This window comes from Mustela lutreola, chromosome 12, assembly GCF_030435805.1.
Source record: "Mustela lutreola isolate mMusLut2 chromosome 12, mMusLut2.pri, whole genome shotgun sequence".
Classification (NCBI taxonomy): Eukaryota; Metazoa; Chordata; class Mammalia; order Carnivora; family Mustelidae; genus Mustela; species Mustela lutreola.
Window position 1 is genome coordinate 78,296,287 of NC_081301.1, and position 144,179 is coordinate 78,440,465.

Below are 144,179 nucleotides of genomic sequence, written 5' to 3' on the forward strand. Positions count from 1 at the left end.
AGACTAGTATGTTTGGAGTGGAGCAAACAAGTGCAGCCATGACATAAGGCAGTCCAGTTTACTTAGGGTTGGAGTGTACGCATACAAGCAGGCACCTATGTTTGTATGCACACACACACATGCATACACATCTGAGGCAAGGGTAGAAGTAGCAAATCCTAAGGAGCAGCATTTTTTATTTAAATTTAGTTATACATAAGACCATAATTTATATAAACTAAGCAGATACTATACTGAAATATTTAAGATTGTAGATACTGAAATTAAACTGAGTGCAAATCCTGATTTTTTTACTTAATATTTTTGTGAACTTTGTAAACATAACATAACCTCCCTCCACCTCAGTTTCTTTTTCTATAAAATAAAGATGAACTGTAAATCTTATCACTGCTGTGAGATAATAAAGTTAATGCCTGAGAGCATACAGTACACTGTCTGTCTATGGTGATTTTAATGGACAGCAAGGGTTAAGAATCACTATTTACAACTATGTTTGGTTCATTCTTGCTGGTCAAGCTGAACTGTACTGTCACCTCCTCAGAAAAGCTTTTTCTGATAATCATTAGGAATGTTCATAAATATTCCAGTGATCCTTCTGGGCACTTGGTATAATTGAATTTTCTTACCTCCTTTGAAGTTAGGCATGGCAACATGACTTGCTGTGCCAATGAAATTTAAGCAGAAGTTGCATGTAGAATGTTTACACAGAAGTGACACAGGTCAATTCCAGACAGAAGCTTTTAAGATCCAGTGTTTGATTCACCACATCTCCTCTACCCTGCTATGATGATCATGAAGATAGATAGATAGATAGATAGATAGATAGATAGATAGATAGATGTATATATACATACACATATATACACATATGTGTATATGTACATATACACATATATATAAATGGAGCCTCTGACATCCTGTGTTGCTCCAGACCTTGATGATCAGAGCACAGCTTTCCTGCCACCTGACTATCTGCTCTAGAGAATCTTGACTGGTATTGTTTGACCACATTATATAAAGTAGTTTCCTCATCCCCCCGTCACCCTTTAGCACATCTTCAGATTTAATTTTCATTATAGTACTCTACGATTTTTTGAAATCACCTCATTCATGAATTGTATAAAAGAAAGGAGTTTTTTTATGTCATTTTCAACTGTATCCTCAGCACACAATAATGGCAACTAAGGGTTATTCAGAACTCAATAGATATTTGTTGAATTATTAAAATGCACAGCATATAAATCCTTTCATTTGGAGCTTTAAGGTGGACTAACTTTATGCTAAATTCTACTTTATATGGAGTAATTGCAGGATATTTATATCAAAATTTAAAAATACATGATAAACTTCAGTCCTAGAATGTAGGAACAACTTTATTGTTTCACAGTCAAACTCTTTTCATGAATAAAGTTAAAATGTATTATCAGTGGTCTAAACACACCAATTGAAAAACAGAAATTGTCTGAGCAGACCAAAAACCACAACCCAACTATACTTTGTCTATAAGAAACCACTTTATTTTTTTTTTAAGATTTTATTTATTTATTTGACAGAGATCACAAGTAGGCAAGCGGGGGGGAGGCAGGCTCTTTGTTAAGCAGAGAGCCCGATGTGGGGCTCGATCCCAGGACCCTGACTGAGATCATGACCTGAGCCGAAGGCAGAGGGTTTAACCCACTGAGCCACCCAGGCACCCCAAGAAACCACTTTAAACATTAACACAAATATAAATTAAAAGTAAATGGATAGAGAAAATATACCATAGTAATATGAACCAAAAGAAAGCAGGAATAGCTGTATTAATTTCAGAGAAAGAAAACTTCAAATAAAGTTATCCATGAAAAGGAAGGCATTACGTAAGGATGAAGTAGTCACGTCTCAAAAAAGATGTAATAATGCTTAACATGTATGCCCCTTACACAGAGGCAAACTACGTAAGGCATAAACTGATAGAAATGCAAGGAAAAATAGATGAATCCACTATCATAAATGGAGACATCATCTCTTTCAGATCAAGCAGACAAAAAATCAGTAAGAACATAATGCCATCAATCAATTGGATACAATGGGTATCTGTAGACTATTTCATCCAACAAAATCAGAATTCACATTTTTCTCAAGTTTCCATGGTACATTTGCTAAGATAGACCACATTCTGTGACATAAAATACCCCTTAACAAATTTTTTTAAAAATATCACACAATGTCTGCCCATAGACCACAGTGGAATTAAACTAGAAATCAGTGACAGAAATATAGCTAAAAATCCCAAACTGCACAGAGATTAGACAACACACTAACAAATAACACAAGGGTCAAATAAGAAAGCTCCAGAGGAAGTTTTCAACATTTTGAACTATGGGGTGCCTAGGTGACTATCCCTTTCAACTTGGGTCATGGGATTGAGCCCTGAATTGGGCTCCACACTCAGCAGGGAGTCTGCTTGAGGATTCTCTCCCTATGCTCCTCATCCCACTCTTTCTCTCTCTAAAATGAATAAATAAATCTTAAAAAAATAAAATATTTTGAACTAAATGAAAATTAAAAATACAACTCATCAAAAATTTGTGGGATACAGCAAAAGCAGTAGAGAGGGAAATTTATAACAGTGATTGCATATATTAGAAAAGAAGAAATATCTATAATAAGCAATTTAAGTTTCTACCTTTGGAAACCAGACAAAGAAGAGCAAATTAAATCCAAACAAAAAGGAAGAAACTACTAAGAATTAGAGCAGAAATCAATGCAATTGAGAATAGGAAATCAATAGAGAAAAGCAAGCAGACCAAAGCTGGTTCTTTGAGATCAAAAAAATTGGTAAGCCTCTAGCCAGGCAAACTAAGAAAATAAAAGAGAGGACATGCTACCAATATCAAAAATGAAAGAGAGAAATCACTATAGATTCCATGGAAATTTAAAAAATAATAATAATAAAATACTATGAGTAAGTCCATGCCCACAATTTTGATAACCTAGATGAAATGAACCAATTCCTAGAAAGACGCAATCTGCCAAAATTCAAACAAAAATAAACAGATGATATAAATAGGCCTATATGGGGACGCCTGGGTGGCTCAGTTGGTTAAGCAGCTGCCTTCGGCTCAGGTCATGATCCCAGCGTCCTGGGATCGAGTCCCACATCAGGCTCCTTGCTCCGCAAGGAGCCTGCTTCTCCCTCTGACTCTGCCTGCCACTCTGCCTGTGCTCGCTCTTGCTCTCTCTCTGACAAATAAATAAATAATAAAATCTTTAAAATAAATAAATAAATAAATAAATAGGCCTATATGTATTAAAGAAATTGAATCAATAATTGATAATCTTACAAAACAGAAAGAACAAAGCAGATAGGCTAGGTTCACAGTGAATTCTCTCAACTATTTATGGAAAGAATTATACCAGTTCTCTATAAACTGTTTCAGAAGACAGAGCAGAGGGAATACTTCCTAACTCATTCAATGAAGTTGTCATTATCCCAACACTAAAACCAGATTAAAAAAAAAAAACACAAAAAGAAAAGAAAATTATAGACCAATATCTTAAGAACATGGATGCAAAAATTCTCAAAAATATATTAGCAAACTGAACTCCCAAAAAGAATAAAAAGAATTATATATCATGACCAAGGAGAGGTTATCCCTTATATACAAGGTTGGTTCAACATTTGAAAATCAAGTAATGTAATCTATTACATCATCAGACCAAAAAATAAAAATCACATGATCATATCATTTGAAAAAGCTGAAAAAGCATTTGACATAACCCAACACTTATTCACAATAAAAACTTAGTAAACTAGGAATATAGGGGAACATCCTCATAGATAAAGACTATCTACAAAAAACCTACAGCTAACATCATACTTATTCATGAGAAACTCTAACCTTTTCCACTAAGATCAGGTAAAAGGCGGAGATGTCCATCTCACCACTCTTTTTCAACACCATGTATGAAATCCTTGTTAATGAAATCAGGCAAGTAAAAGAATAAAAATGTATTCTGATTGGGAAGAACACAAAACTGACTTTAGCAGATGACATGATAGGTTGTACAGAAAATAAAAATGACAAAAATACTCCTGGAACTGTAAGCAATTATAGCAAGGTTGCAGGATATAAAATTAATATACAAAAGTCAATGGTCTTCCTATAGATGAACAATGAACAAGTGGAATTCGAAATTAAAACACAATACCATTTATAATAGCACCCCCAAAACACAATATTTAGGTATAAATATATCAAAATATGTATAAGATCTTTCTGAGGAAAACCACAAATCTCTGGTTATAGATATTCCATGGTCATAGATATTCCATGGTCATAGATAAAAGGACTTAACATTGTCAAGATGTTGGATCTTCCTAAATTAATCTATAGATTCAATGCAATCCCAAAAGAAAACTCCAGCATGTTATTTTATGGATGTTGACAAACTGATACTGAAGTTTCTATGGAGAGAAAAAGACCCATAAAAGTCAACACAATATTGAAAAAATATTGGAGGGCTGACACTACCCAACTTTAGGATCTACTACAATGCTACAATAGTAGTATTCAAGTAATCAAGACAGTGTAGCAGAACACGCTGAGAAAGAACAGACAAGTAGACCTTGTAGAACACAATACAGAGCCCAGAAATACACTCCTATAAATATATTCTACTTATTTTTGACAAAGGAACAAAGGCAATTAAATGGAGCAAAGATAGTCTCTTCAACAAATGGTGCTGGAACACGTAGATACCCATATACAAAAGTAAATAATAAATAAATTTACACACAGACTATACACCCTCACAAAAATTAACTGAAAATGAATAACAGACCTAAAGGTGAAATGCAAAGCTATAAACCTCCTAGAAGATAACAGGAGAAAACCCAGATGACCTTGGATATGGTGATGCCCTTTAAGATAAATACGATCCATAAAAGAAATAATTGATAAGCTGGAATTCATTAAAATTAAAAATTCCTGCTCTGTGAAAGACAATGTCAAGAGAATTAGAAGACAAGCCTTAGAATAGGAGAGAATATTTGCAAAAGACAAACCTGATACAGAACTGTTATCCAAAATATACAAAGAAGTCTTAAAGCTCTACAGTAAGAAAACACCCTGATTTTTAAGAATGGGCCAAAGACCTTAACAGACACCTTATCAAAAAAGATAACATATGGCAAATAAGCATACGAAAAGATGCTCCACATCTTATGTTGTCAGAAAAATGCATATTAACACAATGTCATACCACTACACGTCCATTAGAATATCCAAAATCCAGAACACAAGCAATACCAAATGCTGGTGAGATGTGGAGCAAAAGTAATTCTTCATTGCTGGTGGAAATACAAAATGGTACAACTACAATGGAAGACAGTTTGGCAGTTTCTTACAAAACAAAACATATTGTTACCATATAATTCAGCAATTTTGCTCCTTGATATATACCCAAAGGAGTTAAAAACTTACATCTATACAAAAACTTACATATAGATGTTTAGATGTTTATAACAACTTTCTTCACTATTGCCAACACTTGGAAGCAACCAAGAAGTCTTTCAGTATGTGAATGGAGAAATACATTGTGGTGCAGCAAGACAATGGAATATTAATCAATGTTGAAAAGAAATAGAAGTTATAAAAAGGAATGCAGGAAACTTAACTGCATATTTCTAAGTGAAAGAAGCCAATCTGAAAAGGCAACAAACTGTATGATTCCAACTAAATGATATTTTGGAAGAAGCAAAACTATGGACACAATAAAAATATTACTAAGGGCAGAGAGAAGGGGGAAGAGAAGAATATCCAGTACACAGAGGATAATTAAGGCAGTGAAAATATTCTGTATGATATTATAATAACGGATATATATCATCATACTTTTTTCTAAACCTACAAAATTCACAATAGTGAATAAGAGCGAACCCTAAGGTAAACTTTGGAGTGTGGATGATTTTGAGATCAATTAAATGTAGGTTCTTTCTTGATTAAAAAAAAAAAGGTACCAATCTGGTGACTGATGTTGATAATGTGGGAAGTAATGCATGTATAGGGTCAAGAGGTGTATAAGAAATCTCTATATCTTCCTTTCAATTTTGTTATAAATCTAAAACTGCTCCAAAAAATAAAATTTTAAGTAAGAGAAAGTTAAAATTGCTTAAAGCACATGTTCAAAGAAAGAAGACATCTATAGTAATAATCATATATCTCCTGTTCACAACAATAAAAGAGGCTTCTGGGGTTTTAAAGATGATATTGTTCACACTCTTCGATCCCATCTAAATTTTAAACCAATTGAGAAACTGAGAAATAAAAAATCAGACTGGTGGAAAGAAAGACTTGATCTTTATTACTTAGACATGGGACCAAACTCTGGCCTCCTAATTTTCTTCCCTCATTCTCATCCCTATCCTGAAGTCTGGACCTTCAGAGATCCATTTAAAGAATAACATAGGTCTAATTAGGGTAAACCTACTTAATCAGAATTGTAGTCCCACATCCTGGAACCATGAGAGGAGAGACAGAGATAGGTGTGGGCTCTGATTCACACAATGAGACCCTAGACATGGAGGCAGGAGCACGTATAGAGTCCGAGCTCCCAGAACCAAGCAGCTCTAAACCAGAGAAACAAAATGTGTCTCCATATTATCACCCATCAGGGAAACTGCTCCTTCCAAAAGAAATACACAGGGTGTGTAGGAACAGAGGCCAGAAAACTGCCTTCCATTCTCATCACTTCGGGACAGTGAAAATTTCAAACTTCATTGGAAATGTTAAAGGGTGTAGGAGAAGAGTAGAGAAGAGACAAGTGCACCTCAATCTACAGCCAAGGCAAATCTTAAGGGCCAAGAATTTCTTCTTTCTAAATGCCAAAGACAAATTGACCACTTTCTTTTAATGGTAGTGGAGCACTACTGGCTCTCTTCTCAAACACCATTTCATATAAAGATACCTAGTAAATAACAACATTGCTCTGTCTCCCCTTTTTCTTTCATAGCTCTCATTAGAATTCATTTCTGGACATTCAACCAGTAGCTTACAATTATGATTAGAGGGACTTACCAATGAAATCTCTTCTCATAACAATAGTACTTCACTACCAATTCCACAAAAAAAAAAAAAGAAAAAAAAGAATGAAAATCCTTTTTAAAAATGCAACTTATAATATTGGCTAAAATAAACCTTTAATGAAAGGTTATAATATCTTCTTACACCTTTCCTATAAATGCATATAAATGGAAAAGTTTTTCAACGCTAATTCAGGCAGTGAAAAAGCTATTTCTTGTAGCTGATTCAGGCTGAGAATTTAGCTATATAGATCCCAAACTGCTCTATAGAGAGGCATCCTTAAGGCTGACTTCTGATGTCTGTATCTGACACACTAAAGAGAAAAATCAGTTATTCGTAATACAAAAAAAATGTGGCTTAACAACAGAAACATCTGCCTGACAAGAGCACTGATCATTCTTAGATGAAAGTAATAGGAAATATAAGTGCTTACCTAAAAAGATTCCATTGAACTCCTGAAGTTGGGGCACACAGAATTTGAGGTCTGAGTGACTTTAGAGATAATCTAGTGATTCTCAACCTGGCAGGGATAGGGAGCACTTCCATTAAGAAGAGAACATAGTTGGGGTTTGCTTTCAGGAGCTTTTGTTCCCTGGGCGCTTTCCGTGGAGTTCCGGAGGATGGGAGTGCAGATGGTGGCCTCCTGGTCTCCCGCCCGGGGGAGCCAAGAGCCCAGGGCCCCACTCCTCGGTGCGCCCTCAGAGAGCAGCGCCCAGTTACTCCCGTCTGCCTGACCTCCGGCCGCGCTCCGAGCTCACTGAGCCTGCGACAGGTTCAAGAGAGAGAGTGCGAGAGCAAGCACAAACAGAGGGAGCAGCAGAGGGAGAGGGAGAAGCAAGACCTTGGGCCGGTCGCAGGCTCGGTGGGCTCGGGGCGCGACCGGAGGTCGGGCGTGTGGGAGTGGCTTGGCGCTGTTCTCTAGGGGCGCGCTGGGGAGTGCGGGCCGGATAGCAGGAGTCCGCCCTTTGTGTTCCAGTCCTCCAGAACTCTGCGGAGGGCGCTCAAGGAGCTGAAGCTCCTGAAAGCAAACCCGAGCGGATTACTCACCCCGCCCCGGGTAAGGGCGGTGTAATGCCGCCTGGGGCAAAGACACTTGAGAATCACTACAACAGGCACCTCCCCGAGAAGATCAACAAGAAATCCAACCGAGACCAAGTTCACCTACCAAGGAGAGCGGTTTCAATACCAAGGAGAGCAGCAGAATTCCAGAGGAGGAGAAAGCCAAGCACGGAACTCATGGCTTTTACCCTGTGATTTTTTTTAGTCTTGCAGTTAATTTAATTTTTTTCTTTTTCAATTTTTGTTGTTTTTTTTTCTCGCCTTCAGGTAAAATTTTTTTTTAACTGTTACCTTTTCTTTTTTAACAATTTTTTACTAGTTTATCTAATATACATATTTTTTCTTTTTTACATTTTTCTTAGGTTTTTTTTTAATTCTTTTCTTTTTTTTTTCTTTTTTCTTTTTTTATCATTGTTCCTTTTTGAACCTCTTTTTATCCCCTTTCTCCCCCCTCACGATCTTGGATCTCTTCTAATTTGGTTAAAGCATATTTTCCTGGGGTTGTTGCCACCCTTTTAGTATTTTACTTGCCCCTTCATATACTCTTATCTGGACAAAATGACAAGGCGGAAAAATTCAACACACAAAAAAGAACAAGAGGCAGTACCGAAGGCTAGGGACCTAATCAATACAGACATTGGTAATATGTCAGATCTAGAGATCAGAATGACAATTCTCAAGGTTCTAGCCGGGCTCGAAAAAGGCATGGAAGATATTAGAGAAACCCTCTCGAGAGATATAAAAGCCCTTTCTGGAGAAATAAAATAACTAAAATCTAACCAAGTTGAAATCAAAAAAGACATTAATGAGGTGCAATAAAAAATGGAGGCTCTCACTGCTAGGATGAATGAGGCAGAAGAAAGAATTAGTGATATAGAAGACCAAATGACAGAGAATAAAGAAGCTGAGCAAAAGAGGGACAAACAGCTACTGGACCACGAGGGGAGAATTCAAGAGATAAGTGACACCATAAGACAAAACAACATTAGAACAATCGGGATTCCAGAAGAAGAAGAAAGAGAGAGGGGAGCAGAAGGTATACTGGAGAGAATTATTGGGGAGAATTTCCCCAATATGGCAAAGGGAACGAGCATCAAAATTCAGGAGGTTCAGAGAATGCCCCTCAAAATCAATAAGAATAGGCCCATACCCCGTCACCTAATAGTAAAATTTACAAGTCTCAGTGACAAAGAGAAAATCCTGAAAGCAGCCCGGGAAAAGAAGTCTGTAACATACAATGGTAAAAATATTAGTTGGCAGCTGACTTATCCACAGAGACCTGGCAGGCCAGAAATTGCTGGCATGATATTTTCAGAGCACTAAATGAGAAAAACATGCAGCCAAGAATACTATATCCAGCTAGGCTGTCATTGAAAATAGAAGGAGAGATTAAAAGCTTCCAGGACAAATAAAAACTGAAAGAATTTGCAAACACCAAACGAGCTCTACAGGAAATCTTGAAAGGGGTCCTCTAAGGAAAGAGAGAGCCTACAAGTGGTAGATCAGAAAGGAACAGAGACCATATACAGTAACAGTCACCTTACAGGCAATACAATGGCACTAAATTCATATCTCTCAATAGTTACCGTGTCAAAAGACATAGGGTATCAGAATGGATATAAAAACAAAACCCATCTATATGTTGTCTCCAAGAAACTCATTTTAAGCCCGAAGACACCTCCAGATTTAAAGTGAGGGGGTGGAAAAGAATTTACCATGCTAATGGACATCAGAAGAAAGCAGGAGTGGCAATCCTTTTATCAGATCAATTAGATTTTAAGCCAAAGACTATAATAAGAGATGAGGAAGGACACTATATCATACTCAAAAGGTCTGTCCAACAAGAAGATTTAACAATTTTAAATATCTATGCCCCCAACGTGGGAGCAGCCAACTATATAAACCAATTAATAACAAAATCAAACACATCAACAATAATACAATAATAGTAGGGGACTTTAACACTCCCCTCACTGAAATGGACAGATCATCCAAACAAAAGATCAGCAAGGAAATAAAGGCCTTAAACGACACACTGGACATCACAGATATATTCAGAACATTTCATCCCAAAGCAACAGAATACACATTCTTCTCTAGTGCACATGGAACATTCTCCAGAATAGATCACATCCTCGGTCCTAAATCAGGACTCAACCGGTATCAAAAGATTCGGATTATTCCCTGCATATTTTCAGACCACAATGCTCTAAAGCTAGAACTCAACCACAAAAGGAAGTTTGGAAAGAACCCAAATACATGGAGACTAAACAGCATCCTTCTAAAGAATGAATGGGTCAACCGGGAAATTACAGAAGAATTCAAAAAAATCATGGAAACAAATGATAATGAAAATACAACGGTTCAAAATCTGTGGGACACAACAAAGGCAGCCCTGAGAGGAAAATATATAGCAGTACAAGCCTTTCTCAAGAAACAAGATAGGTCTCAGGTACACAACCTAACCCTACACCTAAAGGAGCTGGAGAAAGAACAAGAAAGAAACCTTAAGCCCAGCAGGAGAAGAGAAATCATAAAGATCAGAGCAGAAATCAATGAAATAGAAACGAAAAAAACAATAGAACAAATCAACGAAACTAGGAGCTGGTTCTTTGAAAGAATTAATAAAATTGATAAACCCCTGGCCAGACTTATCAAAAAGAAAAGAGAATGGACCCAAATAAATAAAATCATGAATGAAAGAGGAGAGATCAAAACTAACACCAAAGAAATACAAACTATTATAAGAACATACTATGAGCAACTCTACACCAACAAATTTGACAATCTGGAAGAAATGGATGCATTCCTAGAAACATATAAAACTACCACAACTGAACCAGGAAGAAGTAGAAAGCCTGAACAGACCCATAACCAGTAAGGAGATTGAAACAGTCATTAAAAATCTCCAAACAAACAAAAGCCCAGGGCCAGACGGCTTCCCGGGGGATTTCTACCAAACATTTAAAGAAGAACTAATTCCTATTCTCCTGAAACTGTTCCAAAAAATAGAAATGGAAAGAAAACTTCCAAACTCATTTTTTTGATCCCAAAACCAGACAAGGATCCCATCAAAAAAGAGAGCTATAGACCAATATCCTTGATGAACACAGATGCAAAAATTCTCACCAAAATACTAGCCAAGAGGATTCAACAGTACATTAAAAGGATTATTCACCATGACCAAGTGGGATTTTTTCCAGGGCTGCAAGGTGGGTTCAACATCCGCAAATCAGTCAATGTGATACAACACATCAATAAAAGAAAGAACAAGAACCATATGATACTCTCAATAGATGCTGAAAAAGCATTTGACAAAGTACAGCATCCCTTCCTGATCAAAACTCTTCAAAGTGTAGGGATAGAGTGCACATACCTCAATATCATCAAAGCCATCTATGAAAAACCCACCGCAAATATCATTCTCAATGGAGAAAAACTGAAAGCTTTTCCGCTAAGGTCAGGAACACGGCAGGGATGTCCATTATCACCACTGCTATTCAACATCGTACTAGAGGTCCTAGCCTCAGCAATCAGACAACAAAAGGAAATTAAAGGCATCCAAATCGGCAAAGAAGAAGTCAAATTATCACTCTTCGCAGATGATATGATACTATATGTGGAAAACCCAAAAGACTCCACTCCAAAACTGCTAGAACTTATACAGGAATTCAGTAAAGTGTCAGGATATAAAATCAATGCACAGAAATCAGTTGCATTTCTCTACACCAACAGCAAGACAGAAGAAAGAGAAATTAAGGAGTCCATCCCATTTACAATTGCACCCAAAACCATAAGATACCTAGGAATAAAACTAACCAAAGAGGCACAGAATCTATACTCAGAAAACTATAAAGTACTCATGAAAGAAATTGAGGAAGACACAAAGAAATGGAAAAATGTTCCATGCTCCTGGATTGGAATTATAAATATTGTGAAAATGTCTATGCTACCTAAAGCAATCTACACATTTAATGCAATTCCTATCAAAGTACCATCCATCTTTTTCAAAGAAATGGAACAAATAATTCTAAAATTTATATAGAACCAGAAAAGACCTCGAATAGCCAAAGGGATATTGAAAAAGAAAGCCAACGTTGGTGGCATCACAATTCCGGACTTCAAGCTCTATTACAAAGCTGTCATCATCAAGACAGCATGGTACTGGCAGAAAAACAGACACATAGATCAATGGAACAGAGCCCAGAAATAGACCCTCAACTCTATGGTCAACTAATCTTCGACAAAGAAGGAAAGAATGTCCAATGGAAAAAAGACAGCCTCTTCCATAAATGGTGTTGGGAATATTGGACAGCCACATGCAGAAAAATGAAATTGGACCATTTCCTTACACCACACATGAAAATAGACTCAAAATGGATGAAGGACCTCAATGTGAGAAAGGAATCCATCAAAATCCTTGAGGAGAACACAGGCAGCAACCTCTTCGACCTCTGCCGCAGCAACATCTTCCTAGGAACAACACAAAAGGCAAGGGAAGCAAGGGAAAAAATGAACTATTGGGATTTCATCAAGATCAAAAGCTTTTGCACAGCAAAGGAAACAGTTAACAAAATCAAAAGACAACTGACAGAATGGGAGAAGATATTTGCAAACGACATATCAGATAAAGGACTAGTGTCCAGAATCTACAAAGAACTTAGCAAACTCAACACCCAGAGAACAAATAATCCAATCAAGAAATGGGCAGAGGACATGAACAGATATTTCTGCAAAGAAGACATCCAGATGGCCAACAGACACATGAAAAAGTGCTCCATATCACTCGGCATCAGGGAAATACAAATCAAAACCACAATGAGATATCACCTCATACCAGTCAGAATGGCTAAAATCAACAAGTCAGGAAATGACAGATGCTGGCGAGGATGCGGAGAAAGGGGAACCCTCCTACACTATTGGTGGGAATGCAAGCTGGTGCAAGCACTCTGGAAAGCAGCATGGAGGTTCCTCAAAATGTTGAAAATAGAACTGCCCTATGACCCAGCAATTGCACTACTGGGTATTTACCCTAAAGATACAAACGTAGTGATCCAAAGGGGCACGTGCACCCGAATGTTTATAGCAGCAATGTCCACAATAGCCAAACTATGGAAAGAACCTAGATGTCCAACAACAGATGAATGGATCAAGAAGATGTGGTAATATATACACAATGGAATACTATGCAGCCATCAAAAAAAATGAAATCTTGCCATTTGCGACAACATGGATGGAACTAGAGCGTATCATGCTTAGTGAAATAAGTCAAGCAGAGAAAGACAACTATCATATGATCTCCCTGATATGAGGAAGTGGTGATGCAACATGGGGGCTTAAGTGGGTAGGAGAACAATAAATGAAACAAGATGGGATTGGGAGGGAGACAAACCATAAGTGACTCTTAATCTCACAAAAGAAACTGAGGGTTGCTGGGGGGAGGGGGTTTGGGAGAAGGGGGTGGGATTATGGACATTGGGGAGGGTATGTGTTTGGGTGAGTGCTGTGAAGTGTGTAAATCTGGTGATTCACAGACCTGTACCCCTGGGGATAAAAATTTATGTTTATAAAAAATAAAAAATTAATAAAAAAAAATTTCATCAGCCAAAAAAAAAAAAAATCTAAAATAAAGATATTTGTGAATAGAAAAAAAAAAAAAGAAGAGAACATAGTTGAGGAATGAAAACATGAGAAATTCATTGTATTTCAAGTAAAAGTCTGCCATATTCAAGTTAATCATGGTAATGATTAAGAATCACTATATGGAATAAGAGATAATACTGAATGAAGACTGTTAGAAACAAGAAGGGCATCATCAGTGAAGAAAGAAAAACAATAAAATAATTCAATTCCCCATTTTTGAGAATAAAAGCCAAAGCATAGAGAAGTTAAGTTGCTACTTCAAGACACATGGCAAGCTAACTAAAGTCAAAACTAGCCTTATTTTCCATTAGGCCAATGATCTTTTCTCATGAGTCATTTGTATTAAACACCAGCCATCCTATTATTGCCTGTTTTGGTAATATCTTTGCTTTGTCAATCTAGCTATGCATGTCCAAAAGCTATGCATTTATCATGAGAATGACTAAGAGTAAATCTTTTTAGAAGTATAATTCATATACAATATTATATCAGTTTCTGGTATACAACATAGTACTTCAACATTTACATACATTATGAAGTGATTACCATGATAATCTAGCTACCATCTGTCACCATACAAAATTGTTACAATATTACTAACGATGTTCTCTATGCTGTACATTATATCCCTTTGATTTATTTATGTTTTAACTGAAACTTTGTACCTTTTAATCCCCTTCCCCTATTTTGTCCATTCTTCCAACCCCCATCTGATTTTTCTCTGTATTTATGAGCCTCTTGCTGTTTTGTTTTTTTATTCATTTGTTAGAATGAATTTTGACTAAAGAATTATGCCAAAGCCCCTTGCAATGCCCAGAGAGAGTCTTGGACTTGAAGAGAGAAAATTCCTCCAGATTTGTGCTCATTCCAATGTGATGGCAATATCTGTGTCTATTAATTCTAATTAAATTATTCCCATGGCATTTCTAGCACCTTGTCCTTTGAGAAACAGAGTTTTAATTTTATCTGAATTTCCCATCAGTGCACTTCTGTGATGAAGACAGCAGATTCAATAGCAAGGCTATGATTTACAGCAAGGCCCTTGCATCAGGTAGTTTGTAGGGGAATCAAACATTTTAGTTTCTTGAATTCTTTTTTTTAACTTTTATCTGTAGATCAGATGTTTATGGAAAAAATAGGGCATCCAAGAAAACACCAAAACTTTTACACTTACAGGAGAAGTATAGTGTTTATAATTCATTATTAAAAATAAAGATTACAGTTACCTTCTAGCCAAATCAAGAAGACACATTAGGCCAAGTTCAGCTGAAGATTGCAGTTATCTTTTGAAAGAGCACTTTCTTGTTTATATAAATTACAATTAAATAAACTAAATATAAGAGGCACCAAAATGTCTTTCAATGAGGGAAACATCAGAGATTGTTTTTCTATGCTTTTCTTCCTTCCTCATTCTTCCTAAAATCAATAATTGAATAAGAGACCCATTATTAACTTGAATATGGCAGACTTTTACTTGAAATACAATGAATTTCTCATTCTATGGGAGTCTCCTTTTCTAGTGTCTTTTCTTTACCTCTCTTCAGCTTAAAGAATGATATAGAAATACCTATTTAAGGATTAAAATAAATAAATCACTCCAAAATTCATAGTACCAAACTGGTATTACAGTTGTTGGTATACTTTTTTTCTTTTTAAGACTTTATTCATTTATTTGACAGAGAGAAAGATCACAAGTAGGCAGAGAGGCAGGCAGAGAGAGAGAGAGGAGAAAGCAGTCTCCCCACTGAGCAGAGAGCCCGATGCGGAGCTCCATCCCAAGACCCTGAGATCATGACCTGAGCCGAAGGCAGAGGCTTTAACCCACTGAGCCACCCAGGTGCCCCGTGTTAGTATACTTTCTTTTGTTATTTATGTAGCAGTTAATCATTTATGAAATGCTTCCGTATATATTAACTCACCATGCAACACCTTCAAGAGCATTCGTGTATAGGAACAACAGGTATTATAGACAATAGAGAAGGAAACTAAGACGTTGAAAGATCATAATGACTTGTCCAGAATCATCAAAGTGGTAACCAGTAATTCCTTGCTTCCCATTCTTAAACATAAGGTTTTATGTACAACTTCCACAAATGACCCTAGAATGTTAGCATTTTGCCAAATAAATCTTAGTAAAGACAGGAGAAGTTTTTCAGAGATTAGGCAATGCCTTTACATTTCTCTTTTGTGACCTATTTTAGAGAAATGAAATCAAGTCATAAAAGAATATTAGAAGTAATCAGTCACTCTGGAACTCTCAGGAGGAGTAATCACTTCGGAGCTCTTCCTTGGACAATGCCAAACAAACACTCATGCTTGAACCTTCACAATGGTCTCTTTTGTTACATTTATGATTAGACTAATATTTGAAGCTTCAGAGCTATCACACAGTCTGATGCAACTAATTTTAATCAACCCAAAATGGAAAGCTGAGCAGTGTTTACACATAAAATTTACATCTGAAGGGCTAGCAGCTGATAAGTTCCACACTTGGAGAAGAGGCATAGTATCATCCAGGAGAAAACCATGAACATAACAGTTAAAACCTCATACACGCACAAATCTCACTTAAAATGCCAGGGAAATGGCATCTAGTTTTTTAGTAACACACTAAAGAATATTTTTAAGACCAAACTAACATATTATAAACTGAGATTTGAATATTAAGTTCTTGTTTTTTTTTTTCACCACTTGATGGAGGCCCTGACACTATGGAAGGAAGGAGCCTGCAGTTCAAGCAAGGGCTCTGCTCTGCCACATGCTAAACAGCCTTAGATAAGTCACTTCATTCACTTCTCCCAGGTTAGCTTCTTCTGTATAAATCAGAAATAAGAATCCTTCATAAAAATAGTATATATGGAAGAACATAGACTGGAGAAGTTAGGAGGTTGGTGTTAAGGAGGAGACTGAGGGTGCATTTTGGCTCTGCCACTTATAAGTCATATGATCTTAAATATATTACATAACTTCAGTGTGCTTTAGTTTTATCATCTGTGATATGGCAGTTGTTTTAACTAAAATAAAATAGAGGTTATTTTGTCAAGTTCTAACATTTATATTTATGGTTATTATTTCTATGTAGCACCATGCCTCAGTAAACACTTACTTGCTCTTTAACTTGAGATTTTACTCAGTAGAAAAAAGAAAAACTAATCATGTATGAGATTTTCTTGGCATTTATTGGCATTGCCAAACATAATATGGTTTTGTGCATTTGGGGACCACTATACAATAGAAGATAATGGTATTCTGAAAAATAAGTGTATTTCTTGAAATACTCATAAGAGTACTCTGAATGCACAATGTCACTTTCTGGGTAGGAAATCAAACTGTTAAAAGCAATTCCAATGCATTGTGAATATTGGAACTAACAAAGTTAGGTAGGAACATCTTTTTAAACTAAGGTTTGTTCTGAATATCGTTAGGAAGACAGACATGCAGGGGCACCTGGCTGGTTTAGCCAGCAGAGCATGCAAGGGTTGTAAGTTTGAGCCCCATGTTGGCTGTACAGATTACTTAAAAATAAAATCTTTTAAAAAATATAATAAAATTATATTTAAAAAAAGGACAGACAGGTAGAATGCTCATTCTGATTATTATGAGTCAAATTCTAACTTTCTCTTGGGCTAGGAATAATACGAATCTAAAGGAACCCACAATGACCCACCTAATTTTTTTCTAGATAATTGCATATGTTTTAATTTGTATTCTGTGTGCATGTGTAATTATTTTGTGTCAAGATACTATTGAACTTTCCACCACAACAAGGAAATCAAAATGAGTTTTTTTGAAATGTACATTTTGCAATTCCCAACATAGTATCTGCTCTAAAGTTACTCAGATATCATTAAAATATTCTTAATTCCCAAAAAGAGAGGAAAAAATGGAGAATTCAGTAAACTAGTAAGCAAATAAATATTTTTAAAAACAATCTGGAGGCTAAACTTATGCTCAGTCTTCTACACAGATGGCACACTAGTGAGAATTTATAAAAGTAACCAAGTTTTTGGATGGGAAATCTATAGCCGATGCTGTTAGTATCTAACATCTCATTACAGAGCTATTGGGTAAGATTTAGAAAATTTGTATATTCTTAAACATAAGGCAAGTTCTCCTCTATTTCCAGAGTTTTCTTAGCAAGAGGATCTATCTTCAATTACACAGCTTGTCTTAAATGCTTGTTTACTGTGAAGATTTATGTTTATTTCCATTGATCCATTTTAACAATCAACATTTTTTAAGAGAAACCATTATTTTCAACATCGTTATATTGTTATTTTACAAGCATTGTTATTTTACAAGCATAACATATTTTACCTGATTATCTCTTTATATCTGTGTGATTCATATAAGAATTATTCAAAACACTGATTTGGGAATATATAGAATTAACCATATTTAGTTTTACAATAATTTATGAAAACCCAATATTTTTCAGGCAGGCCAATACTTAGTGCTTCAACCTCCATAATCTCATTTAAGTCTCACAACAACCCTGACAGGGAAGTATATGTTATAGAAACAGACATGGAACTGGCCTAAGACTGGATCAAATGATCAAGCCAATGGAATAGTAAATGGCAGAGCTGATGATGTGTATGTCTACAACCTTGAACTATCCTTTTACATCTCTTAAAAATTGGTCTTGTAAAGATTTTGATTTTTAAACATGGTAGACTAGACCCTCTGATATGAAAATAACAAAATACTGGAAAAAATGCAGAAGGCAAACATAAAAGACAGTTGGCAAGGAAGTTAGGGAAACTTCAAAGATCAATAATAAAGTAAAATGTGTATCTGGAAAGACAAAAAAAAAAAAAAATCAAAGCAATTTTCATCCTGAGGACATGTACCCAACCCCAGGCACACTGAGCTTCTGTTCTGATAATTAAGTAGAGTGCTAGGAACGGGAGACAAATGGCAAGACCAATTCAAAATTGGAGTTCTACTAAGACACATCTACATAAAGTAATTCTCTCAAAGGGCTATTAGACTCATGGTATAGGAGTGGGTCAGAAATAAATAAGTCCCTTAGAAAAAGTCAAGAAAGGAGCACTGGGTGGCTCAGTCATTGGGCGTCTGCCTTCAGCTCAGGTCATGAGCCAATGATCCCATCATCCCTGGTCCTGGGATCCAGCCCACACTGGGCTCCCTGCTGGTTGGGAAGCCTGTTTCTCCCTCTCCCACTCCCCCTGCTTATATTCCCTCTCTCACTGTCCCTCTGTGAAATAAATAAATAAAAATCTAAAAAAAAAACAATGTCAAGGGCATGCATGGGTGACTTAGTGGGTTAAGCCTCTGCATTAGGCTCAGGTCATGATCTCAGGGTCCTGGGATTGAGTCCTGCATTGGGCTCTCTGCTCAGCAGGGAGCCTGCTTCCCCCTCTCCTCTGCCTGCTTCTCTGCCTACTTGTGAGATCTCTCTCTCTCTCTCTCTCAAATAAATAAAATCTTTAAAAAAAAAAAAAAAGCCAAGAAAAATTTCCAGTCTCAACCTTGGCACTGGATGGAGTAAATATCTCCTTTGAGAATTCATAATCATGAATCAGCCATATTTCAGGACAATCCCAAAGACCTTAGGCCAAGATTTATAATAATTTTGTCCTGAATTACTGGTCTACCTGGGCATCTGGCAGAAGAAATCCTCTGGATTTAACATACCTTCCAAAACACCTCTTAGAATTGATGTAAATGGAGTTCCACTGAACAGGAGCTCAAAGGCAAAAATATCTCAACAGATACAAGGAAGGAAGGCACAAAAAGGAAAGCCAGCAGAAAGAACAAAACTTGGAAAATATCAGGCTCATCATACTATAAAACCAAGTATGTTCAATACATTTAAAGAAATAAGAGAGAAGAATGACATATAAGAAAGCAATCTCGGGGCACCTGGGTGGCTCAGTGGGTTAAGCCTCTGCCTTCAGCTCAGGTCATGATCTCGGTGTCCTGGGATGGAGCCGCACATCGGGCTCTCTGCTCAGCAGGGAGCCTGCTTCCCCAACCCCCACCTCTCTCTGCCTGCCTCTCTGCCTACTTGCAATCTATCTCTCTCTCTCTCTCCCTCTGTCAAATAAATAAATAAAATCTTTATTAAAAAAAAGAAAGTAATTTCATAAAATGACTAAGGTGATTTATTAAAGAAAGACAGAACTTTTAGAAATACTACTGAAGAAGAAAAACATGGTGAAAGGACTAGAACTCCCCAGGTATCTAGAATTATAATAAATTATAATAATTATAATAAATGTATAATAATATAAATTGTAATAAAGTAAAAATTAAACATTTTTTATTAGTGCATTAATCAACCAGACCAATGGGAAAGACCAGATATTCCAGAAAGGAGCTGGTATTATAAATAATACCAGAGGAACTATTCAATAAATGCCACTAAAACAATTGGTAATCTATGGGGGAAAAATCAGATCCTTGGCTTAAATTAAAATTAAAATAAATTATAAGTGAATTAAATAATTAAATGTAAAAGATAAAACTATAAATCCTTTCAGAAAACCATAAAGAAGTGTATCTTTAGGAACTCAGGGTGATGATTTTCTTAAATAGAACACAGACTGAAAAAACCATAAAGGAAAGGAATTTATAAAATTAACTATATTAAAATTAATAACTGCTGTTCATCCAGCAATATTATAAAGAAAATGAATTATGAACCACAAACTAGAAGGAAATCACTATAACTAATCAACTGCTTTATTGTGCTTTACTGTTGTCTCTGGCTCATGGATCCTTTGCTGATATTCACTTTCTAGGAACTCCTTCTCAATGAATACTAATAATTTTTGCATTTTAATTGTCCCTAACACATTATGAGAGTTACATTGAAAAGTTCTCCACTATTTGGATAGACTGTAACGATTAACAGCACCAGAAGACATAAATTACACAACCAGTGTAGAGAGTGACTATAAAACCTACTGCCAACATCCAAATTTATGAGTTTTATAAAAGGGATAGGAAAATAAAGATACAGTGAAAATAAAGATATAGAGAAAGATACACCAGAAAGAAAGGAAGGAAGCAAAGAAGGAAGGAAGCAAGAGGGAGCTAGAAAGAGTGGGGGGGAAAGATGGCATGACTAAATAGAGCTCTGGGAAAAGAAGGCAAAGCCTAAGACCAGCCCAAAATAAGGGGTATCTTAATAGAAAATAACTCTGTACCAAGGTATTTAAAAGGACTTTACCCACAGAGCAGCATTTTCTTTCACTGTCAGTGTGGCCATCAGCAGTAGCAGCAACTAGAGCATCTCAGGTGGAAAAGAGCCTGAGATACTGGATCCATGAATAATAACCTCCATCTCTGACACAATGTTTCCTCTGTAACCTTCCTCTTCTGGCAACCTCTGGCAACCTTCCTCCTTGGAGGGTGCCAAAGAGAGATGCTGGTTTACTTTCTCAGAACACTGTTGAGACTCTCCTCTTTGGGAGTGGTTCTATGGTGCCACATGCTTTACGCCCATGCCCAGGTTCATCCTTTCCTAGTTGATTCCAGTAAAGTGGAACTGGTTCCACTTTACACTTTTTCTACACAAGTACAGCTAGCTCTTTTAGAATTAACAGCACTTCAGCTGGGGTCCCTTCCTCATGGTCTAAATCCCAGCTCTACGGGGTCCATCCACTGAGCTCATACAGCACTTATACCAGCCAAGCAGGACCCTCCATAGGAGCTGAGTCCCACCTTCACCGGGGCCCTTAAAAGTCTCTAGATTTTAGTAATTCCAATATATTCCCTTTTACACCCAACACTAGGAGGAATAAATGCTTCCTGTAGTTACTACTTTCTTTCCTTTTTGTCTTTTTGTTCCTTTCTGCCTTTCAGTTCTCTTATACCAGGTTAACAATTTTCTATATTAATATATCTTTTAAGTAACTGCCTTTAAGTAATTGCTATGGTTTCTGTCTCATGAAGGGACAGTGACTGATAAATGATCAAAGCCCCTTCTAACAGGCAGCAGGAGAGTTAGTGAGACCTAAGGACAAACAGTGCCAGTTTCTCACTGTCCTTATAATATAAAGATGAACTTATGTAATTCTTCGTACTGACTGCAATTCAAAACAAAGTAGTCACCAAATCAACAGCCACATACTATATAATAGAGGCAGTGTTGATCTGTTTCAGAGAAGAGACCACATTTAGCAAGGAAGCTTCAATTAGGGCACTACCTGGTTAAGTTTACGGTAGTCCCTTATCTGTTGTCATGAGCTTTTTGTAGAGTTCAGGAAGGAAACAAAACAAGGAACACCACTGCTACATCCTTCATACCTTTGATAGTGGTACTAATTTCCACAATTCTTTCCAAAAGCAGTATTATTTCTGATTTATTGCTGTGGCTGTGTGCCAGTTGTTGGGACAAGGGGCTTCTACAATGCTTTCTACCATAATGGGTCTTAAACTTTACAGATCAGGAAACCAATGTTCATGTTCTGCCAGTTTCTATGTATAGTATACATAATTATACCCTCTTGGACTGAGGAAATAATCATAGAATGGATGCTCAAACCCACTGGATCCACATAATGCCATTTATCATGAGGTTTCTATAAGTCTTGACTATAATCAGACTGTAATAACATTTCCGGTGTCCTGGTATCAGTGTCCCCACAAATCTCACACTTGAGAATCCATTAGAGGTCTAGTATCATCTTTCCCCAGGGAGAGGTACTTTTTGGGGAATAATCAAAGAAATGTTTTTCCATATATACTTTTGGCACAATTGTAGAGTCCTTTTAAAAGAGGCCCACTTTTCCCTTAAGTCAATGACCTATGAGTCGGCAAATTAATATCAATCTGAAAATAGAATGAAGAGCCACAGTTTTCCATTGTGGTGGTGGGTGTCAGCCTTGTACTCAACATTTTCAGGATTATTATTATTATTACCATTACCATTATTATAAAAATTGTGTAGTATTCTAGTCACTATCCATATGTCAAGGACACCACCATGGTCAATTACTCATTACCAAAGATTTCTTGTGGGTGAAGGCACCATTACGGTCACTCTGCTTTTGCTGTCCATTACAGTAAGTACAAATACAGTAAGTATATATACTCTGCATGTGACATTGCCACTTGGACTATTTTGTTTTAGAATCTTATAATTCCCATTGATATTAGGGAGCCCAGGGCCATGGCAGCATTCTCCAACTAACATGCCTACCCTGCAGAGGGCACCATCACTAGACATCTCAAAATTCTGGTACCCTCCATCCTAGTACATTCTTTATTGCCTAAGTGAAGGTAATGTCCTCTGCCCCATTTCCAAGGTATATAGTCATGTGATGGACTATCAGATACTATAAAATAATACAGAAATATATTCTCATTTTTCTGAGTTTTCTGATTCTTTTCTTCATATCATGCCAAGAAAGCTCCAGAAAGTTAACTCTGTTTAATGTAGCCATTATAAGATTCAGGAACCATCTTACTTATAAGATTCAAAGAAACATCCCAACAAATTACCTCAACCAGCTCCAGGTATCCTAGTGCACTGAATTCCAAGTCAAAGGTGAATCTTATGACAATGACTTTTCCCCATCTAGCTTCATATTCTTTCCCCTACCCCTGCAGGTGTAACACCCAGATGACCACAACTTTTCAAGAAAACACAGCTGGTTTGCTCAGTTGCACAGGATATTTGCTATATGAAACCACTGCATCTTAAAAATCCACCTGGGGGAAAATGGGCCAGAAATTTGTTTACCATTTCCTTTCACTGGTTAAAGTTTAGTCCATGTTGAATTAACTCTCTCTCATTTCTAGACTGTGTTATTTCCTCCTCTGAGAGCTATTGGTATGGGAAGCCAGAGTTTCAATGGGTATAGAGAACTCACTGCGATCTACTTCCCATCCCTTACCCTCATTCCTTCCTTGTAAATATTAGCTAAAGAAATGACTTTGTGTATCACTTAAATGGGAGCAGCAGTGATGGAGAATGAGAACAGACATCATCTTGCTAGATAGTCGTTTTATATAAAAACATTGCAGTCTACAGACACTGTGGGGCCATTCTCCATTAGAAAGAGAAAGGGGACTGTTTCTGATGGCCAGCAAGAGTCAAGGGAATGGAAGGGTTCAAGTTTCTTCAGCTTAACCGCTTAAATTCTAGTCTTACTTCTTACTTTTTCCTGTTCAGGACTCTGATTTTGAGATGGAAGATCTGACAGATGTTTATTTTGTCTCCTTTACAGGTGTGTGTCATCTTTATAATCAGATCCTAAGCTTGATTTTTGTTTTGTTTTGTTCTGTTTTATTTTGTTTTTTAGTCTTCTTTAGGGTTGCTATAGAAGTCTTCTGGCATTCACAGCATACCTTGTATAAATAATTATTTCATCTATATATATCATGTTCTTTTTGGAAGCCCTCTAATGCCATTAAAATCATCCACCTCATGCCACAATTCTTATATTATTTTTCTGTCATTCCAATCAAGTACAGCAGTCATTTCATTTCCAGTGACTTGCCTTTATCTGTACCTCATCTTAATTCATCACCAATGAAAACTTTAGTGAGGTCATGCATACCAGAGATGATTGCCACTGCTCACATCAGCAGTAACTAGCAGGTCTCTATTACTCTCTGTTAGTCATGCAATCCAACATCCTGAGGGTCTGCTTTCTATGGCCTCTCTTGGTATCAGGGTTCTAAGGAAATCTTTAGCCTGGGTTTCCTAGAAGATAGAACCTAAGACAAGTTTCCTTTTTAACTTTTGTGGGGGTTAGGAGTATTATTCCAGGGAAGTAAGAGTGAGGGGAAAATGGAATGAAGCACAGGACAATCATTACAAGGTAGTACATTACCCAGCAGACCACAGCCTTATAAAAACACAACCAGTTTGCTTAATCACGCAGGATATTTGCTGCATGGAACCCTACATCTCCAAATAGTCCTCAGATTGGGGACTACATCCCTATGTAGTCCACAGTGATCTTTAGCTCCTTTTCATCTTTTGTCTAGCACCTCCTATATGTGGGTTGTGTTAGTAGCCCCTCTAGGCAGCTACAGGGGAGGAAAGTCAGAGCAGTTTAGCGGGTCCAGTGGGGCTGAACCTGCATACTGGAGTTCCAGACATGGAAAACAACAGAATCTTTGCCACAGTTTGGCCCTTACTCTGGCCAAGAATCAGGGCAATGGTTGATACAGGCTGACAGGGCTGAATAGATCTGGGAGGTACAGAAATGGGTCCAGTACAGTATTGAGAACTTTTACTACCCTATATAAAAGGTTTCCAAAAGTAGGTCAGGTTCTAGGACTATTTAACTTAGCACTTCAAAACATTCATCAGGGTCCCAGATAGATTCTGTCTCTCCATTCTTCCACATAGGCTTCCTTTCCTCCACTCAAGCTTGGTTTTCTTCATAGTAAGGAGATGGCTACCATCTGCCTAGAGAAAAGAATGCTTCCTTATGTGCATGAAACAGAAGACAGAAAAACTCTTCCCCACTCTTTAAACTTTGAGATATGAAAATAATACTTTCTATTAATAGAGAAGTATTTCTAGTTCAGTATAGTACAAAAATTATGTACATAAAATTTGTAATAATACTTAGACTGATTTCATTGGAGGGGGAGACAAATCATGAGAGACTGTGGACTCTGAAAAACAAACAGGGTTTTGAAGGGAAGGGGGGAGTTGGGTGAGCCTGGTGGTGGGCACATATTGGCACACATGTGCCACATTATGGCATATTATGGAGGGCAAATATTGCGTGGAGCACTGGGTATGATGCATAAACAATGAATTCTGGAACACCGAAAAGAAATAAAATAAAATAAAATTTAAAAAAAAAAGTAATACTCCTCTATTTTTAAACCTTGCACTAGGGAGTCAGAAGAAATAAGTGTATGGTGCAGAAAAACAAAGTTCACAGCTTTTCAACCTTGTCATTCTCCAATAACACTGTGCACTCCTAGGCCTCTACAAGTGCAATATCACAAGCTATTTCATGAATCCCACTCATACTCCAAAATAATTCATTGACTTCCATCCCACAGAAATAACTAGGACCTTCCTTTGGAAACTCTAAATATCCCAAACATCTAAAAAACAAGTTAGATATGAAAAATATGATTAACTTTTCTATTTATGAAAAGGAGTTCTAACTCTAATAGGCAATAATAAAGAGGAGACATAGGAGTAGTTTTCTAGTGGCATTGATAATCTAGAATTGAAATCTCAGCATCCTAGGGCTTATCCCCAAACTGTCAATCAGCTTCCTGACCTTTGACCAATCAGTCACCTTTCCAAGTCTGTTTTTTTCATCTATTAATTGGCTAATCTAGATGATCAGGAAAAATTCATTTGTAACAAAAGAAAAACACTGACTAACTTAAAATGCTGAAGGTACTGATTTGTTTATTGGCATCTAAAATCTGAAAATCTCAAAGCTCAATACTCATTAGATGTTACACTGATTCTTCAAATAAACACTGACGTCAAGAAAGACATTAAATTTAATACCCAAAAATAAAATCATTGGTTGTATTTTGTCTTTATTTTGGTTTTGTACATATTGAAAGTGAGGGATGAAATTAACTATAATTTCAAACTTTTCTTCCAAGAGAGAAAAAAGATACCTTAGTGGTAAAAATAAATTCTGAATGCTTAGAGCCTGCTTTGCGCACTAATAAAAAATCAAATAAAAAAAAGCAATTTGATTAAATTATGTGTGCCTTTTCCTATGCCAATGGAGCTTAACTAAGCAAACAGAAGCAGTGAAGTAAATCAATGTTGGTTTATTAAAGATCAGAATTCAATATTGCAATGGTTGAGGGGCTTATGCACCAGAGTGCTCACTGTTTAGCCTTTCTGTGCTGAGAAAGTAAACATGGCAGCACCAAGGAGAAACTTGCTGAGAGAATGACACTGACAAGCTATGTTTCTCAAGGAGTTTACCCTGTAGGTCTCAGTAGATATTTTGTAAATAATAAATAAATTTTATCCTAGTGTTTCACATGTTTCAACTTCTCTTCAGAGGTATTTATTTGAACATTTTTTTGCAATCATTATTTCTTAGATATTTGTATTTTTCACCAGGGAAAGCACTTCCATCTCCCAATTAAGAAATGAAAGCTGAATGCTGTCACCTGTTCTCATATGACTCACCAAATATTTGTGAAGAAATAAGAGATTAATTTCTTATTCAGATCTATCCTACAATGAAGTCATAAATAATAGCAAATTTGTAACATCACATTAATCTCCATGGCAACAGGCTTACTGCGCAAACAGAGGATTATGACTTCATGAGAGAATGAAACAGAGTGGGTTGCAAGGAAGAAAGCTCATTTTCAAACTCACATAATCTACAGTAATTGTACTGGGAATACAGGCAAAACCTGGCAAAGCAAATTGCTTTTCATAGAAATATTTTGTTTTGTTTTGTTTTCAAGTTTGCTCCACAATGAAAATCTTTCTCTAAATTGCATGGAGTGTGTGACATAAGGCAATTTTAATACACAACCAATGTGTGATAAGCAATCTAAGATATAAAGGTTTGAACTGGGACTGACAGTATTCAGAGAGAAACACTATGCATCCAAAACAGCACTATGTATGACTGAAGAAACACAAAACACAGAATTGCTACTGATGTGCTTACTATCCAGCCATCTAACATTTATAAAGGAATCAGTATTTTACTTTCTCTCAAACACAATTTATAAAAATTACATTTCCCTTTTTTTGATTCACTTCCATTTTGGAGAAGTTGCAATACTCTTATACCTAACTACCATCCTTGGGGATTATTCATATGCAAATTCTTTTAAAAGATTTCTCCAACTATTCTTTTTCTCCAACTGTTATTCTTTCCTATAATCTCCTTTCCTCTATAAAAGAAACATCCTCCTCACAGCAAGCCTATGGGCTTTTACAGAACTCTATACCCAAGCAATAGTGCTGAGTTTTTTTTCTGAAGAAAAAGAAAATTAATAAAGCCACACCTCAACAAACTAGGCCAATGGATTACCCAGTGGTTTTTGTTGTCGTTGACTTATGTTGTGTACTATATCAATTTGCTTTTCCAGTTAAGTGGAGATTCTTTAAGAAAACAACAAGAAAAACAAACTAAATGAGCTAAAATTATCCATCAGTGGTACTCAGGAAAAGGAAGGGTTAAAATAATAATTTAACCATAGGCTAAAAGATTGCAAATTCTTCCAAGTCTTCTAATATTTACATTGACATGGGGCCTAAGTGCAGTGTTTTTGGAAAGCAGCTGGTGTTGAAACAGTCAAGACTTTTTTGCAGGCCAGTATTTTCATGAACTGTCCCACTAATTTCCCATCTGCCTGTGCAGGAGGCCAAAGATGACATACAACTTATGATTAAGGATAAGTCAGTGTGAAAACTACTTATGAGTTGTCAAAGCCAGACCTCATTACCCACAACTGGTTCAATTAAATATTTGAGGCAAGAAAATGATCCGACCAAATCCTCAGAAAATATTATACCAGGTTGAATGATTTGAGCCTTTAACATGTTTGAAGTCAAACAGAATTCCAGGTTCTGAAGCTTTTATAATTAGATGGACACTGACTGGTAATGGCAAGTTGTATATTGTATTTTCTTTCCAACATCTAGCTGATATTATACTTTCAAAACAGATGGGTCATCAAATAGTTCCTCTTCCACCTTCTCAACTGCCTGCAAGATGCACCCAAGTGGACAAAAACAGCTGCTTGATTAATTTGGTGCTAATGTCATGTCTTTAGTCAAGATCAGAGTGGGAATAAGGATTTTTTGGGGTTTTAATAAACACCAGAACAAGTGAAACTATAGTTCTTCACAGAGCCTCCCTGGGCAACCTCTGGAAAATCTTCAGTTAGTTATTTACTTAAAACTTCCTGGCCTTTCCACAAAGCTACTGAAGGCTGGTTATCAGCAAAAGCTACAAAGATTAGACTCTAATGATCTAATTCCTTTCCTCTTATCCACGTTGACTTTGCTTATCCTTTCCAATGTGGATTAAAATAATTGCCCAAGGGTGCACTTGGTGGCTCAGTCAGTGAAGGATCCAACTCTTGATTTCAGTTCAGGTCATGAGGGCCATAATCACAGGATCCTGAGATGGAACCCCACGTCTGGCTCCACATTGGGTGTGCAGCCTGCTTAAGGTTCTCTCTCTCCCTCTCCCTCTGCACCCCCTACCCCATGTGCATGTTCTCTCCCTCTTTCAAAAAAAAAAAAAAATAATAATAATAATAATTGCCTAGGAAAAAAACTCTATTAGGACCCAGATTAGAAATATATTAATAAATAAATAGTAATTATGCTGCATGCACAAATTCAAGGAATTTGAGTAACCTAAGTAAATACTTATAATAAAATGAGTCCCTTTTAGTCAATACTCTGTATGATAAATCCCACTATTATTAGTAGTGAACTTACTAAAAATAGAAAAAATAATTGTAACAACTGCCCTTATAGAGCATTTGTCTATCATGACCAGTTTCAACTTAAAAGTCATTAGCTATATGCTAATGTATTATGTCATGTAATTCTCACTCCAACCTTAAAGAGTTGGTATTAAGAATTATGTTTCATAGATGAAGAAATTCCTGCTCAATAGATTAATAATACCCTCAAGTTCACAGAGTTAACAGGTAATAGAACAGGGATTATTAACTAGTCTGTCTGTAATACTTTCTTTACTTTTTAGTGACATCTGCTTATAAAGTTTCTGCAACACAGTGCTGAACTAGACAATTAAATCTGAAAAAAGACAATAACTCCACTAGATGGGGTCTGAAAAGATCTGAAACTCTGAAATTGCGAGATACATATGTGTGTGTGTATAGATATATATATCTATTATGTCATATATGTATCACATAATGTGCTATATTTAAATGTGTGTATGTAATGTGAAATATATATATACACACATATACACATGTACAAATAACATGCCATTGGATAAATCACATGTATGTATGTATGTATGTATGTCTCAGTCTTCAAATTTCCTATAGTTACATATCTACATACATACATGAGCCAACAAATACTTCCCACCAGAAAGGCAAAGAGATTTGACTGTCTTTCCCCAATCCCATCTTCCCTACTGCTTCAGGGGCCTTTCTGTGACTTCTTATTCTATTCAGCTCTTATAGTTGCTGAGAAGAGGGGAAAATCATAAACAGAAGGGCCATATTTAAGAGTCTGTGGTTCTTCAAACTCTCACAGTGAAAATTCTTGGAGAGCCCTTGAAATATTTAGATACCTCAATGACTCTTTAAAAAAAAAAAATAACATATCAACATCTCAAATTAGAGAGCAGGCTTAAGGTCAATGAAATGATTCCAAGTGCTTCTACTTGCTAAATCAAAACTTTATTTATTTTAGAAGTTATCAAACTTCCTTTGATAGCTTTTAAAACTATTTTGATCAATCAAATAATGCCTCCAAATGAACTTAAATTTAAAGTTGTCACTTAAATGTTAATATTTGTCATAGCATGCATATTAATTTGAGCTAGGACAAATTTATAAAATATTTGATTACTTTATGTGCTATGTGTATACGTTATAAAGGTCCCCTAAATAATCAATGCATAAGGTATATTTATGCTCCTTTTATGAGATTTGAAACATTTTACCACTTGAAATTACTACTTAGATTTATACTAAGAGTATCTTCATTTAGAACATTTGCTGATGACACTTCTGAGTAATTAAGTGTGGTAACCGTGGTCAGGAATACAATCACACCTGTATTGCTACTCTGTATGTATGTATGTACATACATACAGAGTAGCTAACCAGAGTGATGATTAGCTCGCTCATTGTAACAAAGGATCCATTTTAAGACAATGTACTGTTTGACTCATTTGCTCAGAATTTTTCCTGTTCAAATACCAGAAATGCCCTGGGTTGCAAAGAGCAAGAACTTTAAGAAAGGGTTAAACAAATAACTTCAGGCCACGCTCATATTTGCTTTGTCCATGAACAAAGCATTTATTGTCAATAACAAAGTAAAACTGAGGCTGGTAGGGGGCCAAGGGACAGTAGGAAGTAGGATAAAGGAACACTAATCTAGTGGAAAAGCTCCAACAAATGTCAGCCTCTCAGAGCACTCAGTTTTCAGGTTGTTAGAATTTTTTTTTTCCTTTTCATCAGTATCAGACTGGTTCTCAGGACAGAGAAAACACTAGAATCAAAAAGGTCTGCTTTTTCCAAGATGTATGGAGGAGGGTAGGCAGATAAAGACTATGGAAGATCTGTTTTAAGGTTCCATCTGGCTTTGTCCATCTGGCTGTGCTTCTCAACACAGCATCAGCATATCTCTTGTCATCTGCAGTTTCACCAGAACAATATGATGTTATCATTAATACTTTGTGCATATTAATAATTTAGCACCACACTTTGTGCTAAATTTGCAATAAATGTATTTTCACTTTCAATCTCCAAAAACCCTTAAAATTGGGTATGACTATACTCATTTTACAGATGACAAAATAGAGGCCGATTGTTCAACACACTGTCCTGTTTCCACAGCATCCCCCAGCCCAGGAATCTTGCAGGCTTCATCTTGTACTTTCACTACAAACCACTGTTGATAAGGAGAGGTTGCAGCCCATGGAAGCTAGTTTTAGAAGTATGCAAGCAATATACTGACTGGGCTTGAAATGGTTACAACACCCAATCCCAAATGGGCACATTGAATTGTTATGATTCAAAAGCTAACAAAACCTATGTAGAGGAGGGCCTCCTAGCTGAACCTAAACAGGAAGTTCTATTCTTTCCAAGTGAATCCTGGGAGATTTTATAGCCTTCCTACCACCTTATGGTAGGAGAGTGAGAGAGCAAGCCAAGAGCAAGAGAAGGCAAAGAGAAGGGGCAGGGCACGCATGTCAGGGTATCTAGGAATCATAACCTATTTTGCAGCCTTTACATTAGAAAATGGCAAACCTCTACATCTCCATCTTTGCCCAAAGCTGTGCAGTAATACAGAGGAACAAGGATAGCAAAATCTATAGATTCAATGACCAAAAGTAATTAGAAACATACCAAAGTCTCAGCAGTATGGATTTACTACTTAAAACGGTTACATATTCATGCAAATCATAATGTAACCACCACCAGTAATATTATTAAGGAACAGTTTTGATATAGGAAAATTCTAAGTAAAAGAAAGCAAGCTACAAATGGTATGATTTCAACTTTTAATCCACACACACAAATACCTGCGCATACACAGGATGTGTATGAAAGTACATACAGCAATGTGTTAAAAGAACTTTTTCCAGGGCAGGAAGATTATGGGTTTTTTGTTTGATCATCTGGCTCTTCTTTGTTTTCTAGTGTTTCAACTGAACATTTAATTTTTTTAATTACTAAATAAAATATACACCTAAAGCATAGGTAAACTATAATGATCAATGCTTTATATCTAAATTTTTATAATTATAAACAAATGCAGGATGTAGACCAATACAGGGCATAAACCAAAAATAGCAAATAATATTAGAAAAAGATAAAAAAAAATCTAAACAGATCAAATAGAGGTATTTCTCTTAATGTAATCTAGTTTTTCCTTAAGAGTAGGTATTAATTAAATAATCAAGCCACTTTGTGTATTATATGTAGCTTCTTATACAGTACGTATTTGCTAAAATCAGGTATTTCATAAACTATATATATAATTCACTCCTGTGTGTTCACTCATTCTCAACTGTGAGAATGACCATAATATCCCAAGTGAAAGAGCCCTTAAGGTATTGTTAACTTGATCAGATGAAGCAAAGGGCAATTGTCATCAAGAGTCTAGCATTGCCAGTGGACACACCTGTTAAACAAGAGCCCTCATAAAAGGATGGGGCCTGAGTAAATACCTGCTTTTCTACAGTAAGTTAAACTGTACTCTACAGTTATACCCAAACAGCTGAGACTTAAACAAACCACTGTTATTTATTTCTTAGCATGTGATGGGTATTGTGTTAGGTGCTAATGAGGGCACTGTAAGACTGCATAAGGCTGTTCCAAGGACTTTTTTGATATACATACAAAATGCACCTTAAAATTGTGTGCATGGAGGGGAGGCAGTGCTTGTAATGCATGGAATGATACATCCACTTTGATCTCCGCTATGGATTACTGCAAACTTATAAGCATGTGTAATACTTAATTTCAACTCTTCAGTGTCTCCCTAGTTAGCAATAACAAAATGTTGTCCAAGGTTGCAATAGCTCCAGTCCGTGCCAGCCTTCATCTGCTGCCCAAAGTTCAGACTTCTGAAGAGCTGACTTCACCACTCCTCCCCACTTGGTATCATTGGAGAATTTGCCTCATGGACCCAGACTGAGTCATAAATAAATGGTCAAGGACCATTCTGAGCAGAAAACTTTATGTTCAGTAGATATTATAAAACAAAAACAAAAGTGGTGGGGTCACCTAGGTGAGGGACTATAAGACCTGCCAGTTCCCTCTCCAGGAGAGTGTCTAGGTCTGCTTTCCTTTTGTTGGCACCTGTCTTTATGCTATTGCTACGTTCCTTTCAAGTCTAGGAAGCAGCTTGTTTCTTTATGTTCTGTGTATCATTTGGTCTCAACAGTAGTATTAGGCCTTCATGCTCCTTATCCTAGGTTATTATAATCTTTCAATGAATAGTGTTTAAGAATGACTATTCCTGCCCCCATTGAAAATCATCTGATTTTTTCACCAAAACCCATGACAAAGAGGAGGAGGAGAATGTGGGGGGCAAAAGGGTTTAAGAGGGCTAAATACTCCCCTTCATAATAGAAACTCAATTTATAATTTCTAAAACTGAAGAATCAGGAACTAAAATTATAATTGTGTTACTTAGAAATATGGTGGCAATACCAAGAGAAATGTCTAAAAGAATGGAAAGTCGTTGCCCTTGGAAGCAGGACTTAAAGTGAAGAATAAGAGGTCAAAGTAAAGGTCTGCTATTTTTCATTATAAGTTTTACAACATTATTAAGCTTCATAAACATACTTTGATAAAAAATTAATTTAAAATTACTAGCTCATTTACCTATTCAAAGTCTAAATAGTCACAGTCACTTTCACCTTGCCTAAAATACTTTTATTAAATAAAATCTTACTATAAATACAACTATCTGGTTTCATCTTGCGCTAAAACTAGTTCTGTCCTACAGTACGAAATCTTGAAACTGTCACGCATACTCTAATATTATCCTTGGTTAACCATGAATGTAATGCCAATTGCACACCCAATCAAACATCTAAAGTTACCAACTGACTCCAGAGTTGGTGCCCTGGTTACAAAACATTAGCCAGCTGCAGGAAATATAGAGGGAAAAAAAGTTGTGCTTTGGCTACTGAGTACAATCCATGCTCAGTGTTAACGATACTATGTCAGTCCATAAATTATAATGGCTAACACTAGAACATTAACACCACCCAAAAACACACTCGTAAGCAAGCCAGCGTGGCAAAATGAGGTCATGGAGAAGCTTAAAGCTATTTTAGGATATATCTTGTACACCAGTATAGCTCCTTTGACACCACCTGCTCTCATTTGGAGGACTGTATATTTAAGTCTCCCAACAGCAACTGGGCTCAAACCCAGTGCTGACTCTACAGTCCAGTTCAGGATAAATGCTGTCCTGTTGTTAGGTGTTGACCTTTCAATGAGACATTTAAATCCCCCTGCCAACATTCCACACCTTCTGCTTAATTGGCACAGTATAAAAGATGTGCCTGGAAGAGCACTCAACAGTGGTTAGAGTTGCTTGCATATTATCATAGTAATAGAAGCACGTGATTTATTCCTTTGGAAAAAAAAAAGAGCTGGATGATATAATCCAACATAATAAATCATTCTTGCTATGAGGATCACGATGGCATCAAGAAAGCAACTTGTACTCACATTAGGAATTTATTTTTTCTTTCCACAGAACTATTCTTGCCTCTTAATGAAATCAAGAACACTTATCTTAGTGTCTGGGATGAATATCTGCCTTCATGTATGACACTTGCCAGTGAACTCCAAAAAAGAGTAATTTATGTCCAAATTCTTTCAAAGCCACAATTCCCAAGTGTGTCAAGGTTGGTAAAACTTTGTTTTCAAAGTCATCAAAACAGACCTTAAAAATTGACTCAAAAGTCATTTTGAGTACTATGTAATCCAAAATATAAATTACTAATATTATCTTTTGGAGTAGAGAGGAATTGTCTTGCAAAAATCAAAAATTAAAGGCTTTTAACACAATGAGTTCAATCACTCCTTTTCTGCTGCATTTCTTGAATGCTTCTGCACCCCAGAAAACAAATGTGTTGTTTTGTTGAGCTGTAGTATAATGTGTTTATCATGTGCTCAAAACTAAACCACTGACTTCAAATCTATTTTATCCCAGCACCCAATACCTTTTCCTACTCCCCTATAGTTCACAGTAAGCAATGACTACATGAAATTTTGTACACAGAGAATAAACATGTGAATATGAATCTAGATTCTTCCTTACACTGATGACATGGACAGTTTCTATGGTTATTGAGAAACAGTAGTTATTTAAATTAAACCAATATTAATTATGTACTTTGATTTTTCCAGGCAATACTTTAAGAAACAGACATGGATAGTAGGGTATATAAGATGTGGTCCCTAACCCAAGTATTTTAATCTCTATCATCACAACTCTCTTTGTTTCTGAAACTACTATTTACAGCAATTCAAGCTTAATGACATATTTAAATTGCAGTTCTACTTTTTGCAGCCTGAAACAGGTTGGCTGATGATCAACATATAACAAGCATGAAATTAATAGGTTAAAAGGGTACAACCAAATTTCTGTGAGGTTGGGGGACATTTAGCTATGTTATTTAGGGCAAAAATGAAAAAAATACATACATTAAGACTTCTAAAATATGAGACAATATCATTTACACACCAAGTGAACATTAATTTTTTTAGGTTAGATATAATATCTCCAAAAAAATACAATAGCTTCAGAAACTTATGTAACCATAGATATTATCCTCACAAACACCTCTGAATTGAATCCCTTCTACATAACTAATAGTCCAGCTAGTGAATTAAAGTTTGAACATTGGTGGGGAGAAGAAATTGCCTTCATGCATGGTCTAGTCCTCTTACTGGTATCATTTAAAGACATATTTCTAAAGATAGCCCTCTCTACCATCCACCACTGCAATCAAAACAATCCCTAACTCCTTCACCATTCATCAACAGTATCAATTAATCATGAATTTACTACTCCTCATCTTAAAATATAGAACACAGAAATGGGCCCAAGACTCTAGGGGTACCGTACAAAGAGTGTGACTAGGACCATCACCTCCCTCACTTGAGACGTTATAATATTACAGATTCTCTATAGCTATACAATGGAATACCACATAGCAGTGAAAATGAACTAGTGCCAATATCACCATCTCAATAGTGAGAATGGAATCTCACTATTCTGTCAACTTGCACAACACTAGTTGTGTGATTCCAAATCACAAATGTTATGTGATTGTTAGAAGAAAATGTTAGAAGAAAAGAACCATTGTAGAATATGTGTACTATGAAATACATGGAGGTTCAACAATATCAGTAATAATGTTTTTCTTAGGCTGGGTGCTAAATACACCTGTGTAGGTTATTAATCTTTTTTGTATCATACCTTTTTTTATGAAATACAAAGGATTTTAGTTAAATAATCTGTTGACTAATTGCTGAATTCAAAAAGTAAGCTGAGATTTTTGTTAGGAATTTAACTAGTCTAGGGGACAGAGTGGTCAGTTAGTTAAGCATCCTACTCTTGATTTCAGCTCAGGTTGTAATCTCAGGGTTGTGGGATGAAGCGTCACATTGGGCTCTGTACGCAGTGCAGAGTGGGTTTAAGATTCTCTCTCTCCCTCTGCCCCCACCCGCTCACACTCTATAAATAAATAAATAAATAAATAAATAAATAAAATCTTTTTAAAATTTTAGCTAGTCTAAAAAACTATAGATTTCTCTTGGTCATTTAATTAGAGCTACTGAATGATAACTTTGAAGGCCAGAGTAAAAGATCAATGATAAAGATGTGTGTTGTCCATCCTCCCTATCATCAGTTTTCATCTCTCATAGTGACTGGTGGGGGAAGGAGGAATACTTTAAGAAACATATGCTATGCTTATTTACTTGGGAATACTGGGGGTGGGGGGGGCTCTTTGAAAGATCAAGAGAATGCTTGAAAGACGACACTGCTTAATCTGGATGTAAGTGTTTACATTACAAAATTATTTATATTTCCTATAACTCATGAAAACAGAACTTGGGAATATTTCCTACCTCCAATAGTTCATGTCTCTTCTTTGCCTTTTGTTTCCTCTTCACAACATGGAAGAATTTTCATTTAGTGCTACTGGTGGCACATTTGTATCATGTTTGTAAGTACAGCTAAGTTATCAATGAAAACAACTAATAATCTTTGATAAGGCTCGCCACCCACCTGAACAAATGAGTTACAGGATTGTTCACATCTAAATAAAGATAAGCATAAAGGCAACTGTTTCCCTAACTCATTCAGTGACTAAATGTCAATTACCAGTATTACTATGATCTAAGATATATATGGTAAAGTCACTTAAAAAAGGCAACTGACAATATCTTAAGTATTTACTGATGATTTGATTTCTTTGTTGCTATTGTTTCAATAATAATATAGGAGGAGGAAAAATCCTTTTTGGTAACTTTAAAAAAAAAAGAACAATTACCCCCACAAAACAATTACATGAGTACCAGGAATACTGCTGAGTAAGATTTTAAATTTATCAAGTATTGCAATGAAAGATCACATTTTCCATTCCCCATCAATGCATATTATATGTTTTTAATCTTTGCCAGTTTCACAGATGAAAAATGGAATCTCACTAATCTTTTAACTTGCACTCAAAAGGTTTGAATGCCTTGTGTATATTTATTAGCCATTTCAAATATTTCTTTTGTGAATTGCCTTCAGGTCTTCTGCAGCCCAGAGTCAGGGAATATGGAATATGCCAAGCTTTATCAGCAGTTAAATCTAATCAGAATAGCTCTTTGGCCCGAGGTCACGGAAGGCGGAACCTGACATTTGGCTGCCAGGCCTCCTAGAACTTGGGAATATAGAGCTACACAGGCTTGGACAGCTACATTTTCCTGCAACTTTCCCACCAGCTACTTTATACCTGGCAAGAATTGGGAGTAGGGTAATGGGCACTGCTACCACACACTCAATTTAGGGCTTCTGCTGCAATGCAGCTGTGGAAAGATCAGCTGATGTTTACCAGCTGCCAAGTCCACTAGGAATAGTTCTTCCACTCAAGAAAGCTAGGAGAGCGGAGATCCGCCACTCCACTGCTGAGGCTGCTGGAACAGCTTTTCTGGAACACAAGGCTATAAGGCAATAGGTGCAGTCCTAGCACAAATGCCATGCCCTCATGCAAGATTCTATAGCCTCTGTTGAATAAATGTGCCTTAATGTGTCATAAGCCCTTTGATTCCTCTCCAGGGATTTTACATAATTGTCTTTGCTCATTTAGACCAGCTTAATATCTCTCAGGGGATGAGGTTTTCTTCAGCTCCTCTCTGAACACCCTGTTAATAGTAAGTTTTGACAAAGAAAACTTCAAAAACAGTTATAGAATCTAAACCACCAGTCTTTTTCTTTCACAGTTTTAAAAAGACTTGTTTTAAGTTTCGAAAAGATTTCCACATCCTTGATTCAGACAAATACTAATTTACAACCTAACTTATAGTTAAATATATAAACCATGTAAAATCTAATCTTATTTCATTTCATAAGGTATGATTTTTTTGTTTTCATTACTAATTAGCCAAAATTTCCAACACCATTTTTCATGTAATCTCTTCTTACTATACTGTTCCTAACATACACTTAAGTCTAATTTAAAATTGTTATTTTGTTCCATAGATTATTTTTGACACACTGTAGCTTTATTGATCATTTTAATATTTGGTTGTACAAATATTAAACACATTATTCTTTTTAGATTAATGTTTCTTTCTTTGTTATAGCTGGTTGTATTCCATAATTTCCAAATCATTTCATCAGATACAGCCAAAAATGCACAGCACTATTTGTATTACATAATTTATGGTAAAGTTGGGTAACTCTGACATCTTTAAAATCTTGATTCTTCCTATGTGAGTATAAGATAGGTCTTTTCAAATGTCTCAAGATAGGTCTTCTTAAGTGTCCCATTAAATGTTTTGTGAATTTTTTTTTTATCAAGACCTTCCAGATTTTGTTTTAAGCTAAAATTTATGTTGTTATTCTGAATGGCATTTCCCCCTTTATATTTCCTAAATGGTTCTTTCTGATATATAAGAAATATGTAAATTTGTGTATATGTATTTAAAGAGAAGTCCCTTTACTGAACTCTGTTTTCTATTACTAGTCCTCGGGGCTTTACAGTCAATTCTTTTAGATTTTTCTAGGTAACCAATCCTGTCATTTAAAAATAATTATATTTCCATTACTTTTATAGTTCTTTTTCTTGTATTATTTCCTTGGATGGAAATTCCAAGACAAAATTAAATAGTAATAACAAACATTCTTACCTGTATTATTAACAGGCACATAATATTTGTCATAAGGATGTCAACTCTCCATCATCCCAGACCAAAATGTCCCAGCTAGGCTTGAAACTAAAAATCTTAGAATGGAAACTATATCTTGCTAGGTATCCAGAGATCCTCTTGGGATTCATCAGTATCCTGGGATGTATCACAAAAACATATTCCCTAGAGAAGTGAATCAGCTGTTGTATGATATTTTAAAGCATCAAAATAGCACAAAATTACCCAACCCATAAGTGAATGACATTCAGGCTAATATAGCTCAAGGTTCCAGATGAGGTCTCATGGCACATGCCAGGTATAACGGGGCCAAGTAAACCAGAGAGATTCAATTCCTCGGATTCTCTCCAAGTAACCTTCAGGATAATTTTTTCTTCTAGTACACTGGCGTCAGCTTTTCTAAGGCCATGGATTCACTATGAGGCCATTCAGTGTTGAGGTTTAGAAATGTGGATCTCTAGCTCCAAGGCCACTCCTTATTAGCTTTGCTCTCAGAGCTCTCATAATGAAAAATCTAGTATCATTCTCTTTCTTGGGCTGTTCTGCTGTACTCCTTTACTTGTAAACTGCTTTAATCTTCTATACATTCATCATTCAAAATGAAGCTACCCTTAATATTTTAATGATGAAGAGGAAACAGAAATACAAGTTTAATTTCTATTAGTATACTCTAGGTAGTGTGTAAAGCTATTTACAAATATCATATGATATAATAATGATAGTAGCCCCATAAATAAATTCCATTATTTATCTCCATTTTATAAATGTGGAAATTTGCAGATATAAAATGTGCTCTCAAATGCTACTCTATACTCTCCTTAACTTTTGACATTTTGTTAAAATATATGCTTCAGTTTTAGAATAGTTTTTATCATGCTAAATATATATCCTTCTATTCCTACTCTGTAAAAGTGTTCTTTATATGTTGAAGTTGAATTTATCATATGCCTTTTTAGCATTGTTTGAGATGATCACATAATTTTTTCACATTCTTTGATCTCTTGATATGATGAATTGTTTTAATAAATTTTCCGTTTTTAAAACTTCTTTGCATGTCTGTGATAAAGCCAACACATTCATAGTGTATTAGTATTTTAATAGAATGCAGTATCAGAGTCGCTATTATTTATTTAGAGTTTCTGAATCTTTATTCTTAAGTGAGTTTCCTATTTTTACAATTCATAAAATGAACTGGGGATCAATCCATCTTTTTCTAAACTTAATAAAATGTTCATAGCATATTATTATTTTAATACAGTCTATATTTGAGTTGCCATTATTTATTTAGAGGTTTTGAATCTTTATTCTTACATGAACTAGCTATATTTTGTAATTCACAAAATGAACTGGGAATCAATTCATCTTTTTTGAAGTTCAATAACATTTTAATAATATAGGAATTATATTTTTATCTTGAAGGATTGGGGGAAAACACCCTCAAACTATTAGCCTGGTATTTTCATCAGAGTTAGTTCTTTAACAATCTTCTCTATGTCATGAATATTCAGATTTTCTATTGCCTTTTGAATTACTTTCAGAAATTCATATTTTCTTTATAAATTGTCCTTTTTTTAAAGTTTGTCAAATTAATAAGAATAAAAATTGTTCATGACAGTCACTCCGTGTCTGATCTTAGACCCATCTTCACCATCAATTGCCCCCTTGTTGACTATCTACTCAGTGTCTGACACTGCTCAGAGCACTGGGTAATTACTGATGAACAAAACATATGTGGTTTCAGGCCCTGTAGGATCTCATAGTCTAGTGGGGAAGAACAACAGTAAACATGCAAGCACTCAAGTAATCACAAATTGTTACAAGTTCTATGAAGGTAACAACATACATTTAAAGAAAATAATTGGGGTAGAATTACAGGGCTAAGAAAGTATAAAGTTAGATGGAAAAGTATGGGAAGACTTCTGTGGAGTGATATTTAAATCCAGTACTAGAAGATTAGGAAGAACCAGTTCTGTGAAGAAAGAAATAAATCCCAAAAATATTCCAAGGCAGGACAGCCCCTCCTGTATTTGGAGTACTGAAAGAAGTACTAGGTGCCTAAAACACAGAGTGATGTGGAGAGGGCCCTGAGAGAATGCTGGAAAGCCAGGCAGGTTATGAAGCATTCAGGTCCTTTCAGTGGCTACTGGAGAATTCCTATAAGGGAGATTAGGGACTGGCAATCCATTCAAAAGGAAAAATTATAACTGATTATGCATAGATCTTTATATAAAATGCAGAATAATTCAGTCATCCATATTAGGAAAGATATTATTTATAATAAGTGTTTTGTAAATCACAGTAAAGAATTTAGATAATTTTTTAATTGCTTAGGCTTCGCATTTTAGCAGGTTTTGGTTGACACAAAGTTTGAATGGAAAGATCCCAGATAACCTCTTTCCCTCCCATTCTCATTCATTCCCCCAATCCACAACCTCACATCAGCCCCCACCCGACTTTCCCTATTATTAACATCTTTCATTAGTGTGGTACATTTGTTGCAAATGATGAAAGTTTGAGCAATTATGAATAAATTATAATACATTGTTACTGATAACCACAATTTACATTAGGGTTCACTCTTGGTTGTGTGTAGTCTCCCTAGGTTTGACAAATGTCTAATATCATGTATCCATCATTATAGCTTCATACAGGATAATTTCACCAACCCGAAAATTTGCATGTGCTCCACCTATTCATTCATCCCTCCAAGCAAGCCCTTGGCAACCACTGATCTTTCTACTGTCTCCACAGCTTTGCCTTTTCCAGATTCATATAGCTGGAATCATTCAATATGTAGCCTTTTCAGACTAGATACTTGGATTTAGCAATATGCATTTATGGTTTCCTCCTGTATTTCTATGGTTTGATAGCTCGTTTCTTTTTATCACTGAAGTAAATTACATTGTCTGCAGGTATGAAGGTTTGTTTACCCATTCACCTCTTGAAGGACATCCTGGTTGCTTCTAAGTTTTGGCAATGAAGAATAAAGTTGCTACAAATATTTTTGTGCAGATTTTTGTATGGATTAGTTATTATTTTACCAGCACTGGCAATCCATCCAAGAATTTTGAATATGTGTCTATTAAAAAGACAACTGTCTGTCACTGCTGTGCGGAGGATAGTGTAGAGAAGGTTTGTGTGAACATGAAGCTAGTAAGGGGACTGCTGCAATAATCCAGGCAAGAGGGACTCACAGCTTAGACCAGGAAGGGGCTGAGGAGATGAGAGAAGAGAATGCATTGGGTTATGTAATATGGAAGGGAAAGCAATCAGACTTGCTTAAAAAAGGAAAAGGTAAAATAATAAAGACTGAGATTTCTGACCTGTGAAACTAAGAGATAGCCTTGTCATTTATTGAGATAGGGAAGAAGAATTGAGGAACACGCTTGAGGGAAAAGGAGAAACAAGAGTTCAATTTCACATATATTAAAGGCAAAATACCTGTTATACCTCCAGAAACAAACCAACCAACCAACAAAGAGGTGGATATACAAACTTCAAGGGACAGACTTAGAGTTGGAATGGAAGGCTGGCAATCATAGGTGAGTGAGTGCTATTCACATCCAACGAAGAAGAGGGCAAAGGACCAGCAGTGAGGAGTTCTAATATTTGGAGGTCACAGAAGAGCAGCTTTCAAAGGAAACAAGTCCAGGAAACTATAAGGAAATCCAGGGTAGTAGAGCATCATAAAAGCGAAACGAAGAATGCTGTAAACGTGGAAAATGCAGTCATCAATTGCAACTGTTCCTTTGGAATGGTTTTCCCTCATTTATATTTTTCATGCCAGTTAGAGGTTATCAATATTTTTCCTTAAAGAATCAGTTCTTGGGCTCATTTTCACTGCTTTTTCATTTATAATCATTAATTCTTAAATGTATTCTGCAGTAATTCCTTCTGCTACTGTTTTGTTTTATCTACTCTGTGCATTGAATTTTTTAATTTATGGGCTTAATTTGCTTAATAATGAAATGGTTTAAATAAATAATTCACTTTTAGACTATAATAGTGTCATTTACCAGAAAACACTGTTTGAAGTACACTGTGTGAACTGCACTGTGTGAACTACATTTACTGCCTTTACTTTCTAATTTGTGTATGACTTCATGTTTTACTTCCTGACAATAACATATTAAGAGAGTGTCTTATCTAAGTTTCCTTCTTTTTTAGTTTATATTCTCTATTATTGATATTGCTAAGATTTTTATTGCAGTTTGGCCAGGTGGTATAATATTACAAGATTTATGATCTGGGGCATTTATTGAGATGTGGTTGTATAACACATGATCAATTTTATAAAAAACATTTAGGCCAGTCCGAAAGAAAATATATTTTATTTGTTTAAGTTGTTAAGTTAGATAGGTTTCTATCAAATTGATATTATTGCTTTATTATTCATCCTCTATTTTCATGGTTTATTTTTCCTATTTCATTTTTCAAAAACTAAAAAATTATGGTAACATACTGTCATCATATTATATCAATATTTCTGTATTTCTAATAGATTTTACTTATATTTTAAGTTACCTGTTTATTCATCAAATAAAGTTCATGACATCCATACTTCATTGCAGATTACAACATTTTTCCAAAGTAAAGTAATAAGGCTTAATGGTTATTTGCCTTGCATTTATACTCCTGTAATCAAATAATGCCTTGAAATCTACACTAATATTAATTTATTAGCAATTATTTTATTCTTTTGCTTTTGTCTATTAACTTCACACTGCCATTCCTCTTTCATTATTCTCTGTAATTTTATTTTAGGTAAAGTTTTTATACAAAGCATAAAGCCTTGGGGTGCCTGGGTCACTCAGTTGGTTAAGCATCTGCTTTTGGCTCAGGTCATGATCCCACTGTCCTGGGGTCTAGTCCTGCATCAGGCTTCTTGCTCAGTGGGGAGCCTGTTTCTCCCTCTTCCTCTGCCTGCTGTTCCCTCTGCTTATATTCTTTCCCTCTTTCTCTATCAAATAAATAAATAAAATCTTTTTTTTAAAAAAAAGCATAGAACCTTTAAAAAAAATCCCAGTTATTTTTTGGTAGAAATATTTTACCTGATTTTATCTATTTCCTTAGATTAAATGATTTAATTTTTTCACACTTTTGGTTCTTTGCATTTTTGACATTCAGATTTTGACAAATCTGAAAACTTTTTTCTTTAATAACTCAGGTTAACTATCTTTTTTCAAGTCAAAGATTTTTCTAAGCATGTTGAATACTCTCTAATTATCAATATCTGCTGATTCCCTTATGTGAAACAAGTAAATTAATCCTTTTTAACTTGTTTCCAACTATTTTGCTTTAATATCTATAATTTACCCTCTAGACCAAATTTATTTTGCACATCTTACATCTTCTTTTCAATAATTATTTATGATATTCATATTCTCATTTACAATCTACAAATAATAATTTTATTTAATGGTAAATTTACTTATTTTTATTTTTATTTTTTAAAATATTTATTTATTTTTTGACAGAGAGAGACACAGTGAGACAGAGTGACCACAAGCAGGGAGAGTGCGAGAGGGAGAAGCAGGCTTCCCGTTGAGCAGGGAGCCCGACGAGGGGCTCAATCACAGGACCCTGGGATCATGACCTGAGCGGAAGGCAGACACTTAACGCCTAAGCCACCCACCACCCCAAATTTACCTAGTTTTAAATTTACTGCTGCTTTTCCTCAACGTTGTTTATTTTCAATTCATCTTTCAGTTTTTGTTTCAGGAGAGGCTTCCACTGGTCAGAATCATTTTCATCTTTTACAGATATTATCTGTTACTCTGATCTCCCTGTCATCTCTATAGATATTTTTGCTTTTTAAACCTGTCCTTCTGTATTCTAGTTGAGTTTACCAACTTTGTTTTCCAAGCTGCTCATTTGATTTTCTGAAAACATTAATTCCAGTATGATACTTTATTTTCTCACCTTTCTAAAACTAATCTTACTAGCTCCTACTTAATTCTCCCTATCTCTTCGTCCCAATTCTTCATGCTAGTATGCCTATTATCTCTAGTATCTCTCTTTTTAAACTTTATTGCAAGTGCAAAGCAAGTGCCCACAATTACATCTGCAGGCAATATTTTTAAGTTGTATTCTCTTCCTTTTTATTCAGGATGTCATGTTTTACTGCTCCTAAGCTGAAGAAAAATCTTCCCATAAACACTTATCCCTAGTTTCTAGATGCATTTTATTTTTCTCTGGTCAATTTCATTTGGGAGTTTAGGTAAGAGAAAAAGATAGAAGAAATATCTTACTGAAAATTTTAGAACAAAAAAAAAATAATAATCTCATCTATAAAAAGTATATAAATTCTATGCTAAATTAGGTTGTACTCTTACATTTTCCCTGAGTGAACTGGTACAGAACTGGTTTTTGATAAGAAGCTTAGAATACATTATGTAAAATCAGTAAAAATGTATTAAATTTAATAGACTTTGCCTTCCTGAGATTTGAGGATACTGACATTTTCTTACATGTAAAACCAACATGTTAAGTTCACAACATCATTAGGACATGGAGGGATAGCTCCATTCAAACTACAGATGGATAAAGGGAGGCTCAACTGACCAGTTGCTCAAGACACGGTAAGTCAACAGAAAAGCTGGGTTCAGGGGCGCCTGGGTGGCTCAGTGGATTAAGCCGCTGCCTTCGGCTCAGGTCATGATCTCGGAGTCCTGGGATCGAGCCCCGCATCGGGCTCTCTGCTCAGCAGGGAGCCTGCTTCCCCCTCTGTCTCTGCCTGCCTCTCTGCCTACTTGTGATCTCTCTGTCAAATAAAATAAATAAAATCTTTAAAAAAAAAAAAAAAAAAAAAAAAAAAAAAAAAAAAAAAAAAAAAAAAAAAAAAAAAAGAAAAGCTGGGTTCAGAATCGCAAAGCCTACCAATTCATGCAGTTAAAAAACAAAAATCAATGAAGAAATTTAGTAATTTGAAAAGTCAAACACCATGGTGCTATTTTTAAGAGCTGAAAGCAAAATATTGATTCAAAGTGTTTCCCTTTTTTTTTGTTCTCCTATCAAATTGTTACTTGTCCTAGTAACAACACATTCAGAAATGGAAAATGCTGAACTGTATTAGTTAAGAAAACCCAACTGAAAAGCACACGTTAATTTTGTGAATTTGTTCGAAATAATAATGATTTTGAGTATCACACATCATGTAAAATCAGACTGTCTCTAAAGTCTGACATGTGCAAGAAGTCCCCTCAGAGTTCACTAATGAACAAAGCACCATGTAGTAACAATAATTCTAGCGATAAATGGAGTAATTAGAATGTGCCTGGTAATAGCTGACACATAATTACGGCAATCACATCAAAACTGAATGAAAATAAGGGAAAAGAGAGTACCGGTCTGATCTTCATATTAAAAAGAAATAAAATAATAAGTTAAACCTCATGCAGGCAGAAACTCTCCTCGTTCCAAATGCATACAGGCAGCTCAGACCAGCCCACTCACAGCTGTTTGTGGCTGGTTAACCACTTGACTGTCCTGGATAGAAAACCTTTGCTTCCCAGCTCTGGGGAGATACAAGTCTTGGGGCACAAGGTTGGCTATTTGGCTTCCTGCTTATTAACAGAATTTTCCTTCTCTGAGGCACATGGCCTGTCCAGGCTAATTTGGGATAAATTACTTCCACAGGTGATCAGCTGTTCTTCATCTCCTCTGAGACTGGAGAAAGAAAGAAGAGCTTAAGCAGGAACATGTGGAATCCAAAGGGACTAAGAATCACTCTGCCAGGGAGCTGTCTGATCATTGGAATGGGTTGCTAAATTACATTGTGACACTAGAGAAATACTAAATGAACTGAACTGAACTTTATGAGGGGAGTTGTATATTCAGAAATTATCTTAATGTAAAACTGTAAGCCAAAAGAAAGCAGTTTTAATAATATACTGCTTAAAGGAGGTAGATGTGCTATAGTTGGGCACTACATATAGAAGTAATGACACTGGGTGAGAGAAAAAAAGACTTGGAGCTTTAAAATTTTCAATGGTGAGAATGATCCTTGTATTTTTTTTTTATTTCTTTTCAGCATAACAGAATTCATTGTTTTTGCACCACATCCAATGCTCCATGCAATATGTGCCCTACATAATACCCACCACCTGGCTCCCCCAACCTCCCACCCCCGCCCTTTCAAAACCCTCAGATTGTTTTTCAGAGTCCATCTTGCTACTCAAAGTGTGGTCTCCAAACCAACAGGATCAGGGTTCACTGGGAATTTGTCAAAAATATAGCATCTCAGGCCCCACCCACACTTGTTGAATTCAAATCTGCATTTTAACAAGATCCCCAAGAGATCTGTCTGACATTAAGGTTCGAGATGCATCAATTTAACAGATTGACAGGCCACCAGAGAGAAGAGATCTTGGAAAAGGTCTAATCTCATTTTTCAAATTCAAAAACTCACTGGAATTGGAGGGTGAAGAGGCAATAAATGTCAGAGGACCAATTAATGTTAGAGATAAAATCTAGATCCTAGACCAGTGCTCTTTCCATGATCTACGCTATCAACCAAGAATTTCCAAATACCCAATAAAGTCAAAAAAAAAATAAAAGCCCTGCTCAGTTACTGTTTCTAACTCCTCTCTCATTGAGCTTTATATTAGTATTCGAGTACTGGACTTGATATTAAAACAAACAACTTTTTCATATATGAATGGCCTGCCAAAGAATAAACCCATTAACAGGACAGATTTACTGAACGTCAAGGTTATGTACTTAAAAGATCTTCTCTCTTCCAGTCATTACTGACGCAATCAAAGGTACTATGAGAGATTGCTGGAAATGATTAAATGTGTTTGATTTTAGATTGATAACTCTGGTCAAAGGGGTGAGGGGATACTGGAGAAGGAAGAGGGCAGGGAAAGCAGCGAAGGCAGGAGGAGAAAGCAGGAGTCGAGTAGTGCACTGCTGTGGCATGCCTATCTGACATCACTGGCTTAACATTTGTATTTCAGTCCATCGCCTGACTAATAACACCATGTAGTGAAATAAAGCACCCATTCTGGAGGTAATTGTTATGTGGTGGAGTATAAACAAGCCCCATTCTGCAGTATATTTACCACAGTGCATATTTACGAGTTGGGTTTAATTAAAAGTCGGGAACACTAGAGCTATTTTTTAACTAGATGCCTATTATCTAGTGTCAAATGCTTGGTTTTAATCACGCATTTTATATCATCGTGACCTAGATCACTGCCTGTGACATATGAGATAGTGTGTTGTCTTTCCTGAGAAGATGTAGCAGGGTTTGATGGATGTTTTCTCATTCCTAACCTCATTACTACCAGCTTCCCATCCATCTAATAAAATGCTATGATAGAGAGTGGGAAGGTGCTATAAATCATAATATTCCAGCCGCTTCCAGCAGATTCATTAGAAATGCTGACTATATATCTCACAAACAGAAAGTCAACACACAAAGTAGGTTGCTGCTTCTCCCTAGGATCAAGACACCCTGTTCCTTGTCTCTCCCTCTCCCAGTGGAACAGAGGTTCCTTTTAAATGACAAAAACTGCCATTTAGTGAATGACTACATAGCCCTCTGTCCTAATGCGCTTTACCCAATACAGAGTTGATAGCCAAAGTTTCAGTCTTGTTATACACAATCTGATCATTATCCGTCTGACTGGAAGGGCTGTCGACTTTTAAGTGTCAAGTAGATGGATTCAGTTAAGAGATTAAGTCTTAGAGTTTCCATCTTTATTGTTTTTGTCCTGACAAAGATAAGGCCCCCTGTGTCCCTTACAATCAAGAAAGAGGCTGTTGAGGAGGTAAGTGAAAGCTCTGACATCACCTTCATATAATCAAGCATGAAATCTTGGTGATATCCTTGGCCCTTCCCTCTTTTTCTATCACTCATTTTGTTCATTTATTCAGCAAACATGTCATGAGGACCTACTGTGGTAGGCACGATATCAGATGCTGGGGTTTATTCAGACATGGCCTTCCCTCAAGGATCTTACACATTAAAAACAGAATACAGTGAAAACAGGCAAAAGGAAGTCCGAATCCAACAGGCAGTCTGGTGGTGGTCAAGGAAGGCTTCCTGGAGAACATGAAACCTAAGCTTACCAGACAAGAAGGAAAGGAAACTGTTCTAGAGAGAACAGAGCATGTGCAAAGATTCAGAGCTATAAAGAAGCTATGATCCAAATTTAGTGTACCTGAGACCTAGAGGTGCAGGGAGCAGTGAGAGAGAAGGAGTTGAGAAGCAAAATAGGCCAGACCATGAAAGACCTTACATGCTTTATAAATAAATTTTAGCTATCCTGAGAGCAATAGCTAACCATTAAACACTTTCTAGCAGAACAATTACCTGGAGAGTATTGCATTTGAGAAAAAACACTCTCATAAGGTAGAGAATGGAGAACAGATGGATGGGTAGAAGATAAGGAGTAAGGCAGCAAAACTAGCAAGAAGGCCATGGCAGTAACAACATGAGATGTGAGAATTGAGAAAACTGTCTCTACCTGTGTGAGGTAGAGACAATAGGCCTAGTGATTGACTGGATGGGTCTAACCTAGCTGGTCAGCAAGTCTATTGGTACTTCTTTCAAATTAAGCCTTATTCAGCTGTTCCCTTTTGTACAGCCACTACAAGCTCTTTCCAAGATGATAAGCCCTGTGCTGTACTGTAACTGACATCCAAATCTAGGCTGATCCCTCTGGTCTCTAATTCATGTTCTACAACTTAATAAATCCTCATAGTCCTCTTCTCTGTTCTGAACTCTCTAGTGTCTGTCATGCACCTGATTCCCAGAGTCCACAGCAATAGTCTTCAGACTTCAGTTACTATCTGAATCACTAGGATTTTGGGGTGGGGTCTTGGAGGGGTTGGGGGGGGGGATGCTAAAGCCTAGCTCCTATCAAGATAAAACTTTCGGATTTAGATAGGGCATGGTATCTAGAGATATGTCTTTTAAACATTTAAGATACTAAGATAGGAAATATACTTTGAGATAAAGTTCAGAAATATAGCCTGGAATTCATGGATTGTGTAATTTCTGCACCCTACACTGTCTGCACCCTACACTGTAAGTTACCTCTCTCTCCAAATCGTTTCCTATTGTCCTCTGGCTTGATTTCTTACTATGAAAATGACTATGCTATGATCATTCTCACATCTGTGCCTTCAATCATGTTGTTATGCTTCTACCCTCTGCTTGTCTGAATTCAATCCATGTACAAGGGCTGTAAAGGGTGTGGGAGATTCTAAGTTACATTAGAACCTTAATATTCTATACTCATTTGAAATCCCACCTCTTCATGAGCTCATCTCTGATCATTCCAGCCTTCATTGACTCCTCTTTCTGAACTTGATCAGGTCCTCTTTTTATTTTTCACATTTAATTCTATGAACTATTTTATAGCTTACTGAAAGCACTATAGAATTGAGACTGAGGTATGGAAACAAGTCAAACACACCTGGATATGGTCCTGACTTGAACACTCACTAGCAGTATGATATTGGACAAGTTTCTAACCTCATCTTCCTTACCTATAAAGTGAAAATAATAAAAGTTTCTGCCTATAGAACTGTTGCAAAGATTAAAAGAGATAATCTACTAATAGGAATTAGTGAAGTGCTTATAATGCATTAAGGTACTTTATAAAAGTTAATAAAAATGAATATAATAGGGATGCTTGGGTGGCTCAGTGGGTTTAGTCTCTACTTCGGCTAGGGTCATGATCTCAAGGTCCTGGAATCAAGCCCTGCATTGGGCTTTCTGCTCAGTGGGGAGCCTGCTTCCCCTTCTCTCTATGCCTGCCTCTCTGCCTACTTGTGATCTCTCTCTCTCTCTCTCTGTCAAATAAATAAATTTTTAAAAATGAATATAATAGCCTTTGCCTCTGGCTACTTGAAAACAGAGCTGGAAACTTCTTTTACATCATTAACCACTACCCCCACTCTAGAACCTAACACAGAATAGCATCAACAAGGGGATATCTGTGGACTGATGCTCATGGTACACTAAAAGAAGAATAACTGAGCATAGCAGAAATGAATCTGAATATACAAATTTGAGTATTCCAGAATCATCACATACCCACATTTTCTTTAAATCATTTTAAATCTAACTTCAGGGGCGCCTGAGTGGCTCAGTTGTTAAGCATCTGCCTTCAGCTCAGGTCATGATCCAGGGTCCTGGGATCAAGCCCCGCATCAGGCTCCTGGCTCAGCAGGAAGCCTGCTTCTCCCTCTCCCACTCCCCACTTGTATTCCCTCTCTAGATGTCTCTTCTTCTCTGTCAAATAAAATTAAAAAAAAAAAAAATCTAACTTCAGCTCCATCCTACTATAGTGAAGGAAATTCAGTGCTAGTCATGATTATCTGACCTAGGACGAATACCAGGGCCTTGCTTAGCATTAGAACATCAGCAAATTCTCACACTATTCCACACTGATCACCACTAAGCCCAGTGACCCAGCCTGTATGGCTCCTGTAGGTCAAAGCAAGCTTAACTGCTTCCCTGGCTTGCGTGGGATATAGGCAATTGGACTAGGTTTGGAGCTCATGAATTCAAGTTTCAGTTTCCAGTGCTTTACTTGGCCATGATTTCTGAGATTTTGTCATCGCCCTATGACTTTGCTTGGAGAAAGTATGAGCCCAGAAGGACTAAATCATTCCCTTTCCTCATCTTAGTGAAAGGAATAACCTCCCTGAACACCCTGCCTTAGAAGCTATTTCCCTCTCTTACTCTCCAGGGGACTTACAAATGAGTTTAATGGGGTACCTACATAACAGCTTTAATAAGTTTAGGGTTCTGCTCTTAGTCCTACCAAAACAAAAATTATTGGAAGCAGGAAATTTTTAAGGGTCTGAATCTTGTGTGAAATGAAGAAAGAAAAATAAATAAAAGTATAGCAAGAACAAATTAATATTTTAATAAACAATCCTTCCAAACAAGAGGAATCGATTTGCCCAAACAGGGAAGGATCAAAGTACAAAAGAAAGGGATGCTGGAATGTTGACAGCATATTACCTTCTAGAGTCAGACCAGACCTTTTCCCCATGATTTTGGCACTGGGAAAAAGAATGGGCCCTTGGTCAAGGGTAGGACTCACTCTGTCTCATTTCCAAATTTTAGGAAACTTCTAGATTGTTACAGTGAGAGTGCCATCTATGCAGGCAAAGTACATCTTGCCTCTTGAAAGAACAAAGGCACAGAGAAGTCATAAAAATTGCTCATAAGTCTTCTTAGACATCAAAGGACTCTTAGCAACAACAAGCAGATGACTTAGTGAAAGTAAATCGGGAACATATGGATTAGGATTCTCTTAAAATACACATGGGTTTAGAAACTAGGTGAGGAGGGAACTGCTTAGGGCCAAATACATTTTGGATTTTCTAAACACATGTGTGTGGCTATCACCACTAACACCCTGCTCCCCCACCAACACACACACACATACAAACAGTCTTTCACTGAATGACCTAAAGACCTAGAAATGGTAAGTAAGAGTCCTAGAGACCACACACCATGGGAGAGTCAGAGCTATTTACCTAAGCTATTTACCCAACAGAAGATTTTTCTAATGTTTTCAGAAAAGGGGGAAAAGGAAGGAAAAGTCAACTGATGATTCCAGATAAAACTAACAGACTTTTGATTTTGACTTCTGATTGTAAGAATAAACACATGTCTACTTTGTTGGCATCAGTTTTCTCTTCTATAAAATGTAGGAAATGGACTGACTGATCTCAGAAATGCTTAAAAATGTCTTTACCCTTGGACCAGTTTTTTCATCTGCTACTCCCCCTTGTCCTTTCTCTTCTAATTTGGAAATATGCAAATTTTTCCAACAATAATAAAATAAGATCTAAAAGCTAAGCTTAAAAATATCCCAACCCAAGCCTGAGCCCAGGAAAAACTCAAAGCAAATGAAAATTCAATTCACTTTTTCTGCCCCTCTTCTCTCCCTGGAACACCACCACAGAGCACCTCTGTCCTGATCCTCGTCCCAATAGCCTAAAGCAGCCCATCAGAGAACTCATACTCAGGGCTGACCTAGAGGATATGAGGAATTTTTTTGGTAAATAGAAATTAGTCTGGGCCTTAAAAAAAAAACTGATAAATGACAACCAGAAAGCTACAAGAGTTAAGTCTAAAATTATAAAACTAGAAATTGAAAGAAATGAGGTAAGACATTTTATTATGAATTTAAATCCTCATTAATAAAGTGAGAGAAATAGTTACTATCAGTATCATCGGCACTAGGCAGATTAAATGTCTACTAAAGACTTCTTTCTATATTAGTTTCCTCATTCATAATATTCCTGCTATCCTGAACTTAAAGCAACTCATTCTAGGAAAACCCATTTGTTTTCTGATAGAAGAAGTGAAGATATTTATGTCCTAAAACTTTTATTCAGCAGTTCTCTATCTCTATGGTGACTCCTGTCGTATGGTCACAGTTAAGTTCATAATCACTCATTCTAAATTGTATGCAAAGTAGATAATGATTGATATTTGCATTTTTAAGAGAGGTCTTAAGTCCTTTCCCAAGAGCCACCAATACCATCAGTCCTTAAGGCAGAACTCAGTTTTGAGTTAATGACATAAGTGAACCCAGACACAGTACTGACATCAAAACCCTTGACTCTACCAAGATGCATAATTCTTTTCCTTACAACTGAGAAAATCGTTTCCAACATGAATGAAATATCAGGATATAAATATTCTAATCTGCTTGAAATAATCTCCCCTGTCACCTTGACCAGCCAGACCATGTTAGTTTCTCCCATTATATGTTCCCATAGTACTTTATACTTCCTTATAATATATAGGATTGTGAGATTTGAGAGGGGAGGAATTGTAACTATCTTCTTGTCTTCAGAACCTAAATAGTACACAGCATAAATAATAAATATTTGCTGAATACACACATAAATAAATGAATTTTATTCCAAAGCTCTATTTACTTAAGTTGATACTGAGCAATTTTTTATTATTCTCCAAACAATTTAGCAACTTCTGTCTTCCTAGATTAGAAACATCAAAGTTGGTCTTTTTGAGTCTTCAAGGAACAACTTAAGGCATTTATTGGCTACTCTCCCTATCTAATTTGAGAACACGATTAATTCCATTTCACGGATGACAAGGCTAAGGCAAAACCTTCTATATATGGCCCTAAAAAATAAATGTAGTTCCCGATTAAGAGTGAAGGTGAGGGGCCCCTGGGTGGCTCAGTGGGTTAAGCCACTGCCTTCAGCTCAGGTCATGATCTCAGGGACCTGGGATCAAGCCCCGCATCGGGCTCTCTGCTCAGCGGGGAGCCTGCTTCCCTCTCTCTCTCTGCCTGCCTCTCTGTCTACTTGTGATCTCTCTCTGTCAAATAAATAAATAAATAAAATATTAAAAAAAAAAAAAAAGAGTGAAGGTGAACACTATGAAAGTCCTGACTTTCAACTCCGTTGTAATTCCTGAAAAGGAAGAGATCTTGAAATGTTTCTATAGAAAAAAGGACTTCATAGGTGGGCTCTGTAGATGTGCTTTCATAGACCCATGAGCAAAATTAAAACCTGACAATAAAAATGTACTTCAGGAACCATTCAAAGTTAGAAACCATGCTGCGCATGAAGAAACTTACACTGAAGTGACCCAGGTGGAGTTTATTAAAGCCTGTTCTGTTGGCCCTCCAATGCATGTTATGTTGAGGGCACAGAGCTGAATAATAAAATTAGCAACCTTATGTTAAAAATCCTATCCAGATAAAAATTCCAAATGTACATGAAGACTTAATTTGAAGTCCCCATTACTGTATCTGTTTACAAATCAATTGGCCAAGGACAGAGATACTGCAGAGCTCTTCTTGCTCATTTTTTAATAAGGTCAGAGAAGAAACCATAGCAAAGATTTGTTATTTTGTAAAAATGCTGCACAAAAACACAATAGGAAAAGAATATTTTAAGCATTTAGACCCATTTTGGCATAGCATGAATCTGAAAAATGATGTGACTTCCGTACTGAGGGTGCAAAAGGAATGGCAAGGACAAAACACACAGGAGCTCAGGCTCCTACTAAAAAGGTTGCTAACTTATGTTCAAAATATGTATTGGATCGATAAGCCCTGATACTGAAACAATGCCCAGGCATTTCAAAACAAGAGTTGGACAAGCCACACAAACTTCAATTGCTATTCTAAACCAGAATAATATTAATTCTGTGAATGTTTTTTTAAAGATGTTATTTATTTGACAGAAATCAAAGATCAGAGAAAGAGATCACAAGCGAACAGAGAGGCAGGTGGGGAGAGAGGGGGAAGCAGGTTCCCTGCTGAGCAGAGAGCCCAATGTAGGGCTCAATCCCAGGACCCTGAGATCATGACCTGAGCTAAAGGTACAGGCTTATCCCACTGCACCACCCAAGTGCCCCAGCTGTGTGAAAATACATATGAAAATACATATGTCTGATTGCTTGTTGGTTTATAAGATAAACATCATTAACTAAATATGTTTCAAAAATAGTGTGATTTTACTACCTGATAGCTTTAATAAATGGAACAAGTTCAATTTGGTATGCTAGGGTTCCAGTGTCAGTGCATTCACAGGTACAGATAGACTGTCAGTAGTGAAACAAACTAATCTTGAAATTTAATATGCTAAGCAGAATAAACTTACAAATTTCATTTGTTGAAAATTTGTGAATTTCTGACAATGGCAGGCACCAAAGTATCTAAATGGTATTAAATTAAAATTTAAACATCTTTTGATGCTATATAGACTATTGGAAAATGAATATTTAGGCACGTGAGTAAGAATTTCCTCTTTTTTTCCCTTGTTTTCAATTTTATTTATTTATTTATTTATTTGGTGTGTTTCTTTTTTTATCTTTATTTTTTTATTTTTTTATAAATATATAATGTATTTTTATCCCCAGGGGTACAGGTCTGTGAATCGCCAGGTTTACACACTTCACAGCACTCACCATAGAATTTTATTTTATTTTTTCAGGGTTTCAAGATTCATTGTTTATGCACCACACCCAGTGCTCCATGCAACACATACCCTCCTTAATACCCACCACCAGGCTCACCCATCCCCACTTCCTCTTACTTGAATGCTTACCCCTGATGATACTGAGCAGTTTTTATACATCGGCATTGATTTAACTTTGGTGATAAGTGTCTACCACAACTTCTTTTTTATTTATTTATTTATTTATTTTTAATTTTTTATAAACATATATTTTTATCCCCAGGGGTACAGGTCTGTGAATCACCAGGTTTACACACTTCACAGCACTCACCAAAACACATACCCTCCCCAATGTCCATAATACCACCCCCTTCTCCCAAACCACAACTTCTTTTTAAAGTTCTGGGTCAGTTCAAGTGAAAATACTGCTGAAATTGCAAATCAAACCACTTAAACACTGTTACTACTTTTAAGTATTTAATTGTATGACTCCATTGCTGTGGAACCAAACAAAATACAGAAATAAATTGGATGGATGATGACGCTGATAAAAGACTCTGATTGCCATTCAAACCCTCAATTTTCAAGTGTAGATGTTAGTCCAAATAACCAAGATGTTCTCACTGATTTCTTTTTAACAAATCAGTGTTATAAATTGTAAGCGTAAACTTATGTTATACATGTAAGAAAAGATTTTTAATATCTTTTGGTAATCTGCAATTTCATATAAGGATTCAGCCTTTAAAGAGTTTATACCACTAACAATGATTGAAAACCACGGACCTGATCCAAACTCCTCCCTTGACAAATGGCTTTAAGAAGGCTGGGAAGATTAAGATGCTGACAAAGATTGGTCAGTCTTTCTGGGGTTCTCAGAGTCTTTAATATGCAAGAGTAATTGTGAGTTTCCACAAAGGAAGCTATTCTGTGGTCTCAGTTTTGGATCCCCCAGAAGAGACCCCAGAAGAGGATTCAAGTGCTGGTAGCATTTTGAGGAGGTGCAGAAAACATGGGTAGGGAATAAAAGAGAGAAAAAAGGAAGAAAAGTCAGCTAACCAAGACAGCTATACTGAAGGCAAAGGGAACATAATTCCACAGCAGAACCTATGCTGTAGAGGTTATACCTGAGAGGAAGGAAAGCTGCTGTCAGTCACTGGAAGAGGTTTACTTCAGAAGGTGTGAATTCTGGCATTTCTAACGCAGGGAAGTCGGGCCCATCATAGAAGTGGAAAGGCCTGGGAATATGTGCAGACCCCAAGTAATTGCTATAAGTATATAGTGTTTACCAAACTAATTTGATCACAGAACTCCTTTTCTATGGAGCACTAAACAACTCCCATTAGAACTTCATTTTTTTGGAAACACTAAAATCATGTATACTATACAATAAACAATGCTTTCACATACACTACCTAATTTGAGTCTCAAAACCCTTTTATTATCATCTCCATTGTACGAGTGAGAAAAACTAAGATCTAGATAGGTTAATGGTTACTGGTAGACCCAGAAAGCAAATCAGGTTTCTGATCCTAAGTACTTCAAAGTTCATATTCTTAAGTACCTCAAACTTCTTCTTTCAGAAAATGCATTTTCAACTAATGCATAAAAGTTTAATATCAAAGTCATTTTTGCCTTTTTAATCCAAAAAACCCTTATAAAGTCCTTTTATTCTATTAAAAATGACCCACCATATCACATACACAGTTCTAAAAACTAGTAGATTTGACATTTTTTAAGATAACTTAAAATTCCATGGTTACTATAGAGATAGTGAAACTTGCTGTCACTTTAATGTACTGCTCTGTCTCTAGCATTACTGATAGGTACCTGAGATAGTCTTATAAATTTTAAGCTTTTATGTGCCTTCTATATTTCACAGTATAGGATCACAATTTATAATGATGTGATGTACTGTTATAGAAATTGTCAGCCAGCAAAGTCTAAATATATTTTAAAAGATTTGCAGTTACTAACTGTTTTGCAGGAAAAAACAAATAGTCTTCAAAAGTATATATACCTATGATTTGGGTGTGGGTTTTTTTTTTTTTCTGAGCTAATATTTATTGTTTATTTACTATGTTCCTAGCACTGATCAAAGTAATTTATAGATATTAATTCACAAGTCTTTGGAACAGCCCTCTGTGGTAAAGTAAAGTAATCTTATTACCCACCTTATTTGGTAACTGAGGAAACTGAGGCACAAAGAAGTTATATAACTTGTCCAATTTATACAGCTTATAAGTGGTAATGCCAAGATTTAAACACATGAAATCTGGTTTCACAGGCTACACTCATAGACATTTTGCCACTCATAGACACTATGCCATACTAGACTTACCATAAAATGGCAAGTGGCTATATATTGGCCCATCAGGAATTATTGAGGTTTGGGGATACCAGGATGGCTCAGCTGGTTGAACATCTGACTTGATTTTGGCTCAGATCATGATCTCAGGGTCACGAAATAGAGCCCTGTATTGGGTTCCACACTGGGTGTGGAGCCTGCTTGAGATTCTCTCTCTCCCTTTCTCTGCCCTTCTCCACGCCTCTGCTCACAGGCACACATGCACACTCTCTATTAAAAAAATTTAAAAAACAAAAGGATTATTGAGGGTTTAATTCTTATTTAATCAGAGTAAAGAAAAGTACTTTCAAAACTTCTAAACAATAATTGTCAGATAAAAGATCATTTAAACTGTGCCTACATTTTGCATAATTACTTTCAACAGACCTGACCCAAACTATCTTAGGTAGAATTTAAATTCCTGAGTTGTCCCTGACATTTTGTCCTCAGGGCTTTTTAAAATTTTCATTTACTGAAATAAATAATACATAATTAGAGGCTGCAAATGGGAAATGAGGGAGACAAAGGGAAAGAGAAGATAAATTCCTAGACTGAACCAGAAAATGTTAGTAAGTTAGAAAGTTACTTTCTTGCTATACTAAAGCAATGGCTATTACTCTGAACAGAAGCATATCTTGCTTTGTTAAATACATGTTCTCCTGAAAGAATTCTATGTCCATTCAAAATATGTGAAACCACATATTAACTGACATCATTTTTATGTTGTTTGTTTTCCCATTGACCCAGTCTTCCAAGGTGCTTAACCTCCTCTCTGAGTGATTGACCAAGTAGCTAATAACTCTTAAATCTGGAAGTGTAATAGTAAACCTTCTCTGTAAACAAAGCATCCTTATAGAATAATAACATCTTTAGTAGCGCAAAGCAGGGAATAAGCAAAAAACTTTTTTTCTTGATAAGAATCTACAACTTTATAACTCTGCATATGAGGAAAAGAAGGCAGCTAATAGAGACGTTTTGGGGAAAATGAAGGCTTTTAAAAATATGGAAGGAAACACTGAATGAGAGACTCCAGATACCAGTGCATGAAAAGTCCATGACTCTAAAGCTTCTCAATTAAAATTACATTCATATCAAGGTAGAGCTGCACAACTGTAATAGAAAAGTCAATCTTAAGAGGATAAATGTTAATGCCAAGGTGGAGATGTCAGCACCTGTGCGGTGAAAGCATGCCAATAAGTAACTTCAAGATTAGAATAATGATCACAGTGGCATCCTACCTACCAGCTACATCCCATTCTACAATAGCCCATAGACCCACCAGATTACTCACCACACTCATCAAAAGCCAGTGAGAGACAGCTTGGGATATTAACTACTTCTGACAAGCAGGGATGAAAAAAGTACTTCACTATTTACTTATTTGGTTGAAATTCACTCGGCATCTTTTTAATTAAAAAAAAACCACTCAAGTTATCAACAGTCATCTAAATACACAGATAATATAAAGTGATTACAAATATGAACAAACAATTGTGTATATGTTTACATGACTTAATGTGAGATTTCAAGTTTATAAAGTACTCTGTATACGTGCATTTAAATACTTGTTGATATTTTGTTTTTGTCTTCTCTTTCCAGAGGGCCAATGTAAAAATTTCTTTATTTTCTCTTATTCCTGAATGGTGCTTTTATCCTATATGTCCTAAACTATGGATATTTCTAGTTTCCAGCTTAGCATTTAAAAAGTTGTAACTCATCACTCCCATCTACATAACCAAAAACAAAGCTGAAATAAAGAAAATCAGTAAGTCTTCCTAAACCCATAAGATAGCAAGGTCACAGGGCAAAACACTGCCCCCAAAATTTAAGAGACAAATATTTAAGTGCAGAGAATCACAACTTAACACTCAGAAACCTCTGCAGGAACTAGTACCAGGATAGCAAAACCTAAACAGTAATTAATGAATTGCTGGAGGCTCCAGGTGGACAAATTTAAGAGTTAAAAACTCAGGGAGGCCAGTCTTAGGGGGGCCTCCACACTTCCATGAATTTATCTCCATATTCTGTACCAGGTTTCTTTCACAAGGAAAAAAAATCCCATTGTATTTCCAGTAGTAGAAGGAGAAAAACGGTCATTTTGAAATGTGCCCAGAGCATTCTTTTCTTCTTAGTAAAACCTGCCCTCAAGAGAAACTTTTTGACCAGAACCTAATCAAATGGGGTTTAACCACAGACTAATCAACCTTGGGGATTAGAAATCTTTAACTCCAACCCCTCAAACCTTCCTGTCCCACCTACAGAGGGAAAAAACAAAAACAAAAACAAAACAAAGCCAAAAGCCAAAAAGCAGTTTTGAAGGTCACAGCCCTGAAACAGATTCGCTAACAGACTGAAATTAAATAGGACTATAGAATGCTTCCCTGTCCCCTATACCTTATTACCGTATCAGTAGGGTTCCTGTAATGATAACAAGAGAATACAAGTGAAAGAACCATGCATTAAATAATCCCAGGCATTATTTAAGAAGAAGTCCCTAGGGAAATCCTAAGACAACAAGTGAAACAAAAATAAGGGCATTAGGAAATTTTAGCTTCTGACAACTGCAGCTGCAGTGAACATAGCCTAACCCCTAGCTACACAAACATAAAACTTCCCAAAAGACCTAATTACCTCAATTGCTTTTACCCACTACTGCATACCCTGTTTACAACCAAAAAATTACAAGACATATTAAAAGATAAAAACACAATTTGAAAAAACATCAGAACTTGGGACTCCTGGTTGGCTCAGATGGTAGAGCATGCGATTCTTGACCTCAGGGTCATGAGTTCTAGTTCTATGTTGGGTGTAGAGATTACTTTAAAAAAAAATTAGACTCAGAGACTTTGGAATTATCAGACCAAGAATTTAAAACAACTACTCTAAAGTGCCATTTGAATACATTATTTCTTCGTTTTTGTACTTCATTGTGGTGGTTGTATATCCCTTCATTCTAAATATTTTCTTTTGTATGTAATCTGTTTTTCTCTATAGTAGCTATTAAAATTATTTCTTCAGTTTCGATGCGCTGCAGTTTTTCCATGATATTGCCAAGTATGGGTTTATTTACATTGCTAGAATTTATGTTTCTTGAAACGATGTCATCTTTCTTCAGTTATGGGAAATCCTAACCCAATACTCTTTGAATACTAGAATCTCAGATTACATAACTATTTACATGTTCTTATTCTATCCATAATACTTGTAAATCTCTTTCATATTTTCCAACTTTCTCATCTGAAATGCAATTCATTTATTCTTCAAGTTGATCTTCCAGTCCATTTTCCCTTTAGTTATGACTAAACTTCTGTTTGATCTGTCCACTAAGTTTTAATTTCTTTTTTTTTTTCTTTTAAGTAAGCTCCACACCTAGCATGGAGCCCAAGACAGAGCTTGAACTCACAACCCCGAGATCAAGACCTGGGCTTAGATCAAAAGTCAGATGCTAAGCCAACTGGCCATTCAGGCACTGCTTAATTTATTTCAATTTCAGTGATTATATTTCATATTCTTAAAAGTTATATTTTTGATCTTTTGCAAATATACTTTTATATATCTTATTGTTAATAATTCAAAGATCCTAGACAAAGGCAAGCTTCTTTATTGTTTCTCTGTGTTATTGAGTAGAATCTTAAAACTTCAGTAGTTAGCTATTACCAAGTACAATATATCTTTCTCTCCTCTTTCTCTAGGCCAAGACTGTGTGGCATTGGTTTATAGACATGCTACTTTTTTTCTGGCACCTGATTACTTTCCTTCTTGCTTACTAGTAACACCATGAATTTTTAAATAAATTATTATATTTTTCTTATTATGTTTAACAATTTACAGTAGCAGTGTTGTTATATTGGATTAGATGACATCTTTCCAAAACTGAAGTCCTTAAGTATTTTTTAATTCAAATCTCCAAACAGACTTTAATTTTCTACCATGTGCGAAGGAGAATAAACTTCAGAAAACAAAGGGAAGATAGATCTATGGCTATGTTTTCCATCTCTTCATATAATACAGATACAGAAACAGGAGGCATACATACTCTCCACCTCCTCTCCCTCATAGAATGTATCTGAATTGAGGGTGGCAGTGAGGGCAGAACAGGGTTATTCAGAACTGTCAACTAAAAAGGGAAAATGTTTTATTCTATACTGACAATCCAAAGCCCAGAGATGGAGACCAACCCTATTTAGTCATTTATTCATTTATAAGCAAGTTGGTAGATGGATCAAGGGGTCTGGCACTAGAATAACTGCCAAAAGTGGGGATGGGTTCCCCAGGCTAAAGGCTTGCACAGAGGCAGGGGCTGGCATGGGTAGGCAGTTACTACAAAAGTAAATTGTTACCAGTGGTGACAGGAGTAAACCAAATGAGAATCCATTAGAAACAAAGAAGCCCCAAATATCAGGGATCCCAAATATTAATGTATCTCCTAATCTCTAAAATGGAAATATTAGTCATACCTGCCTTCTTAAAGCTGTGGTCAGTGATGATATGAAAAATATTAGTAACCAGTAGAGCACAGCAAAGACAAAAATATCAGTCCAGCCACACCACCACCTGCAGGTGACCATCCCAATTGTAGTATGTATAAGCAAAGCATTGCCCATTGTAGCAGACACAGACAGAGTACTCAATAACTATAAATTGTTATTAGCCAATTTTGAAAACAGAGATTAAATTTGGAGTCACATCTTATGTGCAGTTAGATGAGATCAAATAAAAGCAAACTAGAAACGGGGAAGAATGAGGTTCTACATGAGGTTTTTCACACATATGACTAATGTTCTCAGCTAACTTCTATTAACTGGTAGGTACATGTAACAAAGGGGTTATACTGGGCAAGAGAACTAAAATTAAGTCAACGATGCCCAGAAAATATACCTGACTTGCCCTATGTCACATAGTAATTCTGAGACACAGCCAGAAACATTTGGGTTTCCTAATTCTTGTTCTACCATGTCAGAACACCTCCAAAACATAATGATAATTTATATTTATATGGATTTTTATTTGAGAGTTTCCAAAACATTTTGACATGTATTATCTCATTTTCAGTGATAATCATTGAATAAACAAATAGATGCATTAGCTTTCAGTTAAAAAAAAATAGAGAAATACAGTTGGATTTCAAATCCACTTTAGGATAATCTAAATTTAAAGAATGCATTGTTCTAATGCCACAGTTCAAGAACTGGGCAAGTTCAATATATATCAATGCAAATATGTTGGATGCAGTGAAGATAGTTGCCATGGGAATCTCCATATGATGGATGGATGGATAGATTAAATTTTTGTTTTGAGCTTCTGAAAACAAAAATACAAAACAAAGCAAAAATTGCTTGAAATCATATCTCACTAAAGAATCTTTCCCTAGTAATACGTAAGACACAACAAAAAGAACCTTATATAATTATGGATTTGTCATTAAAACTCTAACTTTGCTTTCTCCTTCTAGGAAATGGAAAAATTAGAAAATATGGTGGTTAAAAGCTCTGGAACCTAGAATCCTGGCTCTATCCCCTTGTAGCTATGAGTCGTCAAGAAAGTTGCTTGACCTCATTATGCATCTGTTCTATTTATAAAATGGATATACAACAGAACCTATTTCATAAAGTTGTGAAATTCAATGAGTTGGTACATGTAAGTTCCTACAAAGGTGCTTACCACAGAGTACATTCTCAATAAATGCTGGGTTTATTATTGTACTCCTGTCACTTCTCTACATGACTTTTTATTTTTTAAGATTTATTTATTTACTTTAGAGGTGGAGAGGGACAGAGGGAGAGAGTCCTCAAGCAGACTCCCCACTGAGCTTGGAACCAGAGGCAGGGCTCAATCTCATGATCCATAAGATCATGACCTAAGCCAAAACCAAGAGTCAGATGCTTAACTGACTGAGCCACCCAGGCAGCCCTCCACATGACTTTTAAAAGGATTTTTTAAAGTTTTTGTTTTGTTTTAAATGTTGGGGCTGTAACAAGGGCTTTTTAGATTGGGTGCTATAGTTGGGTATATACTCATCAGCAAGTAACAAAAGAAAAAATGACCAAACCAGTGTTGACCTAAAAAAAAAAAAAAAAACAGGATTATTTTTATCAAATAAGAAGAAACACAAAGTTAGATGACTGCTGGCACTGATTCATTGGTTCACTGACATCAGGATCTATATCTGTCCATGTCTTGATCTCTACATGGAGCTACTTCGGCTCCAGACATTCAAGGTAGGGAGAAGGTAGGAAGTAGAAGAGTGACACCAGCACCATCTTTCCCCCCTTAATTATGAAAACAGAAACATTCATAGAAGTGCCCAACAGTCCTCCTTTCATGTCTCATTGGCCAGAACTCTGCCACTTCCCCCATCCTGGCCAGACCCTCACCACCAACTACCCCCTACCCCCACCAAGCTACAAGAAAGGCTAAAGAAGCTATTATTTAACCAGGCATTCTGCCATCCTATTCAAAATTGATAATCTGTTGGCAAGAAAGAGGAGGAATGGATAGTGTTTGCCACAGGTGCATGGGGGATCTTGCTGCATCTGATAAAAAGAATTCATTAGGTAATGCTCTCTGAACACTTTGGAAATAAAATGAACTGTGTAATATCTAGGTAGTTTTAGCTGCCAGTTATAGCACATATTTTGCCTTCTCTTCCTTTCTGAATTTATTCACTCTGTTGGGACTCTCATTCTGCCTATAATCAAAATTTAGGAATTACTGTATGTGGGTTAATTTCCATTGCCATGGAAAGCAATCACCTCTAGGTTGCTGTGGTACCTCTGCAGGTGTATGTAAAGGGATCAGGAACAAAAATCTAAAATACTCACAGACTCCCATTGCTTTGCTCCAGAATCCACACCTACTCTGTCTCTGCAATGTACATCATCAAAAGAGTGCAGGTGCTCAGCCTGATTGAAATGAGCCCTCTTCCCTCCAGACTACCACAATTCTCATTCAGGGGAGTTATACAGCGGATGTGATGAAAGAGACCTCTCCCTAATTACGGAGATTTGTCGTTGGTGTTGGAGGTTATTTTTTGTATTATTTACACTATTCTGTCTGGCGGTAATATTTCTGTCTGCTGGTGACAATTACATTGCTCTTGACTGGCGCAGATCAGCAGTTTGTGATAGCTCTGAAAAGCCAGCGTACAGTACATGTCACTGGCAGACATATTAATGTTGGTGATGAGGAGTGCATGTGATGTAACACGATTAGATGGTGCTAAGATAAAGGACCATCTTGAAGTCCATAAATAACCAAGAAGCAGTGAGGTGACAACCATCAATTATTTATTGTCCTTGTCCAGTATATTATTAACAGCTCCAGGAAAGCACACAGTCTTCCTTTCCTGCTTTCTCCCTCATGTTAATGCTTGGCTCCTCAACTTATGGGAAGTTACATCCTAAGGGAGACATTTTGCTCTCAGCTACCATTAGATAATCCAGAGGGGGAAAAAGTGAAATTACCTCAAAGCATACTGCATTCCACTTTTCTTGGTTACCAGAAAAGATGCATTGCCCTCCCTTCTCCACTAGTGATTCTTCTTATCACCTTCACATGCAGAACCTCCTCTTTACTTTTCTTCCCTCAAGTCCAACTGCTGATTTCACAACAGTTCACACTTTGATGAGAGATAGTGACATTCTATAATTAAATCTCATGCATATACCTGCAAGTTCAGCTCTTGTTTCCTAAGGATATGGTTATAGGTTTTTATACTCATTCACTGCTGAGTCAGGAAGAGAAAATTTTATAGCTTAGTTTATATGAAGCATAGAAAAGTTATAAATAGGCACTACTTAGGTTCCTTTCAGTTGTAAGTAAAAACCAATCCATCTCAAAGTGATTTTAAACGATAAGAAAATTATTTCTCCTATGCAGATACACGGTAATGTCAAACATACAGTCTTTTCACTTGTCTGCACCACTAGCTGTGGCATTAGTTCCCCTGTCAGTTCCAAATCCAAACAAGGCTCTCTTCTTTCTCATTTCTATCCAGTAAGCAAGAAAGAGAGAACCTCTCCTCAACAAGCAGAAAAAGGACTTGCCTCCAGGCTGACTGAGGTCACTGGGGTCATGTGCTCATCACAAATAGTCCCCGGGGAAATATCATAAACTAATGGGTTAAGCTTGGTTTCCAGGGCCAATCCATAGCAAAGAGTATAGGGAATATATTGACTGGTTTAAACTCATCTGGAGCTGGAGATGGCATCAGTGACCCCTGAATGACAGGAGCTATTAGGGGGTGAAAACTTCAACAAAATCTGAGTTATGTGAAAGAGGCAGGAACTAATCAACCAACAGCACACAGTAGGGGAGATAAATGTTTATGAAACACTTCAGAGTTCTTCGCAATTGAGTGGACATATAAAAAGATAATTTTATTAACATAAAACATATTGCTAATTCTAAGAAGTTATTCATTGAAGAGTCTTTATTAAAGACAAAGTTACTATCTATAACCATATAATTATTGCATATATTTATTATTTGTCTTATGTCTAATTATAAAGCTGCTATTATACTGGTACTACGTGGATCTTTTATATAAAAACAGAGTTGTGAAAACCTTGTCAAAAGTAATTTGAAATCTGTAATCAGGTAAAACGTCATCTTTACTCTTCCTTGGGTTTTATTCATACATTTACTCATTGGCTCACTCACCAAATTTGTAAGATGACTAGAACATAGATGACACTGTACTAAGGCCCATTTTTCAATAGAATTCAAAAACTATTTTTTGTTAATCAGCACCAATTAAGTGCTAGCTACTAAGAACACCATTGTAGCCTTCCAGGAGCTTACAGTCCTGGGAAGAAGACCTACAAAAAAGAGAATGAAGCTCTAGAAAAAACAAAGATTGACACCACTCCAGTGGCAGGAAAGATATGCTCAGAATCTTCCTGGGTGACATCATTCAACTGAGACTCAAAGAACTAACCAGGTATAAAAGCAGGAAGAATGGAGCACAGAAAACAGAAATTACCAACATGTCATGTTATTAAAATGAGACAGAGAGGCAGAAATTGAATCCACACTGGAAGAGAAGATCTGAAGCCTCTAATGGTGTGCTAAGGAGCTTTGACTCTCTCATCCAATGGCAGGAAGCCACCGAAGTACAGAGAAGCAGCCCAGCCTCTTGGCACTTCTGGTAGCCTACTCTGAAAGTTGTGTGGATAATGGAGTATAAGGGAGAATTGTGTGCAGAATTTAAAGGATACTCATTGTGAGGAAAACAGAATGTAATATTTATTGAATAACCACAAGACGTGAGATGCTATCCTACTCCCACATAATAATCTTTTCACCCTTATAATAATTCTGAGATAGTTTTTAATAGGTTTCTAACAGAAGGAAACTGAGGTTTTTAAGGAGAAAACAGAAGAATGAGCACAGCTTTCTCAGGACTGCAGATCTAGTAAATGTGGTCACTAAATTGAGTATTCAGTGGCAGTTATGAAAGCTGGATCCAATTCAGAAGCACAAAAGTGAAATCAGTATTTAAAATATGGTGTCTGGGATTCTTAGGTCATTTTAATATTCTTCAATACAATATGTACTTTTAAACATAATAATATTAATAATAATTATGACACATAGGGGTCACAAAGTATTTTCACATTTGCATCTTCATTATAACTGAAAACTCATTGATACTCTAGCCTACTTTATTTATAGAAAGAATAATATGATAATAATAATAATAATAACAACAATAGCACATGCCATGAGCCAGCATGTATTCTAAGATCCTTTTATGTATTTATCTCCTGTTGATACCTACCTCAACCATATCAGGTAAATATTATTCTTATCCCTCTGTTTATAGATAGATATATTCAAGTGAGAGAGGTTCAGTAACTAGTTTGCCAAAGATCATTCCAGACATCCACTGTTCAGGTGAAATAAAAACCTTATCAATATGACTTCAAACTCAGACCCATAACAATTTCACTTTGCAGCTTCCTGATTCCAGGCATTTTTTTTTTTTTTTTTTGAGAATCTACTGTGGTTCAACCCCCAGATGCTTGTATTTATAGAGGATGTATGATTTCTAAATGCTCTTGCCTGCAAGATATGAGTACCATGTGGAAATAATTTTTAAGGGGGAGACAAGATGGTGGGGAACTAGGAGGAGGTGCCGTTTCAACCTGTACCCTAAAGTGAAATGGCACTAAACAGAGTATAATACAGTAAAGAACAATGTAGTGCAGATTACATAGCTTTAGGAGTTCAAAGGATGAGATCAAAATGATCTGAAGTAGTCAGGGCAAATTTTAGGGATGCAAGTCTTAAACTCACTCTTTGAAGAATGGTTAGGATTTCTTTAGATAAGAAAAGAAAGGGTAGAGGAAGGCATGCATTACGTGATAAAAGGAAAGCATTAAGGGAGACAAAGTTTTGTACTGTGAGGATAATTTCCCTAAAAAACTGGTAGAAAACTTCCATGAAAAAATACAAGTAAATCTAGGTGATCAGTTTGGCAATATCATTTCCGATACAACATCAAAATCATGCTCTTAAAAAAAAAATCACAGTAAGTTGGACTTCTTAAAATTAAAAACTCTTGGCTCTATGAAAGAAACTGTTAACAGAGTGAAAGACATGCCACAGACTGGAAGAAAATATCTGCAAAACACATAATCTGATAAAGGACTTGTCCAAAATATACAAAGAACTCTTAAAATTCAACAGTAGGAAAACAACAACACAATTAAAAAACCAGAAAAATATCCGATCACACACCTGACCAAGAAGATCTACAGATGGCAAATAAGCATATAGAAAGAAGCACAACACCATATTCATTTGTGAATTGCAAATTAAACCCATTAGAATGGCTAAAATCCAAAATACTGACAATAGCAAACACTGGTGAGAACATCAAACAACAGGGACTCTCACTGACTGAGTGAGAACGCAAAATAGTTTAGCCGCCTTAGAAGACAGTTTGGCAGTTTCCTACAAAGCTAAACACAGGCTTACCACAAGTTCCAGAAATCTTACTGCTAGGTATTTACCCACATGAATCGAAAACTTATTTCCACACAATAACCTGCACCTAATGTTTATAGCAGCTTCATTCATAATTGCCAAATCTTTCAAACAACCAGATGTGCTTTAATAGGTGAAGAGATAAACAAACTATGGTATATCCATGCAATGGAATATTATTCAGTGCTGAATTCAAATGAACTATCAAGTTATTGTGGTGAAAGGCTGGGGGGAGGAGGAAACTTAAATGCATATTACTAAGTAAAAGAAGCCAGTCTGAAAAGGCTATATATTGAATGATTTTAACTATATGACATTCCAGAGAAGACAAAACTATGGAGACATTAAAATGATTAATACTTGCCAAGGGGTTCAGAGGGAAGGGCAGGAATGAATTAATGGAGTACAGGGCATTTTTAGGACAGAGAAACTATTCAGTGTAATACTGTAATGGTGAATATATGACATTATACATGTGCCAAAACCTTAAAATATACAAAACCAAGAGTGAACTCTAATGTAAATTAGAGGCTTCCGTTAATAATAATATATCAATATTGGTTGCTCAATTATAACAAAAGCATCACTCTAATGCAACATGTTGATAATAGTAGGAACAGTAGGAAGAAGTAGGAAGGGGTATATGGCAACCCTCTATGAGCAATTCTTCTGTAAGCCTAAAACTGCTCCAAAAAATGAAATCTTCTTTAAACACATATAGAAAAACTCTATGCTCAACTTTGCCAAATTTGTTTTTAAGCCACCATGTCCATTCCCAGAGAGCACCCACAATATGGGATGAATTGGGGATCTACATATATTCAACATTTACAACCATAGTTCTTGCATATGTTGCATCCTGCTTGTACTTCCCCCAGATGCCAACCATACTGTTTCTCCATTTTTCTTACCTCATTTTGTCTTTTTTAACTTTTAGCCTTACTTCTCTTTTTTATAGTTCTATAGGGTTGGGTATACATTTATCTATATGTACATATATTAAATTCAATAAATATATGTACATGTAGTATATAATATACTCAACATGAACCATCAAGACTAAAGTCCATGCAAACAATTTTAGTATATGTGCTACTGAAGCAAGCCCAAGTCCTTGCAAACAAAGTAATAACAGCAAACACTATGTACCTGACACCCTTACAAACACTCTACATAGCCTAACAAATTTAATCATGACCCCATGAACATCAAATCAATGAAAAATTTAAATTGATAACCATTAATTTTTCAAGATTAACAAACAGTCATAAGTTGAAGGTCACACTTAAAGAAAATGTTTTCTGCTTTTCTGATTTCTGTTGACCCTTATTAAATAGTACCTCAGTCTAACGTTAACATTAGCCCAGCATAGAATACTAACCTACACGTACATAGTGTCAAGCACATTGGAGGTGCCCAAGACTCAAAGCTTGATAGAAATTAGGCTCAATCAAAGACACTTGAGGTGACACTCAATGGAAATTTTCAACAACATATACAGTATGCATTACAAAAACCAGATTTTTTTTCTCATAGATGATCATCAGATATATTTTTAATGATGGTAGTAAACAAACAAAAAAGGGGCTGGGGATATGTTCATGGTCAGGTAACATTATGTTACTATATTATCTGTCTATCTGCCTATGTATGTATTATTCATACCATTCTATATACTACCTCATATATTACATATTACAGTTATTAAATTATCATAGTTGGTGTATGGACATGTAAAATTATTTCTCTTGCATATGAAATATGACCAACTGGAACTAAGAAAATAGAAAATAATAAAAATCTAATTATTCAAACACCTCTACCTGTGTGTGTGTGTGTGTGTGTGTATCTCTCTCACCTTCTCTATCACCGCTCTCTGATCATGTGAAATAGAATATAATGAGATTACTTAACCAGCTATGCCAGTGTGAGTTTGTGAACACTGGAAAACTCTTCAAAATGGGGTGTCAGGGAAAAGAATTGACTCTCTCATGAACTGGCTTGCTGTGCTAGTCAGTTAGATTTAAAATACACATATATACACACACTAATATACACATAGGAAAAGGATTAGTAGTTTAATCTTATTCCCCAAATTACCCACAGCCTGCCTACCAAAAAATTCTTGGTAGAATTTTTTACATATCCATTATTCATAGGGAAAGGACCATTGTTTCAAGTATTCGCTAATAATACAGCCTTTTTCATCCTAGTTTTTGATTCCCCAAAAGACATCTCAATTTCAACCTCCGGAACTCAGTTATTAAAAAGTACTCCATTGCTTTACAATTTAGAGATAGAGAAAAAGGTGAATTATCCACTTCATGATTGGCAAACATTTTCTGTGAAGGTCCAGAGACTAATATTTTAGGCTTTTTGTGCCTTACTTTGTGTCTCTGTAGCAATTTCTCAACCCTGCCAACGTGGCACAAAAGAGCCATCAACAATATATAAATGAATGGGCATAGTTGTGTTTCCATAAACTTTTATTTACAAAAACAGGTGGCAGGCTGAATTTGTCCCATAGGCCATAGTTTGCCCACACCTGATCTGATCTAATATGCATTTCCTAAAAGACGAAAGGACTCTATGGATCTCTGTGTTAATAATTATTGTTGTTACCCCTTTCCATAAGATTCCAGAGAATCATTCTTCTCTATATCTGTTCCCTGAGTAGTCCTCTCCGACAGTGACTTTGCTGAGCCAATGATATAACAGCAAATATGATGCAAACAAAAGATCCACAAAGGCTTGTGCACTGGGACTCACCTTTTCTGCTTGGTCTTCTGGAACTACAGAAAAGCCTGGGCAAACCTCTTAGAGAATTAGAGAGCATGCAGAGAGCAGCCTGAGCTGTCCCAGAAATAGCCCAAATATAAGATTGAGCCTAATCCAATATCTGGTGTTGCAGAGCCAAGCCAACTCAGCTGGGCCCAGCCCTAGTTGCCAAGCCACAAAATCATAAACAAAGAAGTGGTGGTTTTTTAAACCATTATTTTGGGCTGGACTGATACACAGCTATAGGTAAATGATATAATACTCCAGAAGCATAAAAACCCCAAACAATCATTCTCATACATTTGTTCTATCAGTATAACCAAAGCAAGAAATGAATGAGATGTACATTTAACTTGTGAATATGGAGCTTTCTTAGCAGCCCTTTCAGAGAATTCTGAATTTCTCAATTGTCTTAACAGCTAAATTAGACTATTCTGATATTTCTCTGAATATTCAGAATTACTATAAAAATAGCTCAGATTCACCCAGTAATTCACAATAAACCTTTGCTTCCCTTGATTAAAGAGGCTCCATGATGAAGATTCATAGAAATAGCTAACTTTGTAAAGACATTACCTTGACTGAGGTTCCCACAAATTACTTTCTCTTGGATTACAAATAGCAAATCCAAGTGGAATTTTATTTAAGAAGCTAATTTTCATAAGTGACTAATGCATGAATCACTGGATTAATATATATTATGTCCCAAGTTTATGAAAGTCCTGGATTCTAGCTTTTTTGATGTCATTCTCAAGACTGTGTTATGCTCTTAATAAGCTTAGCATTGCCAACATGTCTTTCTTAGGAGACCCAACGTCATGACTGTTGATCACATAATTTTATAAATTTTCTAAATAATAAATCTGGAAATAAATACATCCAAGAAAACCATGGAGTACATGGTTTTCACAAATAGAGTTTCACTGGAAGAGATTAAGAGGGAAAATTAAAATTTTCTCAGCATTTAAATATAAGCAAAGGCTCTTATATGGAAGACCGATTTCCTGTAACAAACTGACAAGGGTCTACAGCAAGACTGAGAGGTTACCAGTTAGAATTAGTAAAATGTGACATTAATGGATTGTAGGTTTTCAGGTAGGGAAAGCTCTGAGTTTGTGTTGAATTTTCTGATATCATGTTTTCATAGATATGTTGGTAGGCTATATACTACACTGCAACATAATTTGTGGAAAACAGATCATTTGTTCTCTAATCTGCAGAATATTTAGCTCATGCATAATCCTACAACATGTGATGGTTATTCTTTACCAATTAAAAAAATTAACTCTAAAGTATTCTGGGGGGAAGAGGGCCTCTAAAACATGGGGAAAGATTCAACACTGTCCAAGATAAAGAGAAGTTCAAAGATACATTTTGGAAAGTTTCAAAAATAATTTTAAGAAAAGTTAATAAATAAAGAAAAGATAAACTAAGGAATTATAGGTGATAATGGGAGCCTCAGGAAGCTGCAAAACTGTACCTAGAGACCAGAACTAGTGTTATTTCTGGAATGGAGAACATGGGACTTGTTATGGGGAAAGGAACTCTCTCCATTCAAGGTCCCAGAAAATGTCAAGGAGGACTGGTTCCAGATTCTCCGGGCCGCCTGCCACACTATCCTGGAATCTTCAACCACTAGCAATTCCATATTAGAGAGATAGTTAGGTATAATGAAACAAAGAAACAAAACACGATCTTTCAACCACTAAGACATACACTCCGCCTCTACTTCTGCTAATCGTGCTGAGTTAGACAAAAGAAAACCTGTACAGATAACATCCTAAAGGTTTGTTGTGAGCATTAAATTGATTCCTTTATGTGAAGAATCCTAGCAGAGGGCGCCTGGGTGGCTCAGTGGGTTAAAGCCTCTGCCTTCAGGACTCGGGTCATGATCTCAGGGTCCTGGGATCGAGTCCCGCATCGGGCTCTCTGCTCAGCAGGGAGCCTGCTTCCTCCTCTCTCTCTCTCTGCCTGCTTGGTCTCTCTCTGTCAAGTAAATAAATAAAATCTTAAAAAAATTTTTTTTTAAATAAATAAAAGAATCCTGGCAGGATATCTGGCATTTAGGAGACCCTCAACAAATGCTCATTTTTCTTTCTTCTTTTTCTTGTCTGCCTCTGGCATAAAAGCAGTCATACTCTATGACTCTGGCTAAATCAATCTCCTTGTGCCTCCACCTTTTTCCTATAAAATGGATGAAAATTATTTAGTCAATTGTTAAGGTTCTTTTCCATCTGAAAATCTATGAATCTGAAAGGATACCACAGGTATTCATAATAACCCTCTGGTTTATATAAATACATATGGAAAATATAAACATACTCATTATTGTGATTCCAATATAATGTGTCAACTGCTCTTTAAGATTTTAGCAATTATTAATTGCACAGAAACTTGCAAGCTACTTTTGGGGTTGATGAGGTCCAGTGAACACATTCTCACAGAACTCCTATGTATTTATTGAGTATTTTATAGGCCTTCTTCCCCCCAACCCCTCCCCACAGTTGCTCTGCCAGTTAATTAATTCTCTCTGGGAAAGGAAGATTAAGTGTTATCAGTCTCTTGCCCATTTCAGCTGGGGGCAATTGAGCTGAGCATTTGCCCCAGGTTTCTGAAGGAGGTAATGTCAGAGCCAGGTTTAGCACACAGGGGTGCCCTGTCCCCAAGCCTGTGCTCACCCCACACCCTTCAGCCAAAGCCAGGATTGTTCCTGGTGCCAGATTACACTCAGCAATGCTTTCATTTTTTATTATTTAAAGATTTCAGGGATGTGAGGAATGATTAAATATGAGTTCTAAGAGATATAAAAGGATATAGAAAAGACTCAGGGGACTTCAGCGAAAAATACATGCTGCCATTATTCAAGTTTCTATTCTTATCATAGAAAAACATGCATAGCTAAATTTAGGAGTGATAGTACTGTGGAACTGATGTACTACTATTAAATAACAAAAGAAGTGTATCAATTGGGGACCACTGCTACAGGATGACATGTATTTCCCACTACTTGTGAATACACATGCTCTCATGATGGGACAATTCACTTACGAGTTATTGAGCCTAGGATTTAATTCTTATGGGCTTTCCTAATTACTTCATGGATTTCAGATTGTGTAAAAATAACCAGTTAGCATCTGTTAGGTAGGGGATTGATTTTGGCCAATCTCACATCCATTTGTAGTCACATTTATAGACTAGAGACTTCCTTCAAGGTCTGTGCTCTCACAGAAGAACAGAGAGCCTGAGGTACTGGAGATTCAGAAAATGTAAATCCTGCCCAGAAAGTTTTGTGGCGTTTCTTCTCCTCACCATTTTTTTTTTTTCTTTTTACTCTGGCCTTTGGAAGTTACTCATTCTGGAAAAGTTAGCCTACCTACTAAGTCATGAAGGACTTGGTTTGATCCTGAAGTTTGTGAAAGTAAGACACTGTAGCTAGTCAGATGTCAGATTTTCTGGAAAAGTTTCTAAGCAATGGCAACTTGAGAAGTTAAACCAAATGCTTTAAGCCTTGTCATTCAAAGTGTGATCCAAGAACCAGTAGCATCAATATTAACTGGCATCTTTCAAAAAAATAGAAGTTTCATACCCAACCAAGAACATGCTGAATCAGCACCTACATTTGAACAAGAACCCTACGAATTTGTACACTTGTTGAAGAATGAGAACTGCTGTCTTAAAGAATTTCTGGGTCAAGACTATGCTGTCTTTCAGAAGGATACATCTCAAACACATTTGGGTAGGGGAGAGAAGTAGGTATGTGAGAGAATAACACATCACAGTTCTGGAAGGGAATAGATTTTGCTTTATTAAGAGCAATAATAACTCAACTATAAAATAAAACTTTTTAAGTTTTAGGATCCTGAGTCTCACATGCGCCATCCGAAGGGGTTTTAGGAAATAGCTATGGTTTTTCCCTTTCAAGTATTCCTTTCCCTTATAACCTCCTTTTGATAACAGCACTCCTCTTTCCTCTTTTCTTTCACTTATTTCATGTGGTATAAAAGGAAGTGCCCTCATCCCAAAATAAAGAGAGATTCACAGTGACAACACTGTATCAGCTCCCGAATCCCGCCATATCTGAAGACTACTCTGTGTTTTATTTCTGTGTATGGCAAGAGAGAGTTCCCTTTTTTCTTAAGCCAGCTTAAACTGAGTTTCTGTAAATGACAAATGTCAATTCTGACAAATGAGAAAGTATAGTAGCCTGTCAATTTTATTTTCTGATGCCTCTCATTCACTGATACCTATGAGTCACCAGGCAACTGAGAAAAAGCTCCAACACAAATGTAAGATTAAAAAGGAAAGAAAAATGAGAGACACTTCTAAAATTTTTCAAATATTCAAAGTAATAAATGGAAATGTTATGTCTATAAAATAATAACCACCACATGCTATGTAAAACAGAAAAACAGAAACATTTCAAGAACAAGAAAGAATAAGTAAAACATGCTAAAAAAAAAAAAAAAAAAAGAAACAGGGTAACTTTATAAATGTTGGAAAACAAAGTTGAGAAAAACCTCTCACTAAAATAAAATGATAAAACAATACAACATGAAAAATAACAGAAATTGGAGAATTAATTCAGGAGTTTTACCTTCTCATTGAGAAGAGTTCCAAGAAGAGAGAAAAGGGGTAAAAAAGGGCTGGTATCTATCAAATAATGTAAGAAAATATCCAAGAACTGAAGGATATGCATTTCAAATCACACAGGTCCACTGAAAGCCAAGAACTATGAATGGAAAAGTATCAAAGCACATCATCATGAAAGGATATGTTATAAAATATGGGAAAATTATCTACATGAAATCCAGGAAATAAAGATTCCAACACAGGAAGATTAAAAAAAAAAAAAAGAAAAGAAAAGAAAAGGTCTCAAAACTACATCTCTCTTCTGACAGAAGGAGAAAGTGAAAGACTAGAGTAAATTGGAGACATGTCAAAGGAGGGTATTGTGGAGGAAGAGTTTACTCTACCTTTCATAGTCCTTCTAGCTGGGCTAAGAATCAAATTGATGAGAGATGATTAACAGGAGAAAATCAAATTTAATAGCCTATTTATGGGGAATCCACACAGACATGGAAATTCCAAAGACAGTGAGGCAACATGATGCTTATATGATCTAAGGAGAAAGAAAGTGGTATGAGGATACAAGAGGAGAAAGACCATTAGTAGGGAGGTGAAAGGAGATGCTTGGAAAACAAAGGTTGCCTTTTTACTCAAGTAAGTTTCTTAGGTAAAGAGAAATCTCTATTAATAGGTCTTTTCCTTACTGTTATGCTGAAAATAAATAAATTAATTTTAAAAAATAGGTCTTTTCCTGGTACAAACAGGCATTTGGGGGGGGGGATTTTTCTGAAACTGCAGGTTTGGATTGCTTTTAACTCAAAATAATATTGATGCCAAAGTGGCCCATCTTGGGGCTGCCTGCCTTTGGTCCCTACAAGGGTTACTGAGGAAAAAAAATAAAACAATATATTACTTGGTGTTTTGGTATATAGAAATATTTTAAGGATTAGAACAGAACAATTGGACTATTTGGGGAGAAAAAGTCATAGGTTCATAGAGAGCTAAACAAATATTAGAGGAAATGTTTAACTACAGAAAAAAATACCCCAGAATAAAAGAAGTCACAGTATGTTACTTGAGTCTGCAATGCACAATATTTACAAAGTAATAATATCATAAACACTAACAGCTGATTTAAACAAAAATTGTGGTAGAAGACTATATAAGAATAATGAGGACAGAAATTAGAAGAATTATGAAAAGAAATAAATGTTATTATATAAAAAAATTAACACGCAATACCCAATGTTCATAATTCAGGAAACAGCAGTATGTATCTATTATTTAGAAATATCAAAAAAGAAGAAACAGTTATTGAGGGGGTAGAAAGGGATGAAAGAACTCTCAACTTTAACCTTGTTTCTGTTTATAAGTCTTTTAAAAATATTTGCTTTAAAAAGCATGTGTTTATTACCCTGGTTAAAAAAAATAAAATTTTAAATATATTTCAAAAACTAGGTAGCCTGGGTGGCTCAGTTGGTTAAACATCTGCCTTCGGCTCAGGTTATGAACCCAGAGTCCCAAGATGGAGTCCCATGTTGGGTTCCCTCCTCAATGGGGAGTCTGCTTCTCCCTAACCCCCAATGATCACGCTCTTTAGCTCTCACTCACTCTCTCTGTCTCAAATAAATAAATAAATAAAATTAAAAAAAAACACAGAAGCTTGGTAGCCTGGAAGGAGAATATAGAGAGACTTAAAGCAGCAAGACAGGAGAAGTATTATCTGAGATGAGGAATGCAGAGGGACCTGTGGTAAGAATTGTGGCCTCTCTGGACAGGCCCACAGCAGAGTCCTAAAAGGTGCATCCTTTCTACAAGAGAAGCCACCTACATGTTAAAGCAGGAATAGGAGCAAACCCCATTGTACAAAAGCAGAAAGTCACCAGATTTTGAGGAAACTTTGAAGATGACCAATGAGGATTTCAGAAAGGATGAAAACAGCAGGAATTCGACCAAACTCAAACTCTGAGGCTTACTTAGCTAAAATTCTGTACAGAAATTATGGAAGCCAGGGGCACCTGGGTGGCTCAGTGGGTTAAAGCCTCTGCCTTTGGCTCAGATCATGATCTCAGGGTCATGAGATCGAGCCGGCATCAGGCTCTCGGCTCATCAGGGAACCTGCTTACTCCTCTTTCTCTCTGCCTACCTCTCTGCCTACTCTCTCTGTGTCAAATAAATAAAATCTTAAAAAAAGAAAAAGAAAGAAAGAAATTACGGAAGCCAAACTGCCAGGGCAGACAGAGTATAAGCAATAAAAGAAAGAATCTGTTTAATGAGAGAAACAGAAGAAGCAATAAATAAAAAAATATGAACAAGGTTAAAGTTGAGAGTTCAAAGAAATTGGAAAAGAAAGAAAGAGAAAAAATAACACAGGAACCAAAAGACAATATTGCTGCTTAAAAACTGCAAAGATCTACACTACATGTAACATTTCAGGTAAGTCAGTGTCATGTCTGAAGAATTAAATCCCTAAGATGACATGATGACATCTAGAGTGTGGCCCTGAGCAATGCAATTAACCATTTAGGTCTCAGTTTCCAATCTGTAAAATGAAAATGATATCTATTTCACAGTGTTGATGAGAACACAACGTTGAGATGATTTTAATAAATAACAACACTGAGGAAATAGTAAATCTCTATGACAGAAATTCCAGTGTGAAAGAAAAAGGCCCCCAAAAAAATCCTAAAAAAGGAAGAAAGTTAGTAAGGTGAGAATGGAGGGATAAGAAATAAACTCCAGGTTTTGCTATCTGTCTCCTTGGGGAAGAATATGCCAAGGCTATAATTTGTTTCAACATCCCAAGTTTGATCCATTCTGATTTGATCCTGACATTTGTACTGATAAGAACAATACCATAATCTAGAAGTTAAAGAAAATTTCTCCTCAAGATTAAAAAATATTCAGGGCACTTGGGTGGCTCAGTCCATTAAGTGTCTGACTCTTGATTTCGGCTCAGGTCATGATTTCAGGGTCATGAGATCAAGTTCTGTGTTGGCTCTGCACTGGGCCTGGAGCCTGCTTAATTAAGTCTCTCTTCCTCCCTGTCCCTCTGAGACCTTCCCTCCCTCTGCTCATGCTCTCTCTTAAAAAAAAAAAAAATTAAGTATATCCAATGGCACAGTAATTTAAGTAAAGGTAAGTATTTACATGATGAGAAAACCTAGAAACAAAGTAACAGAAATAGAATTTCAGAGTGGAGGTGCAAGATGGCAGAGAAGTAGGAGACCCTGTTTCAGCTGGTCCCCTGAATTGAGCTAAATATCTACCTGAACACTCTGAACACCCAAAAAATCAGCCTGAGATGTAACATTATACATTTCTGGATCTCTACAGGGGCAGAAGATCATCAGGGGAGAGGGGCACCTTGACTGGATCGTAGTTGATATATATACATCCTCATAACCGCCTCTCACCAAAATGACTAGGAGGATAAAAACCCAACAGAGGAAAAATTCAGAGAATGCAACCTCTGCCACAGAACTATTGGATATGGATATAAACAATATGTTGGAAATGGAATTCAGGGTAAAAATTGTCCAGGCAATGGCTAGGTTGGAGAAGACCTTTTGTGGCAATAAAGAATCTCTAAGAGTGGAAGGGAGAGCTGATCTGGAAGAAGTTAAAAATACTACCAAGGTGGGGCACCTGGATGGCTCAGTGGGTTAAGCCGCTGCCTTCGGCTCAGGTCATGATCTCAGGGTCCTGGGTTCGAGTCCCGCATCGGGCTCTCTGCTCAGCAGAGAGCCTGCTTCCCCTCTCTCTCTCTGTCTGCCTCTCCGTCTACTTGTGATTTCTCTCTATCAAATAAATAAATAAAATCTTTAAAAAAAAATACTACCAAGGAGATCCAATCTAATCTAAATATTCTAACAGCTAGGGTAACTGAGGCAAAGGATCCAATTAGTGATCTAGAAGAAAAACTGATTAGAAAAGCAGGATCAGGAGGAAGCCTGGAACAAACAACTTAGAAGCCATGAAAACAGAATTAGGGAAATAAATGATGCCATGAAATCTTCTAATGTCAAAATTATTGGTATCCCTGAGAGGGTGGAGAAAGAAGACTAGAAGATAGAACTGAAAAAATACTGGGGAAAATTTCCCTCATCTGGGGAATGGAACAAGTGTTCGTGTCAATGAGTCTAGAAAGACCCAAGATCAATGAGTCTAGAAAGACCTCCAGACATCTAACTGTGAGGTTTATGAATCAGAGATTCAGAGAGAAGGTCTTAAGGGCAGCTGGGGGAAGAGATTCCTTACATACAGAGGAAGGAAGATCCAAATAAAATCAGACTTGTCCACAGAAACCTGGCAGCCAGAAAAGGCAGACAAGACATATTCAGGGCACTAAATGAGAAGAACATGCACCCAAGAATACTTTATCCAGCAAGGCTGACATTCAGAATAGATGGAGAGATAAAGAGCTTCCAAGACCCACAAGGCTTAAAAGATTATGTGACCATCAAGCGGGCACTACGAGAAATACTAAAGGGATTCTATAAAAGAAGAAAGAAGCCATGAGTGAGAAAGTTACAGAGATAATGCATGGAAACAAGGACTTCACAGGCAACATGATGTCAATAAAAACTTACCTTTCAATAACCACTCTCAATGTGAATGGCTTAAATGCTCCCATAAAAAGGCACAAGGTTGCAGATGGGATAAAAAGACAGGACCTGGGGGCGCCTGGGTGGCTCAGTGGGTTAAGTCCCTGCCTTCAGCTCAGGTCATGATCTCAGGGTCCTGGGATCGAGTCCCGCATCGGGCTCTCTGCTCAGCAGGGAGCCTGCTTCCCTCTCTCTCTCTGCCTGCCTCTCCATCTACTTTTGATTTCTCTCTGTCAAATAAATAAATAAAATCTTTAAAAAAAAGAAAAAAAGACAGGACCTGCCCATGTGCTGTCTACAAGAGACATGCTTTGAACCTAAAGATACATCCAGATTGAAAGTGAAGGGATGGAGGGGACCTGTGTGGCTCAGTGGGTTAAGCCTCTGCCTTCAGCTCAGGTCATGATCTCAGCATCCTGGGATTAAGCCCCCCAACGGGCTCTCTGCTCAGCGGGGAGCCTGCCACCCCTCTCTCTGCCTGCCTCTGCCTACTTGTGATCTCTCTCTCTCTGTGTCAAATAAATAAATAAAATTTAAAAAAAAAAAGAAAAGAAAAGAAAGTGAAGAGATGGAGAACCATCTTTCATGCCAATAGGCCTCAAAAGAAAGCTAGGGTAGCGATTCTCATATCAGATAAATTAAATTTTAAGCTAAAGACTGTAGTCAGAGATACAGAAGGACACCATATCATTCTTAAAAGGTCTCTCCACCAAGTTGATCTAATAATTATAAATATTTATGCCCCTAACAAGGGAGCAGCCAACTACGTAACCCAATTGTTAAACAAAATTAAGAGTCATATTAATATGAATATATTAATTGTAGGGAATTTTTTTTTAATTGTAGGGGATCTTAACACACCACTCTCACCAAGAGACAGATCATCTAAGCAAAAAATCAATAAAGAAACAAAACCTTTGACTGGCACATTGGACTAGAGGACCTCATAGATATATACAGAACATCTACCTTAAAACAAGAGAATATTCATTCTTCTGGAGTGCACGTGGAACTTTCTCCAGGATAGACTACATAGTGGGTCACAAATCAGGGCTCAACTGATACCAAAAGACTGAGATAATTCCCTGCATTTTCTTAGACCACAATGCTTTGAAACTGAAACTCATCCATAAGAAAAAGTTTGGAAGGAATTCAAATACTTGGACACTAAAGACCACCCTGCTCAAGAATGTCTGGATCACCCAGGAAACAAAGAAGAACTTAAACAATTAATGGAAACCAATGAGAACAAAGAAACAAAGAGGTCCAAAACCTAGGGGATATGGCAAAGGCAGTCCTAAGAGGGAAATACATAGCCATCCAAGTGTCACTCAAAAAAATTTAAAAATCTCAAACACACCAACTCCCTTTATACCATAAAGAACTGGAAAATCAACAAATTAAGCCAACCCTATGCACAGGAAGGGAAATAATTAAGATTAGAGCATAGATCAATGAGTTAAAAACTAGAAAAACAATAGAACACATCAACGAAACGAAGCTAATCCTTTGAAAGAAATTAATAAGATTGATAAACCAATGGCCAAACTAACCCAAACTTTTAAAAAGAGAGAGGACCCAAATTAATAAAATTATGAATGAAAGGGGAGAGATCATGACTAACACCAAGGAAATAGAAACAATCATCAGAAATTACCAACAGCTATGTGCCAATAAATTAAGCAACCTAGAAGAAATGGAGTCAACCTAGAAACCTATAAACTTCCAAAACTGAAACAGTAATAAATTGACAACCATGAATAGACCAATCTCTAGTAATGAGATTGAAACAGTGATCAAAAACCTCTCAAAAGCAAGAGTCCACAATCTGGCAGATTCTCTGGGGAATTCTATCAACCATTCAAAGAAGAAATAATACCTATACTCCCAAAGCTGTTTAGAAAAATAGAAACAGAGGGAAAACTTCCAGATTCTTTCTATGAAGCCAGCATTACCTTGATCCCCAAACCAGGCAAAGACCCCATCAAAAGGAGAATTTCAGACCAATATCCCTGATGGAATATGGATGCCAAGATTCTCAACAAGATCCTAGATAACAGGATCCAACAATACAATAAAAAGATTACCCACCATGACCAGGTGGGATTTATCCCTGGGATGCAACGTTCACAAATTAATCAATGTTATAGAACAAATCAATAAGAGAAATGAAAATAACCACACAGTCCTCTCAATTGATGCAGAAAAAGCATTTGACAAAATACAGCATCCGTTCCTGATTAATACTCTTCAAAGTACAGGGATAGAGGGAACATTTCTCAACTTCATAAAATCTATCTATGAAAAACCCACAGTGAATATCATTCTCAATGGGGAAAAGTAGACAGCCTTTCCCCTGGAAAGGAAGAAAACTACAATGAACCCTGTGGTGTTAGATTATAACTAGAAGTATTGGTGTGAACTCACAACTCCCAACACATGTAGAGATGAGAAAAATGTATTAATATTTAAATATGTGAATGTGTGTTTCTGTGTGCATACATATACACATATTCCTTAACTCTATTTATTGAGACAGCCAACAAGCAGCAACATCCTAATAATAATGAACACATCTACCAAAATGATTTTGGCTTCTAAATACCATTTTCCATTAAAGAAATAAAAAACTGAGGGATTGGGGCACCTGGGTGGCTCAGTGGGTTAAGCCGCTGCCTTCAGCTCAGGTCATGATCTCAAGGTCCTGGGATCGAGTCCTGCATCGGGCTCTCTGATCAGTGGGGAGCCTGCTTCCTCCTCTCTCTGTCTGCCTCTCTGCCTACTTGTGATCTCTCTCTGTCAAATAAATAAATAAAATCTTTAAAAAAAACTGAGGGATTATGCAGGGAAAAGTATACAATCAGCTTGAAACACCTTTTTTGTGTCAGAAAGTACAAAATGATTGAGATAAATCAAAGGAACACAGCAGTCAGACTGAGGTAATCAGCTAAAAATGACAATTTGGGCACCAAAATAAATAAATAGTAGCAGACTGAACTGAATCAACTAGGAAACTAATAGTCTATATTGATATAAGTAGCAAAGAAATTAGTTAATTGATTGATGTGGAATGAGACACTTTGTGTTGGAATGGGGTATTTAACTGTAATGAGAGTGTTTTAATTTTGACTCAGGAAAATGTGAACATATATTACTAATATAATTAAAATTAATTACCAAAATATAGCTCATGACCTGAAGGATCTTATAATCTATTTGGAGAATATACCATACTGTGAGAGTTCTAGGATTTCTCTGCACGGCATATTTCTCCAGCTTCTACACGAAGTAGCTGACTACCTACAATAAAGAGGGAAGAATGTAAAGTGGCTCTTGTGTTTCTTGCTTGGATTTTCAGGTGCTACTGAAACTGGAACTGCATGGGGAAGGGAAGGTTAGAGATAAAGGAAGACAACAGGTTCAGTCTGTAAGATCTGATAGAGGAGGTTCAGCAAGCAGTTGGTTTCCCTGGCTTGACACTCAGAGGACAGTCTACTGCTGAATCAGCTAACCACATGAGCACACAACTCATCTAAGGAAGCAGGAGAAAGAAAAAAGCGTTTGGCCTAGGGCAGAATCTGGGGTTAATCAGAAATAGGAAAAGCTTGATGCTCTTTGAACAGGATTGTACTTGTTTATAAACAAGTACAATTATGACCAAACAGGGCAAGCAAAACAGTAAAATTTCAAGTTAGAAACTAACCAAATGTCAATAAAAAGCAGTTGAATATTCTACCACTTAAAAGAATGTTATCATAAAAACGTTATGAACGTTTATAATAACTTAACAATGTTTATGATAGAGTTTTCAGTTAAAATATGTATTATTTAAGCAGTATTAAAAGTAGACATAGTAAAATCTCTAAGAAGATGCATCAGAAAGTTAACGGTAATTGTTCTGAAGGTGGGAATCTATGAGGTTTATTTTAACTTCACATATCTTTCGAATTCACATTTAATACTTTCTAATAGTGGAAACAGTCACAAATGGGATTCTCTTCCACCGCTTACAATGATAATCATAGTGACACTTCCTAACACAGAACCAGGACACACAGTGGCATGAATGCATCAATGCCCGCAATGTAAGGCCATTACCTGAGTGTTTCTTATCAAAGACTCGTAGTCCCGCCTGCTGGAGAGGTGCGCGTCCTGCTATCCTGGTTCAGGCAAGGCGTGACAAAGGGCTCTGCCTCTAGCCTGTCCATAATGCCTCGATGACCTATACCTGAGGTTCCCACAAACCATTGCTACTGAACTCACCGCTAGGTCCCCGTGGTTGAAGCTCTTGTTGGCTTGTTTGAAAACTGGCGAACTGCGAACATCCTTCCAGTTCCGGGTTCTGCCGCGAATCAGAAATGATGACTGTTAATTGAGTGTCTGAACTCACATCTTGACGTCTCACTGTCCCGACCAGTGCAGGCACTTGCAAGGCACTAGGCTCTCCGGGGACCGGAAGTCCATGAGGTCACCACAGGCGCCCCAAACCCTTCAGTAACATCAACCCTTAACACGACTCTAAATGTTTCACTTCATTCCACGTCTCAGGGCCACCCCTGTCAGATATTATTATCTCTGCAAATAATAGATGAGATCTGAGCCAGGCTTCTTGTACAAGGGCAGGCAGCTGGTACAAGGTGAAGTCTTAACAGGGGTCCATATCGCCGCCCTATTCATTACTAGGATCACCTCAGCAAGTTCCATCCAGTGACCTCCGCAAAGGGCGCTCGGGTGGCCCAGGCGCGGCCCCACCCCCAAGCCTCAGCACATTCTCTGAGGCGTTGAGAGGCCTCTAGAGCCAACAGCCAGGATGGAAAAGGCAGACTGTGGGAAGGGTCCTTCTGGGCAGAAGGGAAGGTCGTTCGGACACCCAGAAGTTCTCCGTCAAAATCTGACTTTGGGGCAAATCAAAACTCGATTTTCAGAAGCGATGGAGACAGGATCCAGAAGACTGAGGTGAAATGCTTAACAGTCAGATGGTACAGCACCGCCGCCATGAAGAAGCCAAACACCACAGCCTCTTCAGCCCCGCACCTAGATGGGCTCACTCTGGACATGGTCCGCCCCCGCCGAGGCATTGTCCTGAATGTTGTCCAGCTCTTGGCACGGTTTGACCTGGACACAGCCTCCACCCCAGGTGGGGCTCGTCCTCCAAGTAGCCCCGCCCCGTGTGTGCCTCGACCTCGACGTGACCCGCCCCTGAGCATGGCTCACCCTGGGGTAATACCGCCCCTGGGTGTGGCTTCCCGAGATGAAGCCCGCCCCTGGATGCAGTCCCCTCCTGGATGTGACTCGCCTCAGGGTGCGGCTTCCCCTGTACGTAGCCACACCCCCAGAGGCGACTCGCCCTGGGCGTGGCTCCGCCCCCAGAGCAGGCGGGTTGGAACCTCCCCTTGGAAATCCTTTCCTTACTGGCTCTTCTGTCTAGAAGTTTCTGAACTCTGCTGGTGTGCTAGGCTGTATTGAGGTAAATATGTTCTCAATTTTCGAGAAATGTAGATGACTAAGCCAAATATTCAAACAATGGAAAAAAAAGTGCTGTAAGTTGGGAAGCAAGGACAGATCCCCGAGGAAAACCTTCCAGTATAATAGGAAGGAAAGAAAAAAGAAGGGATAGGTGTTCACGTGTTGATATTGTTACTCTTTTGAAGTTTTTTAATGATGAAAAGTTCTGGTGACTTTTTATTCCCCTGCCGTGGTCCAGCACATACGCTCAACGAATGAGGAGACAGGAGAAATTGTACAAAAATGAAATCGTTTTGAACACTTAAGAGAATTGACTAAAGATCATATGAGGTCGGCTAAAACAGGGAGCATTGTTTCCTTCACTGGTGTGTCCCTAATGCTTCGAAGAATGCCTAGTGCACACTAAACACTAAAGGAAATAATGGGTTGTTTTCAGGGATTGCTGAAGCTAATACTATAGTATAGAACATTTATGGTGTTATCGACATAATTACTTGTATTGATTTTATCCTACATGAATCACCCCTTTATTAGAATACAGGTCTAAAAAAGGCACTACTGACTTTTGCCCGGCATGACAGATGAAAGGCGAATGAAAAGCTGTCAAAAGTAGAGTTCTTAGATGGAGAGGAGCAGGGAGCTGGGGGAATTGGAGGGGGAGACAAACCATGAGACACTGTGGACTCTGAGGAACTAATAGCGTTTTGGAGGGGAAGGCTGTGGGAGGTTGGGTGAGGCTGGTGGTGGGAATTGTGGAGGGCACGTATTGCATGGGGCACAGGGTGTGTTGCGTAAACACAGAATTTTGTAATAGTGAAAGGAAATTTTAAAAATAAATAAAAATTTTTTTAAAAAAGTAGAGCTCCTTAGGTTTGGAATTAAGTGATGAACAATGAAGTTTTCCTTGGAGAGGGAGGAAACGAGACAAACGATTCTCAGATGGACAGGGAGATGTATAAAGTGTCTTGTAGTTCCTGACTAAGTTGAAGAATTGGCATAGTGAGGGCATAAGCTGAAAGGACAAATTGGGTGGAATGTCAGACTGTCTGCTCAGGTGGCAGAAGTGTTCCTGGTGATAAGTTCTAGGACATGGCCATAACTAAACTGGAATGGAAGTAAAGGACTCAAGGATGAGAAGGGGTGAACAGTGAGAGATCAGATTATTGGATACTCTATCCACCTGGAGGTCGGGGGCTCTTCTTATCCCTAAGTCTCCTCAGAATCAGCGTTTCCTGCAACTCCAAGCTTTAGTCATGCATAACTCTGGACAAGAAAGCAGAAATGGGGCAGAGAGAAAGAGGTCTGGAGTAGATATCTGTTTTATTTTTGATACCTAGCATTCATTCACCTTCTGGAAGCAGTCCCTTTATTGATCTCTAGGGAACTAACCCCATTCTCAGTCTCAGTCTATGGGCAGGTGGAGTTGTCTTTCCCTAACACTCCTATTTTAAGAATGCATCTATAGCTCAAAAGATGATATTGTGCTTTTGACAACAGTGATTGTTCAGGGATGGGCAAAACTGAGCCCACAGTGGAGCCAATAAGGCACAGTGGGATTTTCTGCAAGGACTACTGAGAGACACAAGCGTTTTTAGCTACACTTAAAACGTGGAAGATACTCTGCAAGATACAAAACTGTCTGACAGAAAGTCCATCCAGAATGCCAGGAAATGGATAGAAAGTGTAACTTGAAGGCATCATTTGAGGCCCAACATGAACCCTTGTACTTTAGGCCAGCCTTACTCCCAGACACTTTCAGGTACCTAAGTCCAGATTCTCTTTTTTAAGTCAGCGAAGTTGTATTTCCTATCTTTTACATGCAAATAATTCCTCACAGTATAAGGGGGCTCTCCATTCCTGGCTTTTTCTTTCATGCTAGCCCACTAAATATATATTACCTTCTCTGTCCTTCAGGTTGCCCTTCTATGAGAGGGGATTAAGAAATCTACATTGAGATTACAGCCCAAGATGGCAGAGGTGTAAGAGACCTTACTTTTCTCTGGTTGCAGGAATTCAGCTACATAGCCATCAAATCATTCTGAACACCTGCGAAATCAAGGGGAGATCATAGAAAAGAATACCTGCAACTCTACAAACAGAAAAGTGACAATGTTCTGCCAGGTAGGAGTTACCAAGGAGGGAATCCAAGGAAATATATGGGAAGATAATCCATGGGGGATAGGGAGCCTCCATCAGCTGGCTACAGGAAGTGAGTAGCAGAAACAAAATCAGAACTTTCAGAAGTCAACTCCAGTGAGGGATGTCCCTGTCTGAAAGATGCCTTGGTCGTGAAGCAGGCAGAATTCTAGCTGGGGCAGTGTGGTGTCAGGATCCCCAGGATCACAGAAAGAACGGGTGCCTGAGTGTGACAGAGTCTCCAGGCATCAGAGCCTTAAAGATATAGGTATATGGAAAATATCCCAAATGGGAGTATGTGCTCTAAGATCCCTAGTACTGCTTTTTCCAAAAGTTGAGTGACCCATTCTCTCTGTTTTTAAAGCTATGAGAATTAAACTTGAAATGATGGATGTGCTATATTAAATATATAAACAAGAACAGAAATTAAACCTTGCAACCTGTAGGGTTCCCTTCCTCTATAATGTTGGCTAGGTCTACAGAAGCTGAAAGTTACTTCTACACACCTATGGTCTGGGAGCTAGGGCAAAAGAGAGAGACTGTGGTAGAGCTGGATGAGCCATATTACACCAGCTGCCCTCCCCACCCCCCAGTTGGAACACTGGTAAGTCAGGTGGTTCTCAGGGTTTATTTTCATTAACCATTGAGGATAAACCCAAACTACCTTGACCTCTCTATGTCACCTTTTCTTCCTTCCTTTGGATGCTCCAGTCTCTTTGATGGTGACTTACCAGGTACCACTTCATTTAGCCGTTAAGCAGTTTTGACCTTGATGACTTGGACATGAATGAGGACAAAGATCCACATGGCAACTTTGGCCATGTTTGCTTCAGCAAACTGAATAGGGTGTCCAAGAAGAAACCCTTGCATTAGGAAAACTTCTGAGAAGATTCCAATCATCCCCACTCCTGGTGTTCACACCCTGTGTAATTACACCTCCCCTTAAGCATAGGCTGGATTTGCCTCTGAGAGATAAAGGAAAGGTGATTGGATGTCATTTCCATTACTAGTTTCCAAAAGATTATAACTTCTCTCTTGTTTGCAAACTCTCTCCTTGCTTTGGTGAAGTAAGCTGCCATGCTGGAGAAGCCCACTTGATAAGGAACCAGCCAGCTCCAGCCAAGAGCCAGCAAGGTTCTGAAGATCTCATTCCAACAGACTTTGAGGAACTGCATCCTGCCAGCAACTATGTGAATGAGTACGGAGGTTGGTCCTTCCCCAGTCAAGCCTCCAGGTGAGAATGTAGTAGCCCCACAAAAGCCATGAGATAATAAGTATATACTTTTTAGCCCACTAAATTTTGGAATATCCATTACACAGCAATAGATAGTTAATGCACCACCCCTCAATTACTATAACCTTGGGGTAAAATGTTGCATGTCCGGGAAGGCGGGCACCATATAGGAAGACATCATCACTGGAGTTACTGTCTTCATGCTCAAAGACTATCCCGTATATTCATATGTTGAAAAGGTATCATTGGGCCTGAGTAGCCTCCAGGAGGTGAGGCCTAGCTGACATAGTATCCTACCGGACAAATAGTTTGGGAGCAGATGAAAGACAGTTTTAATCAAGTTCTAGACTTTAAGGGTTTTTCTCACTATTTGTAAAGGCCTGAAGATTTTCAGAGTAAGCACATTATCCTTTTTATGAAAAAAAAGTAAATGTTTTAAATACAGGATATTGGAGCAGGATCAAATAAAGGACCCCAGGATAAAACTGAGAAGGCTACTGTCAGGCTTTGTACAAGGGACTGGTGTACTTGTAGAAGCCAAAAGCGTTAACTACTAAGAGCTGAACACACTGCTTCCTTTCTCTGATTGCAAGCCCCAGCCCCAGTCCCAGTGCAGCACACAGAGAACACCACTCTCTGTTAGAAGAAATGTTTATTGAGGAGGATGAATATTCTTTGTTGTGCTGAAGGTTGTTCTCATCAGAGGATATATTGTCATGAAAATTGTGACGCTTTCTCAACAAGGACTGAATGATTTCTTTAGGGACATTTTTCTCCCTGCAAGTGCTGGAGAAGCATTTTCTGCCTGAGTAGAAGAGTCAAATCGCTAAACACACTACTTTCATCAGGGTCACCGCTGGTGGCCCAAAGGACCTGGCATACTTGATGCATACAGGTAGGGCTTGGATGAGGCACAGACTCCCCAGAAGGCAGAGAAGAAGGGCATTGACTCTGGATTAATAGCTGATTCTCGAAGGCCTCAGCTTTCCGGGGCTGTCTGACCCTGTCTCTCTCCTGTCTGATACCTGTAGGATGGTTCTTGTCAACACAGACAGCTTCTTGGCTGCAGGACTTGATACTTGCCCCCATTCTCTTGTTGTGGGTCAGAAAGAGCCGATATTTGGAGGGAGGTCTCTTCTCAGGCCCTACCTGGGCCTGTAGTTCCTCCTGCTGCTGGCTTAACTCTGAGGCCTCAGATACATACATGCATTCCTCAGCATGCATACATACATACATACATACATACATACATACATACATAGAAGCTTCTCTTCTAGGACCTTCCCAGTGGTAGTAAGCTTGTGAGCTTTAGGAGGCAGATCACGCCCAAAAGTAGCCACACTTTCAACTTGGTCTTGGTGCTGCGCTAAGGTGGACATGAACTTGGCTTTATGCTGGGGACTTTCTTGATGCCCTGAGATTTTTTTCCTTGGAATTGATTCACTGAGAAAATTGCCTCATCTTTTTTTCTGAAGTAACTTTCAAGAGGAAACTGTTCATTTCGTGACATAGTTGAGGAAGCATGCTCTAATTTTCTGTCCTCAGTATGGAGGCTCTCCTCTCTGCCTACAGAGGTCCCTTCTCCTGTGTCCTCACTTCTGCATTTTCTTGCTTTGGGTTCCTGAGGACTACTTTCTTTGCACTTTTACTTTGTGAGAAATTTGTAGGCTGGCCCTTACAGAAGGCCAGTTTTGAGTCCCAGTATTACTCCTTCTCCTCCGTGCTAATTCTGCTGTCCTTCATTTGGACGTGCAGCACCTGGGATGCTTCCATGTCCCCACTGCACACACTCTGGGACTGTCAGTGAAGCCTTGGAAGTCAAACTATTTGAAGGAAGGGGCATGTCAGTGGAACATCCTTGAGCCTGGTTATGCTCCTCACTCTCTAGTTTAAACTTTAACTAACTCAGGATCTGTCTTTGCAGATCTGATAGTTTAGAATCTAGGGAAACCAGTATTTTTGGTGAGGGGTGTTCGGTGGTGAGGGCAGTTTCTACTTAACTCAAGTTGACATTTATCATCTTGGAGCTTCCCAACTCACTGCTTGTCAAGGTGTCACAAGATTGGGATTGAAGGGTACAGAGCTCCTTGGTGTCGAATATATCCCTGGACAGGTTGGACATAGCAAAATGTTGTAAGTTCTTCTCCACCATCACTTTGCCCTGTTGCATTTCTACTCTGTTACTGGAACTCACATTCTCATGCTTTGGCTTATGTCCAGCCCCAGCTTGACTTGTGGGTACCTCTGGGCCACATGTGTTGTCTTGTCCAGTCTCACTGGTTCTCACTTGAGCTCTGATGCTCTGTGGAAGGAGCTGAAAAGTCTGGCTGCCCCACTCAGCTATCGGGGTACACTCTGCAGTCTTATGGTCGGTGTCAGAGTGTGATGCCTTCAGGCCCCACTTTCCTTCATTGCCCACAGATTACATAGCGGGGAGAGGATGATCTGCAGTGGGGACTGACTTTGTTGTTCTCACCCTGTTTCCCTAAAAAGGTTTAGAACTTCCCTCAAGGGGTTTTAAAAACTCAGCTTTGGAATCCACCCCAGAAATATGCATGGCTGAGGAGGAAAAGTCAAATTGGGGGAAAGGCCATGTTTTGGCTTCTCTCAACATATAGAATTTTATAGATTCAAGAACCCTGAGGGGTACACCCCACCTCTCACTCATGTGAAATCTAATAATATGAGCCTCTAACACCTGCCATGTACTGGGATCAAGAAAAGAATGCTCTAGAGTGATGCTCTGGCCGTAAACCCTACCCACCATGTCTTTTTAGAATCTGTGTTTTCTGGAGCAGTCTGGGAACTCCTAGAGAAAGGCAATGTATTGTCATCAGCTAGCCAAGAATAAAACACACCTATAGGAATCCTACCGGCAGTGATCTGCCAAAACTTCTTGCTCATATGTAAACTAAGAATACTTTTCACTTCATTCTGGTCTGTGTCCTTCCTTGAGACATTTAATAATTCATTCCCTGAGTAATTCCTTGAATGACACACACAGTTCCTTGTTGTCTCCAAGGCAGCCCTCAGACCCTTCACTAGGTGGCATTCTTAGATCCTCTGTGGGCTGTCTTCTGGACTCTTCTCCAGGATATACCCAAGATTCCTCCTCATATCCTTTCTTAGCTGAAACGTTGTTTGGACCCTCTCATGGAAACTTCTGGGGAGACTCAATTCAGTCTTTGCTAGATCCCTGTTACTATGGCCCTGGATCTCAGAGAATGATAAGCGAACAGGTCTGTCTTTTTGCTGAGGGAGTTCTGATAATGTATGCTGAGGCTCCATCACTGCTAGGGAGTCTAGATTTCTAGAGTCATGGAGGCACCAGCGTGGGATTACCATCCTTGGGTTATGTAACTCCAGTGTTCTGGGGTTCACAGATAATATGAAAATGGCCAGGAAGGATGGAGACTGGTACATAGGCATGGGATGACTGGCTAACCAATGGAAGGTTGGGAGCTTGAGAACAAATGGTTTCTTTAGGTTCTGGAACATGGGGACTAAAGCCCACAAACTTTCCTGTTGCTTCTGCAACACGTGCCTTCCCAGGTGTTGATTTTCAGTCAAGACAGGAGAATCTGATTCATTCTTGGATCTATGGAAAGACACTTCACAGTCCCTAATCTGGGAGGAAGAAGGTGGTATGATTGGGAGGCAGGATTGAAAATGGGCGTGAGTGTTCACATTAGTGAAAGGTAGGGGTGGGGCGGGGACAGGATTTGAGGCAAGGATTGGGGATATACAATGGGAAGAGGAAATGGTTGGGAATGAGGAAGTGGTAGAGGTGCTTGCATTTTGGTGGTAGAAATATTGTGAATTCCATTGAATAAGACAAAGTGAGACTCTGGTAGGGAAATACTACTAGAAAACAGGAGAGTGGCTACTAAGGACTCACTGTGCAAAGAAGGAAGACCCCAGAAGAGCTGGCTATATTTCTGATGCAAGTTTTCTGCCAAAGCCTTGACATAGAGGAGCTGTTGATAGAGAGCTTCTCTGGTTTGCCTTCAGTGTTCCAACCAATTTTGGAGGCTGTGGTGACCTGTACATCAAGAGGATGCAACAAATTCCCTAAAGATGTCCATTGGTATTCTGACCACATTTGTTCGGAAAATGGCACCTCCTATTTTACTTTCTTCTCTAAAATCTGGAAGGCCATTCTCTTCTCCATTTGTTTCTCCAAGAGGGCCTGGATGTTAAGGCAGGAAAAGAAATTCCACTGGCCTCCTTGTGTTTAGTAGCAGAGTCTCTCCTGAGATAGGTGTCTGGTTGATGGAGGTAGACTTGCTCTTGCTGAAAATCGGAGTGATAATGTGGGGAGGAACATGTTCTTGGCATGGACCTGCCAATAGGAGAATTCTGAACTCGATGGGTTTGAACAGTCACTACCTTTAATTGTTGGGACATATAGACAACCCATCAGGGCTATCTAGATATGACTTCTCAGGAACAGGTTTCAGTGAGATGGAAATTGATTTAGATTGAGTCACAGTTAAAAGGCAGTCTGGCAGTGGTGAAACAGACTTGGTGGTACACATGATGACAAGCAAAAGAATCAGTGGGATTCCTTGTCTGAGACAGATGTGGTAAGAGATTGTTATCTTGTGAAATGGTGGGGTCAAGTGTGGAGATGGTATTCAGAGGTAAAGTGGCCTCTGATTGTCTGAGCATTATATGGTAGGAAAGGAGGAAAGGCACGGGGTAGAAGTATAGAATGGTTCTCTGGGAATTAAGAATCCTAGGCTTTTGGCTCTAGTGGGAGGAAGTACCTAGTGGTGAGGGTAAGAAAAAGTCAGCTAAAGGGGTCATTGGGTTAGGTGAGAAGATGGAAGCGATTGGGAGAAGACTCAGGCAAAGAGCCTGGTATTAGGTCTGGAGCAACTGCAGAGAAGTCAGGAGACGAAGTGAATGATGACTCAGTCCCAGAAGCTGTAGGAACCAAGAGGATCACAGAGGGAGTAGAATCTTCCAGGGCCTCTGGAACAGCAGTTGTGTTGTTACACAACCCACAGAAGGGGTCTGGACATAATAGTTGATGAAAATGGATGATATCATGACGTTGGCCTAGGGGGCTGTGGGAGACAGGAGTTACAAAGCTGCAGCCAGGACCTGAGGAAACATATGTGACCCTGGCAGGTCTGGCAAAGGTAGCCCCCACTTACTAATATCCCTAAGACTCAAATTCTGAGAATTTTCCATCCCATGTCAATCCCAGGCTTCCCTGAGACCCTAGAAATACATAAACTCTGCTTAAAAGAGGGGTACAGGAAAGAAGGTAATGTTTACTCACTTTTACACAAGAGAAAGAACCTTTCTTGCCTCCTTTACTTCTCCCTGGCAAGTTTTCCACCCTGGGAAACCAGGAGAATGATGAAGATAGAAGCGAGAAATCTTATAAAAGACTGAATATAGTGTCCTTTAAAGATATCCTTGGTAGATTCGACTAGGAAAGCTCCAAGAATTAGAATACAAGGTCACATGCTAAATGATAATAATAAGACTTGCATTATTTGATCATTCACAATGGGCTTTTGTATGTATTATCTATCCCATGTGTTACTAAAAACTGCCCTATGTGAAACATAGGTCAACGGTTACCTCAAAGAGGAAGCTGAGTATCCATGATGTCACAGGTCTTTCACAAAGTCTCAGAACTTCAGAAGTTCTGACTCTTAACGTCTCATCTCACATGGCCACGTATTGGATAGCACCCATTGCCCAGATCCATTACTGCTTCATGCTCAGTCATGGTCAGAGCAGGGAATCTGAGAAGGATTTTGCACTCTGACTGCATTTTCATGGGCCTCTCCTCTGAGGCCTCTGTTTTCTGAGAGGGAATGTGTCTAGAAGCTGGCATCCTCAGAGATCATGGACTGGGCCCTCATGGAAAGGACAGGAAGGGCCAGCCTTGGAGAGCTCAGGTGGAATAGGCAGAACCTTACCTTTCAGAGTCCCACCTTTCCTCCTCTTGGCTCTGCCCTGACACTAGAACAAAAAGAAAAGAATGAGGGGTGGGGACTCATCTCTCACTCTTCTCTCAGAAATGGAGATATTCTTGATCCAAGAATACCAGGACTTTATTTTAATTTACAGAATTTTGTGTTCCTTGCTTTTCTCAATTTTTAGGGTGATAAAATATTTTCCATATTTACTTTGAAAAACAAAGGAGGATTTTATTTGGGAGGTCCACACTTGATATTCTCACTTAGAAGTTCTTTGTTCAATCAGGACATAGAAACTGAAGCCTGAGAGTCACATCTGTGCTCCCTTAGGTAGACCCTGTATCCTAGGCTATAGCTCAGACCCCAGTCTCTTCTCAGAGGCTCAGCACTGTTCTCCTGATCAGCCCAACATAAAGGCAGGCTTGATTGAGTGATGCTTGACATCATAATGTGACTCATGATCAAGACCTGGGAAAATTTGTTTATTTACACAGACCTCATACTCTCCAAATAACCTAATTTAGAACTGCAGAATCATTATGTTTGGGCTTTTACCCAAGACCCACCACCATACCCAAATAGACTATGAGTTTCAAGTAGAAACCTTAGTGCTTCCTTAATCCTTTGCCCTATCAGATCTCTTTTCTTAGAGGAATTAATGTCTATTCTTTCTTTAGACTTCCCATTTTAGGTGTTTCTCTGACCCTACCAAACTCATTTAGAAATGTGGGAAGAGGAAGAGGAAAATAGTCATTCTCTGAAGGGCAACTTCTGGTTCCAGATCTAATATTTAAAAAGCCTGGGAGGGGCACCTGGGTGGCTCAGTGGGTTAAAAACCTCTGCCTTTGGTACCCGTCATGATCCCAGGGTCCTGGGATTGAGCCCCACATCGGGCTCTCTGCTCAGTGGGAAGCCTGCTTCCTCCTCTTTCTCTGCCTTCTTCTCTGCCTACTTGTGATCTCTGTCAAATAAATAAAATCTTTTAAAAAATAAATAAATAAATAAAATAAAATAAAAAGCCTGGGAGTCATCACTTCAGTCTGTGAAAGAAGCAAAAATGCTGAACAGACTAAAACCCAATGACATTTCTTGGAACCATAGTGGTAAACCACTACCTCAAATCTTCTGAGAGTGTCAGTGCAGAAAATCATACCTAAGATTCACTTACCTGAAACAGAAGGCACTGGAGGCTCAACACAGCTCTCCTGGTAGGAACACTTAAACTGACACTTTAACAAATTGCTGGAGGATGCATATGGGTTAGCATGAGAGTAAGAAACTCCTGGGATCATAATCTAATGGGGGAACCCCCATTTATTTATGGGTTACATTACCAGTAACCCAACCTAGTTCTTACAATAGAGTTACAAAAAAAAAAAAAAATTGCTCAAGTTTCTGTCAGGGGAATGTAGTGTTGGAGAGAAAAGAGAAAGGTAACCCATTCTGAAAACATTGTGAAGTATTCCCAGAGTGTTTTCCATAACATAAACCTACTCAATGGGAAAAGCCTACCAGAGTGTTGTGCCCCATGGGAAAAGGTAAATTACCCAAATACAGCAGCCCCCTCTAGGCTTCCTTTCTCATTGACAGAGTGGAACAAAACAAAACAAAAACCTTTAAACACTAGTGAACATCATAGTCCAGGGACATAAGCCCATTAAAAGATGAATGTTAATCATATTTCCTCCCCTGACACCTTGCTACAGTATTGATGGCTCTGGTGTAGGAACAGGCTCATAGCTAAACAGAGCTGCAAGGTATAGTTTCTATTTAGGGAAAGTTAGGGAAACCTAAAGACACTAGGGGAGACAAAAACAAGGACATTAGAGGAAACTGCAGGCTCTGATATGCATAGCTACCATAAATATTGAACCCACCCCAACACCTGACCTGATTAATGTAATATTTCACATTAAAGATCTGTTTATTTCAGTTCTGATTACTTAAGACATCATGTTCGGCTTTCAAAGAAACTTTGAAAGCCATGCTAAAGGCAAGAAAAAGCAAACTGATAAGACAAACCAAGCATCAGGTACATATTCAGATATGACAAATTTCAGAATTCTCGTATGTGGAATCTAAAATAACCACAATTATTATGTAAAGGGCTCTAATGGAAAAGGTATACAACATAAAAAACATACAAGAACAACCAACAGAGCGAAATCCCCTGAAAGAATCAAAAGGAAATGTTAGAAAACAAAAGCAGTATGACAAATGAACAGTGCCTTTGATTGACTTATCTGTAGGTTCCATACAGTAAGGAAAGAATATATGAGTTTGCATATATGACAGTAGAAACTTTCCAAACTGAAATATAAAGAGAAAAAGAATTTTATTAGTGCTAATCTAGAATATCCAATCTAGATAAATCTAGAATATCCAAGAACTGTGTTTCAAACTGTATAATAGATATGTAATTGGAATACCAGAAGAAGACAGAACAGAAAAAATGTTTGAAGTAATAATGGCCAAGGATTTCCCAAGATTAATAACAAGTTAGTGATACATTTTGGAAGTTCAGAGTACACCAAGCAGAGAAATACTAAAAAAGTCTATACCTGGACAAATCATATTCAAACTGTAGGAAAATGAAAGATAAAATTTTGAAAGAATCCAGGGGGAAATATAAACCCTACCTCTAGAGGGAAAAACATATAAACTATGACATATTATCATAAACCATGAAACGAAGAAATTGGAGTGAAATGTTTAGTGTTGAAAGAAACAACCATCAATCCAAAATTTTATATCTAGTGATATTATCCTGCAAAAGTAAAAAAGAAATAAAAACGTACACAAATAAAATAGGGAATTCATCAGCAACAGACCTACTGTGCATAAATGTTAAAAGAAGTTCTTTGAGGAGAAGGAAAATAACTCAGATCTACATAAAGGAAATGAAGGAATAAATGATCAAATAAAACTTTAATTTATCTTATTCTCAGTTGTCCTAATAATAATAATGTGTTGGGTGATTTTAGTATATGGATAAGTAAAATGAATGGCATCAATGCTACAAGGGACAGGAGGAATTGGACACTCCTACACTATGAAGTGTTATAACATTTTATGTAAGTGGACTTAAGAGTAGTTGTAAATATATATTACAAACACTGGGACAACCACTAAAAGACTTTTAAACAGAATAATTGAAAGACTAACAAAAGCGAGAAAATACAATTATATATAATACTTGTTTAAAAGCAGAAAAAGAGGGGAAGGAGAGGTATAATGAATAGCAAACAGTACAGACAAGATAAAGATATTAATCCTACTATATCTAAAATACACCTGGGACACCTGGGTGGCTCAGTAGGTTAAGTGGCTGCTTTCAGCTCAGGTCATGTTCCCGGGGTCCTAGGACTGAACCCTGCATGGGACTCCCTGGTTAGTGGAGAGCTTGCTTTTCCCTCTCCATCTGTCTGCTGCTCTGCCTACTTGTGCTGTCTCTCTCTCTCTCTGTGTCAAATAAATAAATAAAACCTTAAAAAAAATAATATCACTAAGTGGAACTGGTCTAAATTCACCAATTAAAAGAGGAGACTGTCAGAGCACATTGAAAAAAAGAACTAATTTTATGTTGTCTATAAAATATTCACTTTAAATATAAAGATACAGATAGATTAAAAACAAAGAAACGGAAAAAAATATACCATGCTAACACTAATGAAAAGAAAATAGGGGTAACTCTATTATTTTGGACAGACTTCACAACAGGAAAATTATCAGGGGTAAAGAAAAGCATTATATAACAACAAAGAGGTCAATTATCCAAGAAGATAGAACACTCGCTAACAGGTACACATGTAAAAACATAGTATCAAAATATGTGAAGCAAAAACTAGTATAATTGCAAAAAAAAAGAAAAAAATGGATGAATCCACTGATATTGTTGGAGATCTCAGCAGCACTCTCTCAGAAATGGGCAGATTCAGCAGGCAGAAAACCAGTAAAGATAAAGTTGACCCAAACAACATCATCAATCACCTTGCTGTAATTGACATTTATAGAATACCTCATCCAACCACAGAATACACATACTTCTCAAGCTCACATGGAACATTCGCTAAGAGGGACCATGTTTAGGACCACAAAACACACCTTAACAAATATAAAATAGAAATCACACACATGGCAATTCACAGACCTGTACCTCTAGAACTAATAATACATTATATGTTAGTATAAAATTTTTTAAAAAAATTAAAAAAAAAAAAAGAAATCACACACAGTATGTTTTCAGACCATAGTAGACTTAAACTAGAAATCAACTACAGAAAGATAGCTGGAAATCCCAACATGTTTAGATTAGATTAAATGACACACAACTAATACACAGGCCAAGAAAGGAGACTCAAAAGAAAAAAAAATATTTTAAACCAAATGAAAATTAAAATACTACTGAAGGGGCACTTAGGTGGCTCAATCAGTTAAGCATCTGGCTCTTGGTCTCAGCTCAGGTCTTGATCTCAGGGTCATGAGTTCAAGCCCTGTCTTGGGTTCTACACTGAGTATAGAGACTCATAAAATAAAATAAAATAAAATAAAATGGAAAAAAAAGTACTTAAAATTTGTAAGATTCAGCAAAAGCATCATTTGGAAGTTGTTTTCAAATTCATCTATTTGAAAAGAAAGATTTAGTATCTCTGAGGGGCTTTACTTACCTGATTGACATCTCTGTTTCCAAAATACTGGTAAACATGGTTTCCTCTTTTGGTAGCTCAGCACCAGAAGGAGCCCCACCCTACCCAGGAAGGCAAGGATGGGAAGACTGAGCAAGTGTAATTGGAGTTCAGCCATGGTGCAATAAGGCTTCTCAGACAAAGATGATTCACATCATTGCAAGTGCACTCCTGCCTCAGGCAGCTGGACATGGAGAATCCATGTGCTAGACAAGAATTCCATGCCCACATCACAGGGCTTTAGTATAGACACCAAAGGTTCCTGAGTGCTGGGGAGGGGACAGCACAGGAGAGAGAAACTCACATGCAACCCTTCCCCCACTATCCAGCCCAGCAGATTTGTCCATCCTTCCTGGCCTGTTAGATACCTCCAACCTACCTTCCTGCTCTACCTAGTCACATATCATATATTTACCTTATCATCAATTCATCTCTGAAGGTTTGCTCTACCCCGGGATTTACACCCTCAAGATCTACTCTGCCTTCAGCTGCAGCTCTCCCTCATGCATTTTTCCCTGTATGAAGTCAGAAATAGACTCAGCCCCAGCCCCACCCCCATAGATCCTCAAAAGTATCCAAAAGTACTGAATACCAAAAAGTATTCAAAAGTTCACTAAAAAGCATGAGAAAGCAGAACAGCCTGTACCAAGCAACAGAAAGCATGACAAAGAGGGAGACAAGGGCACGACACACCCATGGAACTGAGGCAAACAACTTAAAAACTTTGAGTAATTCTTTCATTTCCCCAAATCCCTCTTAGGCTATTCACGCCCTACAGGTTCTCTTCCACACATATAGTGTCTCTCCCTCCTGCTCCTTTTTCCGTCTCTGTCAAGTCCCCTTTCTCCCCCAACATTTTTAAAGGTTCCTTTATTTTACAGAGCAAGGGCGCTGCATCACAGCAGACCAAACTCACCTTGGTTTAGGAAGTGAGCTCCTCTAGCACAATGTCTAATGAGCACAACTGTAACTATACCTAGCAATATCTTTTGGTTTTTTGAATGTCACCTGTGTTTATTTCTTCCATGAAAACTGTTTTTCCCACATAGTTTCTACCTTTTCACCAAAATACCTTATTGTCATCTCTACCATTGTTAAATACTAATGTCATTTTTGTTGATGGCTATATGTATTTATTTCCTCTCCCCACGCTACCTAGTCATTTAATAGTTGGAACCAGTATGACTTCATTATTTAGATTATAAACTATTGAAATTAAACCATGTATCATTTCTTACTTGACTTGCCTACATTCCCTCGCTGATGAATCAGTCTTGGCCCTAGACACCCAATCCTTTCCCACCCAATCGTTAGCCCTAGACACCCAAACCTTCCTGTGAGGGTTTGCCAGTAATGACAGCCTTCTTTTCCTCTCTTAACCTGTGTCCACAGCTTCACCATTGTCTCTCCCAAAGGAAAGCACACTTCTAGCCCGCCCCAATTCACATACCCTCCCTTGACTGCAGGACGTATGTACATTAAGAAAAATCCCTCCACATATCTTTGAATTTCTGGAATTGTTTTTAAACAGAAAGTGTGGTCTTAACTGTCCCTAAGACCCCTAGGTCTCACAACTATAAAAGCATACTTTAAAGTCTGAGCAAGATTAGCTCCACCCAAAAAAATTTTCAGGTGAAAAGGGGTTATAAATATGGCACATCGAATTGATTTTTTCAAACCAGGCCTTATTTTAAGAGGCTGAGAAACTGATCCCAATTAAAGGAAAACTAAAGATACACAGCAACTGGATGTAATATGTCATCCTAGACTAACTCCTATAAGGAGGTTTACACACACACACACACACACACACACCGGACATTACTTGATAAGTTGATAAAAATGGAATTTGAGTGGGAGATTAGTTAAAAGTTTTAAGATCAATGTGAAATTTGCCATAGGAGATTACTGTGCTGTCAGAGAATATTCTTTTTAATAAGAAATACTCTATGAAATATTCAGGGAGAAAGTATGTGATGCATGAAATATATTCTCAAATATTCAAGAATGTATGCATAATTTTCATATGCATATATGTGTTTTATATGTAGAGAAGGTAAAGGAGAAAAAGAGAGAGATTGTAAACAGGTCGAAATCTTCCTGGATAAAGGTATATGGCTTTACCATCTATGGCTTTACCATCTATGCAACTTTTCCACAACTTTAAAGATTTTATTTATTTATTTGACAGAGATCACAAGTAGGCAGAGAGGCAGGCAAAGAGAGGGAAGGAAGAAGGCTCCCCACTGAACAGAGAGCCCAATGTGGGGCTCGATCCCAGGACCCCAGGATCATGACCTGAGCCGAAGGCAGCAGCTTTAACCCACTGAGCCACCCAGGTGCCCCACCACAACTTTATTTTTAAATACATTTTAAAAATGAATTTAACCCAACCTTTGAGATTTCTGGCTTTGATTTCAGAAACTACTGTCTCCACCATACCCTGACCCCAGATGTGTGCAATGCTAACTTTAAAACAGTTGTCTCAGATTCTGTCCAATGCAAGAAACCTGGGATCCTCTTTGCACATTTGAAACATGCTAATATTTCAACAGAGTTTTACAAAACTGGCAAAGACCACCCCCCTCGAAAAAAAAGAAAAAAAAAGATTTTAGAAGTTACATGCTATATAAAACAAACAACAAAGAACAATAGTTCAACATGGTTACCAACATGGAACCCCTAATTCTTTTTTCTCTAGTGCCACCAGGTTGCATGTCTCAAGGGTTTTGCAGTGTGAATTGATTTGCCAGCACTTCCTTTGCTCTGCTAGTCAATTTCCACTCCTCCACCAGATTTCCATCTTCCAAAACTGTGTTGACAACTTTTGTCCTTTATGCTCCCCTTCTTGTCATCCTTAAGCATTAATTTTTAAATCCTTTACTTGTTTTAACAGCTTTAATGAAATACAGTGCACATACCATAAAATTTACCCATTTAACATGTATAATTCCTTGATTTTCAGTATAGGCATCACCACAGTCAATTTTAAAACATTGTCATGACTTAAGAGAAACAAATCTGCAAACTTTTGCTATCATTCTCCTCCCCCCTCCTTCCTTCAACTCTAAGATGAATCTACTTTCTATTTCTAGATTTCCCTATTCTGGACACTTCATGTGAATGGAATCATATCTGGTCATTAGTGACTGGCTTCTTTCATTTAACGTGTATTCAAGGTTATCCCTGTTTTGGCTTTTTGGCCTTTTTGGCTATTTTTTATTCCAAAAAATATTATATCATAGGGATATGTTATATTTTATTTACCCATTTCTCAGTTGACAGATGTTTGAATTGTTTCCATCTTTTGACCTCATAAATAAGATAGCTATGAACATTTGTTTACAAGTTTTTGTGTAGACCTATGTTTTCATTTCTTGTGAGTATATACCAAGAAGTGGAACTGCTGGGTCCTATGTTCACCCTATGCCTAACATTTTGAACAACTGCCATACTGTTTTCTAAAATAGCTGTACCATTTTTCATTCCCACCAACATTGTGTGGGGGTTCTAATTTCTTCACATTCCCACCAACATTTCTATTCATTTTGATTTCAGTCATCCTTGTGGGTTTGAAGGTTTGGTAAATATTTTGATTTGCATTTTCCTGATGATTAATGATATTGAGCAGTTTTCATCTAATCTTTTACTTTTAATGCCATTTTGAAAAGAGGGGAGTTTTTGATCTACTTCATTTAAGGTGAAACATAGTAGTTTATTTGGAAAATAACAGGACATATTTTTCTTCTAAATATTTGAAAACACATAGTGTCAAGTCTTTAACAACATATACAGTTTTCCTCTTGACTTTTTGCAATTACAGTTACTGAGTGATTAAGGACAATTAAATTCTGCCCTGAATTTGCTCCGTAAGATTACTTCTTGTGTGGGGTTGAGGAATTCACTCAAATGGCTCCTCAGGGTTGACCATAAGGCAGAGCAGAACTGATTGCCAAAGCCTCTAAAGCCCAGTGCCTTTTTGTCACCAATTCTATGTACACTGGTTGTGAATAAGGGTGTTCCACAGGTGATGAATATCAAAGAAATGTGAGAGCTTTGACGTGGACACATAGCATATGTCTCAGATATGGATGGCAAGATTTAAAAGGGCATTTCCACTTTAATCAGTGAATGGCCCCCACCCAATGATAACAGTGCAAGTTGGGTGACAGATATGTGGGAAGTTATATTGTTCTATGTGCTCTTGGACATGTTTAAACATTTCCGTAGTGAAAATCATTTAAAAAAAAAAAGATGTTGGGTGCCTCATAAGGACAGGGTGTAGGGGTCAGGAGGAGACCTGGCAAGGGTAGATCAGTCCATCAAGACTAGAAGTTAGCTCTCTCTCAATAAAGACACTTCAGAAAAGTATATTTCCTTTGAGATTGGGAAGGAATCATCTTTCCATATAATAGGAAGAGGAAAAGAAGAATGGGGAGATTTTTTGGGAAGGATTTGAGTTTGTTTTGTTTTTTGAGAGGCTCAATCACTGCTTTCTTGCGCCTCTGTGAACTGTGGTCCAGTACATCTGCTGGGCAAGTGAAGATGGCCTAAGTTTGAGGAAAATAAAGGAAATTTGAAATAGATCTGAGGGCCACCCTGGGTGTCTCAGTCAGTTAAGAATCTGCCTTCAGTTCAGGCAATGACCCTGGTGTCCTGGGATTGAGTCCTTGCTTGGCAGAAAGCCTGCTTCTCCCTCTACCTCTGCCAGTACTCCTGATTGTGCTCCTGCTCTCTCTCAAATGAAATTTAAAATAAAACAAATTAGATCTGAGAACACTGAGGAGAGAATGTACTAAGGAAATAGTGACCTAACTCCATTTATTTTGCTCACCTTAGTGGGACTTGGATAAGGATTTGTGGAATGAATGAATGATTTCCAGGTAGTGCTGGGGCTGAATTTCATGTGGCATCAATAGACTCAGTTGTGAGTAGACTCAGTTTTGACATGGGAGATTTAATCCAATGGTCATCAGTTACATACAGAAAGGCACTTCCAAAAAGGCAGAGAGATTAGATTCTTCCAGACAGGAAGAACTGAAGGGAATTAGATGGGGTCCACTTGTACTGGAGCCTGTTTTTTTTTTGTTTGTTGGTTTTTTTTTTAATTGAAGAATGGCTGATGCAATATCACATTAGTGTCAGGTATACAACTCTATGCTGTGCTGTGCTCACTGCAACTGCAGCTACCACATGTCACCAGATAACACTGTTACAGTACCATGGACTCTATTTCCTATGCTGGACTGGTGCTTTTTACATGTTGGTTACCCGACAACCGATCAGTGAGGAAAAGAAGAACAAGGCCTTGCTGGATAGGCAAGAAGTGGAAAGTGGATGATGTGGAGTAGAAAAATTAACAGGGAATATAAGCTGGAAGGACAGGGGCATGAGGAAAAGGAACAGAATGTCAGACTATGGTATTCCCGGTGGCAGAAGTATTGCCAGTAATAAGCTCTATGGGTGGCGTGAAGTACACTGGATTGGCCATAATGGACCCTAAAATGAGATTATGTAGGAACCAGCAGGCTGCGTTATTGGCTGGTCTGTCTGCATAGATGTTAGAGCCGCCTGTACCTCCTCCTCACTTCTTCAGTTCCGTGCCCAGGGCCCCTTCCCACCTATTGTCCCCCTCAGGGCCTCCACTGCATCAAATCTGCATTCTTTCTGTGACCCCAACATTCAGATAGTGTAGGGTCAATGATAACCTGGACAAAAAGCTACAAGTGTGGTAGTGAGAGGGGTCATGGACACCTGGTTTTCTGTTTTAGCCCTGAGCAGTCCTGAGACTGTCCAGAAGACTACCTCAGGTGTTCTCTAGCACACTCACCCCATTTTGAGTCCCAGTCTGAGGTGGAGTTGCCTTCCCTCCAGAGCCCTGTTGTAAGTGTGGGAATGTGTGCCATCATGCCCCCCACCCCAAAAAAAAGCATTCCGTGGAGTTCCATGATAAGCCCCCAAACATCTGTATCCTGGTACACAGTCTAGAACTCACCTCTGGTTCAGAAGTTGCACGTCTTCTGGGGAAGAGCTACCATGGCTCCACTAAGGCCGTGAATATTGAAGGTGGCAAACCGCCATCCTAGCCATAGTAAAGGCCGTATCTTATATATTGTCATCAAGTGTGGATGGAAGGCAGGCACCAAGATCACCTTCCCCCAAAGGGGATGCCATGCCTGACAGCCTGCAGGTATTACTTGCATACTCAAGGAACAGAACCATGCCTTTTTGGTATAAGGCATCGGTAGGCTGTGCCAGATTCCAGTCTGCCTCAAAGTGGTGGTGCCTGGATCAGACTGAGGAAGGAGGGGAGAGGGACAGGGTCCTGAGAAGGGGATGATTAGACATAAACTTTTGTTCTACCAGCAAGGTCCCTCTTTCACCTTTTCATTTCATCAAAGGTGTCTTATCACTAACAGCTAAGTGATGCTTTTGTTCTGCAAAAAACATCCTCAGTCCAGCAGCCTGAAGAACCACCCAGGAAAGGGAAGCACTTCCACTGGAAACCTCAATGTCAAGTTTAGTGTGACTAACAGGAAAGATTCTTCAGCATCATCTAGGGTATTCTCTGATGCTACCCCAACCAGCCCAAAATCAACCCAAACAACACCCCGCCTCCTGAAAACACATTGAGTTTACCCACCTGTGGAATCCTCAGATCACTGACTTCCAAATAATGATTAAGCTACTGTAACACATTAACAGTGAAGAAACAACAGTGGCTTAATCATTATTTTCTGAAAACTATACCTGTCTTTGATCTTCCTCAGATATAGAAGACTTGCTGTAAAAGATGGAAAATATTGAGTGAGGGGAGAGGTGTGAGCTACTATACAATTTCAGGGAGTCTAAGCCATGGGACAGGAGAGAGAGTGCATCTCCTCAAACTTCATCAGAGAGGGAATGGGCTTTTGGGGGCTTTTGGGGGCACATGATACATATTTCTCAAGAACTCCATGAGATTGGTCGCCTTTTAGAAACCAAAGGAAGCAATCAGTATCAGCAGGAACTGAGTTCCCCAAAACCCATGCTCCCAAGACAGTACACAGAACAGACTTCAGTATTATTAGGGAAAGATTTATTCCTCACAAGCGATTATTTTGGTGTAGGAAATGCCCCCCCAAACCCTCTCACTGGAAATTCTGGAGAAGTTTTCTATCTAAATAGTAGAGATACATCTCTGCACACAGTCCCTTCAGGAGTCCTGGGAGGCCACAGGGCAGCCTGATGCCCTCAGGCAGCATTTGGGTGGGGCGCAGGCTCCCTGAAGGGATGGAGAGGGGATACCTCTGTGTCCTGAAATGCCACAGCTTTCTGAGGCTGTCTGTCCTTGTTTCTGAGCTGTCTGTTACTTCCAGTAAGTCCTTGGCCAGCAAAAATGGCTTCTTGCTGGCAGGACCCGGTATTCGTCTCCTTATGGGCATTAACCCTGTAGTTGAAAGGGTACCCTGGGACAGGCTGTACCTGGGCCTGCACTTGTGTTTTCTGCTGAGTGTTCCCAAAGTTGGTTGGGGAGGAAATGGGCTACTGAAGGCAGGTGCTGCCTATTGCATGCCAATGCCTCATTCTCTCCTCTTGGAACTTCCCAACGGCTGTCATGATTTTCTGAGCTTTGGGCATCCCAGTAAAGGCAGCTTGCTTTCCACAGATGATAGGGGACTGGGCTTCTCCTGGGAGTTTTGCCTTTTACATTTTTTCCCAGGAGGAAGCCATTGCAAAATATCCTTCATTTTTTTACTGAAAAGGCTTTCAGAAGGAAGCTGACCCTTCTGTGAAAGGCTTTCAGGAGGCAGCTAACTCTTCTGTGATAGGGTCTGGGAAGGCTGGCTTCACAGCTTTACCTTCAATTTCACGTCCTGAGTAGGGAACCTCTTCAATGCCACATATTTAGTAGGGAAACTGTTCTCCATTAGGATGTTCCCAGTCTTGCATCCCCTTCTCCAAGCTCTTGTGCCTTGGAGCCCCGAGGCCTCATGGTCTTTGCAGCTGGTGGGGGGGGGGGGTGGTCTTATTCTGGCACTTCCTTAAGACAGGCTTAGGGACCCAGGGCTCCTGCTGTTGTTCCATAGTAATTCATGTGTCCTCTGGATGGACATGCAGCACCTGGGAAGCTCTTGTGTCCCCTAGGGAGACACCCTGGGCATGAGTCAGTGAGGCCTTATAAATCAATCTGAGGCAGGGGGCAGTCCAGTGCATTGGGCTTGGGCCTGGCTATGCTCCCTGTTCTCCATCGTAAGCTTTAACTCATTCAAGAATTGTTCTTTGAGATTCAGTGATTTAGGATCTTGCGGAATTGTTATGTTTGTTGGGATGCTGGTTTTGACTTGATTATTTCACTTTATAATTTGGGAGATAACTGGCTTGTTGGATGTCAAGATGCTAGGTTGTGATTGATGTGTATGAAATTCTTTGGTCCTGAATATCTCGCTGGACTCTGTGGGCCCAACAGGTTCTGTTGTGCCCTCCTCTCCTACCTCTCCTCTCCTACCACTGAAATTTGCACTCTTACTCTTTGGCTCACGTCTGAACCCACTTTGCCTTGTAGGCAGCCTTAGGGGCCATCTGTTGCCTATGGTGTCATGTCTGACAGGTGTAAGAGGCTGGCTGCTGTCCTTAGTTTTCAGAACATCCTCTGCAAACTGATGGGTGATATTAGAGGGTGATTGCCTCAGAATTCTGTTCTTCCTTCCCCAAAGTTAAGGTGGCAGGGAGAGGATGATCCAGGATAGGGGCTGAATTTGCTGTTCCTTTGTCTCTATGGAGAGATTTCAAGCTTCCATCAAGGGGGTTGAAGCTCCCAGATTTACAGTTTCCCCCAGAAATCATGTTGGTTGAGGAGAAAAGGCTAGAATGGAATGTGGACTCTTTCAATTAAAAGATCTCTATGATTTCAAGGACCCTAAAGGGAAGACCCCAAGTCACCCTCTTAAACCTTTTAATATGGAATTCCAGCTTCTGTTCTGCACTAGGTTCAACAAAGGGAAGCTCCTGGAAGGTATTCAGGGAGTAGTCCTCAACCTCTGATGGTGGCAAACTTCTGTTTTATTTTAGTCTGGGATTTCTCAGAAAGAAGTGATGTCTGCTTCATAGTATTCCATGAATTACACACAGTCCCAGGCAAATGACCCTCACTGATTTCCTCAGACTTTCTGTATAAATGTATCTTCAGGGCATTTTCAAGTTGTCTCTGACCCATAGTCTCCTCAGACACCATGGAGTTTTTCACTGATGGGCTCCTATGTTCTTTCTCAGAATCCGACCCCATTTCATTATCTGAAGAGCTAACTGGGTCACTCAACAGATAATCTTTTGGGCCATTCTCGGGGTTGTGTCCTCCATCCTTCTTCAGGTCATCATTGTCCTTCTCCAGATTTTTGTCCTTCTCCAAATCATTGTTATCCTTCTCCAGGTCACCTTTGTACCTCACCAGGTCACTGTCCTCTAGCTGAAGCATTTCTGGGTCCTCCACATACACACTTTTAGCCATACTCAATTTGATCTCACTCTTATTAGAGATCCCTGAGTGTCCACAATGGCACAGAGACTCAGGTACCTGTGGAAGAGTACTCGGACCACTCATCCATGTGAGAGACTCATGTATCCTGCGGGGCAGGCCCCACCAGTGTTGGATGAGCCTCTTTTGAAGGTGACGCTCTGGTTTTTTCTGAATCTCATCACTGAGAGGAAACTGTGCAGGAGGGATAGAGATAGCAGCATGGGTCTAGGAGGCCTAGGGTTTGGGAGAAGGGTTAGGAACTAAAGGACAGTAATCCTCCCAGGATCTTTGGACAACAGTGGGTAAACCCCACACATGTTTCTGTACCTTTTGCAACACGTTCCATTCCAGATGTTGCATTTCTGTTGACATGAGACTCTCGGAATCATTTTGAGGTCTGTGAAAACACACTCCACAGATCTTGATGTCGGGTAGAGGACCAGATGGCAGGATTGAGAGTGGGGATTGAAGGTGGGCCTGGGGCTGGACATAAGGGATAGGTAGGGGCTGGGTTTGAGGCAGGAGTTGAGGCAGGTTCTAAGGCAAGGATGGAGGAAGCGGATGGGGAACTACTGGGGATTCCTGCTCTGGGGAGGCATTCGAGATTTTATCTGAAGCATCAGTAGCAGGGAAGAAGGACTCACTATGTGGAGTTTGGAGACCCCAGAAGAGCTGAGTGGGGGATTGCTGTAAATGGCCCTCCTCCAAGGTTGTAGGATATGGGTGCTGCTGGTGCATATGCAGCTCCTTTGATTGGCCTTTGCTGCTCTAGAAAGGGAGGGAGGATGCCAAATCATGCTTATCAGCAATGTTTGCTTTGGAAAAGAGCCCTTTGTTTCCTTCCACATGAGGAAGTCACACCTCTTTTGAAATTGTTTCTCTAGAAGTGCCAGGGCATCAGGACTGAGAAGTGAGAGGTTACCAGGCTCTGCAAGGTTGGCTGAAGGGTCTCCCCTGGAAGAAGTCTCTGAGGAATAGAGGGCCAGAACTCGATGGAAATCATGTGGAGCCAGGGCTGAAGGGAAGAAGTCTTGGCATGAGTTTGCCACCGAGGGAGGTCTAAAATTGATAAGCTGGAGGGGTCAATGCCTGTGATTGTTGGGACATAAGTAGACAACCCACAGAAGCTCTCTGGGGGTGAGCTCTCTGGAACAGGCTTCCTTGAGATGGAAATCAGTTTAGATTGAGTCACAGATAAATTGCAGTCTGGCGGTGGTGACACATACCGGGTTGGTGGTGCATGATGACGAGCAAAAGTCTCAGTGGGATTCACCCTCCGAGACAACTCCGGTAAGGGGCTGACTTCTTCGGAAATGGTAGGGTTTGGATACTGTTTGGATATTACAGTCCACTGAATGGGCATGATGGGGTTGGACAGGAGGAAGGGGAGGGGGCTGGGTTGGGAAATGGTGCCTTGGGAATTTGGAATCCAAGGGAAGAAAGGGCTCTTATGGCAAAGAATCACCCAGTGGTGAGGGTGGAAAAAAATCAGCTGACAGGGATCACTGGGTTAGCTGAGAAGTTGGAGCCAGGTGGTGGGGAAGGCTCAGGCAGCAAAGCTGGTATTAGCTCTCCTGGAGGGACTGCTGAGAAGTCAGGGGAGAAAGTGAATGATGAAGAAGTCACAGGAGCTGTGGAAGCCAAGGGAGTAGAATCTTCCAGGGCCTGTAGGAACAGCAGCCGATTGATCTTAGCAGTTGTGCTATTACATACCTCACAGGTGGTGCTCTGGACATAACGGTTGATGGAAGTGGATGGTATCATGATGCCTGGCAAAGGAGGCTGTAGGAGACAGGAGGTACAAAACTGCAGCCAGGACCAGAACGAGGGGAAGAGGCCTGACAAGGGAGGGGCCACCTGAAGCCTGATGCCCCTTCACAATGCCCCACCTTTATGACTTCACAGTGTACTCAGTAGCCTTCACCCCAATACCTGCTCCTATGGCAACCCCCTCCCATGGCTATGACAGACTGCAGTGAATCCTGCAATTGCACAAAACGTGCTCTAAGAGGCAACAGGATCGAGGGTAAAAACTGGTCACCTTCTTAAAGTAGAGATCAGCTTCTGGGTCTCCTCCACTTCCCATTGGTACCATCTGTTGTCTGAGGAAACAGAAGTTATATAGTGAAAGTAGAAACACAGGTATTGATACAGGAGTCCCCATATGGGACATCCTTGGAATGTTGGGACTCTGAAAGCCCTAATAATAAATAGATGAGGGGAAATGGCCAATGATGTAAAGCTGGTTAGTAATCTTGCTTCATGTATAAAGTACTTTCATGTAATTTATCCATGTGATGATCAGACCACCTCTCTGAATTAGAGAGGTCAGGGAAGACTTCTGAGTATCCATGATGTCACAGAGCTTTCACAAAGTCAGGAGACAGAAGTTCTGACTCTTGAAATCTCACATGGTCACCCATTGGGCAGCACCCTTTGTCCAGACCATCACTGCCTCATACTCAGTAATGGTCAAAGCAGGGAATCTGAGAAGGGTTTTGCACTCTGGCTGCATTTCCATAAGCCTCTCCTCTGAGGGAATGTACCTAGTGGCTCACATCCTCAGAGATCAGGGACTGGGCCCTCATGGAGAGGACAGCAAGGATCAGCCTTGGAGAGCTCAGGTGGAATAGGCAGAACCTTACCTTCCAGAGTCCCACCTTTCCTCCTCCTCTTGGCTCTGCCTTGACGCTAGAAGAAAAATGAAAAGAATGAGGGGGGTTGGGACCCTTACTCTTTTCTTGGAAATGGAAACATTCTTCATCCAAGAATTCTAGGACTTTCTTTTTTTAACTTTATTTATTTGACAGAGATCACAAGTAGGCAGAGAAGCAGGCAGAGAGAGAAGGGGAAGCAGGCTCTCTGCTGAGCAGAGAGCCCTACGAGGGGCTCCATCCCAGGACCCTGAGATCATGACCTGAGCTAAAGGCAGAGGCTTAACCCACTGAGCCACCCAGGTGCCTCAGAATTCTAGGACTTTAATAGAACATTGTGTTCCTTGCTTTTTTCAGTTTTTAAGGTGATAAAATGTTGTCAATACTTACTTCTTTGAAAAATTCAGGGGACGACTTTGTCTGGGAGGTCCACACTTGGTATTCCCAATCAGAAGTCCTTTGTTCAATGAGGACATAGAAAAGGAAGCCCAACAGTCACACCCGTGCTGCCTCATGTAGGACCCTGTATCCTAGGTCATAGCTCCAACCTCTCTTCTCAGAGGTTTAGCAGTGTTCTTCTGATCAGCCCAGCATGAAGGAAGGCTTGATCAAATGATGCTGGACATGGGAATGTGACTCGATATGATCAAGTGCTGGGAAACCCTGTTCTCTTACACAGACCTCTTCCTCTCAAAATCACCCAATCCAGGACTACAGATTCCCTGTGTTTGGGATTTTATCCAAGAACCACCACCACACCCAGATAGACTGTAGTTTCAAGTAAAAACCTTAATCCTTTCTTAATCCTTACCCCTGCCAGGCCTCTTTTCCTAGAGGAGTGAATGTCTGTTCTCTTAAGACTTCCCATTTTAGGTGCTTCTCTGACTCTACCAAACTCCTGTTAAAACCTGGGATTAGGATGCTGGATGGCTCAGTTGGTTAAGTGTCTGCCTTGGGCTCATGTCAGGATTCCAGGGTCTTGGGATCTAGCCCCACATTGCACTCCCTGCTTAGCTCTCCCTGTGCCCCCCCCACCTCTGCTCACTTGCTTTCTCTTAAATACAATCTTAAAAATAGATTAATTTGGTATTAGAAATGTAAATCATAATAATCTATGTTGAGTCTCCCCGCCATACAGGATTTCTTACCTTTTGGGTAGTTTTGGTTTTACAAGTTGGAAATGGATTCCCCACCAGGTAGCACAGAACAGAAGCAATCCCAACCCACACAGGAAGGTGAAGTTGGGATCAGTTTCCAAGCACGTTGAACCAAAGCTCAGACATGGTTTAGTATCGCTATTCAGAAATGAGAGAACACTCCAATGTTTGATGTTCATTGTCTGAAACACAAGACAGCCTATACTGTGCACACGCTGAATATATATCCTCCCCAGGCTTACATCACAAAGCACTGTCACAAAGGGTTTCTGAGGGTGAGGGAGGGGACAATTGAACAAGGTGTGTCCACAGCCCCTCCCCCACTCGCTAGTTCAGAAGACCCCTCCTCCCCTCCTAGGTCCCTCAGGTCTGCCATCCTATTTTCCTACTCCTTTTCATCATTTATGAAACGTATGAAATCTTCTGTTTGTTCCATTTATAATTCATATTCCCCCTTTACTGTTTACTGTTTGAGATCTTGACTTGGGTCTTACCAGATCTGTGCCTTGAAAGTCTGCAAGACTATCTGGAATTTTTGCTTGTACCCTGACATTTACACTCAGGATCACATAGGTCCTCAGATCCAGCTTTCATATAGAATGTGTTTGCCTGGGACACCTGGGTGGTTCAGTCGGATAAGTAACCACCCTCAGCTCAGGTCATGATCTGAGGATTTGGGATCAAGCTCCACATCGGGCTCCTTGCCCTACAGGGATCCTGCTTCCCCCACTGCCTCTGCCTGCAGCTCCCCTGATTGTGTGCTCTCTGCCAAATAAATAAAACCTTTAAAAGAAAACGTGTTTACCTTACATGAACCCTTAAAGTTCTTTCACACTTACTTAGTTTTGTACATGTTGCACAGCACATTTCAGTTTTTGTTTTATTCTGCCTTTAGTATCTTCCATTAGAGAGGCTAACTCAATTAAACTCAATAATGCATTATTCAATAATCCTAAAACTAAAATCAATATAAAATAAATGTAAATAATTAAACCTTCAAATGGTCTTGGGGGTAACTCTGTAGCACTCATATTCCTAAAGTTAGTGAAGTTAAAGTACATAAAAGGTTTGAGGACAAGCCAACACACACACACACACACACACACACACACACCCTTTGACAAAATAATCCAATATATTTCATATTGAAGAATAAAGTGTTTTCTTCTTTCATTGCAGTCTTTCATAAAATTTTGACACAGTTCTTATTCTACCTAAAATACTGTGTCCTGTACATCAATACCCTAATAGGTGTACCAGTCCCTTCTCAGTGAGTTGCATCCCTGTAACAGATGCCATAGACCGGGTGGTTTAAATGACACACATGTATTTTTCATAGTTCTGGAGGATGGGAATTCCAAGATCAATGCACCGCAGATTCAGTGTCTGTTGAGACTTACCTCCTGGTTCACACGGAGGTTCCTCTTCTCCCTACAACCTGATGTTGCAGAAAAACTGGGTGAGAGGTTTCTGGGGTCTCTTTTCTAAGGATACAAAACTCATTTATGAGGGCCCCTCCATCATGACCTAATCACCTCCCAAAGTCCCCATCTCCTAATACCATCACATTGGGATTAGGGTTTCAACATAAGAATTTGGGGAGTAGCACAAACATACAGTTCATAAACTCCCCAAAGGCTGGGATAGGTTTCAGGCTGCTAAGTAAGCTGTTGATCCCCTCCTCTGGTGGCAGGGTGGGACCCAGGAGTGTCACAGCCTTCCTGCAGAATGTAGTCTTGAAGATCCTCACCTGGATGCCCTTGTGGGCCTTGTATATCCTTTCCTAGGAGTGCCTTGCCAGGAAAAGCTTTTGAGAAGCTCCACCCTATATTATGATCCCCACGTATGTTTGAAAATCAACTACCTGTGACAGTTTTTCCATGTTCCTTTTTGTCAGGTTTAAATAATCCCACTCTTCCTCCATCTTCTTTTCTAAACTCTTTTATCTTCACGGCAGCTGTCCTCTGAACTGCCTCCTAACTTCTCATGTCTTTCTTAAACTGGGATGCCCTTTATTTGACACCCCTAGCCTAGCATTATGAACTTGGTCATCTGTGAAAGGGTAAGACAGCCTTCACCCTGGCCCAGCAGAGTCTCCTTTCAGTTCTGCAGGAACAGGTCACCTGCCTGGAAGATCAGACCTGCCAAGAGGCACCACTTCTTCCTCATCCTGACATGCAATCTCAGCCATATTTTCATTTAATAAATAGTTACTTTTGGAAGCCAAGAGACACAAACACCTGTTAAGTCCTGGTCTCCGTCCTTAAGGACCTCATGGTGCTGTTCTAGGGAAAAGCCCTGTACATGCTGAGAGTTACACAAGGACACAGGACAGGTATCCTGCCACATCTGTGAATTGCCTGGTAATCTCTGGAACAGAGGAACAAAGTGACACGTACTGTGGGTCACAAATGCTCACACACACCATGCTCCTTAGAAAGGAAACTCTGCATGTCTAATCTCTGTGTGTATATATATATATACACACACACACACACCTTTCAGGTCTTGTTCCTTTAAATTTTGAAGGAACATACATATATATATATATATATATATATATAATCTCACAAAAAATAACCTCCACTGAGGATCAGTAGGGGAGGTTCACAGCACTTCTCCTACACTAACAGCAAGTGTAAATGATTTGCTACTTTCTCAAGAAGTTTACTGGAAGCAACCTCACAATCACCCCATGATCTAAGCAGCTCAGGTGTTAGTGTGTCTCTATTATGAAAGAACAAAACTGAAGCTCAGAGAGGGTAAGTGACTTCTCTAGATCACTCAGCCATAACTCATAGAGCACTGACGAAGAAATCCCCAATGTTCTCAATGCCTCTATTTTATTTTATTTATTTTTTTTGTAGTATTTTAATTTATTTTTTTTTCTAGACTTTAATTTTCTTATTTTTTATAAACATATATTTTTATCCCCAGGGGTACAGGTCTGTGAATCACCAGGTTTACACACTTCACAGCACTCACCAAATCACATACCCTCCCCAATGTCCATAATCCCACCCCCTTCTCCCAAACCCCCTCCCCCCCAGCAACCCTCAGTTTGTTTTGTGAGATTAAGAGTCACTTATGGTTTGTCTCCCTCCCAATCCCATCTTGTTTCATTTATTCTTCTTCTACCCACTTAAGCCTCCATGTTGTATCACCACTTCCTCATATCAGGGAGATCATATGATAGTTGTCTTTCTCTGCTTGACTTATTTCGCTAAGCATGATACGCTCTAGTTCCATCCATGTTGTAGCAAATGGCAAGATTTCATTTCTTTTGATGGCTGCATAGTATTCCATTGTGTATATATACCACATCTTCTTGATCCATTCATCTGTTGATGGACATCTAGGTTCTTTCCATAGTTTGGCTATTGTGGACATTGCTGCTATAAACATTCGGGTGCACGTGCCCCTTTGGATCACTACATTTGTATCTTTAGGGTAAATACCCAATAGTGCAATTGCTGGGTCATAGGGCAGTTCTATTTTCAACATTTTGAGGAACCTCCATGCTGTTTTCCAGAGTGGCTGCACCAGCTTGCATTCCCACCAACAGTCAGTGTAGGAGGGTTCCCCTTTCTCCGCATCCTCGCCAGCATCTGTCATTTCCTGACTTGTTGATTTTAGCCATTCTGACTGGTGTGAGGTGATATCGCATTGTGGTTTTGATTTGTATTTCCCTGATGCCGAGTGATATGGAGCACTTTTTCATGTGTCTGTTCGCCACCTGGATGTCTTCTTTGCAGAAATGTCTGTTCATGTCCTCTGCCCATTTCTTGATTGGATTATTTGTTCTTTGGGTGTTGAGTTTGCTAAGTTCTTTATAGATTCTGGACACTAGTCCTTTATCTGATATGTCGTTTGCAAATATCTTCTCCCATTCTGTCAGTTGTCTTTTGATTTTGTTAACTGTTTCCTTTGCTGTGCAAAAGCTTTTGATCTTGATGAAATCCCAGTAGTTCATTTTTTCCCTTGCTTCCCTTGCCTTTTGCGTTGTTCCTAGGAAGATGTTGCTGCGGCAGAGGTCGAAGAGGTTGCTGCCCGTGTTCTCCTCAAGGATTTTGATGGATTCCTTTCGTACATTGAGGTCCTTCATCCATTTTGAGTCTATTTTTGTGTGTGGTGTAAGGGAATGGTCCAATTTCATTTTTCTGCATGTGGCTGTCCAATTTTCCCAGCACCATTTATTGAAAAGGCTGTCTTTTTTCCATTGGACATTCTTTCCTGCTTTGTCGAAGATTAGTTGACCATAGAGTTGAGGGTCTATTTCTGGGCTCTCTATTCTGTTCCATTGATCTATGTGTCTGTTTTTGTGCCAGTACCATGCTGTCTTGATGATGACAGCTTTGTAATAGAGCCTGAAGTCCGGAATTGTGATGCCACCAACGTTGGCTTTCTTTTTCAATATCCCTTTGGCTATTCGAGGTCTTTTCTGGTTCCATATAAATTTTAGCATTATTTGTTCCATTTCTTTGAAAAAGATGGATGGTACTTTGATAGGAATTGCATTAAATGTGTAGATTGCTTTAGGTAGCATAGACATTTTCACAATATTTATTCTTCCAATCCAGGAGCATGGAACATTTTTCCATTTCTTTGTGTCTTCCTCAATTTCTTCCATGAGTATTTTATAGTTTTCTGAGTATAGATTCTGTGCCTCTTTGGTTAGGTTTATTCCTAGGTATCTTATGGTTTTGGATGCAATTGTAAATGGGATTGACTCCTTAATATCTCTTTCTTCTGTCTTGCTGTTGGTGTAGAGAAATGCAACTGATTTCTGTGCATTGATTTTATATCCTGACACTTTACTGAATTCCTGTAGAAGTTCTAGCAGTTTTGGAGTGGAGTCTTTTGGGTTTTCCACATATAGTATCATATCATCTGCGAAGAGTGATAATTTGACTTCTTCTTTGCCGATTTGGATGCCTTTAATTTCCTTTTGTTGTCTGATTGCTGAGGCTAGGACCTCTAGTACGATGTTGAATAGCAGTGGTGATAATGGACATCCCTGCCGTGTTCCTGACCTTAGCGGAAAAGCTTTCAGTTTTTCTCCATTGAGAATGATATTTGCGGTGGGTTTTTCATAGATGGCTTTGATGATATTGAGGTATGTGCCCTCTATCCCTACACTTTGAAGAGTTTTGATCAGGAAGGGATGTTGTACTTTGTCAAATGCTTTTTCAGCATCTATTGAGAGTATCATATGGTTCTTGTTCTTTCTTTTATTGATGTGTTGTATCACATTGACTGATTTGCGGATGTTGAACCAACCTTGCAGCCCTGGAATAAATCCCACTTGGTCGTGGTGAATAATCTTTTTAATGTACTGTTGAATCCTATTGGCTAGTATTTTGTTGAGTATTTTCGCATCTGTGTTCATCAAGGATATCGGTCTATAGCTCTCTTTTTTGGTGGGATCCTTGTCTGGTTTTGGGATCAAGGTGATGCTGGCCTCATAAAATGAGTTTGGAAGTTTTCCTTCCATTTCTATTTTTTGGAACAGTTTCAGGAGAATAGGAATTAGTTCTTCTTTAAATGTTTGGTAGAATTCCCCCGGGAAGCCGTCTGGCCCTGGGCTTTTGTTTGTTTGGAGATTTTTAATGACTCTTTCAATCTCCTTACTGGTTATGGGTCTGTTCAGGCTTTCTACTTCTTCCTGGTTCAGTTGTGGTAGTTTATATGTTTCTAGGAATGCATCCATTTCTTCCAGATTGTCAAATTTGTTGGCGTAGAGTTGCTCATAGTATGTTCTTATAATAGTTTGTATTTCTTTGGTGTTAGTTGTGATCTCTCCTCTTTCATTCATGATTTTATTTATTTGGGTCCTTTCTCTTTTCTTTTTGATAAGTCGGGCCAGGGGTTTATCAATTTTATTAATTCTTTCAAAGAACCAGCTCCTAGTTTCGTTGATTTGTTCTATTGTTTTTTTGGTTTCTATTTCATTGATTTCTGCTCTGATCTTTATGATTTCTCTTCTCCTGCTGGGCTTAGGGTTTCTTTCTTGTTCTTTCTCCAGCTCCTTTAGGTGTAGGGTTAGGTTGTGTACCTGAGACCTTTCTTGTTTCTTGAGAAAGGCTTGTACTTTTTAAATAATAAGTGATATCCTAAAAAGTCATCTTAGTCCTAAAATTAAAGCAGTCCTAAAATTAAAGAGTATCTACTTTGTCTATTCAATGCTGGCAGGATTGTGATAAAAGAAACATTCTTTTTATTGTTCTATCACCCTTTTAGGTACGTTTTACTTTTCACTCTTGGCACCAATGTCTTGATAGGTTTTCTCCACTGGCCTCTGAAAACCTGCTTTCAAGAACCATATTATATGACTCTCAGTAAGGTGTAAGTAACAAAAGCTTAAAATATCATCCTTCGCAGGAATACATCTCACACAGTTTACAGACATCTAACCCTTAAGCCTTATATTAAAGCCTTCAAACGAACATCTTAGGCAGCCACCCGGAGGTAGCAGAGATGGCTTTTGGTAGAGCGAGATGTTCTCAGAACCCCAGGACATCTTCCTTGCTGACCTGGGTCACCACATAAGTCTGGTCCTGGATTTTATACTACACTTGGTTGTATCGTCTCCGAGAAGGAGTATTTTCCAAAAGCTCTAGCAAGATAATAGGCTTCTATTTGAAGAAATTCCATACAGATAAGAGTAGATTCTCATATGTCCTCCATTTTCTAAGGACAGTCCTCCATGCTCTCTCACTCCCATCCTCCTCACTGTCCCTGGGATGAGCCACATGAGGACAGCTGTTTTCAGGATAACAAAAGGCCTGAAGAACAGATTCTGGGGCAAAATCCTCTTACACTGTATTGACAACAGTAGCTAGCTCTAAGATGTCTCTCATTCTTTCACACACCAAACTCACTGAAGTCTACTATGGAGTATTTCTAATAGAAATAACAAAACAGGGTATTGCCTCAGCCCCTGAGCAGGTCATAGTTTAGTGAGACCTGCAAACAACTATAATGAAGTGAAGTGATGTGAACTATAAAGGAAGTAGGAATACGCACACAATAAAAACACAGATAAAGGAGTCTTCTACCAGGAGAAGAGAGAAGGGTTAGGGAAAATTTTATAGTTGGTGCCAACTGAGATGAGCCTTGTGAGGTATTCAGGACTTCCTCCTCCCCCTCTTCTCCCTCCTCCTCTTCCTCCTCTTCTTCTTTGTGTAGACTTTATGTTTTAGAGCAGTTTAGGTTCACCGCAAAACTGAGCAGAAAGTCCAGAGTTCCCATATGTTCCTCTGCTCCCTATCATACACACAACCTCCCCCATTCTCAATATCCAGAATGAGCAGGGGCCATTTACTATAACCAATGGACCTACAACGATACAGCATTCTCACTCAAAGTCATAGTTTACATTAGAGTTCACTCTTGGCATTGTACCTTCTATGGGTTTGAACAAATGTATAATGACATGTATCCACCATTGTAGTATCACACAGAGTAGTTTCACTACCCTAAAAATCCTCTATGCTCTGCCTGTTTATCCCATCCTGCCCCCAATCCCTGGCAATCATGGATCTTTTATTGTCTTCAGAGTTTTTTCCAGAATGTCATCTTGTTGGAATCCTACAGTGTGTAGCCTTTTCAGATTTGCTTCTTTCACTTCAAGATATGCACTTAACGCTCCTCTGTGACTTTTCATGACTTGATGGCTCATTCCTTTTTGGCGCTGGATAATATCCATTGTCTGGATGTACCACAGTTGATTTATCCATTCACTTATTAAAGGACATCTTTGCTGCTCCCCAGTTTTGGCAACTATGAATAACTCTCCTATATACATTTTTTTAGGCCACGTTATTGAGACTTAATTCACATACCACATAATTTACCCATTAAAAGTGTACAATTCAGTGGCTTTTACTGAATTCAAAATATTGTGCATTCATCACCACAATCAACTTTAGAACATTTTCATTATTTTTTTTTAATTTGACAGAGAGAGTGAGAGAGCATAAGCAGGGAGAACAGTGGGGAGAGAGAGGGAAAAGCAGACTCCCTGCCGAACAGAGAGCCCAATGTGGGGCTTAATCCCAGGACCCCAAGGTCATGACCTGAGCCAAAAGCAGACGCCTAACCATCTGAGCACCCAGGCATCCCCATTTTTATTATTCTAAAAAGAAACTCTTCCCCACAGGTTTCATTCCCCCTTCAGTCTACTCATTCCTCCTGCCCCTAGTAGATTAGGTTACCACTAATCTACTTTATCTACTGACTTGTCAATTCTGGACATTTCACATGAATGGAATCATATGGCCTTTTGTATCTGACCTCTTTCACTTATCATACCATTTCAAGGTCCATCCATGTTGTACCATGTATCAATACTTCTTTCTTTTTATGGTAAATCATATTCCCTTATATAGATAAGCCATGTTGTATTTATACATCGATCAGTTGAATATTTGTGTTCTTTCTACTTTTTTGGCTCTTATGAATAAATCTGCTATTTCTGTTTATGTTTTGGTGTGGATGTACGTTTTCATTTCTTGCTTTTTCATTTTTATAGTAACTTAAAGTCATACTTTGTCTAAGCATGTTGCTTTCTGAGATTTGTTTAGTAAAATCATATTAAATTCCCTATGGAATGAGATCTCTGGGGTCTAATTGCAACTTTTATCAAATGTGTGGGTGCATCAAGTTTCCCTCCTGCCAACACTTGCAAAATTAGCCCTTGAATCAACAGGAATGATGCTGATACCTAATGTTTCAGAGTAATGAACACCTTATGTTCTCAAGGTTCTATTCTTAGAAAGTCAGAAAAGGGTATGGGAATCCAGCCAGAGGGAACCTGAGCAAACTAGAACATATATAAACATATATAAAAATGCATGTCTGCTCATGCTAAAGCATGGTATGTGCCCGAGGATGAGAGCAGCAAAAAACTGGTCTGAAAAAGTAGAAGGGGAATCAATGGTGAATGCCTTTGAATGGCAGTTTCAGAAACTTGAACTTTGTGACACTGAGGGCAGCTTCATAACCAGAAGAATGGCATACTCTGTTTTGGAAAGATGACTGGCAAAGGAAAAGCCTGTTAAGAGTTCATGAAGAAATATGCAAGTTAATCACTGTATCACATAAGACTCCCTTGTGGATGATAGAAAGCCAGATGAATTCTGGCTTGCTTAATTTTAATTTATTGTCTTATGTTTCTCTGCAATATAGGAGTAGATCTGAGTTCTGACTCACTATCCCTAGGTTCTGCTTTCTCAGTGTTGACTCATTCCCAAGCCACTTCTCTTCCCATTAAGAGAAAAACATGTCCCAAGATGGATCTGGCCAGGAGAAAACAGAGAACTGTTGTCCCAGTGTTCTTAACTAAAGTCCCAACATTCAGGTGAATGGCACCAGCTCAATTCGTAAGAACACTCCCGAAATAATTACTGGGTTACCATCCACAACAAGTATAGAAATTGAGGATGGTTTAGAAACTTCTGTTACAATCTGACAGAGTAACTGCATCTAATAATTAAAACTGAGGCTTATATTTTGTCTTTATTGTTTTGTTTTTTCAATTTTTTTTATTTTTAATTTTTTAAAAAGATTTTCTTTATTTATTTGACAGAGAGAGATCACAAGTAGGCAGAAAGGCAGGCAGGGGGTGGAAGGGGAAGCAGACTCCCCACTGAGCAGGGAGCTCGATGCGGGGCTCGGTGTGGGGCTCGGTGTGGGGCTCGACTCCAGGACACCAGGATCATGACCTGAGCTGAAGGCAGAGGCCTTAAACCCACTGAGCCACCCAGGTACTCCTGTTTGCTTTGTGTGTCATTTTTTTTTTCAGTGATTGATTTGCACTGTATTTTATGCATGTATCAGCCCATGGTGAATGGGGGAGTATGAGAGGAAGCAAACTGGTCCTTCACCACAGAAAGCCTGAGAAACTGTGGGCTAATGTACCTGCTCCACGGTGGAGTCTGGAAGTGAGTGAGCATTCTGGAAGCACACAGGGAGACTTTGGGAAGATCTTTCCCTCATGCCATGAGGGGGGCAAAAATAAACATCCACTAAAATCGTGAGACCTAATTTAGAGAGAGAAGGATACTCCCAGACTTTCCTCAACTCATTCACTTTCTCATAATTTCTTCCACATTGACCTACCCTTACTCAGAGTCCCTGGTAAGAATTTACTCTGCATAAGCTCTGGGTATGGCCATTTTTATAGGCTAAACATTACATACACATTCACCTACCCTCCCCACTGGAACTTTGATGACTAGAATCAAAGCATTTAAATGGCTCTCCTAACCCACTAAGAGAAAAACAACTTTGAGTAAGACTAACACAAGGTAATTACTAAACTGAGCCGGATTCCTTTGCCATGCTCTTGGCACTGAGGTATGGAAACTCCAGAGCCCTATAAGAGGTCTAAAGGGGAAAAAAAATGTACAAGACAAATTTCAGGGATCTCAGTTTCTCATTAAAAATACATTTTAGAAAATTGTTTTAGGTTAACGTGCTAGGGCAGTTGTATGGCAAGGAAAAGCATGCAGCAATTTGGCAAATTACAGGTTTCATTGCAAAATAAAATGGAAACAATAAAAGCACAATTAAAAATAAAATTTAAAAAACAATCTGAAAGAGAATTCTGATTCTTTTTCTAATTAAAGCTCTAAATTTAAGTTTTGCTGGAGAGCAACCTGTGTTCTTCCTCTCCCAGTCCACAAAGGGCTAATACAGGTCTAGGATTTGAGATGTGTGCTACACTTAGAGCTGGAAATGACTTTGGAGAACCTTCTAGCCTGACTTTTTCATTTCAAGAATTGGAAACTGAGGCAATGACTGGTTTACTTCCTTTACCATTAGTCTTCTCTTTCATGCATGTGTGTACATGAATGTGTGGATGTACATGTGTATTTTCTCTCAGAAGGCTTGGAAAATTGGAGTCTACACAGTTTTAACATAATTCAGACACTCAATATGGGACTTCTTTCTTCCTAGGGTCCTAACTCACCTTCTAGTATGAAGGCAAGGGTTCAATAAGCACAAAATTTTAGCCAGTGCTGCCTCAAAATGTGCAATTTTTGCATAAGTGAACTCTACAAACAATACAGTAATTTTTTGTGAGTTAAACTCTAACAGAAATCTAGTACATGTCTTCATACCTTCTGCAGTAAAATAAACTGAATATAATGTCCTTCATGACCCCAGCTTTGTCTAATAAACAGCTGTTGTACTCCAAAGGAGAAGGTGTATAAGTTCCAGGATATAGACACAAATGCACATTGGCCCCCAAACCTACCATCATTAAAAAAAAAAAAAATCTATCATTTAGAATTTAGCATATTACTTCTTTTCCAGATAAACAGTGATTGTTTATCAAATACATACAGAGTGAAAACTGACCTGTGACAGACTGTCCTTTAGCAGGGCACAGGACTACCCTTAAGAGTTAATGTACCAACCTTGAATCCCCTTGCAGGGTAGTTCAGCTTTCACAAATCAATCAATGTGATGGAACAAATCAAGACAGTTCTCCAAGAGAGAGGAATCATATGGTCCTCTCAATTGATGCAGAAAAAGCATTTGACAAAAGACAGCATCCTTTCCTGATTAAAACTCTTCAAAATATGCAACTTCATAAAACCCATCTATGAGAAACCCACAGCAAATACCATTCTCAATGGGGAACAACTGAGAGCCTTCCCACTGAGATCAAGAATACGACAAGGATGCCCACTCTCACCACCGTTGTTCAACATAGATCTAGAATTCCTAGCAACAGCAATCAGACAATGAAAAGAAATAAAAAGTATTGAAATTGGCAAAGAAGAAGTCAAACTCTCTCTCTTTGCAGATCACATCATACTTTATGTGGAAAACCAAAAGACTCCACCCCCAAATTATTAGAACTCATACAGCAATTCAATAATGTGGCAGGATACAAAATCAAGCACAGAAATCAGCTGTTTTCTTATACAGTAACAATGAAAACATAGGGCAATTAGAGAATCAGTTCCATTTACAATGGCACCAAAAACCATAAGATACCTTGGAATAAACCTAACCAAAGAGGTAAAGGATCTATACTTGAGGAACTACAGAACACTTATGAAAGAAACTGAAAAAGACACAAAAGATGGAAAAGCATTCCATGCTTATGGATCAGAAGAATAAACACTGTTAAAATGTCTATACTGCCCAGAGCAATCTATACTTTCAATGCCATCCTGATCAAAATTCCACCAGAATTTTTCAAAGTGCTGGAACAAACAGTCCTAAAATTTGTATGGAGCCAGAAAAGACCCTGAATCACGAAGGAAATGTTAAAAAAGAAAAACAAAGATAGGGGCATCATGTTGCCTGATTTCAGCTTTGCCCAACAAAGCTGTAGTCATCAAGAAAGCATTGTACTGGCAGAAAAACAGACACATAGACCAATGGAAGAGAGTAGAAGTCCAGATATGGACCCTCAACTCTATGGTCAAATAATCTTCAACAAAGTAGGAAAAAACATCCAATGGAAAAAAGGCAGTCTCTTCAATAAATGGTGCTGGGAAAATTGGACAGCTATGTATAGAAGAATGAAACTTGATGATTCTCTCACACCATATACAAAGATAAACTGAAAATGGATGAAAGACCTCAAAATAAGGCAGAAATCTATCAAAATTGTAGAGGAGAACATAGGCAGTAACCTCTTTGGCATTGGCCACAGCAACTTCTTTCAAGACAGGTCTCCAAAGGCAAAGGAAACAAAAGTGCAAATGAACTTTTGGGATTTCATCAAGACCAAAAGTTTCTGCACAGCAAAGGAAACAGTCAGCAAAACAAAGAGGCAAGCCATGGAATGGGAAAAGATATTTGCACATGACACTAGAAAGGGCTGATATCCAAGATCTATAAAGAACAATTCAAACTCAGCTCCCATAAAAACAGACAATCATGTCTAAAAGTGGGCAGAAGACATGAACAGACACTTCTCCAATGAATACATACAAATGGCTAACAGACATGTGAAAAAATGTTCATCATCATTAGCCATCAGGGAGATTCAAATCAAAACTACATTGATATACACCCTCACACTTGTTAGAATGGGCAAAATCAATAGGACAGGAAACAACAAGTGTTGGAGAGGATGTGGAGAAAGGGGAACCCTCTTACACTGTTGGTGGGAATGCAAGTTGGTGTAGCTACTTTGGAAAACAGTAAGGGGATGCCTCAAAAAATTAAAAATATAGCTACCCCATGACCCTGCAATTGCACTACTGGGTATTTACCCCAAAGATACACATGTAGTGAAAAGAAGGGCCATATGTACCCCAATGTTCATAGCAACACTGTCCACAATCACCAAACTGTGGAAAGAGCTGGGATGACCTTCAACAGATGAATGGATAACAAAGATGTGGGCAATATATACAATGGAATATTACCCAGCCATCAGCAAGGATGAATACCCAACTTATGCATCAACATGAACGGGACTGGAGATTATGCTGAGTGAAATAAGTCAAGCAGAAAAAGTCAATTATCATATTGTTTCACTTACTTGTGGAACATAAGGAATAAAATGGATGAAATTAGGAGAAGGAAAGAAAAAATTGATTGGGGTAAATCAGAGGGGGAGATGAAAGATGAAAGACTGTGGATTCTGAGAAACAAACAGTGTTATGGAGGGGAGGGAGGTGGGAGGATGGGTGAGCCTGGTAGTAGGTATTACAGAGGGCATGTATTGCATGGAGCACTGGGTGTGGTGCATAAACAATGAATCTTGGAACACTGAAAAAAATAAAATCAAGATGTTAAAAAAGAGAAACAATTTTAGAGAAAATAGCAAATATATGTCAGAAAGGTCTTTAAGAGACTCACGGCAAAAGCTTTTTTTTTCCCATTTATGAATTTTTTTTTGATTTTTTTTATTTATTTAATTTTTTTTTTTTTTTTTTTTTTTTGGCAACAACTTGGTTTGCCTCACTCCAACTTTCCTTGCTTTGGCCATTCTGATTTCCCGTTTTATTAGTTCCTCACTGCAGTGTACTAAAGTCTTTAAAATGTGACAATAAGGGGTGCCTGGGTGACTCAGTGGGTTAAGGCCTCTGCCTTCGGCTCGGGTCATGATCCCAGGGTCCTGGGATGGAGTCCTGTATCGGGCTCTCTGCTTGGCAAGGAGCCTGCTTCCTCCTCTCTCTCTCTGCCTCTCCACCTACTTGTGATATCTCTCTCTGTCAAATAAATAAATAAAATCTTTAAAAAAAAAAAAAGATTGTGACAATAATAAAAAATATTTAACATGATAATGAACTAACTACTGACATTTGATTTCTCATAGCATAGAGTCAGAAACAGTAATTTCTCTGCATTTTGAGGGCTGCTTCCACCTAGTCTGAATGATAATGGTATCAAAAATTGTTTTAGGCTTTCAGACAGTTTTCAAAAAAAAATTCAAAGGATCATAAATTGAATTTATTTGAGGTAATTCTTCAAAGAGAATACCCTAAATATTCCCATTTTTTGGTCAACCCTTAAGTCATCATTGGAATATGACTTGATTACCTCAAATCCTTAGATTCTTAGGTTTGTTTTCTGATTCTACAGCTTCAAACAGAACTAATAAAATCAGGTGAGTTGAATCTAAGTTATTACCTAAAACTATCATTTGGTGAAAAAAATGCAGTAAAATGATAAGCTAAAAGATACTACATGCAACAGTTTGAATAAATATTTAAAATGCTTTTACAGCCACATTTTTTTTTCTTTCCTTTTGGAAAATATATATTTTTTTAATTTTAAGGATAAAAAGCTTGACTTTATCACAGGGGCTTTTTGCAGGCCAAAATGAATGAGCTCCATTTAGAGAAACTGGCATTTGTTGTCTTGAATTTCTCAAGAAATGATAGATTCCTGGCCAGAAATCATGCATTAATGCTATCCCTATTTATTTGTGCAGCCTAGGGTTTCAAGATAATTTTCAATCTGAAATCCTAGACTAGTGTTTTCCTTAGTTTTACATTTACAAATGAAATTCAACTAAGACAGTTTCTTCTTTTTTTAAACAACTGAAACAACTAGCAATAAGTAGATCCTACACTACTTCTCAAATTGTATAAAATCCAGATTTTGGAAACATCAAAAAATGCAATACAGACAAATACCTAAGGATGTCTTATATATCATATTTACCATTAAGACCATCCATCTTATAACTGCTAGGTAATATGTAATTTATGTAACACTTAAAATAAGTGATATTTCTAGTGCATATTTTTTCTTTTAAGAGTGGCCCCTGCAATGCATGAAAAAATAATTACCCATTATAATATAATTGCTTTTTGGTAGAAGGCTTAATAGATATTACTTTAAAATTGGTAACTGGGGGTACCTGGGTGGCTTAATGGGTTAAGCCTCTGCCTTTGGCCCAGGTCACGATCTCAGGATCCTGGGATTGAGCCCTGCATTGGGCTCTCTGCTCAGCAGGGAGCCTGCTTCTTCCTCTCTTTGCCTGCCTCTCTACCTACTTGTGATCTCTCTTAATGAAATAAAATGAAAAAATCTTAATGAAATAAAATAAAATAAGTAACTGGCAAACCTGGATTCTGAGTTCCATTTTAGATGTTACATGTGGCTCCCTCCAGAATCTTATTTATTAGGTAACTGGTGATTCTGTTGATTAGCTCTTTAGAAAAACTCTTAATTCTCTAAATAAAGCTAGAAGCAAATATGTTTCAACATTTTATAATGTGGCAAACTGTCAAAAAGAAAACCATAGGCCCAAAATGGAGGCACTTGGGCAATGTCACTGAACTGAGGCTTAACACTTCACATAATTGCAGTTTCAACACCACCCCTTCCAAAGGTCAGAAAATTTCTAGTCAGCACCAGTGAGGTACCTGTGGGCCCTCTCAATCTCCCAAATGAAGACTCTCTCTGCTCTTCCTCTATGGGGAAAATGACATTGACTGAAACAACTTTTTCTTTTATTTTGGTAGCAACTTCTCACCTCACCCTCCTTACTATAAAAACCTTCCATATTGTACAATTCCTCTAAGCATCACTCTACTTGATAGATGGGATGCTACCCAATTCATAAATCAGTTAATAAAGCCTATTAAATCTTCAAATTTACCAGTTGAATTTTAACAAAAACCTTTACAAAATGCTTTATTAAGTTCTGTGTGATTTCCCACCTGCCTTGCTATACTTTCCAAAGAAAATTCTACAACTGTTAGAGACAGCAATTACTTAGAAAGACATTTACTGGGCAAACTCAATCATTTTTTATGCCCACACCTTTGAACAAGAGATTTCAGAAATGCCATGACTGTCATTCCACAGTTTCAATCCCCTCAAAAAAACAAAAAGAAAAACATAAAAACCTTAACCATAATATGCAGTGCTCTGTACTGTCGTCTGACAACCTACTGAAAGAATAAACCTCAACTATGCTGGACACTTAGGGCACAAGGCCATCCAGAAGAATATTATTAGTGCACTATTTCACTGCCATCAGTTACACTGAGAACTTCACACACACACTGGAATCCAGATTTTTACTTAGATGGATATAACCTGATGACTTCAAACTATGCCAGCAGAAGTTTGTGTCTTTAAAGTGATTTTGTCTTGGCTGTTATTGTTGAAATGTAATTCATATACCAAAAAATCCACCCTGTTAAGGTCTACTGTTCAGTGGGTTTTAGTATATTTATAAAGTTGTGCAGTTATCACAAGATTTCAGAATATTTTCATTACTCGAGAAAAAAACTTCTGTAAGCACTAGCAGTCTTTACTCATTCCCTACTCCCAGCCCTGAAAACCATAAATTTACTTACTGTCTTTCTGTATGAATGTGGATTCTTGGACATTTAATGTAAAAGGAATCATATATGTGGACTTTGTGCCAAGCTTTTTTCACTTAGCATAGTATTTTCAAGATTCATCTAGTTGTAGCAAGTATCAGCACTTCATTTCTGTTAATGGCTGAATAGTACTTCAGTGTATAAATAAACCACATTTACTTTTCTATTCTTCAGTTATTGGACAACGGGGGATTCTTTGCACTTATTAACTATTATAACAAAGTTTCCATAAACATTCAGGTACAAGATTTTGCATACACATAGGTTTTCTATCAACTTCGGTATATACCTATGTGTAGAATTACTGAATCATATGGTAACTCTTTAGTTCAACATGTTAAGAAATTTAAGAATTTTCCAAAGTGGCTACATCATTTTACATCCCCACAAGCAAAACAGGAAGGCTCCATATCTAAAGTGGAATTACTGGGTCATGTAGTATCTTTAAGTTTCACATTTTCATTAATTACCAACACTGTTTTCCAAAGCAGGTGTACCATTTTACACTCCTACTAGCAATATATAAGGGCTTCAATTTCTCCATATCTTTGTCAACACTTGTTATTATCTGTCTTTCTTATAACCATCCCAGAGACTGTGAAACATCACACTATGGTTTTGATTTGCATTTCCCACAAGTCTAACAATGCTGAGTATCTTTCTATGTGACGATTGGTCATTTGTAGATGTTCATTGAAATTATGTCTACTCGGTTACTTTGACCATTTTTTTTTTTTATACATAAATGTTTGAGCAACTTTATTAATAAAAATTAAAAATTAGGAGCCTCTCAAGTGACCAGACCATTTTTTAAGTGGGTTATTTATCTTTTTACTGTTGAATTGTAAGTGGTCTTCATATATTCTGGATACAAATCCCTTATCAGATACACGATTTGAAAATATTTTCTCCCATTCTGTGGCTATCTTTTTACCTTCTTGGTAATGTCCATTGAAACCTGAAACTTCCATTTTTTATGAAGTCTAATTGATCATTTTTTCGTTTGTTGCTTGCATATTTGCTGGCATATCTAAGAAACCATTATCCAATCCAAATTGAGAAATATTTATGTATGTTTGTGTTTTACTCTAAAGTCTTATAATTTTAGCTCTTATACCTAAGTCTTTGATCTATTTTAGAATGAGTTCTTATATGATATAAGACAGGGATCCAACTTCATATTTTTCTGCAGTGAAGTCATCGGAACCAGGGCTTTCCTTTGTGGGAAGCTTTTGTTTTGTTTTGTTTTGTTTTGTTTTGTTTTAATTACCAAGTAAATCTCTTCACTTGTTATAGGTCTGTTCATTGTTTCTATTTTTCCTTGAGTCAATTTTGGTAGTGTGTGTCTTTCTAAAAATCTGCACAGGCAGACAGTTTACTACTTTACAATGCCAGAAATGGTATTACAGAGTACCAATTTAGGAGATGATGATGGTCCCATGGAGACATTTCTCAAGGGGAACCCTCACTCAACTCAGTCATGGTTAATTATGGTAGAACTATCCTAGCTCTGCAGAGGAATCCAGGTGATTAGAATTCTGCAAAGTTAGAGGATGAAGAAAGCAAGTTGATGCACTTTAGAAAAGAAAAGGAACAATCTTTTCACACTAGGATTTTGGTAATTATATATGTTACCATTATTGTGATTGCTAATATTATTAATAATGCTATTATTGCAGCAGTGACCATTATGGTGTGTTTGCCATGTACTAGGCTACATGTGAAGCACTCTACAAACAGGCATATGAAGTGGCTACTGTTTTTATCCCCATTTCACAGATGTAACTGAAATCATAAAGAACCTGTTCAATGTCACACACTTAGAAAGACGGAATTTAAATGCAGGTCCATATTTTCATTTTAAAATCTTTTGAATTACAACTAGATGGCCTTTAGAGGAAAAACAAAAACAAAAACCAAACCAATTTTCTCATTTCAACCCTCTGACCCCCACAGCAAGAGAGCTATTTATATGTTTGTGGCAGAAACTTTGCATTTCTAGCCAGATTGTTTATTGCATATATTTCACACTCTCATTCTGATCCTAGGATATAATATTACCTTAAAAATTCCACCCGAAGGATCTCTCTATCTGGTCTAAGCTAAATTTCTTTTTCTACCTCTTATTAGTATTAGTTGATATACATATTACATTCTTCAAATATGCTCTTAGGCCCACTGGTATATTAATAAGGACAATATAAATAATTTGATCTCCTGTTTTGGTAGTTTGTATCTCTTCTGATATTTTAATAGCCTAGACAGATCATAAAGGAAATATTTGGCATATGTAAATACATAACACATTCAGAATAAAATATAAGCAAGTAGATTAATAGGATATTACAGTTCTTAGCTCCATGTCTTACCTCCTCTCAGCCAAAAGCGATAGAAGATGAGAAGAGAAACTAGTCTCTCAGCTATATTTAGATAAATAAGAATATGTATATGTCAAGATGCCTCTCTGTACAATTAGTCAAATTTCCCAATAGACTGTTACTTTAGCATCTATTAGGAAGAGAAGGAGAGACACTGAGTTTAGATGAGTTTTACTATTATAAGTTAAAAAATTATCATCAGGAATTTGGGAAAAGTTCAACTTACACTGAAGCCTTAAAATAAGAATAAGAATGTTCAGGGGACCTGTGAGGCCTTTAAATGAATTTTAATTTAATCTCTTTAGATGTTAATGGCTTTTGTGGGCAACAGTGTTTTCTAAATGTCAGGGAATATGGGTTTCTGTAAGCACTAGCACTAGGGGAAAAATCATATTAAATTTGGCTCTTAGGTGAGCTTAGATGAGAACAAATAGGAAATTTAAGGTCACAAATCGTGTTTAGATAAACGACACAGCACAGTGACTAATCTAGCCTTAATATGTATTAGAAGGGAATGTCACCAAGTGCACATACTCAGTACATATAAACTGAACATGTTTAGTATCTCAATTCTCTTAACATTTATACATTATAAAAGCAATATATGAATACAGCTTACATGTGCTATTTTTCTTCATTAGGTCACATTATTATTATATATTATATTAACATGGTAAATATTGCACTTAAACATTTTCATTAAAAATAATCTCTAAAGGCTGATACAACCCCAGAGTGTGATGTAGAAAAACTGGAAATGTTGGGAGAGACGGATAATGGGAAGTAGAAAAAATAAATAAATAATGGGTCTCAAAACTGAGAGAACTGAATGAATGGCACAGTTTAATAATTTTCCTTCAATCATGGCATTCATGTTTTCTAGCAAAGATACAAAAAGTGGATATGACTTTAATTACATGGTTACATCTTTACCTTTTAATTTATATGAAAAATAATACTTAACCTATTTGGAAAAACCCTAGCTTGAGGATTTAAGCTATTAAGAAAAAAAGCTTGTGTTGGAGGTAGCAGGAATTGATTTCTTTAAACAAACAACAAAAGGAAAACCCAGTAACACACAACTGGGTCAGAGCAGTCAGAAAGGGGAGTCAGAGGGTAAACTTAGGGAATGGATTATCTAGGCAATATGTGAAAACTAACTGGTCAGAGCAAAAGAGGGATAATTGATTAATAAGCCGGGAGCACCCTAGATTGGAAAATATGACCAGTACTTTTCTCTAGTAGGGAAGATATTCAGAGAATTTTGAAGAAAATTTGAATTTGAAGAAAAATAGGGAAATGTTAAGCAGGTAATTAATCACTTTAGATAATTAATATTAAGGCTAAACGCCTGGCCTCTGAAACCAGACATTTTGATTCAAATCCCTGTTCTACTATATTAGCAGTGGGGTCTTAACCTCTCTGTGCATCAGTTTCCCTAATCTATGAATCGCAGCAGTATTAATTTTACCTCTTTTATCGGATAGCGGTGAAGAATAAATGGGTATGTGTCTAGTGTATGCTAAATGCCATCCACATATTTGCTATTATTATTATCATTATTATTATTATTTTCCCTTCCAAATATGGAGGCTTTGGGGAAAAGAAAAATGCTTAAAGTAGATGAGTACAAAATGAAAGAAAACTAAACAGATCAGTTGAAATTATTAACAAATGGACAGTGATAAAAATATTTGATGGATGTTGTATATTTGGTGTTGCTTTCTAAATTTCAGAGGTGAAATTAAAGGTACATGTGTTTTAATATCCCCAAATAAAATCTTAGCCAAGAAAGCATGAGTGAACAAACACAATTTCCGACAGTATCTAATGACAGACAGTACTAGTTCTGGTACTTGGGTGGGGTTATGTGACAGACCTTCATGTTCTGTCTGGGTCCACTGATTAGCATATGAGCTAAGAAGGCTGTTGGGAAATTACTTGAGTTCAGAGCACAGTTGCAATACAGACCAATAAAGATGTGTTTCATGTGCATATATGAAAAACAGATGTGTATATCCATGTGTCTGACTGACTACAGAAAACCTGAAGAAAGCCAAATTTCAGTCAAGTGTAGTCTCCTGAGAGAGAAATCATTTTGAGGGCAGAAAAATTACAGTGTGCCCAAGTGGCCTAATCTTATAAGGAATGACTAGATTTAAGAGCAAAGATTCTGTTACACATTTGGGCACAAATATGACACTGCTCAGAAGTAGGGAAACTGGGTTTTTCCTCTCATGTTAGAGGACTGTCATGTTGTCAGAATCTACAGCCGAGCTGAGAACTTCCTGCAGTGATGAAAATGTTCTGTCCAAGAGGGCTGCCACTAGAACATGTGGCTAATTAGCATCTGAAATATGGCTAGTGTGACAGAAGAAATGAATTTTTATTTGTATTTAATTTTAATTAACGGTAAATTTAAATAGTCATGTGTAGCTAGTGTCTACTGTACTAGACTGTATAAACTAAAAGCATCACTGGTCAGCAGTAAAGTACCTATGAAGCTTCATTGTTACCAAGATAAAGCAACTCAGTTGTTCTGTGGTCAAGAATATGAAGCCTGGAACCAACTATCTGACGCCTATCCTGGTTCTACCACTCATTAACAAGGTAAAAAGTTAAGCTGGGTGACATATGGGACTTCCAGCTTCTGTCTGGGATGTAGGAAGCTGAGAAAAACATGTTCCTGCCCTTACAAAACCAAAAGTAAAAATTCCAGACAATCTGAAAATACCTAATCTTTTTTGAACTCATCAGAGAGCTGAGAATTCTGGGCAATAAACTAACTGGAAATTTAAGGAAAGACAGGTACTTCATACCTAAAGCAGATGCAGCCAGACACTGAGAAGAATTCATCTAGGTTAAGGGACAAAATCTCTCAACAAGTTGGTAAAGGCCAACTATAAAAGGCCAAGTAAAGGCCAAGTATGGGCTCAGGAGAGAATATAGACCCCTAGAAACTCCAGACATGGGGAATTTTATACGTTCTTTGCCACTAACTAATTAAAAGATTAGAGAGAGGCTGAAGAAAGAATTCTTCATGATGCAGACTGGGGGAAAGCAACAGCAGTTCACCAGATGATTTTCCCCTTCCCAGTCTCCCCTACAGAACCAAAACCTTAGGTTGTTATGGGAAGCAAAATAAACACTGTTAACCTTAGGACCCTGATGAAAACCCATTTCGTCTAGGTTAAGGGACAAGAATAGATGCTGTGCCCACACCTCTGGCTGGGACTGGGGTACAAATCCTAAGAGAGACATACCTCTGAGACTCAGAGACCCAGTACCTGCCCACCACTGAGGCTTAATCACAAACACAGATAATGACCCTCTTCTATCCGCCCCCCCCCCAGACCAGGCTAATAGGTGTTAAATAACAAGTAACCCCGGTGCAAGAACATGGAAGAGTGGCAAGAACATGAAGAGAGGACTTCTCTGAGACATAGCACAAAGGGCACACCTGAAACTAAGAATGGAACAAATACTGAGAAAAGCTTCTGGCAAGCTAGTCCCTACCCTAAACACAAGGTAATGCCAGAGAAATTTGTAGCCTGCAGTACACCAAAAGTAATCACAGCAACAACAAATCCCAAACCTGACTTGATTAACTCACATCCCCACACTAAAGGAGGATAAAAGATATGCCTATTTCTAAGCATAAAAATTAGCTGTTTCTACTGTGTTACATACGATTTTTGGCTTTCAACAACAACAAACATTATAAGACACATATAAAAAGCACAAATAAAAGCACTCTCAAAAGGCAAAACAATTAACAGAATCAGATATAGATATAGATATTAGAATTCTTAGACAAGAAATTTAAAATAACTATAATGTGTAAAGGGGTCTAACAGAAAAGGTAAACAAAATGCAAGATCAGATAAGTAATTTTAACAAAGAAATAGAAACTATCAGGGAAAAAATCAAATAAAAATGCCAGAAATAGGAATGTTGAATAAGAAAACTAAAGCTGGCGGCATCACAATTCCTGACTTCAAGCTATATTACAAAGCTGTGATCATCAAGACAGCATAGTACTGGCACAAAAACAGACACATGATGAATGGAATAGAATAGAGAGCCCAGAAATGGATGTTCAACTCTATGGTCAACCAATCTTCAACAAAGCAGGAGAGAATATTCAAAGGAAAAAAGATAGTCTTTTCAATAAATTATCCTGGGAAAACTGGACACCCACATGGGAAGAATGATACTGGACCAATCTCTTACACCATACACAAAGATAAACTCAAAGACCTAAATGTGAGATGAAAGACCTAAATGTGAGACAGGGATCCATCAAAATCCTAGGGGAGAACACAAGCAGTAACTCTTTGACCTCAGCTGTAGAAAATTCTGACAAGACACATCTCTAAAGGCAAGGGAAGCAAAAATAAAAATGAACTATTGGGACTTCATCAAGATAAAAAAAACTTCTACATGGCAAAGGATACAGTCAACAAAACTAAAAAGCAACCTACAGAATGGGAGAGAAATATCTGCAAATGATATTACAGATAAAGGGCTGGTATCCAAGATCTATAAAGAACTTATCAAACTCAACAACCAAAAAACAAATAATCAGTTGAGAAATGGGCAAAAGACATAAACAGACATTTCTCCAAAGAAGACATACAAATGGCCAAGAGACACCTGAAAAAATGCCCCACCTCACTTGCCATCAGGGAACCACAAATCAAAATCACAATGAGATACCACCTTAACACCAGTCAGAATGGTTAAAATCAACAAGACAGGGAACAACAAATGTTGGTGAGGATGTGGAGAAAGGGGAACCTCTTACATTGTTGGTGGGAATGCAAGCTAGTACAGCTACTCTGGAAAACGGTATGGACATTCTTCAAGAAGTTAAAAATAGAGCTACCCTACAACCCAGCACTACTGGGTATTTATCCCAACGATATAGATGTAGTGAAAAGAAGCAGCACATGCACCCCAATGTTTATAGCAGCAATGTCCACAAAAGCCAAACTGTGGAAGGAGCCGAGATGTCCTTCAACAGATGAATAAAGAAGATGTGGTTTATACATACAGGGGAGTATTACTCAGCCATCAGAAAAGATGAATACCTACAACTTACATCAACCTGGATGGAACGGGGGGTGTTATGCTAAGTAAAATAAGTCAATCAGAGAAAGACAATTATCATATGGTTTCACTCATATGTGGAATATAAGGAATAGTGCAGAGGATCATAGGGAAAGGGAAGGAAAACTGATGGGAAGAAATCAGAGAGGGAGACAAACAATAAGAGACTCTTGTCGTTGGGAAACAAACTGCAGGTTTTGGAAAGGGAGGTGGGTAGGGGGATGATGTAACTGGATGATGGGCATTAAGGAAGACACATGACTTGATGAGTACTGGGTGTTGTACGCAGCTAATGGACCACTGAACATTACATCAAAATCTAATGGTGTATTGTATGTTGTCTAGTTGAATTTAAATTTTTAAAAATGCTAGAAATGAAAAACACAAAGATGAAGAACGCATTTCATCAGTACATCTGAAGTAACCATGTGGGGAAAGAATCAATTTATTGGAAGATAAGTTAATAGAAACTACCTAAACTGAAATACACAGAGAAAAAAGTAGGAAAAAAAATTCAGAGGATCCAAGAGCTGCAAACCAACCATTTAATATAAATATAATTAAAATCTCAAAAAGAAAAGAGAGAATAAGGCAAACAAAAATATTTTAAGAAATAATAGTCAAGAGTTTTCCCCAAAATAATGACAGATACTAAATCATAGATCCAATCTCAGAAAACAGGAAATAGAGGGAAAAGGAAGAGAGGGGAGGGAGACAAACAAAAAGTAAAGTTGTTTCAACTCTATATGCTTTAACATTTTTATCTGTAAATTGGATATAGTAACATTGTTTCTTCTGATGATTAGATGAAATTTAGTGAAACACTTAGAAGAGTGATGAAAACACAGTAAGTACTCAATAAATGTTATTATGCAATGCCACAGTTCCACCATCACCAAGGAGTGACAGCCAAATTTAATTCTAGTGACTTGAAACAGTTACATGATCTTACTGGTAAGTCAGTGTCAGTGTCTGGGAGTCCCCAGTTAGCTGGCCATAATAGAAATGAGACTACCAATGAGCACATAGAAGCTGCTATTCTGAGAATTCCTAGAAATGCTTTGCTAATAGAACTCTGCAACTTGCTGCATTTTCTACAAGAATGAGAACTTAGAGTTGGCAAAAAAGTGGTATTGATGTTAATAAGACTCCAAGCACAGGATGGGAATCTCTGGAACACTAAATATTAATAATATACCAAGCACTGTGCTATACCCTTTACAGACTTTATTTCGTATCTTTCTAATAGCAATTCTCTAGGGTAGCTATTAGTATTATTCCCACTTTACAAATGAGGCTCAAAAAGATTAAGTGACTTCCCAGGTCCAAATTGCTAAAAAGCAGTAGTGTCAAATTTCAAACCCAGACCTGCCTATATCTAGAGCCAAAATTCTGTTCCAAACATAACTCTATATTCTTGTTATTTGGCATTTACGAGTGCTCAAATTCACTTAATTCCTGATCTATCTTAAGCTATACAATATCAGCACTTCACTTAACTGTCCTAATTCATCTTTATGTGTGTGTGCTCCTGAAACTCTAAGCAGCACACAAAGTCTTATTCACTACTCCAACACTGCAGTCTTATGACATCCTGGCCACTGTGCTAAGTACTTCATACAGGTTAATTACCTCATTACCTCACAAAGGAGGTATCAGTAAACATAGTCTACAGATTTAAAAATTGATACACATGGCAGATACTCTTTGTGCCTTATGCCTGTGGTGTAGGAAAGGTGGGCTGGAGGCTTAAGAGTGATGTATACTCTCTCCAGAGTTTCCTATGATGGTCGTAACCTGTTTGCTAATGCACCTGTATTGGCTTCCTCGCCTAGCCCATCTCACTTCCCCAATCCTTTGACGAGGCTTTCTAGAATCACTTCCCAATAAATTACCTATATTAAAATCCTTATTATAAGCTCAGTTTTTGGAAGAACTCAAACTAAGTCAGACTGTAATTAGTGTCTGGTGAATTTTAAACTTAAATTTTAAACAGAATTTTCAGTCTGGCTCCATACAATAATTACCCAGAAAACAATTTTTAATATATTTTAAATATTTTTTATATTTTTTTTAATATTGTTGGGTACCACTCAACAAAGATTTTGATTCAGTGATCTGGGAGGAGCCAAATATCAGAATATTTAAAATACTCTTGACAAGATTCTATAGCCAGGGTAGAGAACCTCTTCCCTAAAGTGTGTTTCCACTGCAGTAATGTGATGATACATGGCTCATTTTTCCAGTGGACCATGAATATCTTAAGAGGTTTTGTCTTATTCATCTTTTCATTTCAGTTTCTTAGACTAGTATATAATATGTGTATTGAATGAAAAGAATGAAAAGAATCCATTCAAGTTACTGTGGGACACAGCTGGTGGTGGTTTTAAATATGTATCCTTGCATTCTTTGATACTCCTCCCTCCCAAAAGTAAAACCTAACTCCTCCCCTTGAGTATGATCTGGATTTAGTGATTCATTTCTAATGAATAGAATGTGGTAGAAATAATGATACGTCGCTTTACAGACTAGGTTATAAAAGATGCAGCTTCCATTTTGGATGCCAGTGTGCATGCTCTCTTGCTCTCTCTTTTTCTCTCAGATCACTCATTTCGGGGGAAGTCATATGGTGGGCAGCCTTATGAGAGGCTCCCATAATAAGGAACTGAAGCCTCCTGCCAAGAGCCATGTGAGTGCTTAGAAATGGATCCTTCAGGCCTGGAATAGTCTTCAGAGACTACAGGCCTGGCTGACAACTGCAACCTCACAAAAGATCCTGAGCCAGAATCACACTGCTAAACAACTCTTAGATTCCTGACTATGAGAAAATATGTGAGGTAATAAATGTTTGTTGTTTTAAGCTGCTAAATTTCACAATAATTTACATGCAAAAATAGGTAATGAGGGGCGCCTGGGTGGCTCAGTCGTTAAGTGTCTGCCTTCGGCTCGGGTCATGATTCCAGGGTCCTGGGATCAAACCCCGCATCGGGCTCCCTGCTCAGCAGAGGGCCTGCTTCTCCCTCTGCCTGCTGCTCCCCCTACTTGTGTGTGTGCTCTCTCTCTCTCTTAAAAAGAACAAAGACAAAAAAAAAAAAAAAAAAAAATAGGTAATGAATACAGTTCTTCACCAGGGTGTAACAAGTCAAAATTCTCTGAGCTATATGAATTAGACAGCAACCCAGGTTTAATCTAGGAACAAGATGACCCAACCATAATCCACAAATCTTTCAAAAAAATGTAAGACTAAAGTGAATGTTTGTAAAAAACATCATACCAGAGAAAAGCTTCCATAAATGAACTCACCTACTGCATTGCAGTTCTTGTCTTCATTGGAAAATCCATACAACAGCCCTGTTAAGTTAGCCCAATTCCATTTTTGCTATAATTCTGAGTCTGCCATGACAAAGAGAGTTTTTGCAGGCCATTGTGTCCTAACCACAGTTAGGGAAGTTCTGCTACTATTCTTTAGGACCACTTGCTGTAAATAGAATACTTACTTATTACTTAAAGCTTAGTAAAAATGAAAGATTTCTTTCTAATGGAAAAATTTTCAAGACCTAAAGTCCCCGGTTTGGTAGCAGACCTTTTTTCTATAAAGAGGTAAACTATCTAAGATCAGGTCTCTTAAAAGCAGATCCAAACCCATCTAACTTCAAGAAGAAAGACAGAGAATTCACCCTTCTACTATTTCTGTTGTATTTGGACCAACAGATTGGACAGTGCCCCCATGCATTGGACAAGGTCATCTTCTTTACTCAGTCTACTGATTCTACTAATTCTTCTGGAAACAACACTCACAGACACACCATCAGCGGCTTCCTAAAGGCAGAAGCTCCCAGGAGAAGGCCGTGAGGGAGTGGGAGAAAGAGTGGGACAAAAAGAGGAAGAAGACAATTGAGGCTGGGATTTCCTTTCTGATCAACCCTGACACTCGCCCTAATCCAGGAGGGAGAGTTCATTCTAAAGAGCCAGGAGGCTCCAGTGCCCAATGGCAAACCTCTTGACTAAGTTGAAGGTGCTAGCTGTTAGCAGCAAAACCTCGAAAACATGGGGGATGGGTATACAGAGTGATGCATGGGGATCTGAATGGGACCCCAGCAGAGATTTCTACAGAAACCAACTGTGGACACTAGCAACATTATTCCTTCCATGCATAATTGCTATAATTAGCAAATAAAAACCAGGATGCCTAGTTAAATTTGAATCTTAGATCAGCAATGAATGTTTGAGTATAAAAAACTCCTGTATTTTAGTTGGAATCCTATCTTTTCGTTTCCTGTGTGGATTTTTTTTCTTTTTCTTTTTTTTTTTTTTTTTTTTTTTGGTGGGTTGTTTTGTTGTTGTTTTGTGGGTTTTTTTGCAAATGGAAAAGACTTCATTAGACAGCAGAGTTATGTCTTAGGTCAGCGGGTACCTCAAACTACCAACCAGTTTGAAAGCTTACTCTTATTGTTTATGCAATGTGAAATATCAGGATAAAAAATCAAAGGTATTTAAATATGTCACTCATTTACTCGATGCCCTATTCATCTTGTAAACATTTACTAATTAAGTGCTAACTACCAGGCAATGCTGGGAATAAAATAGTGAGCAAAACAGGACTCTATGTCTATTCTAATAGGACTAATGATTTCAAATATCTAGATACATAACCACATTTTAATTTTTCATAGATTCCTGGCATTCTATAAACATATTCTGGATCTAAAGGAAACACTGCTTATTTGATCAACATTATTTTTCTTGAAATGCTTTATCTATTCATTTAGAAGTAACAGGTAGGGGAGGATACCACTGTTTAAATATTCAGTTCATTTGATTCTATGTGTCATTTAACCTACATGATTTAATCTAATTTTACCAGTTAAAGAAGTATAGAAGTTAACTCTCAGACATTTGCTAGGAAAAAAACTACATATAATTTGGGTTTTTTGGAATAGGCTCCTCAAGAGCATGCCACAAAGTGTATTATACTTTAATAGTACAATAAATAATTTGTTCAGAGAACAATAGTCTTGTCAAAGACGGTTTTCAACTAAAATATTTAAGAAGAGATCACAAGTGTTTCCAAAGTATTACACTCTAGGGGAGCCTCAGTGGCTCAGTCAGTTAAGCACCTGGTTCTGGGATCTAGCCCTGCGAAGAGCCAGTGATGGGCTCTGTACTCAGCTGGGAGTCTTCTTCTTTTCCCTCTGCCCCTACCTCTGCTCATGCATGCTCACTCTCTCTCAAATAAATAAATAAAATCTTTTTTTTTAAAGGAAAGGAATACATCAAAAAAAAAAAAAAAACAAAGTATTATACTCTGTTATTTTATGTCATCAATAAATCTATATCACTATCACCATCATCCTAATGGTTTTTTAAACTGTTCCTCTAGTATATTAGAGCATACTATTTTTATTTTTAGTCACAATCAATAGCACTCATTTCCTCAGAGATGACAGACTTGTTATGTTGCCAATTCAAGTCTTCAATTTCCTAATTTCATTCAGAAGTGCAATATTGTTTAATCTGTTGTTGTAGAAGGACTCTGCATCCACTAAAAACC